General features: G+C 37.8%; 11 protein-coding genes, 1 long non-coding RNA gene and 1 other non-coding gene across 20 annotated transcripts; 3 read left to right on the forward strand and 10 right to left on the reverse strand.

Moving 5' to 3' along the window:
* Nucleotides 1-634: 634 nt before the first annotated feature.
* LOC133722547 (malate dehydrogenase, glyoxysomal-like) lies at nt 635-3,605 on the forward strand. Its single transcript, XM_062149431.1, has 8 exons — nt 635-1,094; nt 1,181-1,495; nt 1,579-1,668; nt 1,750-1,833; nt 2,722-2,757; nt 2,861-2,950; nt 3,040-3,134; nt 3,226-3,605. Exons 1-8 carry the CDS (start codon nt 804-806, stop codon nt 3,296-3,298), a joined length of 1,074 nt encoding a protein of 357 aa, XP_062005415.1. The 5' UTR covers nt 635-803; the 3' UTR covers nt 3,299-3,605.
* Nucleotides 3,606-3,953: 348 nt separating this feature from the next.
* Nucleotides 3,954-4,025, forward strand: TRNAQ-UUG (transfer RNA glutamine (anticodon UUG)). Its single transcript has one exon. It is a non-coding gene; the product is annotated as a tRNA-Gln (tRNA).
* A 16,083-nt stretch (nt 4,026-20,108) lies between these two features.
* On the reverse strand, nt 20,109-23,981 carry LOC133722555 (leucine-rich repeat receptor-like serine/threonine-protein kinase BAM1). Its single transcript, XM_062149443.1, has 2 exons — nt 21,293-23,981; nt 20,109-20,831 (listed from the first exon to the last, which is right to left on the reverse strand). Exons 1-2 carry the CDS (start codon nt 23,886-23,888, stop codon nt 20,377-20,379), a joined length of 3,051 nt encoding a protein of 1,016 aa, XP_062005427.1. The 5' UTR covers nt 23,889-23,981; the 3' UTR covers nt 20,109-20,376.
* Nucleotides 23,982-33,998: 10,017 nt separating this feature from the next.
* On the reverse strand, nt 33,999-37,282 carry LOC133727490 (probable hexokinase-like 2 protein). Of its 2 annotated transcripts, none has more exons than XM_062155078.1 (9): nt 36,930-37,282; nt 36,651-36,807; nt 35,921-36,103; nt 35,753-35,827; nt 35,499-35,654; nt 35,202-35,300; nt 34,971-35,104; nt 34,559-34,640; nt 33,999-34,470 (listed from the first exon to the last, which is right to left on the reverse strand). In XM_062155078.1, exons 1-9 carry the CDS (start codon nt 37,208-37,210, stop codon nt 34,093-34,095), a joined length of 1,545 nt encoding a protein of 514 aa, XP_062011062.1. In that variant the 5' UTR covers nt 37,211-37,282; the 3' UTR covers nt 33,999-34,092. The 2 variants fall into 2 exon arrangements, with proteins under 2 accessions (XP_062011062.1, XP_062011063.1); XM_062155079.1 differs by having other exon boundaries at nt 36,919-37,246.
* An 11,193-nt stretch (nt 37,283-48,475) lies between these two features.
* On the forward strand, nt 48,476-49,068 carry LOC133744303 (uncharacterized). Its single transcript, XR_009863410.1, has 3 exons — nt 48,476-48,655; nt 48,727-48,873; nt 49,020-49,068. It is a non-coding gene; the product is annotated as an uncharacterized LOC133744303 (long non-coding RNA).
* A 5,629-nt stretch (nt 49,069-54,697) lies between these two features.
* On the reverse strand, nt 54,698-56,615 carry LOC133719366 (uncharacterized). Its single transcript, XM_062145842.1, has 5 exons — nt 56,581-56,615; nt 56,450-56,499; nt 55,496-55,607; nt 55,142-55,192; nt 54,698-54,977 (listed from the first exon to the last, which is right to left on the reverse strand). Exons 1-5 carry the CDS (start codon nt 56,613-56,615, stop codon nt 54,761-54,763), a joined length of 465 nt encoding a protein of 154 aa, XP_062001826.1. The 3' UTR covers nt 54,698-54,760.
* Nucleotides 56,616-65,741: 9,126 nt separating this feature from the next.
* LOC133727491 (transcription factor bHLH18-like) lies at nt 65,742-68,429 on the reverse strand. Of its 2 annotated transcripts, none has more exons than XM_062155080.1 (5): nt 68,317-68,429; nt 67,736-67,838; nt 66,994-67,551; nt 66,332-66,703; nt 65,742-66,225 (listed from the first exon to the last, which is right to left on the reverse strand). In XM_062155080.1, exons 2-5 carry the CDS (start codon nt 67,772-67,774, stop codon nt 66,151-66,153), a joined length of 1,044 nt encoding a protein of 347 aa, XP_062011064.1. In that variant the 5' UTR covers nt 67,775-67,838; nt 68,317-68,429; the 3' UTR covers nt 65,742-66,150. The 2 variants fall into 2 exon arrangements, with proteins under 2 accessions (XP_062011064.1, XP_062011065.1); XM_062155081.1 differs by having other exon boundaries at nt 67,736-67,833; nt 68,317-68,375.
* A 15,299-nt stretch (nt 68,430-83,728) lies between these two features.
* On the reverse strand, nt 83,729-85,974 carry LOC133727493 (transcription factor bHLH18-like). The gene is made up of 5 exons (XM_062155082.1): nt 85,899-85,974; nt 85,718-85,784; nt 85,051-85,623; nt 84,494-84,871; nt 83,729-84,389 (listed from the first exon to the last, which is right to left on the reverse strand). The coding sequence occupies exons 2-5, from the start codon at nt 85,751-85,753 to the stop codon at nt 84,315-84,317; spliced, it is 1,062 nt and encodes a 353-aa protein (XP_062011066.1). The 5' UTR covers nt 85,754-85,784; nt 85,899-85,974; the 3' UTR covers nt 83,729-84,314.
* A 2,665-nt stretch (nt 85,975-88,639) lies between these two features.
* Nucleotides 88,640-91,046, reverse strand: LOC133722568 (COMPASS-like H3K4 histone methylase component WDR5A). Of its 5 annotated transcripts, none has more exons than XR_009852858.1 (3): nt 90,306-91,046; nt 89,100-89,742; nt 88,640-88,975 (listed from the first exon to the last, which is right to left on the reverse strand). XR_009852858.1 is itself a non-coding variant. In XM_062149453.1 (2 exons), exons 1-2 carry the CDS (start codon nt 90,978-90,980, stop codon nt 89,452-89,454), a joined length of 966 nt encoding a protein of 321 aa, XP_062005437.1. In that variant the 5' UTR covers nt 90,981-91,046; the 3' UTR covers nt 88,640-89,451. The 5 variants fall into 5 exon arrangements, 1 of the variants encoding a protein (XP_062005437.1); XR_009852859.1 differs by having other exon boundaries at nt 88,640-88,992; XR_009852857.1 differs by having other exon boundaries at nt 88,640-89,000.
* Nucleotides 91,047-91,613: 567 nt separating this feature from the next.
* LOC133722562 (kinesin-like protein KIN-8B) lies at nt 91,614-97,785 on the reverse strand. The gene is made up of 15 exons (XM_062149446.1): nt 97,422-97,785; nt 97,252-97,323; nt 97,055-97,171; nt 96,856-96,944; nt 96,441-96,585; nt 96,249-96,344; nt 95,947-96,038; nt 95,230-95,478; nt 94,984-95,134; nt 94,532-94,594; nt 94,212-94,448; nt 93,845-93,949; nt 93,647-93,760; nt 92,749-93,354; nt 91,614-92,274 (listed from the first exon to the last, which is right to left on the reverse strand). The coding sequence occupies exons 1-14, from the start codon at nt 97,467-97,469 to the stop codon at nt 92,821-92,823; spliced, it is 2,112 nt and encodes a 703-aa protein (XP_062005430.1). The 5' UTR covers nt 97,470-97,785; the 3' UTR covers nt 91,614-92,274; nt 92,749-92,820.
* A 1,912-nt stretch (nt 97,786-99,697) lies between these two features.
* LOC133722619 (2-alkenal reductase (NADP(+)-dependent)-like) lies at nt 99,698-102,355 on the reverse strand. Its single transcript, XM_062149493.1, has 5 exons — nt 102,018-102,355; nt 100,931-101,108; nt 100,653-100,819; nt 100,424-100,506; nt 99,698-100,307 (listed from the first exon to the last, which is right to left on the reverse strand). Exons 1-5 carry the CDS (start codon nt 102,258-102,260, stop codon nt 99,926-99,928), a joined length of 1,053 nt encoding a protein of 350 aa, XP_062005477.1. The 5' UTR covers nt 102,261-102,355; the 3' UTR covers nt 99,698-99,925.
* Nucleotides 102,356-107,350: 4,995 nt separating this feature from the next.
* On the reverse strand, nt 107,351-113,722 carry LOC133722611 (probable sphingolipid transporter spinster homolog 2). Its single transcript, XM_062149487.1, has 16 exons — nt 113,467-113,722; nt 113,230-113,361; nt 112,861-112,962; nt 112,670-112,774; nt 112,482-112,557; nt 112,230-112,304; nt 111,154-111,256; nt 110,998-111,060; nt 110,592-110,649; nt 109,881-109,978; nt 109,540-109,616; nt 109,062-109,175; nt 108,855-108,974; nt 108,424-108,552; nt 107,919-107,997; nt 107,351-107,836 (listed from the first exon to the last, which is right to left on the reverse strand). Exons 1-16 carry the CDS (start codon nt 113,604-113,606, stop codon nt 107,721-107,723), a joined length of 1,587 nt encoding a protein of 528 aa, XP_062005471.1. The 5' UTR covers nt 113,607-113,722; the 3' UTR covers nt 107,351-107,720.
* Nucleotides 113,723-114,318: 596 nt separating this feature from the next.
* On the reverse strand, nt 114,319-120,783 carry LOC133722591 (probable starch synthase 4, chloroplastic/amyloplastic). Of its 2 annotated transcripts, XM_062149472.1 has the most exons (19): nt 120,572-120,783; nt 120,438-120,483; nt 120,283-120,337; nt 120,061-120,195; nt 119,344-119,548; nt 118,984-119,118; nt 118,643-118,747; nt 118,393-118,491; nt 117,922-118,051; nt 117,589-117,639; nt 117,397-117,507; nt 116,806-116,915; nt 116,537-116,705; nt 115,940-116,020; nt 115,629-115,697; nt 115,227-115,340; nt 115,083-115,144; nt 114,882-114,978; nt 114,319-114,782 (listed from the first exon to the last, which is right to left on the reverse strand). In XM_062149472.1, exons 1-19 carry the CDS (start codon nt 120,703-120,705, stop codon nt 114,663-114,665), a joined length of 2,028 nt encoding a protein of 675 aa, XP_062005456.1. In that variant the 5' UTR covers nt 120,706-120,783; the 3' UTR covers nt 114,319-114,662. The 2 variants fall into 2 exon arrangements, with proteins under 2 accessions (XP_062005456.1, XP_062005462.1); XM_062149478.1 differs by lacking the exon at nt 118,984-119,118.
* Nucleotides 120,784-121,896: the final 1,113 nt, after the last annotated feature.

Consider the following 121,896-nt stretch of genomic DNA (forward strand, 5'->3'; position numbering starts at 1 on the left):
TCCTATTTAGTTGGGCTCAAACATGCAAGATCAATCCATTTTGTCAATGGGCCTTACTCCAAAGGCTTTGGAAATTTGCTTCCAGTCCTAATCTTGATTAAAGACCTATGATGGTCCTGACAGCCCAACAATGAATATGAAAATAACATTGATGTCACTGATGTGTATAAATCATGAAAATCTCAACATTTTCAAATGGAGTATCAAATTGTGATGAAATTAACGGGGATAATAATGAAGCTTCAATTATCTTGACTGAGATTAGCAAGTAAAATGATCAAGATTGCAACTAATATAGAGTTAGATTTTGAACTTGGGTTAATTTTTTTCTCAAACTATTATTTGATACTAAAACTCTAGCCAAAAATCAGAACCAAGGTTCTAACACATCTAAAAATTGTGAGGTTGTTAGACCGATGATGGATGAGAGGATGTTAGACGGACGATGCCAAACTTGTTACTCTGTCTTGTAATGCCAAACTTGGTAACTAATGCACATTGCTCGTTTAAATTGATAAAAAAAGGAGTGTTCTAACACTGATTAGTGAACTAAATTCGACCCTAATTTCCCCATAAAAACCAGTTAACAATAATTAGTGATCAGAAGTATGGTCTTTCCTAATTAGGATAGGGACCCGTAAAAGTTCCAAAATAGAAAGGTTTGGGCGTCGGGATAAGAAGATAGCTCTCAGTTCCATTTTCACGCTTCCCAATTCTCACGTCATCACTGACGTCTCTCTTCTTCTCCATCCCTCTCTTCGTATATAAATCGCCGATCAGATCAAACTTGCCGTCCAAAAAAAATGATGCAGTCGAGCTCAGACGCGAGTCAACGGATTGCTAGAATCTCCGGCCATCTCGACCCTCAGAATCTCCAGATGGAGGACGCCGGGACTCTCCGGCGACTGAACTGCCGCGCCAAGGGCGGCGCGTCGGGTTTCAAAGTCGCGATTTTGGGAGCGGCCGGCGGCATAGGTCAGCCTCTGGCCATGTTGATGAAGATGAACCCTCTCGTCTCCGTCCTCCATCTATACGACGTCGTTAACACCCCCGGCGTCACCTCTGACATCAGCCACATGGACACCGGCGCCGTGGTAAACTAAAACCCCCAAGTTCAGAATTCCAATTCCGGTTTCTGAAATTGAGAATTTTCAGTTCAAAATTGATTTGAATTTTACAGGTGCGTGGGTTTTTAGGGCAGCAGCAGCTGGAGGAAGCTTTGATCGGAATGGAGCTGGTGATAATTCCGGCCGGCGTGCCTAGGAAACCGGGAATGACTAGAGATGATTTGTTTAACATCAATGCCGGAATTGTGCGGACGCTTTGTGAAGGAATTGCCAAGTGTTGTCCCAATGCTGTAGTTAACTTGATTAGCAATCCTGTGAACTCTACGGTTCCTATTGCCGCTGAGGTTTTCAAAAGGGCTGGGACTTTCGACCCGAAGCGGCTTTTGGGAGTTACCATGCTTGATGTTGTTAGAGCCAATACTTTTGTGGTATGCATTTTCAGTTCCTAATTCGATTATTCAAGTGATCAATTTGGTTAGAAGTTGTGAAGAGAATCCTAATTTAACTGCAGGCAGAGGTTTTGGGTCTTGATCCTAGGGAAGTTGATGTCCCTGTTGTTGGTGGTCATGCTGGAGTTACTATTTTGCCTCTTCTGTCTCAGGTTCAGAACAACTTGTTTTCGAAATTTTGATCATGTGTACGTAGTTAACTAATTCGAATCTATTGTTGTTACTGTATGCAGGTTAAGCCTCCATGCTCTTTCACCCCAAAGGAAGTTGATTATCTAACTGATCGCATTCAGAATGGTGGAACTGAGGTTGTTGAGGTGAGTAAGCAGTGCCTCTCTTGTTAAGCAGTTTGTACAATTTTGCAAACAATATCATGAGGTCATGACTATATATTTTACTCAAGGTTAAGAGACTAGCTTTGGCTTATTCTTTCTGATACTGACAGTCTTAGAGAGAAGTTTGAAAGAAAAGATGTCGCAGTAGTTTTTTAGCTTTCATCTTGCGGTAGACTGTAGGTTGGTTGAGAGAATTACTAGTTCTGTATGGTATGTTGAAGTATAGTGAGAAAGTACTGTGAATTAAGTGTCTGAGAAGTGAAATGCTCTTCAGCTATCTGAGTATTGGGCCTTAAATTGCTATTATGAAAATAGTTGCAAATCAGGGTATGCAAGAGTCTTTTTTTATCACTAGACACGCTATGCACTTTCTGGCGAATAAAAGAGACATTACACTAATTAATGGGGTAGGATAAGGTACTTAGATGATACAGTCTAGTTCTTGCGAAGAGTTATTTATCAAGAACAAAAGAAACACTGCTTTTGTAAAAGGACGCAAGTGGTATTTGTAGCTTTGGCTGTTCTGTCACCGTTTGTGGGCATTGTATGAAGTGAGAAACCAGATGTTATCCAAGGAGTTAGGTAGTTTTAGCACTCTTTATGTTTCCTAGAAGCTTATAACTGTGCTAAAATAGTGGGAATTTCTTTAACACTGTTCAAGATATTTTGAATATTTAGGTAAATTAATTATAACTAGTGCTATAGTTTCGTCGTAAGAAGAGTAAAGTTTTTCGCATTGTGATACAAGAATTTAGAAGTTATTTTGATAAATAATGTTTTGTTTCAAAACGCTTTGTTATCTGATGCTGCCATAATGTGATTGACACTCAAGAATGACATTGACTAGGAAATCTTTACATTTTTGCACAGGCAAAAGCTGGAGCTGGTTCTGCAACTTTATCAATGGTTAGTACATAGTTCTTAGTTTTTCTCAAGTTACCTCATTTATGAATCCATTATTTAAAGATGGTTGGATCCTCTAAATCCTTGCAATAAATAAAAAATGCAGGCATACTCTGCTGTTAAATTTGCAGATGCATGCCTTCGTGGCTTAAGAGGGGACGCCGGTGTTGTTGAATGTGCATTTGTGGCTTCTCAGGCATGTTACTAGGATCTTAACAACTCCTAAAATTTTGAATTGGTCTCAATTGTCCTGGACCTAACAACTCATGGCTTGCTTTTTCATAGGTGACTGAACTTCCCTTCTTTGCATCGAAGGTACGGCTTGGCCGTACTGGAGTTGAGGAAATACACCCTCTTGGCCCCCTGAATGAGTATGAGAGGTCTGTAACTTTTATCTGTTGAAAACCCTTGCATCCGGCTTGTCTTCTTTCTATACAACAAATTTTACATTTTTCTGGGTATATGAAACAGGTCTGGTTTGGAGAAGGCAAAGAAAGAATTAGCAACAAGCATTCAGAAGGGGGTTTCTTTCATCAGAAAGTGAACAGGTACTGCTAAGATGGATCCATTCATACACTTTTCTCAAGAACACGATGACTCGTAATAAATGGGGGGTAAACTGCTGCAAACCGAGGCTTTCTACAACTCCTTGATGTTAAAAGATCATGACAAGAGGTTTTGAATTGTGGCATAGCTTTGTATGGTAATCAGACAAATTCCTTGAAATAAAAATAGATTGAGGCAGGAAATGTTTTTTTCTTTTTGCCCTATGATTTATAGTTTATACTATCCTAGAGGATTCTGTTGTTTTTTTAATTGAAGATAAATGGATGCGCCTTTGATTTCTTTTATCTCTTTTCCCCAACTTCCAATATGCTATTAATCCCTTTAGTTTTGCTTATACCAAAGTGACATTAAATTGAGACACACATTTTTTATCCACGAATAACGTGAATAGGAAAGTTTCCGATTTATGGCAACTACTAGTTCCTCATCCAAGCGCGGCCTCAGCTTTGAGCCTCAGCTGTAATGTGTAATGTTAGTATCATACCATGCACTTTTGTGGACCTGATCAAGATCGGCCCAACTTTGGATGGGCCTGGACTTACGGAAGGAGTTGCACCAAAATAAACTGAAAGGCGCATCATAATAAACAGAAACGAAAATGGTTGTAGTGATCCCAAAAATTGGACATCCGCGGTTCTATGGTGTAGTGGTTAGCACTCTGGACTTTGAATCCAGCGACCTGGGTTCGACTCCCGGTAGGACCTCTTTTTATCTCCAAAAAGAATTTGCGTCTTTCTTTTATACATATGTTGGACGTGGTATGATGGAAGAAGATATGAACCCAGCAGCACATGGCTGATGGCTATAGGGCCAGGCCTGGAATCACATGACTAGTGTCACTGCATGTATAGCAGCACATGGCTACTCAAGGATCATGATCGATCCGCTTTACAAATATTGAATTGACAAGATTTTGAGGTTTAGACATACAGCTTGCATGTTTTGGACACTCTCATTTTAGACCACACCAATCTAAAATTTGATTGTTTTCTACTCCCTAAGTCGATCATGTGCCACAAGAATGATTGTATATATATCGACTTATGTTAGCTACATTTTTGTTCTAACATTCATAACCATTACTAGGTTCTCTTTTACATCGTGCATTTTAACTTTCTGATCAAAATCATTTATTTTTTACAGTGAGATAAAACTTTTATAAAACAAATATGATATGCTCCATTTTGATGAAAAATATATCCCTTGCCTTTAAAGTTTAGCACAAAACATAAGAATATATGGCAGTGCGAAAATGTAATGCTCCGATCTTTGTTTGTTGGTTAGCGGTGGATGAATGAAGAACATTAGATATGATTTCTCCAACCAAAGCATGCATGTTGAATGTTTGAATTAATTTTGACTAGATCCCCGGAATGATAGGCAGAAAACAGTATTGGTAAGATTGGTTGAAAAAATATGAAGAACAAGGGCCCGTGAAAGAGAGAGCTAGGCAGCTAGCCACTTCCATTATTAAAGCAGGAACTGCCCTTTTCTCAATTCTAAATTTTGTGAGATCGATCCCACCATGTTTTGTATTTTTAGACATCCGTGGAGAATATCCCATCAATTTGTCATTCCATGACAAATCTCCTTCTCGACCTCTTGCTAGCTAGCTACCTAATCAATCCCAACATTCTAACGTGCACTACAGCATCGATCTACACACCAATCATGCTTAACGTACACAATTAAACCTAAATCATGTTTAGCTACTATTGATTCCAATACATACCATATCTGTGTTTGTAATAATACAAGTTATATGTGTGTTGATATTATGTTTATTATCTCAATGATGTCGTAAGTTATAAATTATTTACTAGGGGATGTGATAATGGTGATATATAGTGTATATGAAGGTAGATAATAGGTCACTTAAACATATACAACATGCAAAATCATTGTGTACAAAACATTATATTTGTAACGGCCTATGAAACCCTGATTACTAAAATGGGGGTGTAAATCAATTGGAAGAGCGTAAAGATTTAGTACCACAATACAAGACCAAAAATCATAATCAAAAGACGTTTATATACCAAACTACTAAAGAACTACAATCGTTAAGCCTAATTTAACTCGCAATTTATCCAGAAAGATAAGTTAAAAAAAAAAAAAATAATAATAATAAAAACTTTATTTCTTCTACATCAAAATTAAACACATATCACTTATACATTTTCTATAGTAAATTTGCACTAGCTTCCACTTTCTGCTTGAATAATTGAGCGATGTACTTTCTGGTAAAACTAACCTAAAGGCCAAAGAAAATCTCTCACCTTTATAGCTTTATTGATTTGTATCTGTCCTGCGTTGTTGGCCTACGTCTTTCATACTTGCATTGAAGTTTCAAATGTTTTGAACTTGGAAGGCATAGTCGAGCACGTCCCTCCGTAGCTCGATCCATCCCTTTTTGCTTTATATAATGTTTCCCTTCGTGTCTCTATATGTCTCTCCATGTTCTAGTACTGGCCCAAACCCTAATAATGCAGCTGCGCAGCCCGTCTCTGTACATATGAACTGTTTCTTTTTGTTGTTTCTTAGTATGACAAGATGATCATAGTTCCCACTACCAGATCTCTAGTGACGTCTTTAACTTACGACATTCATGTTTTTCCAAAGTTTGAAATATGTCAGATAGGATACACCGTAATAATGCATCTTGATCCTCTATTGTTACAACGAGAATACGCACTATATGAAACCATATATCATTCATTTTTCATCCTATACTGAAGTGAATATGCACTTTGTCATATAATTTGATGTTGCATTCATTTAGTAACTATTTATAAAAGAACAGTAAAAAACAAAATATGTTCAAATTAATCTAAGTTCTTTCTCACTTATCTTCCACTTTAATTCGATATTTGAAAATTGAATTTTAATCTCATAACCTACCTTATGTCAATTAAGATTTTTGATATTAGTTCCCCTAAATGGCTGAGATGGATGCTAGTAGGTGAAATCTACGTACAAGAGCTTGTTCATGCATGTAGGAAATGAGGCTCTCATCTAATTAAATTTTGGAAGGTATGTACATCTATCTATACCATTATAATGAGAACAAGCTTAATATTTGTTGAGGTGGCTTTCACCAACATATAACTCATCGACAAAAAGAGTGTCTTTGACAAAAAAAAAAGCCTTTTATGATGAACGATTAGTTGGAAAGGTGTGTCCATTCTTTTTACTGGAAACTTGACGCAGAAATACAACGACCAAAATATGTCACTTTCTTATGGGAGGCTTTTTGCCAACAAATCACTTGTCGGCATTGGTGTGACTCATTTTTATGGGAAGGTTTCGGAAGGAGTCTTTAACCGACAAACTTTCGTTTGCAAAAGAGTAAGGCTGTGAGAGATGAATATTTGTCTTCTTTTTTTTTTGGCTAAATACTGTTAGTACCATGTGGTATGGGTCAAACATTGATAAAATCCAGAATAAATTCTAGACTCTTAGGTTAAGGAGACTCGAACACACCCCAACACATATGCAAATGAAAGCCCCAACCACCAAACCACTTGCATGGTATTGGTATATTACAAACAAAAATAACATATGTATTTTGTCATCGTCCTTCTCCACCCACCTCTCTCCTCTTCTTCTTCCTATTCTGCCATGAAAGACCCAGACCCCATCTCCCTCTCCACCCACCTCCACCTCCAACCCTCTCGACCTCCTCCTCTCCGTCTCCCATAACCTCCGTGACGCCGTTTCGCTCTCCCGGCGCTGCCAGACCCCCAATTTTTCCTACAGCAAGCTCCGAACTCAGAGCGACGTCGATTCCATTCTCGCCAAGCTCAATCTCCACCTCCACGACGGCGAGATTCTCTTCAAGAGTGGCATCCTCCACGACACCGCCGGCTTCAGCTCCTCCTCCAAAAGAGAGACCGTCCGGGCCGAGTGCCGGAATCTGGTGACTCGGCTGCAGATTGGGAGCCCCGAGTCGCGGAACTCGGCCATGGAAGCGTTGCTCCTGCTTCTGCATGAGGATGATAAGAACGTGATGATTGCGATGGCGCAGGGGATCGTTCCGGTGCTGGTGAAGCTTCTCGATTTGAGCAGTTTCAAGATGAAGGAGAACGCCATGGCGGTTAAAGAAGTCATATGTTTTAAACTAAAATACATATGTTATTTTTGTTTGTAATATACCAATACCATGCATGCAAGTGGTCTGGTGGTTGGGGCTTTCATTTGCATATGTGTTGGGGTGGGGTTCGAGTCTCCCTAACCTCAAAGTCTAGAATTTATTTTGGATTTTCCCATATTCGGTTGGCCAGGGTCAGTTTGAGAATTTCACTTCCATGTGGGCCCTATTTTTGATGAGTTGGAAATGTCATGTCAGCACTTAACATCTGAAATTGACGGAATTGAGTCGGAGGGACCTATTGGACGAGAAGATGATATTGTGGGGGTGTTTTTGATGAAATTGAAAGTCGAGGGACTGAATCGATGTTTGGCCCATACCACAGGGTACTAAACAGTATTTAGCCCTCTTTTTTTTTATGGGATGGTTTTACCGATAAGTTAGTCTTTGAAAAAAGTCAATTTTTAATGAGAAGTTTTTGTCCACGATTTTTTAATTGGCATTTGTCTGTACTTTTCTTTATGAAAGTTTTGGCCCCTGAAATTTCATCAGCAAAATGAGAGGCTTTTAGCGATGCATATTCATTTATAAATTTTGTTTTCTTTTTGTATGGAATGATTGTGCCAACGAGTTTGTCGTTGGAAAGAAATGTTCCATTTCTATAGGATCTTTTGTTGATGATTTATTCATCAGGAATGGCGTCTTTTTCGGAACGGCGATTTTTTTTTTTTTTTTATGAGTTTAGATGTCTGACTATGTGTATCCTTGTTTTATGGGAGGTTTGTGTCGACGATTATATTTCTCTCTTCTTCATCTTATCTTTCTCATCTCTGTAGCGTTTCAAGAAACTAATTAGAGTGACGGACACTTTGAAAGAAATCGTAGTGATCCTCTTGGCAAGTACTTTATCTAGTTTTAGGGTTCTTAACTTCGTATCTTCATCATTCATATCTGGTCTCAAGTTATCATCATTAACAATTTCATCAACTTCAATCCATCATCAGGTCCACAACATTGAATGAAGTCAAAGAAGCAGATTGAAGATGGCGATTTACAATAAATTAGGGTTACATGCATGTCCATGTGGGGTGAGAACTCTGAAGAGATCGAATTAATAAGACTAGCTGAGCGATAGCTATCTACTTCGATCGTGGACTTGCAGTAGTAGTAGTTCCCCTCGACCTCTTCCAGTCTTTCTGATATCAATTGCTGCTTTTATTACACACACCAGATCTTCCGCCCAGCAGAGACCTGCATGCATGTTAATGGTGAGAACTCTATTTTTCAAACATTTGAAAATTAGAGAATCTTGGTATCGAAAGCAGAAATTTCTTCGTCATTCATGCAGTAGTAATTTCTCTACCTAATTTTTCCACCTCATTAATAAAATATCGAAGCCAACCTTTTTTTTTTTTAACAAACCCAAATCGGGCAACTATCATTCATCTAAAGCCAGAAATGGCCATTACATATCCTCCGACGTCTACCATCTATGGGTAGATAAAGAATTTGTGGTAGTAGCACACTGATACATAGATTAGGTCCAGTCATTTGACGGTTCCATGCTCGTAGAGGAAGCCTATAGACTATTAACTACTACATAGTAAATAGGCCGAGTAAACTAGACTCGATGACGCTAACTAAAACCTTAGAAGCATAGTTCCCTAACAAAGTAGGGAATTATTGTAATCAAAATGACTAAATTGGAAAACTAAAGGCCCAAACCCCTAGTCCAAAATAAAGGCCCAATGAGGTAGTACAGAAGGAGAAATCCCACACCCGCCAAGGCCCAGCCGGATTTGGAGCCAGGCCCAAACATCTTCATCCGCGTGTGTCTGTCCGTGCAGCACCGCGCGCTACCACTACCACCAGGCCGCCATGTTCGCGCTGCGCCGCCCACGCCCCACCCAAGCCTCACCGGCCCGACCTAGCGAAACGACGCACCACGACACATGGCCAACTCCGCCGCGCACCAATCCAAAGTTAGAAGACGCCGCCCGGATCCACCAGATCTTCACCACCGCACGACTCCTCAGAACCGCACCGCCGCTCCCCATCGGAAACCCCGGGCTGTCGCCACTCGGCCCTGAAAAGACGACACCGTGCACAACACCGACCGCACCTAGAGAATCGTTCGGACCTCACCACTGCCATCGTCCAGAACCTGGAGTGTCAACGTCTCTCCCCAGACCACCCAGAGAAAATGGCAATCCCCGTCCGGCAGAAGCTCATTTGCGGCGAGGCAGAACCTCACCGACTCCGAGCGCCGCCGGACGAGCAAAATTTTCAAACCTAGGTTTGTTGGGTGCTCCGGGTTTTGTTCTTTTACAATTTTATGGAACTATCGAAGCCAACCTCTGTCAACCGATGAAGCTTAATTAATATATCGGTTTACTTGATTTTAACCATACAAGTATCAAACTTTTACTACTAATTAGACGAGTTCTCTTCGGTTTTGTTAATCTGGACTTCTAATGGAGTAGTAAACTATAGAGCGGGATTTAGTTTTAGTAGTGTGACATTGAGTCTGATAATTGGACATATTTTCGCAAAGATACGACTGGGTGTGTAACATCACCAATACAATCAGCTAGGGTGTTTATTCTTGAAATTTTGGTGTTATTGCATGTGTCCTAGTCGTTTTCCTTATATCTCCTTCTTTGGAAATGAAGAACTTGTGAGAGCTTTGCAGGGAACATTGTGAATCATCGTCAACTTGTACTGCTGGACATAAGCTTCTTAATTAACATTTGGAAGAATTGATAATGCCAAATTTATGAAGGGCAGAGTGGCTACAAATTTCCTAATTCCATGCGTTTTCTAATGCAATTACATAATACCCTTTTGACTTACCACCGCAAAAGGCTAGCATGAGACAAATATATAAATATAGTGGCGAATACTAGAATCTAACCCCAATATTAAGGACTCTGCATAATTCTGGTAATTTTTCTTTTCTGCAAAATTGAAAAGCAGAGGAACAGATCGATTTGCCTAGACAGATTAAAGAATGTAGGACCCTAGTGGACTCCCATGGTCTAATTAGATTTCTGTTAAAGTAGTTTGTCATTTTGGGGCCAAACTTTCTCTCCAGAACTTTGTATCAATACCTACGTTTGAAAATTCGACATGGTTAATGGTATGCTAGCTAGAACCAATTGATTTTGTCCTCTTTGTTTGGTGTTATATAAATGCGGGATACGATTCTTATGAGAAAGTTCATCCAAACAAATCTTCAAAATCATTTGGCAATGATCAATAATAGTGTTCCATGAATTTTCTTAATTCGTAACTAGGTTTTCTATCACCAGTCTATATCTATATTTCTGTGCTTTACAGTTGACACCAAACGCTTTTGTACCGATGTGTTTGTTGCTCAGCTAGCTTAAAATTAAAGAAGAATTCTACAAATAGTCACTCAATTATGACTCATTCGACACTTTGGTCACTCAACTATTACACTGTCAATCACTTAAGTCACCCTAAGAGTATTTTTTATAATTTTTTTTAATGAAAAAAATTAACAAAGTGGCTTAAGTGATTGACAATGTAATAGTTGAGTGACCAAAGTGATATATTTGAAACTTCAGTGACCAAAGTGTCGAATGAGTCATAATTGAGTGACTATTTGTGAAATTTTCCCTAAAATGAAATGAGTTACTCTCATATACATCTTCAATCCAACTTTTTGTTTAGTTAATTGGCACTGAGATACTGAGAATTAAGAAATTTAGAGCATGACATATAGTTTATATATAATGCGAGTGTGAGCAGGTAAGGATGTGGGTTAGGTTTCCTCATAGGTTCCTTTTACCTTTTAACCTACCATTTCTATACAGATTAATCAACTAAGCTCAGAGGCTAAAAAACCCTATCTAAAACCCTGTATATCAGATCCCTATGGAGATTTGTTGAAAAACCTAGAAACTTAAGATGCTTCTATGACACTATAATCTAGTTGTATCGGTCATGTTTCTTTACTTGAATTGAGCTTTATTATCTGATTTTAAATCCAAAATACATGGCTCTGCTTCCAGAATTGAACTTCCATTATCTTTGAGAATTATTCCATTCATTCATCATTTCATTTAGCTATAGATCGAAGCATATATTCAGTATTAGATTTTTTTTTTTTTTTGAATTTAATAAAAGAGTAAGAAGAAAAAAAAGGAACATAGGAGGGGGACCAAACCAAACCTCCCTACAAAAGCAACGAAAAGAAATAAGCTATCGTAACCGAAATTGGGGAAAACCCAATTGGTCACTCTGACAATGCGATAAAAGAAAAGATGGTGGAGCATCCCACCACACCATATTAGGAGCAGTCGTACCATAATTCGCCAAAGCATCAGCTACCTTATTACCTTCACGAAAAATATGAGATACACGAAAAGTCATTTGAGAAATATTGAACAAGCAATTGAGCCAGCTAATACGAAGTTGTCAGGGGACCAACAAATGAGATATAATTTGCAAGACGTTTTATTTTTAAATTTTTAAAGAAATCATGTGAAGTCGAATCAAATAATAAGGAGAATGGAAATTAAAGGTGAACATATGTACGTGTTTCTCCTTCTTTTGGATTGAAGATGTAAAGAAAGTTGAGGAATACCACATGGGCAAGAGCCTTTTGACTCCGTTTGTACAATGGATTCACCTCCTAGAAACCATGCAGTTAAGTGAATGAGAGTTTCTATTGGGACCTCCAAATCTGCTCACTTGACCTCACTCTATTATGAATTATTAAATGACATATATAACCTACTATAAAATGACTATTAAGGACAATAATTATGCCAAAAAAATATTATATTTATTTTATGTAGACTTTCCAATTTAATAATATTAGATTGTATTCCTTATTATTTTCCTTATCTATTTTCATTTTCCAATTTCACTACATACTCATTAAAGCATTCATATATATTTAATAAGAATTAAAAATATGATTAAGATCATGTGACATAAAAATGTATGATATATATGTTGAATGCATATTGGTGAGGGAAAACAAACTAAATCCTCTTATGATTTTTTTTTTTTTTTGAAAGGATTTGATTTAATTAGATATCAAAGCCATGAACAAACAGGCCAGAGTCTAACAGAACTTACATAAGAAGAGCCGGAACAAACCGGATGTCCTATCTAAGTCACACCTAAACTCATTAAAGTCTAAATGGTCGCTCGCTGAAACAGCAAGCCAACAAACTAAGCAAGAATAATCGCACTTCCTAAGGCAAAATCATTCATCTAGTCTAATCTGCCAGCACTCAATTGTGGCACACATATCAAGTTATCAACTAGAAACATCCTAGAAAGTATATAGAAATCACTCCCACTTGAGAAGGCTTGAAGTTCAGAATGTCTTGAAATTTGGTACCTTAAGCAAGTACCGTCTCTTTCCCCGTAGGGTTAGAGCTAGTACTAGTTTCAGGCTCCTCAGCAGCCAACAACCTCGGCAACAGGTTGGTCTTCTTGCTTTTGTTTGCATTCTTCTGACTCGGAATGGGCCCAGGCCCAATGGCCCAAACCCAAACCCGAGCTAAGTGAGCAGAAGCCCTAAATCCCTCATGCCAAACCATTGCTGCCGCCGGCAAGCTTTCCGGTGGCCTGCCCTTCCAACCCAGCATCAATGTCGCTTCCCCTCTGCAACTAAGCTCGATCGACGCCGACGCGAACAGTCAGCGAAAAAACCCGATCGAGCAGCTCCTTGATTCCACAACACCAGAATTGATTTCCAATCAAAATCCAGCCCGAGAATCAATTCTGCCGACCTTTTCGAGAAACCAAGGATGAACTCCTCCTCACTAAACCTTGTCAACAAACCGACCCCGATAAATGGAGCCGGCACTTGATTGACTGCCCTGCTAGATGATTAGAAACCGCCGGTCTACGGCCTTCTCTGCAAATCCAGCAAAGCGAAGAAGAAAATTAATGAAAACACTAAAACCGCTTGACAACGGTAGCCCAACACCCACAACGAGAAGCCGCAGCGTTGCTAGTTCAGACGGAGATCGGAGAAAACCAAGGAGGGTATTCTACCGCCACTCTAGGCTCTAGGAGAAAACCCTAGCTTTTTTGGATAGACTCCTCTTATGATTTATGACCTAGCTAAATCTAAGTCAATCCATTATATTTGCAAAAAAAAAAAACTAAAAATATTTAAATAATTAATCATGTGGTACAAAAAATACAGAAAAAAAAAATATCATTAAAAAAATGAATGATTTTTTTTGGTTTTGAGAATAAAAACAAATGATTTCTTCATTTTTTTTTTAGAAAATTACATACAAGTAACAGACCAAATTAAAAAAAACAAAAAACCCATCATGTATTAGATTTATACAAATAAGGACACAAAGCCCAGGCCCAAGGAAAATGAAGTAACCTAACATCTGAAATTTCATGTGTATTTACGAATTAATACAATTTTTTGTTAAAATTACTGCGATGTCATTGTCAAAAGGTTATGACTTTTTTCTCAGCTCCCTCTGTTCATTGACTGAGACCCAAGCTTTTCTCTCTCTGACCCAACCATGTCTGGTCACAATCTCTCAGTTTATTCACTCTTCACCCCAAACCCCATTCTTCCTCCTTGCTCCTTAAGCCCTTCTCCACTCCCAATCGCTGGTTTTCGGTCAACACCACCGTGGTCGAGGCCCTCGCCGTCGGCGGCATGAACATGGTGCGGTTCAACATAACTGGTGCAACAGGATTTAGTGTGTTCTTGAAAATTGATTTGAAGGATTTGATGGTGTATTTGCTTGATTTTCTCTGAGCTAGATCGATTGTTGGTATGCTACTCCACCACCTACAGTTCTTTCTCTTTTGTACTTGGAGGCCATCGGTTTTTCACATCAAAGAGCAGCTTAACTTTTTGGGTTTTCTGCTGCAAATTCTCTTATTAGCTACTGTTTTTTTTTTTTTTTTAGCTGGGAGCTATTTGGGTCCGTCGTGCAGAGTGCAGGCTAGTGGCTCTTATTTCTCAACGTGCGTGGTAGTAAACGAACCATGTTGATTAATTTTATTGACAATAAAGCTGCTGGCCTCCTTGGTAGGTGTTATATATATCCACATACGTGATTTTTAATTGAAGTTTGCGCAAAGAATGGGCATAGGGATATCTAATTTACAAGCAATTGCTGTCTCATCAAGCTAAGAGATGATGGGTACCATTGAAGGAAGGGCCTGCTGCAGCATCATAGGTTCAGTTCATGGTCAATGAGTTTTATGCTCATTTACTATTTTTTGCTTCCATTGTTACTAAGTTGGTGTTGGTGATGGAATTTCTTTCCATCTCACTAAGTTAGTGTTCCAGAGATCAACTTTTGGAACTTAATTAGGTTGTTATCAACAAGGATTTGTCATTTTTTCTCCATCCCTAAAAGTAGTAGCAGAGCTAACCTTCAATATTGTCTCAATCTTCAAGCAGTAGCAGAACTGGACGAGCACGAGTGCAGTAGCAAAAGAATTGGACGAGCACGAGTGCAGTAGCAGAATTGGACAAGCACGAGTGCAGTAGCAGAAGAATTGGACGAGCAAGGGTGCAGTAGCAGTAGAACTGGACGAAGACGAGTGCAGTAGCAGAATTGGACAAGCACAAGTGCAGTAGCAGAAGAATTGGACGAGCAAGGGTGCAGTAGCAGTAGAACTGGACGAAGACGAGTGCAGTAGTAGAATTAAACGAGTGCAGTAGCAGAATTAGACTAGCACGAGTGTAGTAGCAGAAGAATTGGACGAGGACGAGTGCATTAGCAAAACTAGACGAAGACGAGTACAGTAGCAGAATTGAACGAGTACGAGTACAGTAGCAGAACACGAGTATGAGGGCAGTAGCAGAACTAGACGGAGTATGAGTGCAGCGAGTGCAGTAGCAGGATTAGGCAATGAGGAGTGCAGTAGCAGAACACGAGTACGAGGGCAGTAGCAGAACTAGACATTAGGCGATGACGAGTGCAGTAGCAGAACACGAGTATAAGGGCAATAGTAGAACTAGACGGAGTATGAGTGCAGCGAGTGCAGTAGCAGGATTGGACGAGTGCAGTAGCAGGATTTTCAGTGACGAGTGCAGTAGCAGAACATGAGTAGCAGAACTGGACACGAGTACAAGTGCAGTAGCAGAACTTGACGAGTATGAGTGCTGCGAGTGCAGTAGCAGGATTGGACGAGTGTAATAGTACGATTAGGCGATGAGATGAGAGTAGGAGAGCGAGGTCTGAGATTCTTTCTCTTAGCAACGTGTAAAAGAAAGAATTTTTTTTTTTTTTTTTTTGCTTTTGAGAAGTAACATAAATGGATTATTCTCAGAAAAAAAAAGAGTAATATAAACAGATTATTCTCAGAAAAAAAAGTAACATAAATGGATTATTCTCAGAAAAAGAAAAAAAAGTAATATAAAGGGATTAGAAGTCAAAATTAGTAGTTAAAAGTAAAAAAGTAAATTAACTCATGACATGTGGCAAGTGGAGAGCAGATTGTCCTTATTTGTAAGATTTAATCATTATAAAGGGATTACAAGTCAAAATATGTAGTTAAGGGTAAAAAAGTAAATTAACTCATGACATGTGGCAAGTGGAGAACATATTGTCCTTAAGTGTAAACTTTTGTCTTTAAATGTTCAAAACCAAATGTTGTGGAGTTTTTTGTATTTTGAAATCCTATCAAGGGGGTATATGTAGTTTACTATTTTTTTTTTGCACAGCTAAAATAGAAAAAAAAAACATAATAGTTCATGGCATTTTCTTATTGATTAGACATTAATTTTTGAAACTCATGTTTGATTAAGAAATGTATATTTAGTTACGATTTATAGAGTGATTAAATCATTGAAATGACTAAATTTTTTATTTTAAAGATAATAATTTGTTTGCAAATTATATGAGTGAGGTTATTTGAGGAAGTTTAGTGAGGTTTAGTGAGTAAATTTAGTATTTGAAAATTTGATAAGAGGTGTAAAAAGCATAGAGGTCAAGTGAGTAAATTTGGAGGTTCCAATAGAAAAACTCTAAGTGAATTTGATTGGACCATCAATATGGTGATGGTCCAATGGTTTCGGGAGCAGCCACATCATCGAGCATAACTTATTGCCTTTTTAGTCACTAATTAAGGCCAATTCGCCGTCAACATTTTCTTCTCCCTTGTCCTCTCTCTATTGAGCCTGTTCTCTTCCCAACTTCATAACCAGTTCATGAAATCAATGATTTTCTTGCACAAGGTTGGATTTTAATGGGTTCTTCCTTGACCCATATTTATTTGGCTTCTGATGGTCCTAATATATGCATATGGGGAATGGGGGATTGTTATCCCACTTGAACCAGATTCCAAAATCCAAATTGAGGGGAAACATCGAATCGCCCAAATTCGTTAAAGAGAGTTCTTCAATCCCTAATCTGTTCCAATTATACTGAAAATCATGGATTAAAAGATGGAGTAGTACAGAGTAATATCATCACATCCACCACTTTCCCTTTACTTCCCTTCCCCGTAATTTATGTAGCTCAATCAAACTCTTCCAAGTAGACTTGAAAAAATCAAAATTCTAATTGATGAACTGAACTACAGAGAAAGCCAGAAACCTTTTTTTTTTTTACTTTGTCAAGGGGAACCCAAAGGCTTCCTAGACCCAAGATAAACCCCTTCGGCGCATGTGAAATGCTCCAACTGTGCACTGCAGTACAGTGCCTGACCACTTTGACAGCTTCGGGGTTCGAACCTAGGTTGGGGAGCACACCCAACTAGGCAAGAACCACTAGGCCACTTACAGAGAAAGCCAGAAACCTTAGAGATGTTTGTATTCATTTGGGTTCCCATTTAAGAAACAAAGAAAAGAACAGACCAGAAGGGAGAAGAACGAAGCGGTGAATCGAGCAAAATGAAGAACCTAAGAAAGAGAAGTGGAAAACTAACAGCGTAGGACTTAACAGAGTTCAACAACAATAATATTTTGAAATAGAAAAATAAAATTATTTGATGTGGCTTAATAAAAAGCATTAGATTCTATTGATGGTCTAAATTAGACGAAATCACTTTAGAGGATCCAAATCCCTGTAGAATCATTTAAAAAAGATGAATGATCAATATCAATGTCAAACTGAAACTCTGCAGCAACAAATGTTTGTAAAAAAATCTAAAAATGCAATGTCACACTACTCCCTGTTGCAAAATCATTTTACCATAGAATGCTAGAGTTTTAGACTTACTTTTATGTGAGATATAATATTACAAAGAATGCTAATTTCGGGATATGCAAAGTTCTTTCTTAATTTTGATTGGGCTGCCCTACCGCCACGTGGTACAACTGGCCTATCTAAGAATCTCTGTATTACACTACTCCATGTTGCAGAATTTACTAAAGAGTATTTCATCATCCTTCAAAAAATAGAGACCGCAATGTGAAGTCATATCCGGTGGTGTAGAACTCAACTATGTTAACTACCTATAAGTGCTAGTCACATTGAGGGTAATTGGTAACGATCCAGTGACATCTTCTCACCTTAAAGAAAATCAATGTCGTCATGGAAGGCAATAAAAATGGTTGCAGAATATGAAGGCTTTTAAACACCGCATTCAAGACTATCTGTAAAATTGAGAGTGCCTTGCTGCTCTCATGTCCCAATTAGCAGTGATTATTTGGCCGGCGTACTTACAATGCGCATTGTTTTGTGGTAACTTGGCAGTCAGTCCTTCAATTCAATTACGTTAATTACTTATAAGTGCTGGTCAATTACATTGGTAGCAATCTGTGGAATATGAAGGGCTTTTTAACACCAAATTCGTGACTATTTATAAAATCAAGAGTGTCTTCGTTCTTTCATGTCCCAATTAACAGCGACTATTAAGCTGGTGGACTTACACTGTTGTTCTTTGAAAAATTTGCAGTCATTCCTTGACTTCAATAATTAAGAGTTTTTTAAAGGTAAATGTTCTCTGCTTCTGTTCCACTTACATTTGAACATAGTCGGACTATTGAGATGATTGATCATTCAACTATTACCAACCATTCACTAGTTTACTATTACTAGCAAAAAACAGAAGCAACCAAACAAACCCATTTACTGTGTACATAGTTACCTTGACGGATAAAACGGTGTCCCCCATATCATATTCTTACATAGATGGGACGTATTGTGAAAATCAATAAGTCTAATATTGTGCATTGGCATTGGCATTGGTTTTGTTTATTGATGAAAACAAAAAGAAAAACAGTGTGGCATGGATTGTCAAGTCATGGCTGCATCTTTTCTAATTCTCTACGTTTGATTCGAATTTAGGGGAAAGAGGAAACAAAGTGAGAGTAGAACCAAATGGGACGTGAGCTTTTGTCAGGGCCTCTGAGGGCTGGGATGAAATGAAAGCACTACTGAGATGATTTGATGATTTTCAATCATGAAAGTTGATCGGCTTTGCAGGTTTGGATATGTCTGTTGAAGCATGCACGGAATAAAGTTTAGAGTTTTTTTTTTGTTGGACAAAGAGTTGATGCAGCTGTGTTAAAGTCTTGATTAGTGAAATTCTCGGATACAATGGGGGAGGGGGGGAATTGAAAAGCCTTGATTATAATAAGCGGGGAAATTGAGCCTAAATTCTTAATTACAATAAGAATCTAGAAAACATTCAAAAATAATATCAGGAGTCTCTACTAAATAAATATATTTAATCAGGCACCAATTAGTAAAGAATGTTTTACTGACTACTCAATTTGCTTTGACATAACGGTGACATAATTGAAAGATAATTCGAGTACAACGAAACAGCTTTTCTATTATGTTGCCGCCGGAGGATAAATCTAAAAAAATGGAAATTAATGAAACAGTTGGAATAAATTTTATTATCTCATTATTTTTCATCTTAAAAACAACTGAGTACGAAATTAGGAACTAAACATGACTATGGCTATTGATGGAAATCTAAAACTCACTAAAAAATGTATAAATACGTTTGGTAGATTTTGTCAATTCCCTTCACAGAAATGTTTCATGGCCCCAAATAAAATTTCCTATAATCATATTTACACGGTTTTGAACTTATTTATCTCCACCGGGGCATTTTTGATATTTTGCAGGGCAGCTTTTCATTTCAATAAAAGCAAGCACACACATGTCAACCCAGTTTTGAAAAAGCTAATGAAAATGAAGGATTTTGAACTAATCAAGTGCCTGCCACATGCCAACCAAAACCTTATCTCTGGGATATGACGACAAATCCCACTTTCATTTCCCCCTGAAACCAGGATTTGAAATCCCCATTGTTCTTGGGAAAGTCCTAGTGGAGTCATTTAAGACACAGACCCTTATTTTACAAGGAAACCCAGCAAATGTTGACTTGAATGCCTTGAATTAACCCCTAAACCCTAGAAACCTCTGTTTAATTACAAGAAAGGGCACTCACTTGGTAGTGCAGCCAAGATGTCCCTTACCAATCATGCACTTCAATTTTTCTAAACTTAAATTATTAGATAGAAAAAAAAATTTGCACATATTTCCATATCCACCCCATTTGTGCCTCTCAGACTTTCAGTCCATCCCTCTCACAAGTCACAAGTATATAGAAATACCTTTAGAAAAGCACTTTCTTTTGCCTTGACATTTTTGTCTTTCCCTCTCTCACAAGTCACAAGCAATCAGACATGGTTTTTAAAAAGTAGTTCTCCCCTTCACAAGCAATCTTTGCAGGCTCAAAACAGTAATAACAGCATCCATGGCCATAAACAGAGAGCAGAAGGTGTGAAGTAGAAATCAGCACCAGTACCAGTGTACTGCTAGCTACATGATGAAAAAGACAAACTTATGGAAAATACCCCCCAAGTCCTACTGTACATAAATACCTTCAAAGTTCAAACCATTAACACCTGAAAGTTAGACGAAACTATTACCCCTCCCAAATAAAAGAACACAAAACAGTAAAAGCTAAGACAATTCATGGAACTTAGAACAGAGACTTCAATCCTCCAGCAAACTAACACTTCATCAAATGCTTAGAAGATCCGGCGGTGGCTGTTGATGGTCTTTCGTGTCTTTTGTGGTAGTTGGTGATTCCATTGCAGTAATGGCAGATTGTTGAGGGGAGTCTGTGATTGTTGTTGTGTCTCCTCCTTGCTTTGAGCCTGGTGGAATTGGAAGCTCTGTAAGAATTTGAACCACTTCTCTCATTGTGGGACGTTCCACTGCTTGTTCTTCAACGCAGAGCATTGCGACGTAAAATACGTGCATAACCTCATGTAGGGGAACAGACGGGAGTCTGGAATCAAGGATCTTGAGGACTCCTTCCTTGTTTGAATCCGTCATTTTCCGAACCCATTGGACTATATCGACTCCATCTCCAAATTCACCAACTGGTTTCTTGCCACTAACAAGTTCTAAGAGAACTACACCGAAACTATAGACGTCGCTCTTCTCATCGACCTTCAGTGTGTAAGCATACTCTGCAAAAGAAAAGAAAAGAAAAGAAAAACAAACAAACAAATATCAGATTACAATCAAAAGCCAAAAGCCATTTAAGACTTCAACGTAAAGGTTGATTTCAACTTCATATGATTTGTGAGGATTGTTTTCCAAGTTGAGGATCTTAATCATTTTGTGGAAGATGGAACTCAATAAATTCATGTACTTTCAAGGTAAAGCCTACCAACCACTATACTCTCTGTGCCAAAGCTTTGACAATGTAGGACTAAACATGTCAAAAATCAAATTTCACCACATGACAAAGAAGACTTGAAAGAAATAAATGCAGGACCCTCAGTACAAGCTATTATGGGGTAAGAAGTCAAATTTCAATCAAGAATAAGATAGTGGGAGTTGGTACATTTTTCAATAGTAACCAAGTACCAAAATCCAAAAATTCAATTCAAAGTCGGAATGAATCATCATATATATATATATATACCTGGAGCGATGTATCCATAAGAACCAGCAATGGCAGACATGCACTCGGACGTGCCGGAATCCTGAAGGAACTTGGCAAGGCCAAAATCAGCAACATGAGCCTCAAAATTGGAGTCGAGGAGAATGTTATTCGATTTCACATCTCTATGGACTATCAGAGGCGAACAGTCATGGTGAAGATAGCAAAGCCCCTTTGCAGCTTCAATAGCAATCTTGTACCTTGTATCCCAATGCAAGTGACCTCCTTTCTTGCCATGAAGAACCTCACCCAAACTCCCATTAGGCATGTACTCATAGACCAGAAGATTTGTCTCATGGTTTGAACAGAAACCCAACAATCTAACAATGTGACGGTGTCGAATTCGACCCAGAGTCTGAATCTCGGCATTGAATCCATGATCATGAGATGAGCCTCTGCTCATTGCAGGGAGTCTTTTCACAGCCACATTGTCACCACTGGGCATAGCGCCTTTGTACACAATCCCAGCACCTCCTTTGCCTATAATGTTGTCTTCCTTCAGTGAATCCAAGACATCATCAACAGTGAAATCCAAGCGCTGGAATGCAGTCAACTTCCAAGCTCTGGAATCCCTCTCTCTCTTGTACGATCGAGCTTTGATTATTGTAATAACTGCAAATATGATGGAGCAAAGTAGCAACCCGACAACAAGCAATAGCTTCAATGAAGCAGTGAATGAGCTCTTGACATGAGGCTGATGAGTGCCATTCGCAACCCCATCTTTGCAAGGAACCAAATAGGGACCACAAAGATCAGAGTTGCCCAAAAACGAAGTGTAATTGAAGTAGCTGAACTGACCAGTCCCCGGAACCAAACCCGAAAGATTGTTATACGAAAAATCCACTGAGGTTAAGCTTTGCATTGAGGAAATGGAAGATGGGATGTTCCCCACAAGATGGTTCCTCGAGAGATTGAGGTAATTCAGTATCCTCATACTGGTAACCTCTTTCGGGATCTCACCGGAGAGATCATTCCGACTGAGATCAACAAACGTCAGCAGCTTGCATTGGCTCATCTCCGGCGCAATTGGACCCGAAAACATGTTGTGGCTAAAATCAATCTTTGAAAGTTGCTGCAGGCGTCCAATCTCCGGCGGGATTCGACCCGAGAACTTGTTCCCGTCAAGGAGAAGCTTCTGGACGCCGGAGAAGTTTCCGATGGTCGGCGGCAAGGGCCCGGATAACCGATTGTTGGAGAGACTGATCTGACCGAGATCACCAGAGATTGAATCAGACTCTGGAAATGAACCGCCTAAGAAATTGTCCTGAAGCTCCACTTGGGTGAGTTTGGGCAACCCAAATAGACCTTTGGGAATCGAGCCATTTAGAAAGTTCTCACCCATTCGAATCCGACTCAGTGACTGGCAGTCTCCGAGTGACTCTGGAATAGGACCGAAGAGAAAGTTGCCGAGAGTGATGAGGGTTTGAAGATTGTTTCCTGTGCACATATCAGGAGGAAGAGCTCCTGTCAATTTGTTCGAAGACAAGTCGAGGATTTGAAGCTTCCCATTTCTGCCCAAACCCTGAGGAATAGACCCAGTGAAGTTGTTCTCCCACAGCTGCAGAACCTGGAGCTCCGGCAAGTCACCGATGAAGTCGGGAATGGCGCCGTGAAGCTGGTTCCGGAAGAGATTGAGAAGCGTCAGGTTCTTTAGCTCTGCGAAAGAGACCGGAATCTCGCCGGAGAACAAGTTGTTGGATAAGTCCATGGATTTCAAGCTTTTGAGGTAGCCCAGCTCAGACGTCAATGACCCCGAAAGCGCATTCACCTGGAGAAACAGAGTGTCCACATTTTGCAACCGACCCAGTTCCGGCGGAATCTCGCCGGATAAATTGCAGTTGGCGGCGTCGAACCGGACGAGGTCTGTCAAGTTCCCGATCTCGGCCGGTATGCCGCCGTCGTAGCTGTTGTAGTAGCCAATGTAAAGCTCCTTGAGCCTCGTCAGGTTTCCAATCTCCTTGGGGATTTTGCCGGTGATCGAGTTCCCGGAGACGGCCAAGTACTCGAGAAAAGGGAACCGGCCGTACTCCGGCGGGATCGAACCCTCGAAAAAGTTGCCACCCAAATGCAAGTGCCTGAGGTTGGTCATCTGGGTCACTGACACCGGCAATTCTCCGGTCAAGTTGTTGTTGTAGAGGTCGAGCACGCGGAGGTTTGTGAGGTTGGAGAGCTCCGGCGGGAACGTGCGGTTGAAGACGTTGTTGGAGAGGTTGAGGAGTCGGAGCCCCGAGAGGGCCGAGATCTCGGGCGGGATAGGACCCGAGAACGTGTTGTCGGCGAGAGTAAGGTTAGAGAGGTAGACAAGGTGGGCGATATCGGGGGAGAGATAGCCGGAGAGATTCAAGCCGGAAAGGTCGAGGGAGGTCACGTGACGGCGGGAGTCGCACGTGACGCCTGCCCAGGTGCAGTGGCTGGTGTTGGGGGTCCAGGAGGAGAGGCGGGAGTCGGGGTCGTCGGTGATGGAGGCCTTGAGGGAGAGGAGGGCCCGGTAGGTGGACATTGGGCGTGTGGGTGTGGGTGAGGAGAGAAAGTGGCGGAGGTGGAGGTGGAGGAGGAGGAGGAGAAGGAGGAGCCGCATTATTTTATTGTTGTTTTTGCGGTGGTTGTGTGGTGGAGGAGGAGGAGGAGGAGGTGGAGAGGAGAGGAGAGGAGAGGAGAAGGCTTGGGTACCGCAGTGTGAGAGTGACTGTGAGGTTTTGTGAGAACGAGTAATAATATAAGAGGCAGAGAGGGGGTGAGGTTGCGTGATTTAATATTGTCTTTTTTCCATTTTTATAGAAAATTTAATATATATATATATATATATATATATTAAAGATTAATTAGACAAGGGATTTTCTGAGGGGGGGCATCGCCGATTTTTGAAATAATTGATTGATCTATTTTTGGACTGTTATTGTTCTTTTATAGGAAAATCATATTGTACATTCTGTCGTAAAAAAAAAAAAAAACATTCATATTGTACTATTGTAGATGGTTCTGGAGGTGAAATGACTGATGAGTCCTTTTGGTTTTGAATTCTTTTGGTTGCACAAGTCTTGTTGGTATTGGGTACTAAGATTGATGTTTGGCTTCTCAGTTGTTCAATCGTTAAATTGAGTAAGTAGATTTCACGGTTGAAACAGATGTTTGGGATGTTTCTGTGTTAAACTCTATTATACACTGTCATGATATTTCGATGTGAAATTGAGTAAAAATAAAAATTAATTAAATCGAAAACTTAACATGTTACATGTTACAAAGCAATTTCACGTTTGTATGTGCGCTGATGTTTATAAGTGACGATTATGGTTTGTTATTTCCTAAGCATTTTTGACAGTTGCAATCATTTTTATACTAATAAATTAATTAGAAAAGTAAAAATTTGCAATCATGTTTGTATATGCTCCGATGTTTATAAGTGATAATTTGTCTTGTTTGGTTCACGGAAATAAAAATAATTCATTTGTCTTTTTTATGTTCTTTTTTCAAGAATTTTTCATTCAATGTTTGGTAATATTAGGAAAGTTGTTAAAAAGTTTGTAATTAATGTAATAAAATAATATTTTGTTAGTAATGAATGCAATGAAAGAATTAGGAAAAGTGATTTATTTGGTGTTTGGAATGAACCACTAATGGTTCCAATGTTTAAATACTTTCCAAGTTTCAATGTTTGGTAGTATTAAGAAAGTTATCAGGAAAATTGTTAAAAAGTTTTAATGTAATAAAATAATATTTTGTTAATAATAAATGGAAGGAAAGAATTAGGGAAATACTTTCCAAGTTTCTTCTTTGATTTGTTTTAGCTTCTCTTAACCTAACTTAATTAGTTCATGATTTTACGAGTGATCACGCAAGAGAACATGTTTTGTTTTGGGCACATCATACATGTTTCCATTCGTATTATCACGATATTAATACGTGTTTGCGATGTTCATGATAGAACATGGATGTTCGCTATTGTCTCAATATGTAGCCTGAAAAAGATGAACATTTTTCTTGGTTAGAAGTTGGGCCTCCTTAACTCATGCTAATTATCGCTAGCGATATATGCCTATAACCGGCATTCATTATAGGGATATGAGTATACCTTGGTATTCTAGACTAGTTGAAGATATTGTGGCTGACTCCCATAGTCGCATCACTCCCATGGGTGTAATTTGCTTTCTTAAGGAATAAAAACTTTCTGCTTTCTAAAAAAAAAAAAAAAATGAAGAAGAAGATAGAACATCTCTTTAATTTATTTTTTTTAGAGTAATAGTCAACCACTTTATTAATAATAATAATAATAATAATAATAATAATAAGAAAGATTACAATTTATAGATGTAGAAACTACATCAAAATGAAAAATAACAAAAACAATACTAGATGCAACAAGGCATCAGAAATAAAACCTCATAAGGATACTGAGAAATGCTATAAAGCATTGAATTAAGCACCAGCAGAGCCCATGCTATGTAAAACGGTACCAATAGTATGGTCAATCATACTTCCACGCAAAGAAATATGTCGAATAGAGGGTAACCTTCTACCAAGGTAACCGGCGATAGTGTGACCGACCTTGCCTACTCCACACAAATTGATATGTTGAATAGAGAGCAATCTTCTACCTAAGTGACAAGATAACCAAATCCTAAATAATATTGTAAGAGAAAAAGCCCACAATAAGTCTCCTGGATCCCAAATACGAACCCAAATAACATCAAGCCCATGCACCTCTCCCATCACAGAGGCCCAAGCCCAATTGAAAATACTTTGGGCACCCCAGCAAAAACTAGGCACACATCCAGACCACCACTTCCAACCTTGGAACCCTACGCTGGCGCCGGACTGTCGCTCCTCTTTCTCTCGGTTGGGCCGGTGTGTCTCACTTGGAGTGGAATCTCTGAACTCCCTCTGATGTCTGATCTGATCTGATCTAGAATGCAGAAACTAGAAACATAACCGGCCGCCGTTCCACCAACTGCGCTCCGCTGGGAAGCTAGGTCGAAAAACAGGCCATCTCAAGCCCCTCCCCCAGCCCCACAGTCAGAAAACCACCCTCCGTCAAAATCAACTTCAGTCAGGCTCGAATTGGCGAAGCCGCCTGACTCTTAATGCCACCCCGAACATGATGGGCAATGTAGAATCTTCTTCTTCCCCTCGAACAGATGAGCCACGCTCATAATGGATCTGAAAGAAACCACAGGCAACGGTGCGAACCACGACTTGATACAGGGCACGAGATAAGTCGTGCTCGACAGAACCGACACCGAAGACGGTACCGGAACAATACTCCATTGATGATGGAGGAAGGTACAGATAGGCCGAATGAGGCGCTCTCCTAACCCTAGCAGAGCAAGCCCTCTAGGTATTTTCCTAATGTTCATTGAACATTTTTTTAATTTGAGCAATTTTAACAGCTTTCCTATAATTTATGTATTATAAGAAAGCAAAAGTCAAAATTTTAACCTCTTTTTCTTCTCCAACTCCAATAGATTCCCTATTTTACAACAATCTTTAAAATTTCTATAATTCTTCCTCAAAATTTTAGAGATTGCTGTAAATTTAGGAATTTGATTTTCTCTTTCCTCACTATCCCTAAAATGGGAATAGTTATAGGGAATTTGTTGAAGTAAAAGAGGGTCATTTTTCCCTAAAATAGAGAAAAATCAAAATATAGGAAATCTGTTGGAGCTGCTCTAGTTGATCAAAATTTTGACTAACCAAGTGTGGACTGTCGACGTAGCATATTAATTAATTAAGTCATAAGATTAATGCAGTAAATTCTATTTAGTGGCCATGAAACAATATACTATCTCTAGAAACAGTGCATTATAAATTGTTGCAGTAGTAGTTCTCGATGAGATATCTCCATCGTTTGTGGCCATGAAACAATATACTATCTCTAGAAACAGCGCATTATAAATTGTTGCAGTAGTAGTTCTCGATGAGATATCTCCATCGTTTGATGAAATGTGAATCATGTGTATTATTTAAACTAATTAGGGTCTTAGCTTGCTAATAGAAGTACTAATTGATGGTGATAGAATCAATCATTAGCTTGATCAACTAATAAGAATTATATTTATTTTTTAAATTTGATATGTCATGTCAGTTAAGCCCTCGGATTCCTTTCAAGGAGTCGAAAACTTGAAATTAAATAATTTATGTACCATTGATCGATCCATCTGCAGTTCCTGCACTTTTCAGTTGTGTTTTTCATATTTCAAAATATGTAAATACATCGAAATATGACATACTCGATATACAAAATATAGGAACTCAACCGTGTTGATTTTAAATTTACATATATATATATATATATATATATATATATATATAAATTGATCTAAAGTTAATGATGGTTTGAAGTTTCTTTTTGGGTCTGAAATGATGGTTTGAAGTTTGATCACTAAAAGTGTCATTAAATGATCCTAAGAAAGTCACATATTTCGGTGAAATTTCAATATTTTATATATACAAAAATATTTAAAAAATTGATTATCAATCAATTGATCAAAATGAAATAATGAATATTTAAACTTCTTCGAAACTATTAAAATTCTCATAATTTTTATTTTTGATATCACTGATATTTGAGCAACATCCAAAATATGTTTAAACTAATTAGTTGTATGTACCAACACTTGCTGATATATATCGATTAAAATTTCCGTAAATCTAAAGTATCAAAAGCTACATCCAAATCAAAATTGCAAACTTTATGGATACTAGGTTGAAGATACTATAAATACTAGTATTGTACGTATAATGGTGGTGGTAAAGGACAAAATAGAAAGAAAAACATGAATAGTGTATTAAATTATTATTGTGATGATAATCTGTGATCGATGGATCCCCTTCGTACCTTTCAACTTTATCGATTAATGATAATCAGGTTGTTGGAGTTGAGTGATCCATCTGTTCCGCGGTCTGGTCTTATCGTATATTCTCCTCCCTTCAAACATGGGACCCTCTTGTTCAATCCGACGGTGGTTAAATAGTGCCACGCAGCATGTAATCTATCTATGATTTAGTTTGGGGGTCCCATTTCCCAATCCAAAAAGGCGAAAACTTACCAATCAAAGTTGAAAACCACGAACGGTGAATTTCATTTGATTGCACAGCAGATTCCTCATGTCTGTGATCCAATATGTTAGCTAGTCGCAATTCGGTGACTGTCTAATATAGTATTTAAGTATTTACACGCTAATTTTTCGTTCACCTTTTATCTTGTTCGATGTGAATTTGATACATGTTGTTGGTTTATGTTATCAGAAGTTCATATTTTTTTTTTTTAATAAAGAATTAGCGCAGCTACCCTCAAATCTTGATTAATGAAACTGCTGAATACAAACTTCATATTTTGTTATTCGAGAATTCAAGATGCTTGTCATTTAGTTGTAGGAAAGGTTCACTTGTGCCCTACAAGCTTCGTGATACAAGCATGTTAGATTCAATTATAATTTATTTGAAATTTAACTGGGACATTTATTTTGACGTTCATCTTGTGAATTAGTTCAAAATGTGGTGTAGAGTTATACTATAATGAGACTAAATATAAATTTGAATGATTTATCGTTTTGGTTACATTTTAATAATTTGTAACTTTTTTACTTTTTTTTTTTTTTTGCAAAATCTCTTGACGTTCTAAGTCTTAACAAGTAAATTCTGAAAAGATGATATATTGTATTAGACACTTAAATATGAGATGTTAGACAAGTTCATTACTTACCGTTGAAATCACTTGTGGCGCGTAAAACTTTCACTATTTACCAAGGCAAAGTTGTCTGAATTTTTTACTTTTCAGGTGGGTAAAAGAATCTTAACATAGAAAAAGAGCAAAGAAAAGATAAAATCTCAATGATTATGAGGCCCAAAAAAAATTAAAAGATAATTATACATAATTATTAAACAGTAATAATGTTGCTGGGTTGGATAAAGCTCGGTGGTCAAACCAGGTTGACTGACATGTTGGGACACGAGACATGGTGTTTTCGTTAAACCCCATCTCTCTGTCTGTACTCTGTACTACCAAAACTACTCCCCACTATTACCTTTCTACCCTTCACCTCACACCAAATTTACAGCCCCCGATCCTCTAGTACAGTCACTGCTCCACTAGCCAGCTGGTCCCAAAATGGTAAATATGGTCCCCCAGAGCAGACATTGAAGCTGCTTTGCGTTCTGTAAAAGGGCGGAGAAAATGACCTTTCAGTCCCTCCACGCCACCGAAAGCGACACCGTTATTATCCTGACTGTTATGCCCTTCAGAGCAAGTGTGTTCCCATCAGATACAGTTGGCGAGGCTAAATTAGTAATTCTAACTGCAGAAGTCCAGCCTGTAAAAAAAAACGTCTCCAGGTCTCTGGTAATTAATATTAACTCAGAGGTTGAAAAATGGGAGATTGATCTAGGTCGTATAGGGTTTATGATTGTGATCTAATTTTGGCTATGTTTCGGAGGAAGTGGGTGAAGCTGTAAATTTTGTCATCAAGAATTAAAAGCCAAGAAAATTTCAGCTGTAAAATGTGTGATCAGATGGTCTAAATTAGGATAAATGGACCACCACATGTGGTTGTTGAGCCTATTGGTAATTTTTTTTTTATGGTAAAAATGTTCAACTTGTGCCCAAATGGTGAAGTTTTGAACTCTTTACTTTCTTTCTGCTAGCTATTTTGAGCTGAAGAATTTATGATTTATGGGAAAAAGTTATCTTCTGCCCAAAATAGAGGACATCATCAAAAATAAGAGCATGCCCGAGTGGTGATATTTAGAAAGGAAAGGACCACCACATGTGGTGGTTGAACTCATTTGTCACACACGCTGTGGTATTTGGTGGATTTTTTAGAAAGAACAAACTCAAAGGGTTCTATGGTTTACTTGTGTGTCATTTTTGTCCCATTTACCTACTACGTTTTTGAAGGGCTAATTTGACCCATATATTATATGATATATGAACAATTTATCGTAATAAACAAAATATCGAAAATCATGGAAATATCGATAGTTCAAAAAAAAAAATTTTTTTGAAGAAAATATCGAATATTGATGGAAATTTTATCAAAATTTTGGATAAAAGTTGTATGATCAGTTAAAAATATACTAAAAATAACATATAGGAAATATGTTAAAATTAATATCGATGCTTGTAAAAAACAGAAATTTCGAGGATATTTTAGTCCTTGATTTATTGTCATATTTTGCAATCTTCATCCAATATTTCATTAAAAAAAAAATTATATGATGTAAAGTGCATATAACAATCTTTTTAGGTTGAATTGGTCGAGACCATGTAAAAGAGAAAAAGTGGTTCAACTAAAGACAGCCAACATAAAGAGACCCATTTGGCTTTTTAATAATATATTGATAGTTTAGATAAATCGGTGCATCGTTATAATTTAGAGAGTAATTTGGTCAATTAAAAAAGTATAACGAGTAAATCACTACATTGTTTTATAATTCACGAAATAGGCGAACGGGTAGAGAGATATCGAAAGAGTTACTCCTCAGTCTTTCAAAGTTATAGAATAACTGATCAAAATTGAAGAAACGTATTATTATTATTTTTAATCAAATCAACAACTCATATGTTACAATTAGTCTTTTATGAGTCAAAATCACGACCTCCAACTTGTGAAGGGGAGACTTATACCACTAGATCAAATGGTATTGGGCAAGAAATGTATTGCTTGAAAGTTGAAATCGATACACCTTTAAAAATTTAAATACAAAATGGTACTAATTATTTGGTAGGGGAAAAAAATACTAAAGTTTATAGGAATGCACACTGCAGATAAAGGAAGGAGTGGGCAGGAAGAGATTCGGTAGCTTTCTTTATCTAAGCTTTTTCTTTTGTCAAACCCTTTTCACTTGGAACTAGAAAGAAAACTTTGGGCTAAGCTAAAAGCCCCAAGCCCCAAGCTCTTTTATCCCAGAAAACACGTTGTATGAATCACTATTTTATGCCTTGAACTGTGTTCCTCTTGTCCCCTCACCTTTGGAAATCTGGAAAAAACCCACCAGTCCAGAAAACTGAAATTGAAAATTCCCCTTGAAAACCATAATAATCTTTAACTACTCGATCAACAACTGTATAGTAATATTTCTGGCTTTTGGTTAATGTGTAGGATCTGGTATGAGTTGGGTGCCTCAGTTTTTATAAACATCGAGCTTCTGTGTTAACTGTGTAGCCGTGTAGGGTTTGAACAAGAAGTTGAAAGTAGCTGGGATGGAATTAAGAAGATAGAGAGCTTTGGATTTAGTGGGGTGTACTTATTAGTGAACATGGGCAACCAACAAACAAAAAGAAACAAAGAACAGAGTTCCATAACAAGCATTGTATTCCAGTCTACGGTTTAGGAGAGAGCTTGATTACTTCCGAGTCATGGAGACATGCATGTTCTACTAGATTTGGTTTTTGGAGGGACCTGGGTGAGAGTCTAAGATTAAGAAAGAACTAAAGAAGAATGAACGTGGGAATTGGATAATAAGTTAATAACATGGAAATGATGATTGCGAGCACTAAAGCAGATCATCCGAGCCTGCAAAAGCTACTTTGTTTCTTGGTCTTTGATCTTTTCCCTTTTGGCATTGTGGATCAAATGTAAATAATTGCTTTGTTGAGCATAATTTGATACTAAACAAGGTATGTTTAGAACTGGAGTGGAAAGTTTCTCAGTGTGATGGAGTGCTGTGAAGAAGTTTGTGAAATTGAACACACAAAAAAAATAGCTTTATCTTCAACATCAAAATTGAAGTTGCATATTTACTCTAGATTAATTGAGCAAAAAAATGTTGCCAGGTAAAGACTAGATTCTGTTAGTTTATGAGTATTAGTTGAAGATCCACATTGTCATAAGTTTTGAAAAGCAAGTTCAAGAACATTAGTTGCATATTCACTCTATATGGTTGGATCGGCAGGATACTAGAGTAATAGTTTAACAACACACTAACATAATTCAGATTACAAAATCTCTCTACCTTTGAGGCTTTGAATTCTACAAGAACACCATGCATGCATTTGTTGCTTAATAGCTTGAATCAATCTCTATCTCCAACCCCACAAAGCACCTCACCATTAATAATCCAGTTACCCACTGCCAAAGGCATGGAAGAGACAACTATCATTTTAATGAATAAATAAAAAAAGAGATGATCGAGTTGAGTGCTCTACTGCTCTCCCAACATAATGTGACAGAAAGTGACTCAACATATTGATTAGTACTCTTCTTTACAGAGAGCCTTCAATCTCATCCAGTTAAAAATGGTGGATTATTCGTTTCGTTCCGGAATCAAACTCACTTTCGTGTCTTGGCCAATAAAAGGACAAAGCTACAAGGTATATATCTACAATTATTACCATTGTTTCTTCTCTTTTCATAAGAACAAAGCTTCCCAATTCATTTATAATTATCTTTTTCATGCCAAGACAAAACTGATATTAGTTTTCAAAAGATTTATTTATGGAACCAAATGCAATGATGTGAGGCTAATATGTTTATGAAAAAGAAGCATCTCTAGAACATACTGATCATTTGATGTGGAATGATTATACTTCATTGTCATGGGATTTTCAAATGCTTAATAACATATATGCACGCAATAAGGACTTTGGTAGCAATTCCATAATGACCAATTAATTGCAATGCACCTATACAAGAAGAAAACAACTAATTTTTGAAGTCGAAGGCATATGAAATGCATTTGAAGCCCATACCCAAAGTATATGAAGTTACAAACCCATTAAGCACTATAATAAGTATTATCTGTCTCTCAAAATATTTATAATATTGGTAGTGAATTACGAATTTGATATACCGTGGATCGTTAAGTATTTTATCCACCTGAGATAAGTGTTTTTTTCTTTCATGACTTGTAGGGAAATGAAACCACATAAGAGTAGTAGTAGTTCATTTCACCCATCTAGTGTAAAGTAATATTTTGAAAGGCTTTTGACGTCATTAATAGTGGATCGTTCATATTGTGTATGATAGCTAGATAATTGTGCATCCTCTACTAGGAGTACATACTGCCCAAAATCAAATTCCAATTGCCACCAGCAATCCTCCAAGGAATCTTTTAAACAACTGAGATTTATGAGCTGCATTGAAAATATCTGGTGTGGGCTTCCATGATGGACCTGTTTTATCTCTTAGTGAAGATACTTCCAAGCAAAACCCAAACCCAATTGGACCAATTTTGTAATGGCTTTGCGTGCCACCCACTATTTCAGGTTTATTGAGTGGCATGCTTTGTTTGCATGCCTGTCTTCATGTGTAGGAGGAGCTTCCACTACAAATTGTGACAGAATTCTTTCTGTTGTTTCTGTAAATTTGGACAGGTCTTAATCTTTAGCCTAATTTGGAGGACATGTTATCATCCCAGTTCATAAGTCACTTTCAATTCTTTCTTTCTTTTCCGTGCAATTGATCTAAATCGAATACTGGAGATTTCAGTTTACAGTCTTGACTTGTTCTGCAAGTAAATAATCTGTTACAAAACTGTAATTTTATTTATTTATTTTTTGATCGAGATCACACGGTTCCTCAAAGGCTTCCTAGGCCCAGAGACTAATCCGTGCCGAAAGATCATGTCAGAACGCTTCTTCCCCTCTGACCACCAAGAATATATTGGGATTTAACTCCAATAAGTGTCGGCAGGATTCGAACCCGGGTGTGGGAATTCCACACCTGGAGGCTCTTACCAACTCGACCACTTGTGGTGGTTAAAACTGTAATTTTATTTATAGAAAAGTTCTAAAGAAAAAGAGTGACAAGAGCTTTGGCCTTTTTCATAAGCTCAAAAGAATCGTATGCTTAAAATTCAGGTTCAGGTTGGGGTTCAGGTTGAGGATCAGAATCCTGCATTTGGGATTTAGCAGCATCCTTCATTTGTGAAGCAGCTAGATATAAAGCTCCAGTTCCTGAACCACCATGGGAATTTTCAATAACAACATTGTCCGAAAGATTATTACCAAGCATTTCCCAGACACCACTGTTAAGGTAATTTCTGAAGACTCTGTAGTGCTCGTAAAGCCCGCCTTCCACGGTCACTATACTTCTCTTGTTTTCAATTCTCCCAAGCTTCTTTATGATCCCAAGAATTCCAGCTCCAGCAAGACGAGCACCACGTTCTGCAACAATGTCACAAACCTCGGCGACAACTTCCCTCACCATTGGAGTAGAATTTTTGATCTAGGAATGATGAAGCATAAGAGTCAAGTACTTGAGTATTTTGCATATAGTTAAAGATTGAAGACTGCTTCAACTAAAGACACCTTACCCCAAAAACTTCCTCAATTTTTTCTCCGACAACTTCACGATCGTCTGATGTGTCTTGATGCATTGCAGCCATATCAGGTGAGCTAGAGGAAATGACAAGTGGAATTTTATTAGTAGGCTAGTAGCTGAATGATTCTCTCAGATCCAACATTACAGAAGTGTTTATTAAGTGCTTTCAACACACTGTTGCAGCCTTTCTGTCATTGTTTCTGTTATATTTAAGGCAGCATTTAGTAAAAATTAAGATGGTGTAAAATACTATTTTGCTTTCCATCATGAGGACCATTGTGTACACCCTCACAAATTCAATGTCATTTTGTTTTTGGCCATATCTCAGTTGCTATATTTTCTCAATTCTGGAAGACCATGTAGCTAAATCAAATACTGCATTGACATTATATTTTTTTCTTCACCTGAGTTGGTAAGGAGTCATGAGTTTTGAAGGCACAACACGTTTGCCAAATAATGCTGTTTCCTTTGCCATCTTCAGTAATACTCTTCTCACAACCTCTCCCAAATACATTCCGGAAACCAACTTCTCAAATCTCTGAGGTAAAACAGGATTAGAACAAGAGCAGAAATGTAGGTTGAGGTTGTCAATTTCGTTAAAGTGTCCTTAGAATGCAAGGGATGTCTTGCCTTACCCGGAATCCAGGATTTGAGCTTTCAGCATCTAGACAAGTATCAAAGATTGTTATTGGAAGATGAGGAGTACTGAATTCTCCCCACTGTGTGCTAATTACCTGAAAAACTAAGCAGATATACATGTTAACTCTGCTACTCTACTAACATACCATCATGTTATAATTAGAGAATCCATGGGAAAAATATTGGTAATTAGTGGATATGGAAAACAAAAATTAGTAATGCAAGGCTTAGAATTTTGCATGTATGACTTCTTATTCTCATCTCTGCTATATAGAAGTGTCATAGTCACTAACCATCTCGCCTAACTTAGGCGACGGACCATGCCACTGCAGAGCTGCATCTGCAGGCTCTACATAAGCAGCATCTGTACCCATCCCTAGAGTAACCGCGGCCACACTTTCTCTGTTATAGTATCTGCCTCCAGCCAAAGTCCCTACAGTATCATCAACCTGTTCAACATGATTAGTAATATAGCTGGATCAATTTGTTGCAGTGAAATCATGCAACACCTGGAAGTCATGCACATCAAACCAAAAGAGTTGCTTACCATTGCATAAACACTCAATTTTACTCCACGTTCCTCCAGAGCTCTATTGAAGTCACTCACCAACTTCTTTCCCAGCTTCTCATCCGTAAACATATAAACTTTAGGAAAGTTCTCGTTGTTGCATGAAGTGTAAAACTAGAGAAAAGGGGCAATTGTAGATAAACTCACTGTGCTATCCGCCTCGAAACTCTTCCATGTGATGGCGGTTCCAGAAGTGGCCACAGCTTGGTCCACTGGACATGACATTATAAAACCCAGCTTGTTGTACTTGGCTGGTGCATCCTTTTTTTCACTATTTGGATGTGCTTCAACAAACTTCCCCAGCTCCACAGCAATAAAATCAAACAATTCCTAACAAACCAGAAGAGTTTAAATGCAATTTTGTATGCTGAATTGAAGCCTACAGTACACATTTCTTTTATCATATACAAGTTTTAGAGTGCAAGAGGCATCTTATTGAGTAAAGACCAATGCATATATAACAAATCCATGCTTGACAAAGCGAATCTTGGGTCCTTAGAAATAGGATATAACTGTATAGATTCAAATTAATGACTCATTTTGGGTTTGAAAGGACCAGAGTAAGCCAAACTGAGCGCTGAAAAGCTCAAAGTTGTATATAAGGCAACTTTGAGCCTCCAAATTCTCAGAGCTCTTAACTTTATGGTTCACCTCGGACCCTAGAAATCTCTGATACAACCCTATGCACGTGCTGAGATCTCGACTATCTCAATTCTGGGACTGCCATCAATATCTCAATTTTCACTACCATATAAACTTTAAAACTTCAAGTGAAGGTAGTTGTGTCATTTCAAACCCAAAATGAGTCGTTTCTCTCACAAGCCTTATTGGTATGTAGTTTTTCTTATCATTAAGGATACTCAAATAAAACTTATACCTTCGTACTACCAGTACCATCCAAGAGATTAGTCGGAATGTGAATCTCCTCCCTATGAAAATCAGAAATGGGATCATTCTTCCCTCGAAGATTTGCACACAAGAGCAAGAAGTTCGTCCGCCGCAAATTCACCCCATAATAGATTCCTTCCTCATCTCTGCCACCACATCAATAACTCAAAATTTAATATCTTACGTACATAAATTAACTACTAAAACCAAATTTGAGCTAGCCTAGCAAGTTCTCAAGAGATCGAGAGAGATCATACGAATTAAGTACCCAGATGGGAGTGAAGCAACATAGGAAACCAGCATATTGAGACTTGTGTGAGTTCCATTGGAAGCAATGAGGGAACTTCGCATGTCGGCGACGAAAGCATTTGCCACCTGCCATAGCTTTGGCACTGGAGTGGCGCAATCTCTGGCGAATTTGCGTAGAATTTTCTGCGTTTCTTTCCATTGGTTCTCTCTCGAGCGTTTCCTCTGCCTCACTAAGGCAGCTATGGCTGTTATTGCAGCGGCTGCGGTCAATGCTGCTGCTGCCACCACCTCCTTCCTCATTTTGTCAATCTGAGCAGTGTGTGATCAGAATGATGAAGAAGCTCTGCATTTCCTCCGTCTGTTTTGTCTTGTTTTTGGTGATTTGAGAGGGGAGAGTAACAGAAACCCGCTTTTTGTGCAGGGAGGAACGAGTATCATGGAGGGAAAAGAAACTTATGCATTCCTATGTGCGCAAAAGGGCAAAAAAAGAAGAAGAGATAATTACATATAAGTGCATATTTGAATGTTCTTTTAGCCATAAGGCCACAAACTATTTTTTTTCCCTCATAAGCCCACTAGATTAAAAGAGGTGTTAAATTTTGGATATAAAAACCAACATATTTACATAAATGCCACTAGAGTAAAAAGTTAACAATCATTCTCTCTCTCCTCTCCGGCGGGTCTCCGGTTGACCTCTGGTCAACTCGGGCGAGTCTCCAGTCGACCTACGGCCAACTCCGGCGAGTCTCCGACCGACCTCCGGCGACCACAAAAGCTATTGTCACTAACACCAAAAGCTACTGTCACCAGCAATAAAAGCTACTCGGATGAGATTTCCGGCAACCTACGGCGAGGTCACAAAAGCTACTGTGACCAGCAAAAAAAACTACTGTCACCATTACTAAAAGCTACTCCTAGCAAACATTACTGTCACCAGCAATAAAAGCTACTCGGATGAGATTTCCGACAAAGTCACAAAAGCTACTGTCATCAGCAACAAAAGTTACAGTCACCAGTAATAAAAACTACTCTCACCAACACTAAGCTGCTGTCGCCAGTAACAAAAGCTACTGTCGCTAGTAACAAAAGCTGCTTAACTATCACAAAAATCTACTCTTACCGATACCAAAAGCTACTACTAAGCAAAACAAAATCTATTCGCAGAGATTGAGAAAACTATTATCATAGCCTAACAAAACTACTATCACCGATTGAGAAAGCTATTACTAGCCAACACAAAAGCCACAATGAAAAATCAAAACAACTATAAGTATACAATGTCGAAGCCTTGTACTGCTGAAATTTGAATGTGTTGCACATATCATAATCCATCAACATATATCCATAAGCATCATTCACTAGAGTAAGCCGTATAGGAATTACCAAAAGCTACACTAGAGCATCATTCTCTCTGCATCATCTAATCCATCTGCCATGATTCGAATCATCCTTTTGAAAGCAAAGTGCACGCAATTTGAAAGCCCAATCCAAACCACCACCTCGTAGACGAAATTGAATGTCAGATCGGATCGCGCCTCGACGCCGTCAAAGATAAAGGCGTAAGAAGTTACCCATTGACCAGATCATACCGCTGACCAGATCTTGTAGACACGAAGGCCACGACAGCGATGCCGAGGCTGGAAGTCGCGTAGCGGAGCTGGTTCAAAAGTATCGGATGCTTCAGATCTCAGCCGCTCGCCGTTGTCACTGCGGTTCTCCGATTCAGACGCCTTCTAGACATTGAGACTACAAAATATTGCAATACGGATCGAGGAGAACGACTCGAATTCAATTTTGAGCTCCTGGCCGCCGAACTCAATGATCGGAAGCTTGAGGTTCTTCATCTTCTTGTGCGGCCGCCATTCATTTTCGTCGGAGCAATGATCGGAGCTTTGCAGCTGTTTTAGCTGCGGTTAGCGTCGCCGAAGTTCTTCAGGCCAGAACGGCGCCATCGGACCGTGGAGGTCGATTTCGTGTCTAGGTTTTGGAATTGAACTGTGTGTGTGTGTGTGAGAGAGAGAGAGAGAGAGAGAGAGAGAGAGAGAGAGAGAGAGAGAGAGAGAGAGAGAGAGAGTGGTTGATTAATTGGCTTTGTGGTACGGTTGGGTTTCTAAAAAGGGTAAAATCGTCAGGGAGGGGAAAATTTGAGTTCTCAAGTGGCCTTATGATGACAAAAAATGTTAAGTGGCCTTCCGGCTAATTAAAGTGTCAAAATGACACTTATGAATAATTTTCTAAAAAAAAACAGAGAGAGATAAAATTTGATTCAAGTGCAAAAACTAGACCCAGTTATAGTCCGCATCAATTTCTGGGTGCGGCTATTGTCACCCTCCATTTTCTTTGTTCACCCTACAAATATTTGAATTATTAAAAGACTATAGTATCCAAATGCAAAATAACTAATAAGTACACTAAATTTGTAAAATTCAAATCTATAAGAAAAACTAAATACATAACTAATTAAATACAAAACTACTTAATTTCTTTTCTGATAACATTAATCTTCATCTTCTATTCTTCTCCATCCAAATTTCAATTTATTACAATTTTCTTTTTTATATTTTTGTTGCGTCCTCATCGTTAATTCGTTATTCAATTCACAAAACCATAAGTGTTAACTTCATCAAATCTTTGTAATACCTTTATGAGTACCGAAAGTAAAAAAATTTAAAACACGAAAAAAAAAAATCAATCTTTTCTTCATTGCTCATAGTAGGACTTACTAACCACGTGGTGTGGTGTGTTGGTCGAGCGGCCTAGTCTGGAACCCCCAGGTCTAGCATTCAAATCCCAGCTCCACCCCGTGGCTAGCAGATTTGAGGGACCTAGGTTGATTAAACACCAAGGTTCGTGCGCCTGCGATGCAGTGATTAGTCCGGCTACGCTGGGATACACTGCATGAGGGTGTGTGTGTGGTTACTACTGTCGTCCAAACCTCAAAAAAAAAAAAAAATAGTAGCACTTACTAATTGTTTTAATATGGATTGAAATAAACGAACATTGAAACTGAATGGAAAAAAAAAAAGGAAGTAAATCAAATTATGATTTTATAAGGAAACTTTAATATATTTTAGTACGTCTTTTTAATTGATATAAACTAAATGAGAAATTTTCGTTAAACAATTTTTTTTTTAAAATTTGATATGTCATATGATGGAGGATATTCCTGGAAAGAGAAATGGGTTAGATAAGTAAATCTAATCATTGAAATTAAAATGGGTGCGGCTATTGTCACCCTACCATTTTCTTAGTTCACCCTATAAACATTTGAATTATTGAAAGACTATACTACCCAAGTGCAAAATAACTAATAAGTACACTAATTTTCTGAAATCTTAATTTGTAAAGAAAACTAAATATATAACTAATTAATTAAATACAAAGACTACTTAATTTCTCATTGGATAACATTAATCTTCTTCTTCTCCACCCAAATTTGAATTTATTACTTTTTTTTTTGTCTTTTTGTTCTCTCCTCATGGTTAGTTCGTTATTCAATTCACAAAACCATTAGTGTTAATTTCATCAAAATCTTTGCAATATTCTTTATGAACACTGAAAGTAAAAAATTAAAACACGAAAAAAAAAATCAATATTTTCTTCATTGCTCATAGTTGTTAACTTACTAATCTTTTGATATAGATTGAAATAGTTGAACATTGAAACTGAAAGAAAAAAAAAAGGAAGTAAATCAGATTATGATTGTATTAGGAAACTTTAATATATTTTAATTTTGTTATTAGTATAAATTAAATGAGAGTTTTTAGTTAAAAAAATTCTTTTTTAATTGGATATGTCATATAAGGATATTTCTAGAAAGAGAAATGGGTTAGATAAGTAAATTTAATAATTGAAATTAAAATGTAGGGTGTAATGAGCAAGTAGGGTGAACAAAGTAAATGATAGGGTGGCAATAGCCGCACTATAGGATGTAATGAGCAAGTAGGGTGAACAAAGAAAATCTAGGGTGGCAATAGTCGCACCCTTTCTCTTATTAATTGTGGTCTAATGACTCAATTTTCACCTCGGATTTGTTTCATTTTTTTTTTTTTTTTTTGAAAGGTGGATTTCATTAAACGCATGCCAAGATGACCATTACATATCCTTCTGCTGCCTTCAACTAGACAGATCAAGAAGTCGTAGCAAGAGAACTACTGCGATACATAGAGACAGACCATCTATATTCGAACTAACCGCTCACTTATTTAAAGTGAGCCTATAAACTATGGAAAATCAAAGACATAGTAAATAGGCTCCTACCACAATGAACTAGATTTTTTCCTTGCCCTTCAAGCTAGGGCTTGGAGGCTTGCCCGAGTACAAAACAGTTAGGACTTCTTCAGCAGAGACCTTCGTTGCCTTAGGAGTTTTATTTTTGGACCCCAAAGGCCTTCCCCTCTTCTTTTTTGTATTTGGCGACTCAAGTGATGGCTTTGGCAACATAACTTCAGCCGGCACCAACATACCTCCTGGAGTTTTGACAAGGCCCAAAGACTTAGCGCTAAATTTCAAGGAGAATTCAGGCATCTTAACCTTTTTTGCAGAAGCAACTGGACTTGATCTTCCTTCAAGCAAGTCAGACATCAAGAAATGCAATTTTTGTGGGGAGGGAAAAGATCGGCCCCTTTTAGCTGGGCCATCTGCCTCAACTGGAACAAGAGCAAGGGAGTTCCCATCAGTAGGTTCCTTCACACTTGCATTTTTGATGATCACCGGCCTTCTTGGCTTGCTGGACTCAAGACCCCCAAACAACGACCGACCCACCGGTGGCAAAATAGGCGTGGTGATGCCCTGAAACCTAAAAGTTCCCTCCTTGAACTGATGGCCATGTACTCCAAGGAACGGTTGAGTGAGATCTAGCTTACGAGCAACCTGTTGTTCCATGGATTTCACAGCAGATGGCATCATGTTAGGGCTACATGGGCTTTTCTCATGAAAGACACAAGCACAGTTATCACACATGCCCACCATATTCTCATACAGAAAGTGCACCTCCTGCTCAACACCCTTGGCAAACTTTAGGGTTTTTTTTTCTTCAGATAGAATGGTTTCATGATCGAGTGGGATACACGAACCCTAATCTCCCCTGTGGCATCAAAGAGCTTCCCATCAATGTCCAAATACTTTCCCGCCATCGTAGCCACATTGGCAATGGTGGTTCTCTGTTCAAACGCTGGAGGCATATCAGTTATACGAACCCAGAAGAACAGATCAAGCATAGACACCGATCTCAGGGGTGCGATACCATCATATGGCTGCAATACCACGAGAGTCCGATTAAAACTCCATGGTCCTCCCATCAACACCTTTCGACAATCACTCCTAAGATCAAAAGAGAACAGAAACCTATCTGGTGTCCTCTGTTGAACATTAAAGCCTTGACTCAAGACCCAAACACACCAGAAGTGGCGCTTCAGATCCATCGCCGTCGTTGGCTTCGTGGTGAGGGGTTGTGCCAAGAGATAGGATTGGGAAGTACGCTGTGCACTGCCCTCAGTCATGGTAGAGATGTCAACAACGTCATTGCTTGCAATGGCAAGCGAAGTAGCAAAGTTCCGGGTGACTGAATCGATATTGGCCATGATAGGCGGCGAGATGGAGTAAAGATTGGTGGGTGTGGTTGCAGAAGTCGCCGACACAGATGCCGGAATTGGACGCTAGGGTTTCTAGGTTTGTGCGGCCGTGAGAGCCTTTAGGGTTTTTTTTTTTTTTTTGTTTCATTTTTCATCTTGTTGATTCAATCCTCATTAATTTTTTTTACATAACCAATATGCCCTTATTGAATGTTTTTACACATAAAAGACAAGAATTAATAGGACGTAAAATTAGCAAATTTGATTAGTATTCTTTTTTGGCCAATAATTTGATTAGTAATTTAATTTTTTTTTTTTGAAAAAAGGCAGTAGCCAATATATTGATCAAAAGCTAGAATGTCCCTTACATACCCTTTCGATGCCATCTATAGACAGACAAGAAGATTTGTTAGTACCCACAGTGGTACATAGAACTAGGTCACTCATTTGACAGTAAATACATCGAAATAGCATGAATCTTCCATCGGTACTACTTCGGAAGATTCGCTAGAGACACAAAAGTGCGTAGCTCCCTAAAAAATTAGGAACTTATTGAAAGTAATAAAATTACTATCCTAGAGTTGGGCTTAGGGCTAAAACCCCAGCCTAAATAAAAGGCCCAATAGGGCAGCCCCAAAGAGAAGAGGCCCAAACCATGGCCTAGCACGCTAGGGTTGACCAAACCCAAACCACCCTTCCACCACGCCTGCAGTAGGCTGTGCAACACCGCCCTCGAGCTCCGCCCACGAAACCAGCCACGCCATGAGCCAGCCTTGCCCCGAACCGCGCCATCAAGCTTCGCCACAAGCCAGCACCGCCTCGAGCCCCGAGCTTCTGCCGTGCAGCGCCCAGCCCCGAGCCCCACCGGCCACACCGTCGCCAGACGCCCACGATTCACACAGCCGCCGAATTGCTTCGACCCTGCACGGAAAACCACCACAGACGTCCAGAAAAGCCGCCCACGCCTGCCGTCAAAACCAACCTGCCAAACCACAAGCTACAACCATCTTCCCTCCCGACCTCACCCCCGGCCATTGGAGTAATTTAATATTGTTGTAGAATAAGGGGAAAAGAGAGAAGAGAGATTCAAGAGAATTGTTGTCCCATTGATAATAGAGCCTCTATTTATAGGGGATTACAAAACATAATACCATTAAGCACAAGGAATCATATTCCAATACATACTAGGATATCTAGAAGATTTTGCCCCTATTCCAACTAGGATACATGAACCAATATGGACTAGGCACATTAAATTATGATTTCCTTCACCACTACCCCTTGTGCTGTCCGAACATGTTATTGATGGTGCTCCTTAAGTTGCCTCGATAAAAACCTTGCCGGGTAACAAAAATCCAGTAGGACAAAAATAACCTCAGTCGAAAGGAAAAAAAAGTATAACACACCCTTCACACTTTGAGATCAAAACATGTAGACATCGATCCTCCCCCTGATGTCAACGTCTCCCTCTGATAGCAGCGATCATGGGAGTTCGGATAATTTCAGTAGACCAATACTTTTCACATATTTATTGAATGTGGATTTAGTAATGACTTAGTGAATAAGTTTGCCATATTGTCCTCAGGTCGAACTTGATTCACTTTGATCTTGAGGAGAGTTTGTTGTTGCTGATTGTAGAAGTTGAGGCAAGATATGCTTAATATTGTCGCCCTTGATGAAACTTTGCTTCATTTGTTCAATACAAGTTGCATTATCCTCATCAATGCACGTAGATTCATCTGTGGTAAATTTCAAACCACATGTTCCTCGAATATGCTTAACTATAGATTTGAGCCATATACATTCACGAGCAACTTCGTTAACAATTTCTTGATAATGTTTTTTTTTTATTCAATACCAAATTAAACTTCTATCTATGGTTATGGGTCATGGCTCTTGTATGCAATGTCAAATTTTTCATAAATATGGTTCTCCTTCTTTAACATTAAGCTCACGATGGTTAAAGTGTTTTCTTGTCGGCCCTATATGACTACGATTCTTTGAAATTTGGTCGGTGGTGCCCTTGTGTCTCTTTGGCTGGGTTCTATTATGTAGTTCTTATACTAGGATGATTTGGATGTTATAGATCTGAGCCATATACATTCACGAGCAGCTTCGTTAACAATTTATTGATAATGTTTTTCTTATTCAATACCAAATTAAACTTCTATGGTTATGGGTCATGGCCCTTGTATGCAATGTCAAGTTTTTCATAAATATGGTTCTCCTTCTTTAACATTAAGCTCGCCATGGTTAAAGTGTTTTCTTGTCGGCCCTATATGACTACGATTCTTTGAAATTTGGTTGGTGGTGCCCTTGTGTCTCTTTGGCTGGGTTCTATTATGTAGTTCTTATACTAGGATGATTTGGATGTGTGTGGTGCTTCTAGCTACAGATTTGATGATATTTTTGGGTCACCTGATGGATTGGCTTGTAGTAGTGACGACACGGCCACTCCCCCTTCCATCGCATGGAGGGTTTGCTGCTAGTTGGGCTTTTTTATTTTTGGAATTGTTTTGCATTATGTTTACTGCTTGTTGGCCCAATTTTGGGTCTTTGTTTCAATAAGCAAATTTCTTTCATCACCAAAAAAATATAAATTAATATGAAAGGTTGATGCAAGAAACTAGAGACATTTCAATGACAATATCAACACATTATTGGAGATAAAATCTATGAAAAATAATCGTTAGTTAATTTTTTCTATTTCTCTCTTTTCTTTTATTTAGTCATCACATATTTTTTTTGTTGAGTAAAGATGACAACTCTAATTCAATACATTTATTTTGAGAAACTCTAAGGGACAACGAAAGACTTCAAATGGAGAATTTTAACCTATCAGAGAAAAACTTTTCTCTCTACTTATAACCTAGTCACCACCGTCTGCGGCTCTAGGTACTTTGACACTTTCCGTTGACCATGTTAGCGAGACATTTGTTCTCTCTTAACCTCTCTCTCCTTTCTCTCTTCGCTTTTTTTTTTTTTCTCCCCATATGTTTGATTTTGGTGGAAGAGTTTTTCTTTGTTTCAATGGCTAGGCTTCTTGGTCCTTGGCCATACTTTCTCCTTCATGTCCTAATTCTCACACATCTGATCATCTTGATCGATGTTTTTGGCCTCACTCTCCTCCAAGGTCTTACTTGTTGCTGATAGCCATGGCAGTATAGATGAACTAGGGTTTCGTAGAGAGGAAGAAGAAGAAGAAGAGAATACTTGAGAGAAAATATCACTAACAGATTTTGTTAATTTGTTGAAGCATACATCCTAACTAGGCAAAGAGATATCCCCCACTATTTATACATCACGGTCTACCTTGATGACTAGCTAACTAACCATGCTAATTAACCCAGCTAATTAATCAATATTCCGGCTAACTAATTGGAGCGAGAATTAGCAACTAACTAGCTAATTGGTCAGCTGCAACGTGTTCACAAGCTATTGGAGACTTCAGGATTCTGTTACGTCTATCACTTAACACCCCTCCTCAAGCTCAACTAGGGTAACTAGCCTGAGATTGATGCAATGAGTACGAAAGATTGGAGACGGCAATCCTTTTGTCAATATGTCTGCAGTTTGTTCTGTTATAGGTACATATTCAAGGCACAGATCATTGCGCTGAACCCGTTCTCGAACAAAGTGAAAATCATTGTCCAAGTGTTTGATCTTAGAATGAAACACTGGATTGGAGGCAAGAGCTAATGCAGTCAGGTTATCACACTTAAGCAAGGGAGCTCTAGGAATAGAAATTAATCTTCAGGTCACGAAGTAAATTTCGAATCCAACTTACTTCAGCAGCAATATTAGCCAAACTTCTATATTCAGCTTCAGTGGAACTCCGGGACACAGTACCTTGTTTCTTTGACTGCCATGAAATTGGACACATGCAAAGGTAAATGACAAAGCCAGTGGTTGAACATCGTTGAATGACTTCGCCTGCCCAATCGGCATCACAAAATGCTTTGAGATGAACTTCATTGGATAGAGCACGAGCTTAGCTATAAAACAAACCTTTTTGAGTAGTGCCATGAAGGTATCTCAATATTCTCTTAACTGCACTGAAGTGAATATCAGTAGGAGTTGTCATAAATTGACAAACTGTATTCACTGCGTATGCAATATCTGGTCGAGTAAATGTTAGATATTGCAATGCTCCCACAATGCTTCGATATACGTACAATAGGATCCTTAAGAGGCACCCCTTGATCTTTGTCATATGGTAATGAGGAAGGCAAGGGGAACTACAAGGTTGAACTGTATCCATTCCTGCCTTGACAAGAAGATCTTTAGCATACTTAGCTTGACTTAGAAAGATTCCTTGTTTGACTCTAGTAACTTCCAGACCTAGAAAGTAGGTCAGAGGACCGAGATCTTTCATGTCAAAAACCATACTCAGCTTAATAAATCACCTCATGGATTCCAGTGGTATTTGAACCAGTGATCACAATATCATCCACATATAAGAGTAATGCCACCATACCTGCAGAAGTATGCCTGACAAAGAGACTTGGATCAGAATGTGAGAACTCAAATCCTAGACTTGGGAGGAAGCTTGTGAACTTCTCATTCCAGGCTCTTGGAGCTTGCTTTAAACGATACAAAGACTTCTTTAAGAGACATACATAATCACTGTGTACTGAATCAACAAAACCTGGAGGTTGAGCCATATAAACTTCTTCTTTCAGATCCCCATGCAGAAAAGCATTTTTCACATCTAATTGCCTCAATTCCCAATTGTTCATTGCAGCTAGTGCTATGATAACTCTGACAGTGCTGTGCCTCACAACAGGACTGAAAGTCTCATCATAATTGAGGCCTTTAGATTGGCTGTAACCTTGTGCAACCAATCTTGCCTCATACCTTGAGACAGAACCATTATGATTTTTCTTAATCTTATATATCCACTTGCTCCCCACAATATTTATGTCTGCAGGACATGGAACAAGTGACCAAGTACCTTGTTTTTGTAATGCTTCAATTTCTTCTAGCATTGCTTTGTCCCACTCAACCTTTCTTGCAGCAGCTTTGAAAGACTTAGGCTCCATAACTTCACTGATATCAGCAATAGCAGTGAAGCCACTGAAGAAAGGATACTCATTATAAAGCTTCTGTTGAATAATAGCAGAGAAACAATAATAATCTTCAAATGTTTTGGGTTTTATAATTCCATTCTTGGCTCGAGTCATCATTGAGTGCTCATTATAGTTTTGATCCATAATGAAATTGAGCTCTTGAGGCAAAGTTTCAGCTGTGTTAACAAGTCCTCCAAACTGTAATGCATTGAGCTCATTTTCATTTAGACCATGAGAAACTACACTACTAGCCTGTTCAGCTGCTTCAGATGTATGCACTTGACCACTTTGCACAGAACCATCATCATCAGGAGCATTGTCCATTGAGAGAACAATCTCTATGTTACCACCTGCTGGATTATTAGTCAATATTACAGAAGAGTCAACTACTTGAGGCTGTGTGTCTCTTGCAGTGTTTGTATCAACATACTCAGGTTGAGAGACATCACTACAAATAAGAATTGCAATGGCTACCTCTAGCTAGCGTCGGCACTGATTTGCAGTCGCTATTGGTTCAATTTTTGCTTCGGCAAGTCATGCAGTGGCCAAAATTACTACGGCAAAGCATGCCGTCGTCAAAGATCCGATATTTGCTTCGGAAAACTGTGTCGTCGCCCAAAATTGCTTCAGCAATTTAAGGCCGTCGTAGTAATTGCGACTGTCTGTGGTTTCCGTCGCCATATCTTCTTTACTTTGCATTAAGCACCAGCCCTAGACATCATATTTGACAAGGAAAAAAAAACAGACATCGAGCCGACCAACCACTTTAGGCACAATCTTTTTCTCTCGCTCTCTCTCTCAATCTCGCCATCGACACCGGTACTCTTGAGAAGCTGCCATCGCCACAGGGGCGGATCCAGCCAGTGCTGGGTAGGGCTCAAGCCCCACTGGGATTTATGGGCCGGAAAAAAAAAAAAAAAAAAAACAAAAAGGTATTTTTTAGACTAGTTCTCTCCTTGGAGCCCCACCGAACTCAATCCTTCAGCACTCCCGGCCGACTGCATAGCCTGATAGCCAGAGTCTTCTTCTTCAGAGTTCAGACTACCGATTCTTCAGATTGAGTTCTAGTCTTCTGCTTCTTCAGTTCTTCCTCTCTTAACTATGTAAGTATCATGTTGGGTTGCAATTTCAGATTACCAAATTGCTGGTTATTGATTTAATGATTTCAAATCAGGTGAATAAATTGCTGGGTTGCCGGCAGTGTGTGGGTTGACGAATTTCCTGGGTGAGTTACTGAGTTTGATGAAATTGCTGGGTGAATTGGGTATCAAGCAGTTGAGTAAAAGATTGGAGCTTTTGGTTCTTTGACGTTTTTGGGGAGGTGGGTTTGAATTGGTTTTTATTGTTTGGATCAGTGAAAGGTTTCTGTAATCATTTGAACTTTGAAGACGTCTTGAAGATTTCTTCTAGTGTAATCATGAATCGAGGTTCAAAATTGATCGTATTGAGTGAATGGTTTTGTATTAGTTTTGGAGAAAGGATGGAGCAAAGCTGGGTTGGTGCTTGTTTGGGGAAAACAATCATGGGTTGGTGCTTTTTCTGCAATTTTTCTTTTGTTTTGAAATGTTAGGGCTTTTACTGCAAAGAAATGTTAGGGTTATTATGAATTACTTTTTACAAGCTTAATTTGTAGATATCATTGTGTGGCTGTGAATTTGTACTATTAAGTTGTTGCATTTCTCTGTCAGCATTTACTCACTGCAAACGCAAACTTAATTATTAGAACTGTGGCAATTGCATAAATTGCATTGCCCGTACAATTTGTTCGAGCTATTAGACCTTCAAAATTCAGCTGCACCCCAAAAAGCTTGGTAGTCTGTTAACTTTGATATCTCCTGAGAATTATTTGAGTAGGTGTTGTATATTTTAGAACATCATCCAGATGGATTTGTAGAGGTTAGGTATTGATATCTCTCCTTGCAATTCTCTGTTTTACCCCCATTGCCCAGACAGTCAAACCTCTGCTTGTGTCCTCATGTCTGTAAGTATGTGGATCACAAAGAAATATTGCTCATCCTTATTGCAACTTGCAAGAACTAGCTCATTTGAAGTTTTGGTGAATGCTCTGCTACCTTTGTCTACTTGAGCAGAGATGTGTTCATTTGAGTTTTGTATCAGTCATGCTAGTGTGTATTTCAATAAGTAGCTTTGTTTAATATTACATGGCTGATAAGTATCATCATTCCAATGGTATGGTCTTGTTTATCGTAGATTGATTCTAATGCTCTATTTTGTGTACTGTCATTGTTGATGACATGTAAGTTCTTTAAAGTAGTTTTAGTTTACTTGTCAAGAGTCTTTGCAAAAGCATGTCTTTGATTGGAATCATGATGTTGTTAGATCATTATATGGTTTTCCCTGCAAAAGCTGTTAGATCATTTCACAATCTATTATATGGTTTTCATGTATAAATATGTCATTGTTACTTTCCTTTTTCTCTTTTTCCTGTGCAATCATGTAAGTTTTTTCTTTACCTCCAACATAAAACTATCTGAAGTTTATGGTAAATCTCCAGACATCTAACATTTGCACTTATAATTTCCAACAGACAATAAAAACAAATGTGATTGGCACTCTAAACATGCTTGGACTTGCCAAGCAAGTTGGAGCGAGGTGGGTAATTAATCTTGCATTTGTATTATAGTTGAATACCACCAAATTGTCTTACTTAAGTATATACTTCTGGGCAGGATTTTGTTGACATCAACTTCAAAGGTATATGGAGATCCCCTTGTGCACCCACAACCTGAAAGCTATTAGGGTAATGTTAACCCAATTGGTAAGTGCTCATCTCATTTTATTCCTCAACTTTGCTGTATTCTGACAGATGTAAGAAGATAATGGGGAGATACATATGGCAAGAAGCAAAATAACCGTTACACTGTTTTCATTCTCTGTGAATAACTCTAAATTTTCTCAACTCATGTGAGCTAGTTTGTTTCTGTGAATTTTTGGGAAAAAGATTGGAAGCAATGTTGAGGTTCTGAGGTTCATTTTTCCTATTGAATATTATTTTTACATGTCTGAATATTAGTCTAATTATCAGGAGTTGCTTTGTTTTCCACTTAGGACATATGCTGCTAGTCTTTTTCTTGATTATTTAAACTAGTTTGGGAGTTACTTATCAAGTATGTTTCCTTAGAACTTACAGGTGATGTAGATGCTGAGGAACCCCACAATGTTGAGGATGATGAGGAAGATGATATTGAGGTTCATAATGGTGAAGAAGCATTAGAAACATATGATGGACACGATCTGGTATTAATCTTTCAATTATGTTCTGTTAAATGTTATTTCTTAATGATTATTTGTTAGATCACTTTTTCACCTTTTCTTTTCTCTAAATTATTGTATAAGTCAGATATACATGTTCTGCATCTTAATTATTTTAGTGCGGTGCTTCCATTTGCTGACTTATATCATGTTAATCTGTTTGTAGGCTGAGGATGGTGAAATTTCTTTGCAGCCGCATTCATGTATCCTTCTATGGTTAAACTATAACAGCCTAGTTTTTCAAATTGCTCTTCTTGAGTCATCTTTATACTGATAATTGATATTGTTGGCATGATTTGAAACAAGAGACCATATTGTTTTTGGAACTTTTTCCATCCTTGTAGCAAAACTTTGAAAGTTTAAATCACCAATGAACATGAATTCAACATAGATAATGAGCGTTCATGTGCTCCCTTGTTTAGTGTAGAAGGAAAGTGTAGCAATTGCTCAGTCTTGTAAAAAGAGTTTCGTAACAACCTAATGCTTACTGTTTGAGAATTGTTCAAATTAGCCTGCAATCTTTGGATCTCCTATATATATCTAGATCTTAAGACGGAGAACATTTCAAGAACTCATTTACAGGCTTTTTGGTGGTTTTCTATCCCCTGAAGCAGGGGGCGATAGAATACAAGATGCATATACGTACCAGTGATGATGAATACCAGATTTATGAGCAAGATAGTGATGGCAACTTCTCTGACGAAAACTAATGCTAATTGCTACGGTTCGTTTTATCATATGTTGTTTTGCGTTTTAAAATTGCAGGCATCCTTTTTTCTTGCTTAACGCTGTTAGTTCTTTATGACTTGCTAGTGTGGTTCTTTTCCCTTCATGGAATCCCACGTGTTTATCTAGTTTTTGAGTTTTCTAACACTAAAATGATGATTATTAGTTGCTGCTGAGATAGACCATCGATGTGCTGAAGCAAGGCAATTTTATTGGCAGGCTTTCTCAACAAAATTTGAAATTTTGGCAACAACAATAGTGTAATTGGAACAACAATAGAGTAATCGGTATGTGAAGTAGAACGAAGAAGATCTTAGCAAAGTTCATCTTGAAGTAGAAGAAGAAAACAAAGCTTAATTGTCTTGTAAACTTTCGTAGAAAGCTTCATTCCTTTTGTAACATTCATGAATATATCATTCCCTTTTGTATAAGTTGCATTCCTTTTTATATAGCTTTTATCCAAAAAAAAAAAAATTGGCATGCAAATGCAGGCCAGATATATTTTTTTTATTCATAAATAATTTTTTTGCGACGGCAAAATTCTTCCGACGCTGTTGGTGGCGTCGCCATTGGTATTTGCGACGGCATTTTTCAGTCGCAAAATTCTTGCGACTGCAAACGTTTTGCCGTCGCTAATAGTCTTGCTACGGCGAATTGCCGTGGCAAATACCATTGGCGACGCCACCAACGGCGTCGGAAGAATTGCCGTAGCAGAGCCGTCGCCAATGCTCTTTTGCGACGGCAAAAGAGGTTTTTGCCATGGCATTGCGCCGTGGCTGTTGCAATTTTTTTTTGTAGTGCATTCTCTTCCTGAGATTGAGACAGTTGGATATCATGAGTTGTATGGAGCTGAGAATCACTAGCTTCATGTGTATGATTGGCATGAATACTGTCAGATGTACTATCAGAACTAGTAGGCCCTTCATTACTGATATCTCCCTGTAGCTCAATGAGATGAGCATTGAGAGTTAAACCATATGTGAGAGAAGAAGGATACACATATGCAGGTGTCCAGGAGTAACTAGGGAAGTAAGTCACAGGATCAGTCTGTGTAGCTGCAGGCTTGGATGATGACAGAAATGGGAATGTGGTCTCATTATGAACAACATGCCTTGACATCCACAATTTGTTTTGAGAAATACTGTAGCAAAAGACTCCTTTATATCCTAAAGCATAGCCTAAGAAAACACACTGAGTAGTTCTTGGATCAAGCTTATCATGAGTATAGGGTCTGAGATATAGATAGCAAGAAGAGCCAAACACCTTAAGCTGAGACACATTAGGAGGCTTGTGAAATAGAAGTTCATATGGAGAAGACATGTGTAGAGACTCTTAATTACATGGCATTCTGTTGATGAGATAACATGAATGAGCAGCACTATGAAACCAAAATTGCTTAGGAAAACCTGCAGTTGACAACAAGGAGATAGCTGTTTCTATGATATGTCAATTCTTTCTCTCTGCAACCCCATTTTGCTGAGGAGTGTAGGGACAAGTGACATAATGTATAATGCCCTTTGAAATCAGAAAGTTATGAAAAACTTTACTATTAAACTCTCCTCCTTCATCAGTCTGAAGTATCTTGACTGTAGAATCAAACTGTGTTTGTACAAAAGCATAGAATTGCACAAATTTGGCAAGAACATCCACTACTAGAATTATGGCCCCAGACATCGGCCAAAAACCGATGAGAAACAAAAACCCGACCGATGTCTTTGTGGGTGATGAGAAAGATCCGGAAAATCCAGACATCGGTTTTTAGCCGATGTCTAGTATTCGTTTAGACATCGGTTCCTCATTATAAATCGAAGTAAATAGGTTTAAATGATAACAAACTTGCATGTTTTACTATTGTTAAACCCACATTTTATTGTATTTAATGCTTAAAGAAATATAGATTATACAACACAAGTTTGCGTTTTAACATCGTTATTGATTTAAGAACCGATGACTGATACTATTACAGACATCGGTTCCCATAAAAATTTCTTGTTCTTCATGATTTTGAAGCATAATTTGCCACATATACCACGATTTTAGATTCAATATACAAAGTCTAGTATTGTAGGAACCGATATATTTACTTCCATTAACATCAGTGTGTAAGGAAAAAAAACGATGTTAATAATCTATTGCACATCGTTTCTATTCAAAAAACGATGTCTGGTACTCAGAAATATATCGTTATTGACAAACAATCGATGTCTGTGTATTGAAGGTATTATCGATTTTCATTTTGGAACTGACGCCTGGTACTCAGTAATATATCATTTTTGACAAAAAATCGATGTCTGTATATTTTAGTAACATCGATTTTCATTTTGGAACTGATGTCTGGTACTCAGTCATATATCATTTTCGACAAAAAATCGATGTCTGTATATTTTAGTAACATCGATTTTCATTTTGAAACTGATGTATCTGTATTACTGGACATCAGTTTTTATGGTTAAAACTGATTTCAACTTTATATCTAGACATCATACAAGAAAGTACGCCCGCGCGATGCTGCGGGTTTAGGCGATAAGAGTAGTAATCACAATCTTAGAATGTTTGCCGAATATGCTATCGTTTTACATATCATAAAAGCTGGTTCACAAACTTTTTCACTAACTCTTACAAACTTGAGACTATTCCAGCCTACATGCATAAGAGAAGACAATTGGTAAGGAAACTGATGAGGTACATTCATTGGTTTAAAATGGTACTAACTTTGGAAGTAAGTTGTCCTTTCGCATCTCTGCTAGGACCACATTTCTCATTGATGAAATTTACAAAAATTTTTAAGTCTCAGCCTCCACCATACTCTTCACCATCCTTGTTGCCCTTTGGAAAAAAGAAATTCAATATCTGATATCAACTCACTCCATACCTGCACAGGACTTGCATTAGGCCATGTATTTATCCCTCTATTATGGGATCAACTTCACTGCAATTTGACAGAGAAGCACGTCAATTAATGAAACTGGAAAAGACATTAGTATTAACATCATTAGCTTGATATCCACATACGTAACATGGTCAGTTTCCTAATGTCTGAAACTTGAGGATCCTGACCCTACTTCTTGATAGTTCTAAATCAGAAGATACTAAAATGAGAATAAAGTTGAACTAAAAAACAAAGGGTACCTGATAAGGGTGCATGCATTAGTTATATTTCTCTCTCTAATTCTTCCATTATCAAATCTATACATTCCTCAATTTCTGCCTTACAGATCACCAACCCCTTCCACATTGCAAGTTGAATTAGATGCAAGAGAATACTTCTGTGTGGCTGAAAATTCCAGCAAGACCAACCTATATATAATCTCCTCCATTTTGGCTGCAAGGGACGAATATGCCACAGCCAACAATTCCATAGTCAAAGCTTTGTTTTCTTTTCTTCTTTCACGTTTGCTCTTCACTTCGTGAAAAGTATCTACACAACTGCAAAGTTCAAAAATCAATGATCAATTCATGAAAAAACAAACATAACAAAAATCAATCACTGTATATCACTATAAATACAATCTTCCAATTACAAAAACACCTCCAATTTACTGTAAAGTTTGTAGGCTAATTCTAATCTAACAAAAACAACGAAAACCAACCATAAACTCAGAAAATACTTGATCACCACTCCAAACCATTTGACCACAAACCTGAAAATGCACAACAAAAGAAAACAAAAGTGTAAGACCTACTCAGAAATCAAACTGATCCATAGCCCAAAAAAAAAAAAAAATGTAAGATCTACCCAGAAATCAAATCCAAATTTAAACCCAAATGCTAAACAAATCCTGATTTGATTCAGTCCCCAATTCCATAGAGATTCCTTTCCTACCTTTTCATAGCATAGGCAACATCCATGGAATGACCTACTACCTAGCTGAGCAATAGAAAAGACCTTTGTAGACTAAAACCCTAAAACAATATTCTCTTTAGTATATATACACAATGCTAACCTTAGAGCAGAATCCTTAAACTCCCAAACTTCTACCTCTACCCCTAACTTCTTGAATATACACAACTTTCGAGTCCCAACTACACAAAAACAACAAATCAGGTTTTCAATAACTAAAAACAAATAAAAAGAAGAAGAAAACAGTAACAACTATAATCAATGAATAAATAAAATATGATAATGAAACTATAATTTTCGGTCAATTGATTGCTACAAATATTTTAAAGAACAAAATTCATATTTAATTTTAATAAAAACGGACCTGTTATACAAAACTGCAGCCTTAGACGACAACACAGTCTAGAACTTTAGCCTCTTTCGTCCTAACTTGACGGTTACTGAGCTGAACCTTCACTCTAACCACTATAACAATCTTTTAGTTTCCAAAGAGAATTTATCCTGATAGTATTGACCTGCAAAAACTAAGAGCATCATTAAGGCCAAGTAGTCTGTGTATCAAGTAATCCATTGTACTATCAAAAATTGCTTAACATTATTATGTTTCATTCTAAAAAAAAAAAACAAAAAAGAACAAAAAAACAAAAAAAAAAATCAAATCATAAATGTCATTAAAAAAGGAGATGAAATCAGAAGCATGTGATGTAGTTAAATTACAATTTAACTATAGATTTCTTTTAATGATGTCCATACATGTTTTTGTGCATTCAATATGCAGATAGATGAAGGGAAAGTGCTATAAGCTATTAAGCTTTACAGGTTAACAATTTTGAGTCTCACCTAATCAATTATGTTTTTATTGAAGTGAACTAAGATTCTAGCTTTTCTGTTTCTTTATCTCTGTAATTTTTTATTAAGCACACAAAAGGAGGAAGAGTCAACAAAACAACAATGTTCAGAAGTATAGTCTGATCATGTCTAATCTCATAAACCCAACATCCATAACCGATACAATATACAAAACAACAACAAAGATGAATAAAACTAACAACCAAACCTCTTTTCCTTGCTTCCACTTCAAACCTCTCCTCCTTCAATATGCACAGCCTGCAAATTAAAAACAGAAAACAAAAGTAAAAACCAGATTCAACCTATAAACAATTCAATTAAAAATTTCAAACTAAAAACCTAGAAATACAACAATCACTTAGATTGCAGTCCATCACTATACCCAAAATTGCAGCCAATGTCAAGACAGTCCTTGCCTTCAAATCACTCCTTCTTGAAAACCTTCAATCTAGGATCTTCCTCTGCAGATTGACAGCCAACATGTGCAAGAACTAAAATCAAACACAATCAACAGGCACCAGCTCAAAATACCACAGCTTTAAGCCAGTCAAAGACAAACCCAACTCAAATACACAAGAATTAAACAAAAAAGACTGAACTTTAGATCAAAACCGGACAGGAAATCAGTATTGGTGGTCACCAAGAGAAGAGAGAGAGAGGACCTACGAGACTAAACGTTGGAGAACTAGCTAGAGCTGGCTCAAGTTGGAGAATGACAAGCTCAGGTCCGCTGATAAGCTCGAGGTCAGATCGGATCTCAAGCTCGAGGTCTGGAGAACGAGATCGGGGACTCGGGGTCAGAGAGCGAGGCAGGGGAACATGGGGTCAGAGACCGAGGTCGGGGACTCGGGGTCAGGTCGGAGGCGGCTCCAGTCGGCTTAGGTCGAAGAGGGACTTGGAGCACGTCAGGCTGGAGAAGGAGGTCGGGGACTCAACGCAGGTCAGCTTGGAGAACGATGAGGTCGACAAGGTGAATGAGCTGCTGAAGTCATTAGCTAGGGTTTGAAAGTTTTAGAGAAGGCGGAAAAAAATACGAAGTGTGGGGGGAATGAAATAATTGGTCCCCGCGGTTCTCAAACTTTAAAACTTAGTCCCTCTGTATTTTTAAAAAAATTTCGAACGAAACTTTTCTCATCGTTTAAGTTGGTGACTGATGTCCATAATAACAATAGAAATCGGTTTTTTCACAAACTGATGTTAACACGGTTTTTAACATCAAGTGCAATCCTGACCGATTTAATAGTGGCGATGTCTAATGACATTATTCTAGTAGTGATCAGATTTATTGATTAGTGGAAAAATCCACACAAACTTTGTACAATCAAAAATGAATGTCACACATTATCTATAACCTTCTATAGATGGACTTGGTGCAGGTCCCCATACATCAGAATGTATTTTGTGAAAAGGCACAGAAGAGTGAGACCCTGACTCAGGAATAGACAGTATATGCATCTTGCCTTCTAAACAAAATGAACAAATATGACTAGAAACTGAACTAGGTGGCTTTATTTGAGATCTAGAGAGCATCTTGGCCATCACAGGTTGAGAAGGATGGCCTAAACGCTGATGCCAAACAGGAAAAGATGCAGATGATCCAACCAAAGCAGTGTGAGACAGTTGATTTATTGCTAAAAGTTGTGTTGTCTTGAAGAGAAACAATCCTTCTTCACTGCTCTTTCCTTGATAGAGAATTGTTTTTGTTACCTTGTCCTGCACAGCAATATTACTCTCATAAAGAGTTATGAAGCACCTGTTATCTCTGCATAGAAAATGATAACAAATTCATGGCTAGACTAGGAACATGGAGAACTTGATTTAATTTTAAAACATGATCTACACCTTTAATGTAGTAAGCACCAGTATGAGCCACATTCAAACTTGCTTCATTCTCAATAGTGATCTTGTTGTCTGCAGCATATGGTTGAGCTATGGTCAAGTTTCTCAAATCAGAAGTCATGTGGTGAGTAGCACCAGAATCTCCTATCCATACTTCAGTGTTGCTTGAAGAATCAGCTATACCAGAAGTTGAAGCTCCATGACTTGGATGAAAACCACCAGGAAAATGAGATGTGGAAGCATCATTTGACACTAAGTATCCCCCATGAGACTGCTGAAAAACTCCACTATGGCTTCCATTATTCTGTGCAACCAATGCAGCAAGAGATGCAGGTGGTTCAGATCCTTGATAAGCAAAGTTAGTCCTGTGAGAACAGTTCAAAGCAACATGACCCTTTAGACCACAAATCTGGCAAGTAGGGATAGACAATGATGGATGACCAGCAGGAACATCAGCTCTATAGAAGCAGTTAGCAGCAGTATGGCCTTTCTTTGAACATATTTGGCATTTAGGAGATGGTCCACTGTTGTGATTTGAAGGCTTAGCTTGAGTGCCTTGCTGAGGTTTGTAATCAGGATTCTGATAGCATGTGCTAGTGAGATGCCCATGTTTTCCACAAATTTGACATTTGTGGACCTTGAAGCATGTATCCACAGTATGTCCCCTTTTTCCACACACTTGACACTACTCAACACCAGCTCCACTGTTTCTTCCATCCTTTACTTTCCCATCAGTTCTATTATTTCAGGTACTGTTCTCTAGCCCTGCATTCCTTGATTCTTCTCCATGAGCTATCATGGTACTCATGGTAGAGTTAAGTGAGAAACTTCCTTCAATGCGTCTTTCTGCTGCTAGCAACTGTGATCTTAAATCACGAAGTGTGATATGTGTTTCTCTGCTCTCAATAACTGTTCTTACAATAGAGTATTCCTGAGGAAGACCATTTAAGATCACAATGATAATATCCTCTTCTGGAACACTTACTCCAACAAACAAAAGTTGATCACAAGCATTCTTAACTTTCTGCAGATACCTTTCAATGGACTCACCACCTTTCCTCATAGTTTGTAATTCAGTCTTAAGTTGCATGATGCTCACTCTTGAGGCAGCAGAAAAACGTTCTTGAAGAGCAAGCCAAGCCTGTCTCGATGTTTTGCAACCAATGATCACATCTACAATATCCTCATCCAAAGTAGCCATAAGCAAACTCATGAGAGCCATGTCTGTTTGTTTCCAAGCTTTATAAGCAGCAGTTTCTTCACTAGTAACTTGTCCTTCAGTAGTAAGCACATAGCGAGGAGGAGTTATCTCTGTACCATCATAATAACCAAAGAGTCCATTTCCAGCAAGAGTTGACTGAAACTGGAAGCTCTACTTGATAAAGTTTCTTTCACCAAGTCGAATGGTAATGACACTCAATAACGAGTGTACATCAGCATGAGTAAGTCCAGAGGTTCTTTGAGATGCCATAACCATGTATATACTTTCAGGAAACTCACTTTTTTTCAAAGAAAATTACGAATAGTGATTAGCACAATAATCTTCTCCAAACAGTATCAAGATTTCTCCAAACAAGCAACCTATTCTTGTACGATGCTCGATTTTCTCTCAATTTTCATCATAACGGTGCTCAGAGTTTGTTCATACTGGTCAAAGATCAACACTTCACAAGCTAATTTTACTCAAATCTTCACTTTTATCTTACTCTAATTTTGTTTTTCACATCTAACCACAATGCACAGCTCAATCGATATAATTTTGCTCAAGAAAAGGTGTTTGCTCCAGTAAACAGCTAGTTCATATTTTCTAGCTCAAGAATATAGCTCAAAGTACACAGATCTGACAAATTGAGAGGCAAGAACAAATGCGATTCACCTGAATATTCAATCGAACACTTGAGATGCTAAGACTTAAGCCTTCACGAAGCACTGTACTTGATCCAAGCCCCGAAGACGATCAAAGACTCCAATTGTTGCAAGAACAACCAAAACAACTAGATCTGAGAGCAAGAACTGAATAGAGTACATTCTTTCTCAATTAAGAGATGCGGAAGCAAGGTTCAGAGGTCCAGGATCTATGGATGCTCTGATACCATGCATGATAGCCATGGCAGTATAGATGAATTAGGGTTTCGTAGAGAGGAAGAAGAAGAAGAAGAGAATACTTGAGAGAAAATATCACTAACAAATTTTGTTAATTTGTTAAAGCATACATCCTAACCAGGCAGAGAGATAGCCCCCGCTATTTATACATCACGGTCTACCTTGATGACTAGCTAACTAACCATGCTAATTAACCCAGCTAATTAATCAATATTCCAGCTAACTAATTGGAGCGAGAATTAACAACTAACTAGCTAATTGGTAAGCTGCAACGTGTTCACAAGCTTCAGGATTCTGTTACGTCTATCACTTAAACAGTTGCTTCAAGAATAAATGAGACTCGATCATGTTGGCTACATTGCTGACATTGATGCTTTTTTGCTGTGGTATTGTGGGTTGACAGCGTCAGCTTTCAATAGTGATGAGGTCTTGGCCCACACCTCTTGTGGTGTTAACGGTGGTGGTGCACATCCTCTTGGAGTTGGATAGTAGGAGTTCCATGGTTCTCGGCAGCGCCTCTATTGACAGCGACTATAAGTTCTAGATGGTGGTGATGGTTAGGGTTCCTTTTTGGGTCTCAGATTGGTTGTGGACTAGCTTATTACCAAATGTGCTTTTGATATTGGGCATACAATTTTTTATTTAATTATTGCATCCCATGTAGGGAAGCACTCATCCCTTACTAGCAAAAAATCAACAATTAGGGTGTTGAGTGTTGCCATGCGCGAAAGGCTCTACTGGATAGGCTAGATGAGGATATTTATTCATATTTTTTATGTAGTCATAGATTTTTTTAGTTTGCTCTACAATCTATTAATTTTCTATATTTATGACCGGCCATGCATATGTAAGCATAGTAATATATGTGGGGAACTTATTTCTATAGGCCACTATGTCAGGTCTTTTTGTAATGTTATCGCATTATTAATAAAAAATTTGTTTATATTAATTTTTTTTTCCTTATACATATAATTTTTTTCTTCTTCTTCTTTTGTTTGTGGCGGAAAGAGGGTTTATCAATCTTCAAGAAGAAGAACATACTTGTACTTACATGTTCCGTTTAGCATGAAGACACGCACACATACAAACACTGAACAAACTTTTTTATTGTTTTCGACAAAACATACATAAATTAAATTAGAAGTCGGTTTCATTAAATTCGAAGTCTGAAGTTCTTGAATTGCATGAAATTGCTAAGCTCAAGTGCAGTATGTTGAAATCAAAAATACATGCAAGAGATTGCAATATGATATAAAGCATAAAGTAAAAACTCCCTTTGAAAGATCATCCACAAAAGATTTGAAGTCTTTTGGAAGTCGGTTTTAGCCCATTTGCAACTTGACAGTGTTCTAGTTTGGGCTGAAACTATGGGCCTTTCAAATAGGAATACCTAGTTCTATGACTATTTATATGATGTCATTCCTCATGTAAGCTGGTAGCTTTGAACAAAAGGAACGCTATGGTTTCTAAAAATGTGGGAGAGAGATGGAGAAAAGAGAACTTATATACTTTTTCAAATTATAGGTTCATAGGTTGTTTGATTCTCATTTTGGGTCGGATGTGATGTAATTGATAACCGGTCAGTTTCCTTAGTTAATGATCGATAATTAGCTTTTAGTATGTGAGAAACATTTCTTAATTTTATTGTCTCTTCACCACATGTGCATGCAATGATTTAAACTAAACTTTTAATACACTCAAAAACATCAAAATATACAGTAACTCATCTTATTTTTGTTCGTGTATTTTTCTAAGTAAACTTTGAATGCCAATAATAGATTGAAGACTTGTAAACATCTAAATTTACAATATATCCATACACAGTTGGACACATTTATATCGTTTAACCTCTTGGGTTGGTTCAGATTTCAAAAGGCTAATGTAGCCATCAACCTTCCTTTTTTGACAAAATATGTACCCCAAAAGTGGAAATGTCCGTGGATGACCTATCAAAGGTTGACAGGTGTTTACAAGGAAATCAAAGTTGTACATCAAGTCAAATTTGTTGTGCTAAAAAATGATGATTTCATGGATCTTTGTAAAGGAGGTTTTGGATGCTTTCACTTTCACCCTGATAATTATTTCTCTCATGCAATATATATAGTCAAAATGCCAGATAAAATAGATGGAATTAGTACTCCAAATCCCACATAAAAAATTGGAATCCAGCAAATATTGTCCTGTTTTCTTCTATCTTTAGGGTTTAGAACCTAGGGTTACGATCATTCTAAAAAGAAAGTCACTCACAGCAGTATCGCAAGAGACATAATGCCAGTAGCTGAGCTAGCTAGCTAGTACCCATTACTCTTTCCTAAGTTGGGAATTGAAGATAACTCATTGACAGCTTAATACTAAGTTACTAACACATACAAGAATATCATATCCTTCTATCATCCCTTGTTTGTTTTGATGTATTTGTTTTTTCAATAGTCAATTAATTGAGTCTTCTGCATATCTATAATTATAAGAATACCAACCAATATATAATTAGACCCATTTTGGGTCAAAAGTCCAACAAAGTTCTTGGAACTCGGTAGGAGAAAGCTAATGAAATTTTCAATGGCATTAATTCAAGGAACACGTATATAGGTATGACTCTGACCATTATCTATGTGTGCACACAGGCACAGCAGCATTCGAGTACCAAGCACAATTCTTGTTGCCAAGAAAAGGACAGCTCCAAAAACGCCGTCCACTTTGGTCGGTCGGTCTTGGGTTGGTTCGATCATAAGGATAATAGCTTCTGCATATATAATCTCCTTCAAATTGAGCCGATATGTATTATCGTCGTCATTATTCAAATCAAAGATTTCCTTTTTAGAACTGCACATATATAGAATACCGCTCTTTCTTTGTACATAAATACTTAATTTGTTCAAGGAAATAGTAATTTAGTAAATACTTAATGAGTATAGCTAGGTTAAACATATTGGATTCTCGACGAGGGTAGTGAATTTGAATATTGGTGAGAGCTAGCCGGCCTCCAGAGTAGAAGCTGAAGATTAAACTTGGGGTCTGCTCTTATGTCCAAACTTGGTGATGGTTACATCTAATTTATCTATTATCTTGTGGTTGCGAAATATAAAAATATAGTAAGCTATCTTCAATTTATTGGATAATATTATGAATTATGTAAGTTGATCCTCTTCCGCCCACTTCAATTTTCTGAGGTGTGCGTATCAGATAGTTTACATCAACAAGTCAATATAAATTGGCATTGCTTGATTTAGCCTTAGGTGGTGCCCACCGAGTGTTAATTATTTTCTTAATACAAATTAACTTCACATCTGAATCCTGATGATCATCAGATGATCTAATCCTTCCCACCAGACAAAATAAGTACCATCTAAGCGAGAAGACATGACATTCTTAATAATAACTCTAGTGTAATCTAAACGAAAAAATTGTTACATATCTTTGGAGGTTTGTTATTAATAAATTGATGGTGGTTTGAAGTTTAAGACAGCTGCAAGATTGTATCTAGAAGCTAGACAACAAACTAGCAAGATCACACAATAGGTTGTCGCCAAGTTAAGCAATAATTGGTATTATCATATAATTTTAATTTCAGGGTGGACCATTAATTGATGTGCCTTCAACTGCACTTAAAATCAGATTAAGTTTGTGAAGAATATATGAATATGACACTTCAATATTAATTATAACAAATTGTCTTGGTTATTTGTAAGTTTAAAAATAAAATGGTATTATAAATAAAACTGCTTTTTTTTTTTGGTCAAATAAATAAAACTGCTTAGTCATGTAGAACAGAAAAATGAAGTTCTTTTACAATAGGGAAAATCATCCAAACAGTGTCTGAACTTTTCCGGACTATTAACTTTCATACATGTGTTTTGAAAAAAATCAAAATGGTACCTAACAATTTAAGCCCGACTCAATTTCCGTACCTAGCAACAGTAAAAATGTTAACTCCGTTAACTTTTGAGGGGTAAATCTGGTACTTTATGTACCTTCCCCATTTTTGCCACCACCGCCAGCCCCGCCTCCTAGATCACCGGAGCCGGGCGGAACCGCTCCCAAGCTATGAAGCTAACATGCTGCTCCACGAGCCATTTCACTTCGCCCAAATCAAGAATCATAGGTCCCCCATTCTAACTCGCCATTCGGGTCTCAACCAAGGGCATCAAATCTTTCATGTTCTGAATCCGCCTGAATATCTCTTTCATCACAGCCTTGGGCTCCCAATCGCCGACTAATACCGGATTCCTCTTCTTGCTCGGCTCGACTTGGTTTTGTCCCAGTTGTCCCCTGCAGCCTGGGATTGAGACTCCCCAACACACTTAACCACAGCGACTCTGATTAATCAACTCTGATTACCCAGCTGCAAATCTAGTCATCTTCTAAGCTCTCTGAACTAGACCTTCTTCTAGCTACCATTGTTGGAAGGGAAGCGATCGAGGCTTCACATTGCGAATCAAGAAGAAAGACAAATGGCAGGAAGATTGAGCAAAGACGAGCTCGTCTGGGACAACGGCACGCCGTTTCACGAACCTTGTATCGATCGCATCGCCGACACCGTCGGAAAGTACGAAGCTTTGGCTTGGCTTACTGGAAGTCTGAGCTGCTTCGTTGGGCTGGGCTTGTTAGCCGTGTGGAACGACAAGGCATCCAAAATTCTGTTTGCCCCAAAAGTGTACCCATATGAGAATCTACGAGTGGAGCTCGGCGGAGAACCATAGAGGGGAATTGGGCTTCTTCTAATGTGTGCTAATTCTTATTTCAGATGTGTTTTTGTGCATTTTCCATGTTTGATATGGCTCTAAATAATGTTCTGTACCCCAAAACTGTGAACATTGTATGTTTTGGATGATACCATCTTGGAAAAATTTGCCAGTCTGATTTCATTTGAATCACTTTCTCTGATTTTTATGCATTGTTTCATACCAAAAAAAGAAAAGAAAAAGGAATAAGCGTGAAGTTGCAAAGAGATAGGAGAGATGAATACTGAAAAGATGAAAATATCCTTGAAAAATTAACGGGGTTAACGTTTTTACTGTTGCTAGGTACTGAAATTGGGTCGGGCTTAAATCGTCAGGTACCATTTTGATTTTTTTCAAAACATAGGTATGAAAGTTAATAGTCCAGAAAAGTTCAGACACTATTTGGATGATTTTTCCTTTACAATACTATCGATGAAGTTTCAAGTTCAAATCTCCTCTCATGCAAGAAAAGAAAATTATGTATTTTAATTGGCAGGTGGTGTATTCGATTAAATGTTACTTGATGTAGACGTTGTTAATGTTAAAATTTTTGAGTTTGAGTTCTATACCTAAATTTTTACCGTAAGCCAATCATAATTTCAAATTCTTTTGTTCGTGTAGATGTTTAGGGTTTTGATGATTGAATAATCATGTCATCTGAATTGCACTATGCTAAATTAGAAAAACCTAAAGAGTTAACAGAACACTAAAGTAAGGAGTAGATTGAAACTTTGAGCGGAACAAAATGTGATTTGCTAGTTTTTTGGTCGATCAACAAATTTCAATCCATGATGTAAATGAAGTGAATGTTAAAGCGATAAATATCCAACATCTTAAAAAAAAAACAACAGTAGCTAATCATCAGTACAAAGTGAATAAGTGATTACAACGGAAGTTTTCACAAAAACCCTAAAAAAATCCCTCAAAATGAAAAAGCTGCAGCTAGGTGAACGCAGGAGTGTAATTGAACGTGGTCAACCACGCAAAAATGACAGGAAAAACCCTCCTCCAAAATATACGAAGCCTCGCAGCGAAAAAAAAAAAAAAGCCATAGCAATATATTGCTTTATCTATGAGTGCATGAGAGAGATGTATACAGGGCCTTGCTTCCTCCTTCAAAACCAAAAATCAAAAGAACAAGAACTTCGGTACAGACTACAGACTGATAACACATGACATGAGTTTATTCTCCTAATTATCTCCATCTTGTAAAGTAGAAGTCTAGGGCACAGGATTATTTTACAGGTCAAACCAACTTGAGCAAAGCTTGTCTTAGCTTTCTTACAAGCTCCTTCACTGTCATGCTGTACTCAACGTCCATCTGTAATTAAGAAAATACTAACTAGTTTTAGATCTTTACGTTAAGCATGTTAATTCCTTAATGAATTAATAACGAAATATCACATTTAGAGGAAAAATTTATATACCTGAGAAACGACAGTGATATCTAGAGTTGAATTGCCAAAGGGCAAGACGCTGCTATTAAGAATGGTGAGATTAAGCTTCTCTATTTCGCTTAGTATGTTTGCCAGACACCCTTTCTTTTTCTCACAGTGGATTCGTATGAGAACCTCTTTGTCTGAAACCCTAGCTTCGATTTCAGGAAGTGGTTGATCGGAGCAGCTGTCGAAGTTCTCATCGGATGAGGAGATATCATCATCCACAGAGTACTGAGTTCTCTTCACAAACACCACTGACTCCACGGTTTTCTTTGCCGCTTGTTCCTCTAGTATCTTCATACGTTCTTGCAGCTGTTTCACATATTTTATGGCATCTCCAAGCACTGAAGCCTTGTCCATCTAACAAATTTGTAAAAGGGTTGTCAATAAAATGTATGTTCAATCATAAACGCTATAATTTAGTACTACAGGAAATGGCCATACTATCAATGAATTAATGAAAATTATTGATGATCGATGTGTGTGTGTGTGTTTGATTCTTGCCTCAATTTGTGGTGATAATAACAAGTTGACATCTCAACAGGCATGTCTAATATGTTAATGTAGTCAGATATGTATACCCACTTAATAGATAAAGATCATTTGCCCTAATAAACTACGTATTGAATATGTAGATGGGTGATGAGTACCTTCTTTAGACCTGGTACTAGGGCTGATAGAGTGATGAACTGCTGGCTGAGCTTTTCTCGGCGCTTTCGCTCAGCCAGAACGTGATCTTGAGCATGTAAGGGACTTCTAGTGACAGTAGCAGCCCTCTTGATCCCTTGGCCATATGCACGGTTTGGTGAACAAGTTTGGGGGTCATAGGAATTACCTTGTGAAATCATAGTTGAAATTGAATTCAATTTTCCACCAGAACCCAGGACCTCATTCTTTGGCTTCACAGTAGTAGTGCAATCAAGAGAACCATATGCTGATGAGTTGGAGTTGTCAAAAGAAATTAGGTGTGAGGAGGCAGAAGAGGAAGCCCTTGGGACTGTAATTATGTGGTCATGAGTGGTAGTGCAAGAGTGGTTATTCTTGGGCTGTTTTGCTGGCCTTTGATCAACATCATTTTGATGAGGGGTGAAATCTGGGTAAGATGAGTAGCTCTCAGCAGAAAAAGACTGGAAATTTAGATCTTCAAGTGAGTAGTCCAGATGAGAATTCATTTCATATTGATTCAGGAAAGTGGGATCTTCCATTTCCTATAAATACCAAAACCAAAACACTTGTATGAAAATACGGAACAATTTTTTACACATCGAATAAGTTAACACAGAACTTGCTGATCGAATTTTTCTCTAATCAATGTCATTTCTTAATTAACTAGGTTCTGTTGATCGATGGTAATTAAGGCGATAAAAAAGCTGGCATAATTCATAGACTTACCAATTCAGATGCCCATTTTGCTGATGAGATCATCTCCATTAATATTTAAAACACCTGCTGTTCTTTCCTCACAGTAGATCTTGGTAGCACCTTTCGAACTAAACTGAACAAGACAGTAAAATCTAATTAGTTGTATACGAAGGCATGGAGGCTGCAATTAAAATGCATTTTTTATTGATGAATTACTATTTCTAACTTAAACATGCACAGATTCCATCAGATTCCATGTTCTCTTTCATTGAAACTGGAGAACGAAATAAAATCATTTTCAGAGAAGTGAAGCCAAGCACTGGAAAGTGTAGATCACACTTCATCAATGTTATATCATTCTCATGATCATATGTATGAAATTACAGACCAAAGAAAACAATTGAAGGTTAGAAAGATATGGATCAATTAAATAGGAAGAAGGTTAACTCGAATCCCAAAATTAATTAAAGAAATTAAATGAGTGGAAAAACAGTTTGTGAAACCTTTAAGTTCAGGAAAGCACTAAGGAATCAAATAAGCCCAGAAATTAAAGTACAGCCTTTCCGAGCAGTTCTTGCAACTTGGAAAAGAATTAGAAGAAGTGAGCTTACCTTAAGACTTGATATGAGATCAGAAGACTCAAGAGAGTTGTAAATGTTCTATTCCAATTCGCAGGGAAGAGGAGGAGTGCAGTGTTTTATAGGTGTTTGAACGCGGTCCACATTAAGTAAATGATTAAAAAGAAAGCAAGAATTGACAATATTGTACGTGTTCCAATTTTTACATATATTTATTATCAAGTTTAGTGGCACGTGTGAAACTACTGTGTGCTTTCTGATTAATGGTCACTGTTCATTTGGAGGCTCTCTTCTTGATCAGTTGGTCAACTTATGAGTACTCTTTTCTTGTTTTGAATTTGACCTATAAAAGGCATATATATAAATGTTATTATTTTGAGCATATGTGTTACTGTGTTAGTCTTTCGGTTCATAACTAAATAGAGGAAGATAATTTTGGATGGTATTAGACATAATCGCGCGCGTTGCATCATAATGCATGGTTGATGAGCTCATAAGCATTAGTGTTTAACTCGATTTTAACTCCAAAACTTATATAATATTCTAATGTATGTGAACACAAGTAATTAAAATTTTTAAAACTTGTTATTTTGTGTCAATTGGATAGAAGTATTTTGAAATCCAACCTTAGGTCAAAATTCTGTTAGCATGTAGAAATATTGTTCTTTTTTTTCTTAGGATGAAATTTAAGATCTCGAAGGAAGTGAAAGAAAAAAAATTATAAGAGAAAGGGGAGACATGAAAGCTAAAACTCTTTTTAACAAAATCAAAATGACAATTTTCATGCCTATAAGAGCAAGTTCACCCGTTGGGTCACTAGGTCAGGAAACTGTTCATTGTCACTGGACATATGTTTCCACCCGTTGGGTCAGTGTCACCAATCAGTTACTGTTCATTGAATATTTTATTAATGTAAATGAGAAATGTATGATGTAAATAAATAATATTGATGAACATTTTGGAAATGTAACCAAAGATATTTTTTTGGTTAGACATATTATATGTCAACTGACACTTTTTTTTTTAACACTCCACAGACACTTTTATCACATGTACACCATTGACAATTTTTTTGAAAAGAGAGAAGAAAAACCCACCGACAAGTTTGGACGAACCAGATCATTCGTACACTATTCAATCTGACGGTTCTTGTGAATATAATCTTATCTAAATTTTTGGATAAGATTACGAAGAAGGAAATGCTGACAGGTGTCCTTATCAAGTTATCATAATCTGTATGAAGAATATCAATAAATAGACCTCATCTTTGCACTTCATACACACACCATCTTAGCTTAACAAACTTTCACATTTTTCTTATCTCTAGACACATTTCCTCAATTTTCCTCATTTTAATGAATAGGTTGTGGGATAAAATTCGACATTATAGGGATAAAGATGATGAAGAGACGATGGCCACCAACGCCATTGTGATCGTAGCAGCTGCAGAAGAATCTGCAAACCAAACTCGAAGGCGCAGTTCTCATTTGAGTCGTGCACCAAACGAGGAGAGACTTAGAGAAGAAAAGGGCAAAAATTTGATGGCCGACTACTTTGTCGAACGTCCAGTGTTCAAAGATTGGGAATTCCGAACACGTTACAAGATGAGCCTCAATGTCTTCAAACGTATATCTATTGATTTTTGCCAGTATGATCGATACTTTATTCAAAAGTCAGATGCTACGAAGAAAGTCGGACTACTTCCGGAGCAAAAGATGACATCTTCCTTGTGAATGCTTGCTTACAGTGCTGGGGCAGATCAATGTGCTGAGTATTGTCAGATGATGAAATCCACCTCCATCGCAGCCCTTCAGCGATTTACAAGAGGAATTGTTAATCTGTACACAGCAGAATACCTCCACGCTCCTAATGTGGTCGACCTCAGACGACTTCTTGTCAAAGCTGAGAGGAGAGGTTTTCCAAGAATGATTGAGAACATTGACTGTATGCATTGACAATGGAAGAATTGCCCTTCTGGTTGAGCTGGAGAATATAGTGGTTGAAAACATATCCCCACTATCATCCTAGAAGTCAGTCGCATCGTACTACACCTAGATTTGGCACGCATTCTTTGGAATGTCCGGGGCATGCAACGACCTCAACGTTCTAGAAAAGACCCCGTTGTTTGACGAGCTTACCGCCGGTAGAGCACCTCAGATCCAATTCCAAGTGAATAACAGAATTCACAATTTAGGCTAATATTTCGCTGACGGTATTTATCCTCAATGGACGACTTTCTTGAAAACTGTTCGAAGTCCTACACGCCCCAAGGAAATCGAGTTTACAAAGGCTCAAGAGGCGTATAGGAAGGATGTGGAAAGATGTTTTGGTATATTACAGTCACGCTTTGGTATTGTTAGAGGAGCTGCTCGTGGGTGGGATAAAGAGGACCTTTGATACATCATGTTGACTTGTATTATATTACACAACATGATTGTCGAGGATGAACGACTTGAAGACAATGATGATGAGTTGGAGTTCGATGATGAAGAGGATATGAACGGATTCATGAATCGATACCAACAAATTAGATCTGAGTACACTCACTCGAACTTTCAGGAAGATCTCATTCAGCACTTTTGGGAAGTTAAAGGCAACATGCGTATCTAGATCTGCTATTTGAATAATTGGCTATTGTATGTTCGTGTGTTTTTCATTATGTTTGTGTGTTTTTCATTTAGTTTGTGTGTTTTTAATTATGTTTGTGTGCTTTTCATTTGTAAGTATATTATTGCTTGAAGACTTCCTTTCAATGTACCCACATATTCAAATAAATTTTCATTCCATGACTTTAATATTACATAAGTGAAAAGGCAAGCATTGGAATCATAACGATACAATTATTTAAAATATAAAACTCCCTAATTTTCCTTATCCTCATCTTCAATAGGAATCCAATTTGTGTTTAAGGGGTCATCTATATGGTTGGGATTGGTGGATTCACCCGAAGAGAAAGGTGGTGAAGGGACTCCACCAGTGAATGGTGGTTGTGGGAAGCCACCGGGGAATGGTGGTTGTGGGAAACCACCGGTGAAAGGAGGTTGCGGATAGTATCCACCGGTTAAAGGAGGTTGTGGAAAGCCACCGGGGAAAGGAGGTTGTGGATAATATCCACCAGTGAATGGTGGTTGTGGGAAGTTTGATCCACCGGTTGCATCTTCATCTTCTTTCTCCTCTATTTTTTTTTTTGGATTAAATACTTGTTACTCCTCAAACTTTTCCCTGAAAAACAGTTTAGTCCCTCGCCTTTGAAATTAAACTGGATAGTCCTTATTCTCTTTAATTCTCACACAACAGGTCCACGACAAGTCTAAAATGACTATTATACCCTCACTTCCTCTTTTTACTGTTTTTATCTTCTTCTTTTTAATTTTTCTCTCCTTTTTTTTTCCTTTTATTTTAATTTTATTCTCTCTCTCTCTCACTCCCCCAAGTTCGTATCGAACTGCGTTCATCTTCATCCACATCGACGGCGAACAACCTCTCCCTCCTCTGCTTCTTTCTCTTCTCTTTCCGCAGCAACGACCCCGCCCCATTCTCCGATGAGTTCATATCTCAAAATTAAAGTAACAAAGCAGCACGTTTCGAATCTCCTCTTCCTACCCGAGCTCGTTTCATTTCTCCAAGTCCAGAAATTCACCCACATCCTTCTTTACGATGTCGACCCGGACATTCACAAAGCCTTGGCCAAAACCAAGATCCGGGTCATCATCAACATACCCAATAACCAGCTCATCGCAATTGGGTCCTCCAACACCTTCGCTGCTTCCTGGGTAGATCGAATACTCTGGTAGCTTCACATTTACACACCAAGGTCAAGATTTTGACTCCGAATACAACCTCTATTATTCTTGACCCTTGTCTACCTTCTCAGGCATTCTTGAAATAAAGATTTGAGTGACATTGTGCTGCCTTTGCTTCAGTTCTTATCGAAAACTGGGTTTCCGTTGATGATGAATCTGTATTCTTACTATGTGTTTATGCAGAGCAAAGATGTGGCGCCTGTTTGTTGAGGAAGGAGAGGATTGACGACGAGAGGTCCGACGAATGAGGCAGCGGAGACTAGACCACCGGTCCATGGTTCAAGCCATTCCAGTTCGGTGGTGCGATTGGTGAATTCGAAAGGAGAACATGAATCGAACTGAGAGAGAGAGAGAGAGAGAGAGAGAGCCAAAGAAATAAAATAAAAAAAGGAAAAAAAGAGAGAAAAATTAAAAAAATAGAGAAAAATAATAAAAAGAGGAAGTGAGGGTATAATAGTGATTTTGGGCCTGTCGTGGACCTGTTGTGCGAGAATTAGAAGAATAAGGACTATCCAGTTTAATTTCAAAGGCGAGGGACTAAACTGTTTTTCAGGGAAAAGTTTGAGGAGTAACAAATATTTAATATTTTTTTTTTTTTTTTACTTTCTTTGCCAATATTTCTTTTTGGTTTGTCATCTTACTTGTGTCCATCTCCATAATTCGCTCTTCCCTCTCTTGAATTTTGAATGCCTTGTTTCGCATATCCATTTGCAAGCGTATATAATCTCGTTGTTGTTGGCCATAGAGATGTCAAGCATATTCCTCATCGCGTTTCTCCTTGGCCGACAACATTGATGTTTAGTTGATTGCTATAGTCTCCACAGCGGATGTTAGCGGATTGGAATCATTAGATGCCTTCTTTCCTTTCCGGATAGCTTCTTTGGCAACCTTATTTCCTTGAGGCCTCACCGAACAATTGGGAGTTATATCGGTATTTACCTCATCTGCATCTATATCCAAGTTGACATGAGAATCAGGAACGGATTGTTGGGTGTGCATCCGTTCACTTTCTCCCCTTGAGGTTCCTCCAGTCGAAGAGGTATGGCTTGGAATGTCACTAAATTGTTGAAAGCCTAACACAATCTCGTAACATTCTAAACTATTGAAATCACGTCTTTTTTGCCTTCCTTTCGATTTGGTCATCGCAGCTCTCCGCAAATCTTGTGCTTGACGTTGCTATGTTAATTTAAAAAAAAAAAATCTATTAGTACAAATATAAACGAGGTACAATGTAGCAACTAATTAAATTTGAATACATCACCTAGTAACTTTAAGTATAAGGTGAGTATAATGTATCAACTAATAATTTTAAGTATAAAATATGATTATCAACTACTAATTTGAAGTATAGTTATCAACTAAATTTTAATATATCAACTAGTATTTTAAAGTATAATTATCAACAAAATATATCAACTAATAATTTAAAGTAAAATGTATCAAGTAATTAAATTTTAATATAAACTAAAAGAACCATAAAAATTAATATTCGTGTTACACTACAAATTCATACCTCATCAATCATACCACTCTTGTACCAATTTTTCACTTGCCTTAACGAACAATGCCAAGCATAAAGTTCAATTTTCAAATTTTTCCACCTCCCTTGAAAAGCTTGCAATGATCGGACATATCAATTCCAATGTTCGGCATAGTGTTTGCTAACGTCTATCCATAGATCATCTTTTCTTCACTCTGTACCCTTAGCCGGATTTTGGCTAACATATTTCCAAGACTTTCACAATTGAATGTCTTCCATAGGCTGCCAATGTGTCCAGTCAATACTTGGATCTGCTACGGGTTGTACGCTCATATTGGAATAAAAAAATTTCGGAAGATGAAAGCTATGAGGAGGAGGAACAAAAAATTTTGAGGAAGTAAGAAAGATGATTTTTTTGGTGTGAGAGGTAAAATAGGAGGTGAGGTATTTATAGGAAATTTTGTATATAATTTTTTTCTTACCGTTGTGAATGTAACCGTTAATATTATTTTTTTTCACCTTCCTAAACCTGGTATATGTTCCTTAATTATAAACCATCCGATCCCTTTAACAATCAGAACCAACAGTCCAGATCTGTGTACTGTTGCCTTCAAATTTCAAAGCAGCCAACGACTACTTGCTACGTGAGCGACCCACTTGCCACTAGCTGACAAAATCTCACCTTCCACGCGCCTGCAGCCTTGTCTCCGCTACACGACAAGCGATTGCAGCTCACTCCTTGCTTACGGCGCGTCTCTCCTCTTCTCTTCTTTTTGGGCCATGGTGGAGGCCTGGGTCACGGGTTACTAGGTCACCATCTTGGCCAAACTGTTGTCCCGGGTCACTTACTATTCTCTTGCCCCAAGCCCGGTGGAAGGAACAATAGTGATATTTTAGTGACTTGGGTCACCATTTGACGTGGAGTCCGGGCATAAGGAAGCCCGGTGGACTTGCTCTAAAGGCAGCTAGATCAAAATTTTGCTTCAATATTGTAGTCATCACAAGACCCATGACCGCCCATGCTAAGACGGTGAGACTTAACTTTGTGGTTCATTACTTCATTGTCCTTTTCAATTTCTTCTTCAGAGCTTGCAGACGAAACTCACTAAAACAATCGTCATTCAATACTTCCTTACCCTTCTCGTATAGGGAGCAACAAAGTATATCTCAAATTCCACCCCACCATAGCAAAGCTTTCACTGGAAATTTGGGCGTTGATCGTTCCACAACTTGCTCATCTTCAACGATATCATGCCAAGATAATGACATGGCGGAATGATGAACAACTACATTAAACTCCAACTATCCAATATTATCTGGAGCCAAAAAAAAGCTGTAGGCACTGAACTCTACCAAACACATCAAACAAATATAAACTAGTTATTAGTTAGTGATCATTTTCTTTTACAAGTGTCTGAAAATATCCCTGAACAGTCAAAAGAAAAGAAAGAACAATGCACTCGGTGTAAATTACATTGCAAAAGTTTATTAAAAAAAAAAATTACATTTCAAAAGAATAATATTGAAGGATCGTGAGAAAATGTGAGGTATAATAGTTCTTTAATATAGTAAGAAACTAAGAATATATATACATGTATTAATGGTTTTATATCCAACTTGCGAACAGAGTTTATGGTTAAGGCTTGGCACACCCACAAGTTAAAGAGATTTGAAAACTGCTCTCAAACTAAAAATAATGGTAAATGTATATTAATAAATTTTTTTCACACATATCAATTGTCAAAGAGCATTCTTTTCCATATTTGTGATCGGAAAACAACAGTATATAAAAAACAAAAAATGCACATAACGTCTCACTTTTTCGGACAAGGTAGAAAGAAAATATAAAAATTGATTGATTAAAAACAATCAAAGTTGATTTTTTTATTTTTTATTTTTATTTTATTTTATTAATCTGTGCTTTATAATTCGCTGGAGTTATGAAATGTAATTTTATGTATGTATGAATTACCTTTTTGAAACACTATGGCTACCAAAAATAATAGTTCCTATGTACTTTTAATTTGCTTATTTGTCTTATTTGGGCATGAGATTTTCGTTCAAATCTAAGCTTATTTTGATTTTTCTCTACTTTAGGGAAAAATGAGCCTCTTTTGCTCCAACAGATTCTCTATAACTATCCCTATTTTAGAGAAAATGAGGAAAGAGAAAATCAAATTCTCTATATTTACAGCAATCTCTAAAATCTTAAGAAATAATATAGAGATTTTAGAGATTGCTGTAAAATAGGGAATCTGTTGGAGTTGGAGAAGAAAAAGATGCTAAAGCTTTGACTTTTGCTTCCTTATTATACAGAAATTATAGGGAAGCTGTTGAAGTTGCTCTAGAGTAGTTATATGGAATTCCAAGAGTTGAACAAAAATTGAATCCATGCATGTTCATGAATCATGAATATACGTATAAATGTTTCTTTCTTCTTTATCGATATATGAAACAAAAGTACTGCAAAACTCTAGGTCCTTACAAACCGCAGCCCGCAGGTAGTTCTGATCCAACAGACCAACAATAGCGCTTAATTGTCACAGCAGAAAGATAACCAATTCTGATCAAACTTGATGGATTGAGTCGGATATGATCGATGCTGTCATTAAAAAAAAAAAAAAAAAAAAATATATATATATATATATATATATATATATATATATAGATCGAGAACGTGTCATCGGAATGGCTGCATTTAAGCTCACGAACCCACGTTAAATTTATCATTTTAAAACCCTAATATTTACGCACATGAGAACTAAACAGAATTAAGAACTTCCATTTGAAGGTATACACACAGCTGAGCTAGGCTAGGGCATTTCGGCAGCTTTTAGCGGCGTGAAACTGGGTTCTAAATCCTATACACGTAGATATCCTCCTGCAGCAGTCTTCCTCGATTTTGATGACAACCAATCACATCAGGCTCACGTAATTAGAGTAATTAGGGCACAATCAATTAGCACAACAAAAAGTTGGTAAATAAATACAAGTGCGCAATAATTAATTAAAACAAACAAGGTAAGTTCGGGTTTATATACAATGGTGGTCTCCCTGATCAATACAATAGGCAATGGTGGGGAAAAACAACTAGATATTCAAGGTGCAAGAGATCTGTATTCAAAGATACATCAGATTTAATATTTAAAACTCAGGAAATCTGATTAAATAAATAAGCATCGATTTGATCTTGCGCTATGTATTATCTATCTATCTAATCTTCTTGTATATTTCATTAATTAAAGAGCATGATATGTATTATTAACCTACTTATCGATTTAGGCAATCAATGACTTCATGCATGTGGGTTTCTTCGTTGATTCCAATTTATTCTGGCATCATGGCTGTATTTAACAAACGATTGAGGCGAATACTTGAAGCAAACCATGCACGTCTAAGCCTTAATCAAGCCTCAGAAAACAAAACAACATATGGGATTTATAGCATACTATATTTTTTTAACCATGTTATTCCAATAATCACACGGGAGTTTAGTCATTCCACAGGTACTCTATGGATCATGAGCTTGAGACGGTTGCTTTTGCGTTTTCCTTCAAGTGCGGTCAGTAAAAAACAAAGAATTCTTCTCAAAATTCAACAGTTTACCCATGCGTGAGTTCATTCTTGTTAGGTCTATTTACAAATTCTGTTATCTTACTTAGAATGAAATCTTAGCGGTCATTCAGGAAGTGTGCTATTGTGGGAATTAACCTTATAGACATTGAGGAGAGCTAAATAAAAAATCCAATGTAAGCATAGAAATTGAGGAGACTTAATATTTTGATGAAATAGAGAATTATGCAAGAATTTACCTCTTCACTTCCTTGATACATAAAGGAGTGAGATTCCTGTTTCTTACTCGACAAGATCGAACTACTCAAACCTCGATGTAGTAGAAATGACTCTCCAATCGAAAAATAGTATATATTAAATTAACCTCGTCTCTTGCATTTTCGTACTTCTTTGTTTTGGTTAAGCATGCATCAACTAACACTAGCACGTGTAAGTCTTTAGGGCAAGGACGAACCAATTTCACTAGCTAAAAAGATTGCTCGGCTATATGGAACCAATTTTAGGCGTCAAGCCGTCAACCTGTGCAAGAGATCGAAGAATATCATGAAACTATTAAAAAGAAGGGTTCCTTTTAAGCCTACAATTGAAACTATAAACCTTTTAACTTACATGCTTGTTTAATTCCAAGTAAATTTTTTGATGTAGAAAAACACAAGTCAAGTTTTTTTTTTTTTTTTTCCAAAAAGGCCTATGGCTTAGTTTGAGATTGCTGTGACTCTGCAGCTACTGCTGTATTGTGAAAATAATCAGCTGTGAATTAAAACAGTTACGTGTTTGGTAAATAATATTTTTAAAAATGTTGTCTGTACATAAAACAACTGCAGAGCGTGTTTTGATCAACAGCAGCTTCTAAAAACAACCTCTGGGCTGCTTATAAAATCTGTTGTCAGTGACCTATAACTTTCATTTAAAGCTGCTTTTTATTTACTTACCAAACATAATAAAATCTAAAATGTTAAACAAAAGCTGATTTTTTTTAAAAGCGAAGCAATTCCAAACGGGGCCTAAATTCATTTTCATTACAATGGATTATGCAATTTTAGCTCGTTATTATAGAATTACTCAAGGCGTTACCTTTTGCATAGAAGAAATGAATGTTACTTCCAGAGACCCACCACTCGTCACTCAATTTAATTGGTGTAGTTTGCTGTATGATTGTAATTCATTCTTAGCTAGGGAATACGTACATATACAATAATAGCCACATTTCTTGTGTGTTAAACTGACGCAGCAAATTACAGCTATCTTTACTTGGTTCTCTTTCTTCATTCGTTTACCTTCACTTTATGTAGCACTGTTGTCTTCCTTTGTCAGCTGGCTCTAGCAGTTGAAAACCAGCAATTGACTAATTGAAGGATTACGAAGATTTAATTGCTATATATGCTTCTTTATGGCTCAATGATCACACTTTTGCCTATACTTTAATCAACCTTGTCCCTGTAAATGGCTAAAAGCTGCAACATATTCTAATTCAATAATACGCAGCAGCACTAAAGACAAAACTGTTAGTTTTTTGATAATCTAGCAATTTTGTCTTCAGTAATCCAAGTCAGAAATGATGATGAAAAGGAATATAGTTTACGGAAGGAGATGGACTAAGAACAATTTATAAACTTAGATCTATCCAAATCTATATATATATATATATATATATATATATATATATATTTAGATTTATTTTGGCTGAAAATTTGCAGAGACGATCTATACACTAGTACCTAAAAATTGAACGGTCGAGATGTGGATATGCGACTGAAAAGTGACCCAAAACTCGAACTTCACACGTAAATCTTCAAAGCGGAGCTCCGCTCTGGATAGGATCTGTATGTATGTATATATATATATATATATATATATATATATATAGTTTTAGATTTGAAAATCTTAAAAGGCTTCCAGATGTGTATTTGTCTAAGAACTGGTCATGGAAAAAGCCGGCTTCAGTCACATGATAAACGTGTTATCATTAATTAACTCAAGTTTAAGCTGTTAATCGGGATCGATCGATCCATCCACCACCTAATCACAATAATTTGTGATAACTTTACTAATTATGATTACCCTATAGTCCTATACGTGATCACTTTAACATTACCCTATATATATGCATGTGTATATATTATATATAACTTCTTCTACTTTGTTGCATTCATCTGTCATCCAGTGAAGTTGAGGTTTTGATTGATCAACTTGATTTGATTAAATTTTCATGTTTTGACATGATAAGTTCTAACTTTGAAATACATGCATGGTTAATGATATATTAAAAAGAAGAAGGCTAGGGTTGGTAAAATTATTGGGAGGTCCAGTCCTGATGACTTTTAAGTAGCTTGAGGAAATGAATTGAAGAAGCTTCTTGCATTCGGCGTCAAGTAGAAAACGAATGCAAAAACAAAGAGCAAAAGAAATGCTTATATAGCTAGAAATGTCTGTGTAAGTCAAGTTTAGAATTGTTTTCTCTCATATATAAACACTCTTTTCTTTTGTCTCCAAATTAATAAGGTACATATATCTAAAGTCTTCAACTTCCTTCATTTTCAGCAAAGCTTTTCTTCGATTGTTAATGATCATAGTGTGTATCACGACCAATCAGTCTGTTTCATAGGAAAAGGTAAACACCAGCTTCATATACATACAAATATACACGTACATCTATAAATTTATATATAGACACACACACAGGCCTTGGAGATGTGAAACCAAATATATGTCAACACTAAGTGGATCTGATTGATTAATAATGAGTTTTTTTTAATTGCTTCAACGCTGGTTTGTTTTCTCCACATGGGTTTTTTCAGCATGAATATATTTCGTGCAAACTGATTTAAAATATTACATTAGTTTAACTTCTAGGCTTCCCTTTTTCTCGACCTAGCTCTGCTAGGGTTTGGGGCGGTGGCGTCTCCTTTGAGATCGGTCTTTCCTGTATCTACTCCACTTCAATGGAGTCATTCACAGGCTTTGGTCCGTCTCTTGCCATTCTTCCTGCCTTCTGCTATGGGGTGGTTTGCCGGGATTCTGGCCGATTGAGGGTCGGAGACTTGGGGACGAAGGTTCTGAGTTCTGGCCTTGAAGGAGTGCAAGGCCAATCATGGTCTTCAGCGGTCGCTCACGGTGGTGTTTTGGCTGATGGTGACGATGGCTGGTCTTCATGTTCGACTGTTGGGGGTTTATGGGTTCATGGTGATTCTGGCCTCTGGTCTTGTTTGTGCAGGTTGATTCATACTCTCTCTTCAACTTCTCCAAGTCGATGGTGGGCTGGGGATCAGGGATCAAGCCGGCGGTGGTGGTAGACTAGCCATCAGGGATCACGATGGCGGATCTGCAGAAGGTTCCGGATCCGGATCTGGGATCCGGGTGGAGATTGGGCTTGGTATATGGCCCACTATCTTTGGTGGGCTGCATATCAGTTGCTAGATTGGTTTGGGACTCTTGTTTATTGGTATTGGATTCGAGACCCAAGCTTATGGTACCTGTTCGTGAAAGATCGTCTGCCAACATGGCCATGTTCTGACACCCTTGGCCGACTTCGATCTTTAGGTGGGAGAGTGCCTTCATTCCGGCGCCAAGTTGATTTTTGTCAAATTGTGCGTTGGAGTTCGATGGGTAGTCAAACCACCGACTACTCAATTCACTACACGGCTGCAATCCGTAGTGTAAAATCAGCGTTGCGTTTCGACGCTGCTGCTCTTGCATTTTTAATTCTTTGTATTTCAGATGCAATTTTTGCATCTTTTCCTTTCGCATTGTTTATTTTCTTTTTTATGCCTATTGGCATAGTATCGTTGTAACCTTTCAATTTCAATAAAGGGCTGACCTCATTTTACTCAAAAAAAAAAAAAAAAACTTCTAGGCTTCCTATTAAGGAAGTTGAACGTTGATGGGACAACAGCTCTAGCCAGTGACGGTGCAGTGATTACAAAGCATGATGATTTCTTATGGAAGCAGTAAGTTACTAATTGAATGAACAAGATACAGATACATGTGATAAGGATATCATCAATTAGTTCTAATAAACTTCTTGAGTTTGGTCATGAATCAGCTAGCAGTGGAATCGTACGTAGAGATTTCTTTTCGACCTCTTCTAATGGTCGAGTTAGAGCGTACGTCCGCAAACGGCTAACATGGTAAAATCAGACATGAGTCTTATTTAGCATATCGAACCTGCAAAAATAACATTTCCATTGTGGTTATGACAACACCAGCATGCAGAAGCCTTCCAGCAACATTAACTCTAATCCATCATATTTAGTTCGACTTAACACACTCACAGGGACCTGATTTCGATTCAAACAGTACATATCCAGATATCCTCGGGTCCATTAAAACCGAAAAAGAGACAAAATAGTGTACTAATTAATTTCTAAATTGTGAATGTCCAAGATCAGCGTGCAGCTTAGTTCTTAATTAGTTTATTCATTGTTCTCTGGGATATATTGCTATTTAATTAGTGTCCCTCAACAACTAGTCAGAATCCCATTTTACCTGAAATTAAAGCTTTTGTCAAGGAGGAAATAGGAATGACCGGAAGTCATTAGACCGGTTGGATGTGCTTGTTTGTGTAGAGGGAAGAGAAGAGGCCAGAATAGAAATATATTGGAATAAAATCAATAATGGGGTGTAGTGTTTCTTAGGAATCAAGGTGTAAATAGTCGCACTTTTTCTTTTTCTTTTTTTCTTAACCAATGATCGAGTTGCCGACTGTTAAATTTTGAGCTAGACAAGGTCAACCAAACCGAGCACATGGTATGAGGTGTATGCATGTTCCTGTAAATGGACTATCTTACTAGAGTTAAAAAGCTCTCATATTTCATAAACAAGGCTTTCCCTCTTTTGCTACATTTAGTGAGAAAAATATTATAACACCTATGAGATATAAGATCGAAGTCAATAACAATGGAACCAATTAAAGTTGAAGAGGAGCTTACATTATCCAACTCCCTGCAGGTTGTGTAGATGATGTCATGAACCATATAAGGTTGAACCTCAACATATTACCGAGGGTCATTTTACAATCCAAAGGAAACATGCCTCATAATGAAACGCACCAAATTACAGAAATATGGACTGCTAAACAAACTTGACACATTTAGTTGAATTTTAAGCGCGGTTTATTGCCTGGGCTTACCGGGTATATTGCGCCTGACGGTTTCATGGTTTTGCTGTTGTTGGATTTGGCTTCGGATTAGAATATATCTATGTTTGGGTTAGTGCACTCTTTGAGCCCAAATTTGGCTGAAAAGCTTCTTTCTAGAGGCGTTGTGGGAAGTATGAGGTCTTGAGTTTACCTTTGAACAAAAAAAAAAAAAAAAAAACTACTTTTCAAGACCATCTACTTCCCATCTATGACCAGTAGTAGAAGGTAATATTACTATTGTAGTTGCTTTTATTCTAATGAGAGTGAATTATTAACCACGTCAAGTGGTTCAGTGGATGCATTGGGTCCGAGAAAATTCAAGATGTGGAACCCCCATGTCCTCCGTTCGAACGCTGAGTTGGTTTTATGTTATTTACTGAATTATAAACGTGGCTAGTAGAGGGGCTGCAATGTCCTATTGACCGTCCGCAGGGCCGGCCCTGAGGGCTGCTGCCTGAGGCAGCCGCCTCAGGCCACCACTCTCCGACGGGCCTCCACCAAGTTTTTTTTTTTGTTTTTTAATTTTACATATATTCAGTGTATAATTATATAATCTTCTTTTGCGTATATACTATGATATGGCCACGCCACTGCAGCGGCAACATAGTTTTGTTGTTGCTTGTAGCACCAAGGTTCGAAGCACAGAGACCTCTTTTTTGTCTTTTTTTTTTCTTAATTAGTTTAAAAAAGTGCAATTGTCTTTTTCTTAATTAGTTTCTTTGCAAATTGTTCCTTCTTTTTCCAGCTTCTATGGAAAGAATATTTTGAAATTGAATACTAATGTATTTGCCCTTTGTTTTTCATTGGTTTCTTTTGTAAAGAATATATTATATTATGTTCTTTTTTATTTTTTCAACTTCTAAGAGAAAAATTATTTTGGAATTGAACACCTGTTTTTTTTTTTTTCATTACTATTCATGTAGGGGTTTAATTTATATATATAAAAAAAATTGTTCGATTATATGATTTTTTTATGTGAGGCCACATTTTAATTATTTGCCTCAGGCCTTCAAAATGTTAGGACCCGCCCTGACCGTCCGATTTGGGCCTAGGATGCCTTTAGGATACCACGAACAATATGAGAGGAGGGTGTTTAAAAAAAAAAATGAGAGTGAATTATTATATGTAGTCTCTCTTATTATGAATACAATTGACATTACTTTTGTTTATAAAAATAGTACTGGTTTCTGGAGTAAAGTTTTAATGTCAAGGAAAAAAATCGAATGCTCGTTCAAGCGTCGGAAGTATTTGTTGTGCACATCTGGTCATTAAAATGTGCGAAAACTTTGGTTAGTCTTGTCCAAATTTTTTCTACCATGTGGAATAGTTATCGACCGCAAATTGAGGTTCTGGTTCTATTAACCTTTGATTGACAATTAAGGAGCGAAATATGCAGTGATCTATTGCATAATAGATTAATAGGGAAATGAAATTCTGAAGATTGCCTTAAAAAAGAAAAAGCAGCTTAAATTGAAGGAAGAATTAATACAGGAGCCTGACTGATAAGTACACACTGATCAGGCCAACAACATAAAAAAGTGTCGAACCAACCTCTAAAAATGCTGTAATTTGTTTCTCCCCCAAGAAGAAATTAGATCATGTTTTGGATTCCTTTACAAAGCCAGAAAAGATAAGAGGAAAGAGGTATTCATTACCAAAATGAAAAATCAAACCTCATAAAAAAGAAGCAAACAAATCTTCCGGCCCTGGGGTTCCTTAATTGTCACAGCTGGTGGGTAAGTCAACGCGGCGGCAGAAAGTGCACCACGCAAAAATAAGTACAAAAACCCTCCAGCAAATACATGTAGAAACCGCCTCATGGCAAAAACAAGCTTTGGCAATGGACCCAAATGGTGGATATTGGTCTGAAAAATGGAGGGAGAGATTCACAGGCATACTAGACTTGTCTCCAGAGGTCCAAAAAAAGAGAAACTGCAGCTAATTTGAGAACTAATGATTGATTGCAAGCTATCGGATCATGTACAGGTTGACGATATAGAATCCTCGATCAGAATATATGAACATGCCCCATGGCATGTTACATGAACTTCAATAGAGCCACTCTCAAGCTTTTGGCAAGATCCGTCACCGTCATGTTGCATTCATCATCCATCTGCAAGAAAATGGTAAACGTAAGTTTTACTAAACCACTGATTGAGGATATTAGTTAATGGTCATGGCCAGACTGGCTAAAATAGTACAAGTGAAATTACGTACCTGAGCAATAATGGTTATGTCTAGAGTGGACTTTCCAAATGGCAAGACACTGCTATTAACCACAGATAGTTGAAGCTTTTCTATTTCGCTTAGAATTTTCACCACATATCCTTTCTGGTTCTCGCAGTGAATTCGAATCAATACATCCTTCTCTGAAACTCTTGCTTCAATTTGCGGGAGCGATTCATCAGAGCTGCGACCATCAAAGTTCTCATCGCATGAAGAAGTGTCATCATCAGAAGAGACCAGCTGAGACTTCTTCACAAACACCACGGATTCCACGGTTCTCTTCTTGGTTTGTTCCTCAAGAACTTTGACACTTTCTTGGAGCTGTTTCACATACTTGATTGCATCTCCAAGAACAGAAGCTTTGTCCATCTAAAGCCAAAGAAGGAAAAAGTAGTGTTAGGTTGGATCCAGCATGATCATTTCATTTTAAGAATTAATATAAACAATTGTTGTCTGTATTCTAAGAGCTTAAGTTTTGAGACCAATCCCTGCAATTTTATCCATGCATCCAGGTGATCAATATAGAATATAAAATAATTAGCTAGTACCTTTTTTAGTCCAGGAACAATGGCAGAAAGAGCAATGAATCTCTGACTGAGCTTTTCTCTTCTCTTCCTCTCAGCCATTATGTGGTCTTGAGCATGAGAAGGAGTTCTAGTCATTGAGTAAGGCCTCTTATTAGTCCCATAGCTTTGGTTCTCAAACTGCATACATATTTCGGATGGTGCCTCATCCTTTGGCCTCAGGGTAGTGTCAAAACCATTAGAGAACTGTTGATGAGGCTTGGAAGGTGGTGAAGAATTCAAATTCGTGTTCTCGAAAGAAAGAATGTGGGAGGAAGAGGACTTGCAAGAAGGCTTTGGTGAAACATGTTCTGTAATGGCAGAGTTCCAGCTGTTGGTCTTGACCAGTTTGGCTGGTCTCTCAAAGCTCGTCTGAGAATTAGTCTCATTGATAGATGAACCACCACTTAATGTGGTGGTGGGGGATTTTTGGGTAGTCAAAGTTGGGTAAGAGGAATAACTCTCATTGGAGAAAGATTGTTTGAAATTTTCTCCAAGGGCAGTTGCTATGTCCTGTGCTGTAAACCCTTCATGAATGAAGTTGTAATCATCCATTCCCTGAAAAATTGTATTACACAGAAATAAACTATAAGAAAGAGTGAACAATTTAATTGCTATGAATAACTATTGCACCATATGTTGAAAAAATTACCAAATCCGAAAACCATTTTGCTGATGATACGTCCATTATATGAATAAAGATTATGGAACAAAGGATCCTGAAAAACAAGAACTAATGTCAGAATACCAGTACTAACGAAAACTGAACAGGAGAAACAAAATCAGATTTTAACACCAAAATCTAATGAAACAAGAGAGAAATAGAAGCCTACCCTCTTTTCCTTCAGTTTCACAAACTGCTCTACTATTTTTCAAGTTGGCCTAAATGAGCTTCTCCATCTGCAGTTTTTATAGTAGTTTAAGCATCCATTATTGGTTTTCTAATTATTAACCCGGGTGAAAATTTTACTTGTTTATTCTGAGAATCATTATTCAAAAGATGAGTAGGGTTAGCTTGTCTGTCACATTACATAGTCGTTGACGTGAGGTGAAATCATATGGGCAGCATAAAAAAATCGACAACTTGATCTGTGAAGAGATACCAGATCTACAGGAATGATAAAACAAACATTATATTGTCTATCCCCATAACTTTGCCAACCAAATTCTAAATAAAAATTTAAGTTCTATCACTTGAATAATTTACTCTTGCCCATGAATTTCTATGAATTTTCTGACCAAGAAAAACAGTGATAATTATAATGATTACATGCTGATGAATAATGATGGGTCGATATCTTATCATTTTGTTTTTTTTTTTTATTTACTGGATTTCTTTCTTCTGATTGGGTTTTGTAGACCAGGGGCTGTTGGATTGCTGTCTGTTTCTTTTTGTTCTGGCCTTAATTTGTCCTTTTTTTTTTGAAAGGAAATTTATCCATTTTACTCCAAAGAAAAAACAAAAAAAAAATTTCTTGACGGCAGAAGAATTTCCAACCACCAAAACAAGTATTAAAACAATGAGAATTGTTTGACAAGATTAATTATGGTTCAATGATAGAGAAAGGCCATCAAGTGAAAAGTAAGGACTTACAAGTTGAATCTACTTTCATGTACTTATATTCTGTGATCGTTCGCTAAGTTACTTGGTTTGCTTTGAGTTGTAATGATGTACTTGTGGAAGATGAGGGTAGCTTTACCTCATCTGCAATGGAATTCTTCATGTCCTCCTTTAATTATTAGATGAAATTGCTTCTGCTATTAAAATAAAAGAAAATATTGAAACTCGCATGATGTGAGATTTTAGCCTTAGCTCTTCTTCTCTCTTTGATTGTGTAGCCTTAAATTTTGATAAAGAGAGAATGCTTGAGATATAAGTTCAATATTGCAGATTTGACAAACATGCCAGTTCAGAACTCATTTCCAAAGAAATGTTATATGGTCAAATGGATATTACAAAGATTGATTCTTCACCAAGTGATGGCAAAAAGATTCTAAAAAAATCAGTCTCCGGTCTAGCTAAATTATTGGCAAAACCCTATTGAGCTGTGATCGATAGCTTCAGAATTCAATCCTGAAGAATGCAACAGTGTGCATAGCATTCTTCTGCACTTATTCAAAAATTATTTTCTTACCTATGCATGGGATTTGGTTAAGAACTAATCCACGGATTAATGTACTGTGCTAAAGTCATGTGCTGTAAAGCTGCATTATGCCTGCTATAATATATGGTTTATACCTTTTCCCCACATGTTATCTCTAGATCTAACTACTAATTCCAACTCTCTAAAGATGAGCAACCCGTGAAGAACCGGTTCACTAAATTTTTACCAGAGACTGGAACTATGAAGGCCATAGTGTATATTAGTTACTGAAATGGAATTTTTTTTACAGAAGGCTAGTTTGAACTCCAAAAACTTAAGCTATAGAGAAAGGATCAGCAATGCATATCAGAGTTATAAACAAATACTAAATGAAGTGATCATCTTCACAAAAAAAAAAAATGGAGTTTTAAGTATATGCTAATATATATATTCTCTCTATTTGTCATATTTATAATTTTAGCTAATGCAATATTAATAAAAATGATCTTGTCCATGATCTTTGGACTCATTTTAAATGTGCTACCATAGTACCATCCCCTTATCTGATGGTCAGACAACCCCCGAATAACGACAAAGGAAGGTCTTCAGTCATCGGTATCAACCAGCAAAGCAGTACTCACCCAAAAGGAAAAAAAAAAAAATACGGCAGGTTAGTGAAAACAAGGGTTTTTGGTGACAATTAAAGATGAAAATTTGTTGCTCAATTGTAACATGTGCAGGTAATATGCAATTACGAATGGTGTTCTTTATTCAGGTTGATACAAAAGTTTCCCATTCCAATGACCACGTCATTGAAATTAAGAACATGATCGGTGTATTCATCTGAATAATCAAGTGTTAATCAAGATTGATTATTCAGATCCGTATCTTTGGTTTAAGAATAAATTAGAAAGTTGGTAATGGCTTTGATTCCCCACGAATGGGGCACCGAGGTTTAGGTTGTTTTAAGCCGATGTTGAAGAATTCCCAGGACAATCTGGCAAATCCCATAAAGAAATTTAGGCGGCATCGAAGCAAGCAAGTACTAATTTGTCTTTATCCGGTGAGTAGAGAGCAATGTGTTTTTTAAGTTTAAGTTTAATTTGGTAAGTAATTTGTCATGTGCTGGTCAGCTGGTGGAGGTTTTACTTGGGTATCTACCCACAATTCCACATCAAGACTAGGTTGAGTAGCTAGAGGGCATCCCTATCCATCTCCAGATAAATTCTCCGATGCAGGACTTTCAGTTCAGGATGTGAGAGAGAGAATATATTCTCTCCTATCTTCCTACGTTCGGGTTTCTTTATAACGATCAAATTTACTGTTCAAGAGGTCGAGTTGAGCACCACTCATCTAACATCTACGCAACTGATTTTTTCTGTTTCACACTTTCACTCATTATTTTGTTTTGCACTACAAAATTTGCATTACTTGTGAATTCAACAAATAGTAGGAGTGACGAGTAAATAAGAAAAATTTGGAACCCTCAATTTTTCTCAAGGAGAATGTCAGCTACATTCAAAAACAGCATAAAGAGGCCAAGGCATAGGCTAAGAACCTGATTTTCTTCAGTACACTGATCTATGCGTACAAATGCACATCATCTTGTTAACATCAAATCCTAAAGAGCATATAAGTCTTTTTTTTTTTTTTTTTGGTGAATAAAAGAGCATATAAGTCAGACCTTCAGACCATTGAGGATGATGGGGAAACTGTAGGAGAGAACAATTCAAAAGCCTGGACTAAGCATGAGTTTCATACCACACGTCTTCTACTTGAGCGACCCACCAGACCGGTCTGTCTACACCTTGAGGATCTTTCAGATTCTGAACACCATGGACATCTACTATTCTGTCAAACTTTGATACACAAACTCAACCACAAATAAATAAAAATAGTGCACAACCTATTTGACCACATTGTTATGACAGAAATAAAAATAGCACACACCTATTTTACCATACATCAAGGCGGTTATGGGTTATGGAACATTTAAGCTTCATAGCTCCTAGTCCACCACACAGCACCACACGTATTCATATGCAAAAAACACAAAAGAAGTTCAAAAAATGGCTTAATAATTAGGTGGATCAAAGTTTAAACTGATATTTAAGAAGCCTTGTTCTAAAATACAATAACGTAGTTACTCAACGAAGTTAGAAGGTAAGAAACATGTAGCAATGGCCTTCGCATAGAACACACCGTTCTGTGTTATACAACAATTTGTCTTTCTCCTCAAGTCTAATCTTCATGCCAAGGATGCCCTGCAACTTGCAATCATTTATAGCACACTGAAAATGAATCAGTTCTCCTGAGTCCAGATCTTCACGGTCTTATCATTCCCAAGTGCACCAGATGCAATTATGTTCTTTTCAGGGTGACATGAAACTGATATAACAGTATCAGTGTGACCTTCCAATTTCTGAACTATTTTCCTGCTTTGCAATTCCCACAAGTATAAACAATGATCTTCAGAACCGCTTACAATGTATTTCCCATTTGTCACAGAAAAGGTGGAAGAAATGCAGAATTTTGAACTCTTGTGGCCTGTGTAAGTCTTTAGACATTTGCCAGTTTGAAAGTTCCAAAGCCTCTGCAGACACATCACAGAAATCCCAAATGAGCCATATGACATAACAATGAAAACAAACCATGTACCCCGTAACTTACTGTCAACTAAGCAAATAACTTTAACACAAAATGGCAAACAGTTTTGTTCTCTCTTTTCTATTATCAAAATTGAATGGGGCGGAGAAAATTAGGTAACAGAACTTGGAGAATGGGATAAACCAGAAAGACCTTTTCAGAATGCTTTTATTTCTTATGTCATAACTCACAACAAGTCTTGATCTATGATCCCTTTCTCAGATGTCTTTCTTGTCTCTCATTTCCCCCCTCTCTAAAAGTAATAATAAACGAAAGCCCACATAAGTGTTTCAATTGTGACATCTTCCCCTGTTCTCTTGTACTCGTAAACAGCATCGTAATGAAAAGATAATTCCATTTATTTTTCTTCAAATTGTGGGCATAGAAAATATCAAACTATCAAAACAATTATTGCTAAGAGCTGGACTGGACTGGACTTGAAGAACAAATTGAAACTAGGTAACACATGACGACGAGACTGAACATAAAAAGATATAGAATAGGGTTTACCAGAGTATTATCCAAAGTGCCAACAAGAATGAACTTGCCATTAGGGGAGAACTTGACAAACGAAACCGGGGGATTCTCATCGTCAATCAAAGTCTTGGTGCAATGCCCGGTGGAAGCATCCCAGGTCCTACACAGCCCATCGTAGCTACTCGAAACGATAATCGAGCCGTCCCGATTGAAATCAACGGCCGTGACCGGATCGGAGTGAGCCGGCAACACCTTGAGGCACTTTCCGGTCTTGACATCCCAAATACGCACCGTTTCGTCGAACGAGCCGGAGACGATCATGTTGGACTGGGGATTGAAGTTGGCGCAGAAGACGTAGTTGGTGTGCCCGCGGAGGGTTTTTATGAGGTCGCCGGTTTCCACGTCCCAGAGCCGGAGGGTTTTGTCGTCGGAGGCGGACACCATGAACCGGGAGTCGGCGGAGAAGGCGAGGTCCGAGACGCCCTGGTCGTGGCCCTCGAAGGTCTGGGCGGGGGTGATGGTCGGAGCTGGGGAGTCGGAGGAGGAGGAGAGGGAGTAGGTGCGGATGGTTTTGTCGGCGGAGGAGGAGCCGAGGAGGCGGCCGTCGGAGGAGAATTTGACGCCGGAGATGGCGCTCTTGTGGCCGGTTAGGGTTTCGAACAGGGTGTAGGGCTTGTAATCCGATGGCTCCGTCGACATTGCCTCCATAGTGCTTCGATTTTTCGCACACTATTTTTTGGGGTCGAAGGTTTTTTAAGGTTTTCTTTTGGATAATGAGCAGGTTGAGATTTTTGGTTTCTAATTATTTATTTATTTTCTCTATTCTGTAGCAGACCCTTTTTTTTATTTATTAAAAAATTAAACCCAAAATTTTAGCGGGGAAACGAAGTAGAATCAAAATGTTAATGGCGGGAAAGAAGAAAAAAATTTAAGCCCTTGGGGTTAGCTGAAATGACTAGAGGGAATTGAAAAATTGGTTAAAGTTAGGCTAGGTCAGGATTCGGTTCCCTCTAATGTAACCAAAACAAGGGAAATAACTTAGGATTCGTAGCTTTAGTGATCTTGTAAAAGAAAAGGTGTGAAACGTTTCCGATTTGAATGTTTTGGGAATCAATACTGTTCTTTCCTCAATTTGAAGCATTGTTGAATTTCGTTTGCCTTCCCGGATTGCATTATATTACAGAGCTTGTTTCTGTGTTATAACTTACTACTATTTCAATCCTATCAACATTACTCTATGAACAAATTCTGTATCCTCCTTCCACCAGACCAGGCAGGGTTAGAATTGGGCCTCTGCATTTTGTACAAAGCTGCAAGTTTGGGTCTTTAACCGACGAGGAATTAAAGAATAAAACATCAGAGCTCACCAATTACTGTATTTTGAGGATGTACAAGGTCACGAGAAAAATTAGTACTGATTACTGAATATACAAGGGAAAGTGGTGATCAGGGAGAGTCATCATAAAGAAAAGAACGAGTTCTATGCTACAACTTTTCCTGGGCACTGTGCAGACTTTCACATTAACTCTCATTTACCTGAGGTTAGACTTGGATCTTGGTTCCATAATATAGGTACAACGAACTAGAACTACATTCTGCAAGTCAAGTGTTAAAGTGTTAAAACGTTCTAACTACCCTCTTTCTTCTCTTCTTCCTCCAATCCTAAAACCCCGGCTCTTTGCATAAAGTCATTAACCAAAAATAAATCAACTGCCAAGTTCACCTAGAGAACCCCCAACAATGCTAGATATATGTACAATAGTGGAAGAAGAGAGGGTTGAGAAAGAAAAAAAATGAGGGAAGAGAAGGGCTGATAACATGAGACTGCTTGGGGTTAATGGAGCCAGAAAAATTCCACATTGTAGTAGTAAACGAAGGCATGTGGGAAAGTGTAAGGTTTCAATACTGTGACACCCGCATACTACATATCAGGACCTTGTTTCAATGGGCTGTATCATATGGTGGAGATCGACCAGCAAATCGATGTACTATTCAATCCATCCTGTGCAGAAGACAAATTCAATTTAGAAATATAATAAACACGTGGCTATACAATTAAAAAATGATATAAGTTTATAGGTTCAATAACCGGTCAGATTTACAGAACACTGTTTTTTAGCATATCTTTTCTTTTGTGGAAAAAGGAAAACAAGGAAGATGACTCATCTGTTTCCCAAAAATGATATAAGTTTATAGGTTCAATAACCGGTCAGATTTACAGAACACTGTTTTTTAGCATATCTTTTCTTTTGTGGAAAAAGGAAAACAAGGAAGATGATGCTAAGATGCTATCATGACTCATCTGTTTCCCATAAGTAGGACTCATAATAACAGAACTTCCTTCCCCCCCCCCAAAGATAAAGGTTGGAGAACAGATAGACAACCCCCATAACTTTTTGTTTTATTTAAGAAACACGATAGCCCCCATACAATTTTAAAGAAAAAAAAAATTACCAGCATAATTAGCTGCTAGTACCTTGTTCTGCTTGTCAAAAATCACCAAGAGATGAAGCTGGTAGGCAGAGTTTACTATAAGGCAAAGCTTGTGTTACCTAGTGCCTGGATATGATGTTCGCAAATCTTGAGGATGTTTATCAAGATTACCAAACAACGAACTAGGCCTGCCAGCGAACCAGTGCTCACTACTTGTCCTCATCCTCATAAATGCCGAAGGGGAATGGTCATGAGACATTAAGTAGAAGGAGCGCTCCTCCCTGCAAAAAGACTGAGCCATATCCGAATGTCCCTGGGGGGATGACCTCGAACCAAAGTCCTGAGTTTGCTGAAAGATACAAGATGATCTAGAATACGATTGCCCCATGCCAGGAGATTGACCAAAAGAAGTATGTCTGCTGCCGTAACCTAAATCTGGTGACTGCTCCCTTGCAGAAAGGCCAAGTCGGGGAGTTGTGGCCCCATCTTCTATTGTGATTCCCTGCTTAACTGCAAGATCCAAGACCTGTCTTTCATCAAGTCCTAATCCCATCAGCAAGTCCCACATGTTTTTCAGTGCTTCCCGTTGGTTGTTAATGACTTGATCCCTCATTGCCATTTCAAATTGAAGCTCAGCATTAGCCATTCCCTATGAGTAAAAGAGCAAAATTGTTAGGCCAAAAGAAAATCCATAGCAATACATTTGAACCCTAGACATTGTGCTTTTAAAAATCTAGGTTTGGTAAACCAATGCCACTCATAGGACAACCATTATTTTTCCTTGCATTTGTAACCAAATACCTGTATAACATCTTCACCTATCACCTTGATTGATATTTACAACCTTTTATATTCAATTGAAAACAATTGCTTCCAACAACCTTTTATACTTTGCCAGGTCAAATATAAGTCTATTCAGCATTGCTTTACTATCAACTCACCAATAGCCTGTGTTGGCTAAGAATGCGCAAGTAAGTTTTGTTGCCATTGTTACTGATGGCCTCCTCAATCATATGTTGAAGTTGGTATCTATGCTTCTCATTTGCTTCGATTTCCTGCAAAACATAATGTTGGTAATGAGATCAAAAGCGAACAAATGTTGTACTGTTTATGAGTCTTAGTACAAACAGAGATATTACCGTCTGGTAAGTGACACCAGCTTCATCATTCTCACGAATGTTATCTAAAATGATTTGCCGTCTTGCTCTTAAAGCCTCTACTACTTCTCCATCTTTTTCAAGAGCCTGAGATACAGAATAAGTAATCCAGCATTAGTTTTTTTCTTTTCTCTCGTCTTTTTGACAAATCCACAATCCTTACAAAGCTAGAGGTAAGGGAGGGAAAACGAGTAATCCTAGAATTAAGTCCACCAAGTAAGTTCTGTCTTTTGAGGAATATAACCATAGGATTTTGTCAGCAGTATCCAAAGGTGAGATGGATTCTAGGTGCTAAAATTGCAGGATAAAATTTACTCATAAAGTAACATTATAAATGAGACATTCTGACATGTTGTTTTGCTATAGCATCGTCAAGCTGTTGTAGTTCAGTGCGGTTACGACGGTTGGTTTCCTCAAGCTCAAATGATGCCTTCTGTAGGTTTATTCTTTCCTGAACATTTTCACTGGTTTCATGGCTCAAAATATTCAACCAAGAAAGCTCATCGTCTGCAGCCTTCTCAACTGGTTTGACACTTAGTTGTGATTCCTTTTCAGCTAGTTCTTTTTTCAAACGGCCAACCTCAACCTGTAATGTAAAATATGTTATCTCCCAGAAAATATAGAACTCTTAAATAAATTCCAACAGATAAATTTAATTCAACCGCTTACCTGAAGACTGTCAATCATTTGTTGGTAGTCTGATACATGTGTATCAACAGTGCCAATGTTTTTCTACAGAGGAAACAAAATATCATTTCCTGTATAACAATCTAATTCTAACTCATGATAAACCACCAGAAAAGAACATTTTTGACACACAAACTACTGCCGGAAAAATGTACAGAAACCCATTGGAAAGCTACATACAACCAGTCTCCTGTGCAATACAAGTGGAAGCTGATCCACAATGTCACTTATAAGAGAAAAATTTACTAGCTAATTATGAAATGAGACATGGATAGCATGATAGTTCATTTAAGCTATGATAGAATGAGAACTATATATATATATAGTCCAACTGGAACATTACTTAGGTTCAAACCACTGCAAGCTGCAAATAACTACCATAAACGTGTTTTCTTGAGTTAAACTGAATATGTCTAGATGAATATTTCTCTCACCTGGATGTGTGTCTTTATCTCCTTTGCTCGATCAGCATACTTCAAAGTATTCACAGTGTGATGATACTGATTGTCAACAGGGGATACAGTAGCAACCATGACTGTCTGAGAATTACCACTCAGACCATCTTTGAGTATTCGTGTCAATTTGCTGCAAAAGTAATTACATTAACTATTGTAGCTAGGAAGGCAGCAAGAAAATAATTACTATTAGGTACCTAACTTTTCACAAGAACTAACAAATACCTGTTGCGATAAGGTACATAAGCAAGACCCTTCTTTTGCTGTTTCCCCAGAGCATTTATGCAGTTTGCTAAGGCAAGAAGTGAACGGTTAATATTGGCACCATCCCTTAACTTTTGGCCTCCATTGTTTGTTTCAGAAGCACGTTCACTGCCGGCAAGATCCACAAGAGCGAGTTTGCCTCGCATGATTTGATTCCGGTACTTATTTTTCTGCTTTCTTTTAATTTTTATTTCCAGCACTGCATGCGATCTGTTTACAGGGGAGACAACTTTGTGAGGATGCAGAAGGTTACATCAAATTTGACAAATTTAACGTGGTGTTGATGATGGTGTGAGGTGAAACTATAAAAGAACTTCTAGTAGTACTAGTAGCAGCACCTATTACTTTAAATAGTTTGTTACTCATAATGTAAATTCTGGTGAAATGCAAATCCAAATGTAGAATTTCCACCATTAGCTGACTGCAGATCAGAATAGTCTATTGCTATTTGATGAGCACAAGTTCACGACTTGAGTACCCATTTTACTATTTCGAAAGAGTTATACATGTGAAACCAAACACCTACCTACAGAATGATTCATATAACCTGTTGAACAGCACTTCAACCTAAAAGCTCTACATCTCTTGGCATTCAAGTGAAAGTTAAAAAAAAAAAAAAAAAAAGGACAACACTAGTTGCATGTCCAAGTACGCAAGGAATTTAAGGATTCAACCTACCGAGAAGATGTTGCATTAGCCTCCGTGCTTTCAGTTTTCCGTCGGCTATTCCCCACGTTTAAGAGTTCAAGGATCTTATCAGCTGACTGAACCTGAATTAGTGGCACATGTCATAAAGGATCAGCGAAAATTCTGCCCATAGTACAGACATTGTTACCCATTGAAATAATACATACTGTTGCTTAATGTAATATAAAAACCAAATTATTTTAAGAAAAAAATTTGATATATAAGGCAGAATGGCAGATTGACAACACTTGTGGAAAGTTAGATGGGATGCAACTAAGTGGCCAAGTGTGGACCTTTATACACCTCAGGCCAGCAACAATGATTCCTTGCTCTGGATCCTCTCTGAGTTCCAAATGGCCGGATGACTTTTCAAGCAAATCATAGATAACCTATATTTGATGAAATTAGAATATTTACACATTTATCTAAGAGAATAGAGGTAAAGCTTAATAAATTAAATTTTCATAACACACTGCATGACCCACTTCGTTATAGACTTCAAGATAGGAGCAGGTAACTTCAAATTCATCAGAGCTCTTGTCCTTTTTTATCAGATCAAATATTGTATGCAAACTGAGAACCATGAGCCCGGGATCATTTTGTGTCCCCACCATTGTATATGTTTTACCACTGAAACCAGAAAGACAAAGATGTAAGACATGATGGAGAATATTTATCAAGTCATCAACAATGCAGATGACAAAAAAGCGTGGTGAAATCACAAAATCAGAAGAATACTTGCACATTGGACATTGACCTCAGAACTCAGACAAATACTCCCAAAAAGCAAATTAGTCACACATGCAATGAACAGTTATTTGAGCATAAACGCAAACTATCACAGCTCATATGGAGAGCATAAAGATGAAAATGAAACACACGAATACATGTTCTTAGTACCTTCCGGTAGAACCATACGCAAACACAGTTGCATTGAGACCATGAACAACCCCAGAGATCACGGACGATATGCATTTTGTGTAGACATCCTGTACACATATATAAAAACACAGTTAGACGAATAACTCCAATCACAGCTACCAGAAAAACAACAACTACATCTTCTGTGGTTTACGCTAAATTTCTAGAATCAATTTACCAAATTAGTACAGTCAGGATCGAATGCATGATCAAAGCAATACTTCTTCTCCTTGGTTCGATTCTGTATCCTCTCCAGGTAGTCCTTGGACAGATCAGGATCCAACACAAGCACCTCCTACACCGAAAACTCCAAACAAACATCACTAAACTGTTCAAATTTCCACAAATCAATACCGAAAACCACCGGAAACAAACCTTATTTTCAATCACTTTAACAATGTCGCGGCCGCGCTCTCTCTCCCTGAACGGCCTGCATTTCACAGCAACCTGTACCAAACCATCAATTTTGAAGCCAAACGGTTTTTTTTTTTTTTTTTTTTTTTGTTGTTGACAAAAATAGAAAAACGAAAGTCAAAATCACCGACCGTTAGTGTAGTGGCTTTCTTGGCCGCCGGAGCTCTAATACTCGGCATGGCTGATCAACATCGATTTCCAGCACCGACACAGCTTCGGCAACCAAAACTTAACCCTAACCCCCAAAGAGTGATGAATGTGGTTCTCCGTTTCAGAATGCGAAGGCTAATAAGGTCATTTGCTTCAGCTCTTGCCGCATTCAACGACGCGTTTCGGAGTTTGGAGAGGAGAAGACAACAGAGAGAAAGAGACAAGCAAATCTTCGTGGAGCTGGGGCAAAGATTCGCTGCTTCGCCGGCGTATCGGACAGAGCTGAGACTCTGATAGAGAGAGAGAGAGACTAGTTTAAGTCATGTAATAAAAATGGGGAAGGGCCCTACACTGCAACTAGGCGTTACTGAATTGTTAACGCGGGTAGTGAGAAACCGGTGAGGATGTGGAAGAGGCGTGGGCAGATCGTGACCGTTGGTTTTTGCCACAAATGATGATGTTTTTTTTTTTTGAAAAGCAAATGATGATGTTTTTATGATTGGGAAAAGTGGGTTTGGGTCCTTTTTTTTGGGTTGGACAAAACTAGAAAGGGGGAAAGCCATGTGAATGGGGGATGGCAACCTTGTCTTCAGTTTTGCGTACACCGGTGGGAAGTGGGAAAGTCTATTGTCCTCCATACCTCTTCTACATACATAGATAATTTCGATAAGGATTGAGTTCAGCTCGTGTTCGGCTTGTTTCTGTTATCGAGCCGGCCGAGTTCATAAAAATAAGAAGTCGTTGCCAGTATAGAACAAAAATAGTCGTTGAAACAATAAGCTAAACCTCATTAAAAAGCTTGAGATCATATCTTTTTATGAATAAATTAACTAAAGTTTAGTTTGAGTTCGAGAGTTGAGTCAATTGAGCATAATTTATTGCTTTTTAGCTCGACTTCATAAAAATAAGAAGTCGTTGCCAGTATAGAACAAAAATAATCGTTGAAACAATAAGCTAAACCTCATCAAAAAGCTTGAGATCATATCTTTTTATGAATAAATTAACTAAAGTTTAGTTTGAGTTTGAGAGTTGAGTCAATTGAGCATAATTTATTGCTTTTTAGCTCGACTTCATAAAAATAAGAAGTCGTTGCCAGTATAGAACAAAAATAGTTGTTGAAACAATAAGGTAAATCTCATCAAAAAGCTTGAGATCATATCTTTTTATGAATAAATTAACTAAAGTTTAGTTTGAGTTCGAGAGTTGAGTCAATTGAGCATAATTTATTGCTTTTTAGCTCGACTTCATAAAAATGAGCCGAGTAAAGCTAATTAATTTGAGCTCAAATTTAGCACATTCGGCTCGATTCCGCAAAAATGAGTCGAGTCAGGCTATTTAGTTTGAACTCAAACTCAATCCATATATTAGAAAATTGAGCTCCAAGTTGATCAAGTTTTTTTTTTTAGAATTAATACAACTTGAGGCCTTGAGCTCAGAGCTTAGAATCTATGTGAGGCGAACTTGAACACCTTTTTATTTGGCTCGAATCGACTTGACTCGACTCATTTAATATACAAGCACAGGGTATGGGGTGAGCTTTCGTTGTTTTTTTTTTTGGGCATTGGTGAGCTTTCGTTGTTGAGTGGGGTTTCCAAGAAGCCGAAGTGTAAAAAAATAAGATTAATTGTTTGTCATTAGTGCATTGCATGTATCATGCATGCGATTGGTATTTGATATATACTAGTTAATACTAGAAAATTGGTTTGGTATTAATAAAACTGAACAGACCTGAGTATATATACAAAAGTGTTGAAGAGATTTGATTCTTTTTCGTTTTCTATTTATTGCTGGAGTTTCAGTACTGTATGATTAGTTTTTAATTAGTACTTATTAGGTACAGTGGAGGAATCAATTAAATTTAAAATTGATGTCCTCAACCCTAATATGTCAGGAACAAGTGCAGCTGGTTCTGCTAAGAAGCTCCTTCATTGTCTGTTTTTGTTCTATATAGTATATACACAGGTTCCTTTTTGGAACTAAATGTGAATACCAACAAGAACAGTATCCAAATCTTGGATTATTAGCTTCTTTCTTTCAAATTACTGTAGTTTGGTACCTCAATCTTTGCGTTTGATAGGGTTAGGGTTTCCTTTGTGTCTGATGAGAAAGCGATTATGTTATGAAGATCTCATTTTGCTATGAAAGAGGTAAGATTGTAAATCGGTTCGATATTATCGGATTAAAACAAGCAAGTCAACCTCAAGCAAATGCTCATTAAACATAGCTAATCCAGTATTATTTCAATAAGAAATACACATGATGACCACTCTTCTAAGCGTCACAATAGTCATTACCTAAACAATATCATAATTTTTTATTATTATTTTGTAACAATGAAGCACATTTAGAAATTCACTCAAGAAATCCTATATTGAACACAACTTTGAACTTAACCACACACCTAGCCGCCAACTATGGCTCAGTCCGGCTGCAAAGGCATACATGAGAATATGCAAGAAGCTCCCTGAAAGAAGATATAGCAAACTCATTCAGCTGGAGCAACCAAAACTACTTGTTTTCCGACATTACGACCACTAAAGAGCCCTACAAGAGCAGCCGGACCACTCTCGAGGCCTTCAACTATATCTTCCAGATACACTATTTTTCCTTCTCTGATGTAAGGCAACACCATGTCCAAGTACTTGGGATAGAGATGGAAGTAATCGAAAACAACGAAGCCTTCCATACGAATCCGATTGTAGATGAGAGAGATGAGATTGCTAAAGCCTTGTGGTTGATTGAGATTGTAATGTGAGATCATTCCACACACGGCAATATGGCCATGAGGTCTCATGTTGAGAAGGACTGCATCCAGCATTTTACCACCAACATTCTCGAAGTAAATATCAATGCCTTTTGGGAAGTACCTGCAGGGTCAGAATCGAACCATGGTATATTTTATAAATTCATTTTGCGTGTTGTTATGATATTTCGGCGTATGTCCAAAACTACGTTGCTTTGGAGTGTGGGGAAATCCACTGACCTTTTCAAAGCAGCATCAAGGTCTTGCTCTTCCTTATAATTGAAAGCCTCATCAAACCCTAGCTTGTTCTTTAGTAGATCGACCTATAGAAAGCGAAACAATGAACGCACTTCAACAGACTTCAGCTTGCAAAACAAACACAAATGCAAAACTTCTTTTGACAATGATTTTACAAAGTAACAAACCTCTATATATGCATATGAACACAATAGTTAATATTGTAGCTCACCTTCTCTTTGCTTCCGACACTTCCAACAACATAGCACCCCATCAACTTTGCAAATTGCCCAACAAGCTGACCAACAGCACCAGCTGCTGCAGAAACGAACACAGAATCTCCTCTTTTAGGCGAGCACACTTCATGGAAACCGACAAAGGCAGTCATACCCGGCACACCTAATTGGAAAAGGAAAAGAAGGAGAAGAGTCATTCAATTCACAGTGAAAGACACGGTCATCTCTCATGATTCCTGAAATGAACAGTATATATATTAACATATATATATACCAAGAAGTCCAGTATAGTAGGAAAGGGGCACGTCAGTGTGGTGGATCTTGAAGAGTTGTTCTGGTTCTGTGATGAGACTATACTCTTCCCATCCGGTTGTTCCCCAAACCAAGTCACCTTCCTTAAACTCCGGATGCCCGGAATCCAAGACTTTAGCCACTCCAAATCCACTCAATGGCTGCAGGAATTAATGCATCAGTAATTGCTGTGTGTACGTTTAAGCTTCAGTATCCAACTTTACATCTACATTAATCGTTTTCTTTCTTTTCTCTTTGTTATAGACTAATAGGTTTATCTAACTCTTTTTAATCAGGGCAAATGTGCTCGATGAAGAAACACTCTTAGGAATTGTATCAGTCAAGTAACTGAGTGTATTGCCTTTTGGGATAGAACGTCACACAAAGTATAATTATCCCAAAGTGGATAAGTTTAGGACAACATATGTGAACATAATAAGGGGTAGACAAGACTTGGGCTTCCAACAAAACCCTCCCTGTCAGACCATCCTTCAGATTTCTTTCCCTCTTCAATTCTTCATCTTATGTTTAGTTCTCTTTAGTCATTATCTATTTTTACACCAGTCGTGTTGATTCTTCACAGAGACTACGGTCTATCACCAAAATCCATACAAAGAAAAAGAAGCTTGAAACAGGGGAAGACGAACCCAAACTTTTTTTTTATTTTTTAAATTAAATAGAGGATTATGCGATATTAGTTCCTCTGCGACAGCCGATTTGGGGTGACTGACACCCACCCACAATCTCGAAAGAAATGGGGCCATCGCAACCGGGAACCCACCGCCCGTCCCTCTATTTTATTTTATTATTAAAAGAAAAAGAAAAAATCACAAGAAGAAAAATGGGGACAAGAACCAAAACCTCTCTAAGAACAAAATGAAATAAAGTACTCAAAGTGAGCACTGAGTTAAAATAGTTACAGACTGATGAATATAGCAACCATGCAGCAGAAAACATGTTTGCATGAAATCTATCAAGCACCCAATTTCATTTATATATATACTCCTAAGAACTAAGCAGATCGAAAAGACTCAAGAAATCCAAGACAGAGTGAGAGTCTCAGAGCTTACAGAGCCAGGGGTGAAGGAAGTGAAGACACTAGAACCTTCAATTCGCCCCATTCGAATCCTCAAATAAGGGTCACACGCCAAGTAAAGGTTCTTGACTAGCACCGCGACTGAGCCCTGTGGAACCTTGAGCTTAATGGTACTACTGTCTGTCACGTACATGTCCGACTCTTTGGGATTGCCAGTCACATAGTCCCTGAATATCACCTGCTTGTTCCTCATCACTTCCCCCTCACCACTCGCCATTGCTGAACTGGATAATCTGTCTCTGTTCCTTAGCACACTTAGAATACAATTAGGCTTATCAATTAAGTTTCATTTGTTTCTAACTGTGTAATTTTGAGGTTTAAGGGTAGGACACGTGTATCTGCACTTGACTTTTTGCTCAAGAAAGCTCGTCCTGGTATCATAGACAAGTGAGGCACGAAACTAGAGAGGGGATGGGTTGAGCTGCAACCCACCTCGATAAATTTTGTGGAAAAAGTTTTTTTTTTTTTTTTTTGAGGGGAATGAATTAACTTCATTGACATCAAATGTTATTACATTCAGAGATTATAAGGTCCTCCACACTTGGAGGAGATACAGTGAAGAAATTCAAAGAAAAAGAACCATGTTTGGCCTCTTGAGCGAGGGTGTGAGCAACCCTGTTTGCACTACGGTGAACATAACGAACCTGGGCATAACAAGAAGCCCTCAACAACTCCTCAAGATCATGCACCAAGAAACCCAGCTCAGACCAGTTTAAGCTAGAGCTCCCAATTGCAGTGACCAAATCTTGGCAATCTGTTTCCACCATTAGGGGAACAAAATGGTGGGCAACTGCCAGCTCGACCCCATACAATAAAGCAAGGAGCTCCCCATGCCTAGCTGAGTTTGAGACCAAGACAGAGTGCCTGAATCCTCCTAGACAAGAGCCACTGAAATCTCGAAAGATCCCACCCACCCCAGTACAACCTGTAACACTATCAAAAGCAGCGTCAACATTAAGTTTCACCAAGCCCACATGAGGCTTCTTCCACAGCTCGTGCCGTACCGGCCTTGGTACCATTGTTGAAGCATGAGCTACCTTATATTCCTCCCACCAACCTAGAGTAATGGGTACCACTTCAGAGGCAGGTTTAACATCCCCATCCCACACTTTTGCATTCCGATTCCTCCATATAGCCCAAATAATCATCAAAAGCGTAGCAAAAGTAGTGGAAGATTGGGAAAAAGAATAGACTAACCAATCAATGATACTTGTTGCCTGAGTTGAAGATTGAATATGAGCTAATTGAAGAAACGACTCTGCATGGCTGCAATCACGAAGGGCATGAAGGGGGGATTCAATCTCTTCATCACAGAAAGGGCATTGGGTATCTAAATCAATACCGCGTTCACTGAGCCTACTTCTCGTGGGAAGAGTATTTGAGGCCGCTCTCCATACACAGATCTTAACTTTGCCAGGGACAGGAGCTTGCCAGAGTTGCTTCCAAAGCATGGCACTAGGATTTGATGGCCCTGGTAGCTCCTCCAAGACTCTGCTCCTTGCCACATGATATGCTGATTTAACGGTGAAGACACATTTCTTGTCACCACTCCAAATCCAACGATCATTATGAACTCGAGCACTAAGAGGTAGAGCTATAATTTTCTGAACAATATGTGGAGGAAACAACTCAGTAAGAAGAGAAAAGTTCCACGTACCGGGAGACGATAAGAGATCAGAAACTAGCTGAAACCTCGGAGTATAGAAAGGCTGCAAATTCTCATTCAGTAACCAAGGATCAGTCCAAATACTAGTGGACCTGCCATCCCCAATATGTCGTCGAATACCAGCCCTCAAGATATCCTGACCATGAAGTATGCTACGCCAAGCAAATGAGGGAGACGACCCCAACTCAGCTTCCCAAAAATTACAATGAGGGAAATAAATTGCTTTCAACAGTTTAGAAGTTAGCGAGAGTGGATTTTGAATTAATCTCCATCCCTGCTTTGCTAGCATGGCTAGGTTGAAAGCAAATAAATGTCGAAAGCCCATACCTCCACAGGCTTTAGGTTTACAGAGTTCATCCCAAGCACGCCAGTGCATACCTCTCTTTTCATCAGAACTGCCCCACCAAAATTGGGCGCACAATTGATGAAGTTCCTGAATTAAACTTTGAGGAAGCAGATAACAATTCATAGTGTAAAGAGGCATTGCCTGAGCAATTACCTTTATTAGAATCTCACGCCCAGCCGCACTAAGCAATTTAGAACGCCAACCGGTAAGTTTCTTAGACAGGTTGTCTTTGATATAGGCAAAGGTGCCATGCTTAGAGCGTCCCACAAGTGTAGGTACCCCTAAGTATTTCTCATGTTTCTCTACCAACTGAACACTAAGAGTAGTTGCCATAGTTTGTCTCATGTGGGGGAGAACACTACCACTGAAAACCACATTACTTTTCTGTAGGTTGATCTGCTGCCCTGATGCCCTTTCATAAATGTTCAAAATATTACGAATCAAAGAACAATCCTACGGAGAAGCATTAGAGTATAGCATACTATCATCTGCAAACAAGAGATGACTAACAGAAGGAGCACCATCACACACACGTAGCCCTTGCCATTGTCCAGTAGCTACGGAATGAGAAATAAGAGCATAAAGGCCTTCAGCACAAAGTAGAAAAAGATACGGTGAAATTGGGTCACCCTGTCTTAATCCACGATGTGGTGTAACAAAACCCTTAGGAACTCCATTAATCAGGAAAGAGTACCTAACAGTAGATAGACAAAACATGATCAGCTCCACCCATTGCACATCAAACCCCATTTTGATCATGATCTTCTTTAAGAAATCCCATTCCAATCGATCGCAGGCCTTGCTGATATCCAATTTAAGAGCCATAAAGCCTTCCTGTCCTTTACGCAACTTATGCATATAATGAGCTAGTTCTGACGCAACTAGAGTATTATCTGAAATCAATCTGTCCGGTACAAATGCACTCTGCTGTGGGGAGATAATATCCGGGAGGAAAGATTTGAGTCGGTTGGCTAAAACTTTTGAGGCTATCTTATAAATGACATTGCATAGGGCTATTGGTTGCAACTGAGACATATGCTGAACTTCCTTTACCTTTGGGATAAGCACCACATGAGTAAAATTTAAATCATGAGGCATCTCTTTAGTAGTCAAGAAAGAGATAACTGCTCTACTAACTTCCATTCCCACCAATTCCCAATATTTTTGAAAAAAGAAGGGTGACATACCGTCCGGGCCAGGTGCCTTAGATGGATGCATCTGAAAGAGGGCAAGCTTCACTTCATCAACACTATATGGCGCCAACAAGGTCTGATTCATACTATCCGTAACTCTAGGGGTCAGAGTTTGTAGAACTAGGTCCTGAGCTTCCAGGTCCGGTTCTTTCCTGTCAAAGGTTTGTTGAAAGTACCTCAACACTACCGCTTCAACTTCTCCCGGAGTTTCCTGCCATACCCCATGCTCATCGAACAAACCTTTGATTTTGTTTTTCTGTTTGCGATTGGAAGCTCGCCGGTGAAAGAATTTAGAATTTCTATCCCCTTCCCTGAGCCAAATGGCCCGAGATCTTTGCCTCCAGAATGTTTCATCCATAGTTATCAGTTCATTCAGCCTTTGGGACAACCGAAGCTTTTCAGTTTGATCAGCAGGATCAAATGGTTTCTGAAGAAGCACATCTAGCTGCCTACGAACAGCTTCTAACTCTTCCCTTCGCCCCTTGAAAGTAGTTCGATCCCAAGCTAAAAGAGTGATCCCCGTGTCTTTAATTCTCCGGCATAACTGCACCATCGGACTACCATCTTGTGGTATCGCCGAAGCTTCCTCCACCGTCTGTGAAAAAGACTGATGAGAGCACCACATCTCTTCAAACCGGAACCTTCGTCTGCCACGAAAATGCACCGGTTGATCCTTTCGAACTTCTAACAATAAAGGCACATGATCTGATCTGCTTGGATGCAGATTAATAACTCTAGAGAATCCAAACTCTGACAGCCATGCAGGTGTAGACACACCCCTATCAAGACGTTCCTTTGTGTGTGCGTCACTCCAAGTAAAGAGTCCCCCTGTTGCCCCTAAATCTGCGAGATTGCAGTCCAGAAGGGCATGACGAAAGGCATCTATTTGTTGAAGACTCCGAATCCTTCCTCCAGATTTCTCCCATAACCCTAGGATCTCATTAAAATCACCTACCACCACCCACTTCTCCAACGAACGTCTGGCCAAAGAACGGAGGAGATCCCCAGATAAATGACGCTGACCGGTTTCCGGATGTCCGTAAAAGCCTGTGAAGCGCCACTGCACATCAGACGGCCCCTTCATATCAGCATCAATGAAAAAGTAGTTAACCGTTCGTACCGAAACAGATACAGAATCGTCCCATAGAAGAGCCAGACCACCAGATCGCTCAACCCGATCAAAATGAGCAATGTTTGGTAGCCCGACAGCCTTAGGGAGAGATTGGTGCTGTTTTTTTGGTGCAATGGGTTTCACTAAGAAAGGCAACATGCGCTTGGTGCTTCTGGAAGAGAAGTTTGAGAGCATGGCGAGTCCTTCGATTCACTATTCCTTGGCAGTTCCAGATCAGGATATTCATGGTCGCAAGAAGACTGAAAGTCTTCTCCCTCTCCGTCGTGTGTGGCGTATACAGAAACCCTAGAAACTAGGCGGTAACCTGGTTTCAAAGGTTTTGCTACTGTTTCGCAACCACGTATTATACTATGTTATTGTGGAAAAAGTATTTTAAGTACAGGTTTTATATAGGTAGTCGCCCTCTATAAAGTCAAAAATCTTCTCTCTTATTTTAATTAGTCTCTATGACTCTGTCCCCATTTCCCAGTTCTAATTTTTATCCAACTTATAGTCATCAATTAAGAAAATGGCTCTAAACTAAAGAGCTTTGGTTTAAATTTAGTAGCAGTTTTCACAAAAAATTAACTTCAATTTGCAGCCCACACGGTTTTTCAATTCTAGTTCCATCTTTGGGCAGATCCAGAAAAGTCTAATCCTATTCACACTTAATGCGAATGGTTTGTAAAATATTTTTACCAATCTTCATGTATTTCAAAGGACTGAGAGCTTGTGAGATTTTGGTGTATTTAGACCTAAGAATTGGATAAAAAACAGAGAACTGACGGAAAAAAAAAAATGCAGTTGGTCTACAGGTACAATAACTAGATTCATTTCCGGATTCGGGTTTCATCTACCTCTTAGTTTGCCAATAAAAGTGCAATGCAACTTTGTTGCAATCCATGAGAAATCATATGTAATATATCTATCCTTTTCATCAGATTCACATCCCCTTAGATTCTAGGGAAAGAGCTGTTGATCAAGAGTTGGGTAGCTAAAAATTAAATTTAAAAAATAAATTGAAACATAGAGAGAGAGCCTAACTTTTCCATTAGACATTCTGGGAACAAATATATACATCACTAGTTGAAATCACATCCCTAACATTAACAACGTAATGATTTTGAGCTCGCAGATGCTGAAATTTCATAATTTGCTTGCATGTCTGTTTGACTGAAATAAGCTGGAAATGTAATTTACATCTTTTTTTTCCTTTTTTTTTTTTTTCCACGGAACCAACTGACAATTCTACAACTGTAACCTAAGAACTTCCAGCTTAAAACAAACATGCAAACAAGTTATTAAATCTGCCTTACCTTAGAGATGAAGCAAACAAACTGAAGGCATAGACTAACGCAACACTAGTCCTTCCTTAAGTGGTGCTCTTCAAGCAATGGTTCTTTGTTGGCTTGAACTAATGTAGAGACTTCTTCTTCATCATCTTCCTCAAACTTGTCCACACTATTAAGGAAGATCCCTACGAAAAATAACACAAGCTTCATTATACTCTGATACCCAGTTTGAACCAACTTATTTATAGCAGACACTGCTTCACTAACCTATGAACCATATTCCTGATGCAACAAAGTAGACAGAGGTAAAGATTAGAGTCGTTTCCCTCCAGTTGTGAACATAATCCTGTATATGAAAAGGTCAAAACGATTCCATCAGAGACGAGGCTAATATTGCTTAAGATGAGCGTCTTTGGAAAATTACTCCACGGCTTAACAGGTGCAATATCTAACAACTCACACTAAAAGAATGATGATAACACACAACAGACAAAGATGATGGAGTTATGTAGTCATGTTATTTAGGAGGTTTCTAGTTGGGTAGGAACCGTGTTATCAGACAACACACTTAATAGACACTAACAATATGCATTTCATGTATTTAAATTCAGAAATTATACTGATAATCAACTTCATTCTGTTCCTGCCAGCATAATATCAGAAGCTGCTTTTCCAAATACCAGCAGTAACAGAACACATTATCATATCAACCGAATAACAGCACTATTCTCCAATTCCTTCAATCTGAATTCAGAGGACTTTGAAATCACACCTGAACGATTCCGACAAGAGGCGAGGAAGGAACATCACCAAATATGTGGATTGAAAGAGTTGAGATAGCCATAGACAATGGCCTTAGCCCTGGTTTGACGCAGTGCAGAGACACATAATTTACTGGAGCCTGCCAAAGAAAAGTAATTATCAGGAAAAAAATTAATCCATTTAATGAACAGATTTCATAATAAAGCAGAAAAATACACAAAGAGGTTAATCAATTTGCTAATTATATATTAGTGATCAGAAATCACCGACGAACAACGTATGAATGTGCAGGTTAGCCAGCCTGCTGCTTGTATGCTTTTCTAGTTATGCATATGCTCACAAGTAATATATATAAAAATATTTCACTCTACAATATCGTACTCATCAACAGCAAGTTCACTCCCCATTTTCTAAAGTAGACTAATACACATTGTAGGTTACCTGTGTTGAAAACAGAAGTAGCTCCCCCAGTGAGAAAAAAACTACAAAGATGTGCAGGCTCTTTGCACAAAACGCACTGAAGCAAAATATTGCACCTAGCATTGTCGCTCCAGCAAGAAGCTGTAAAAGCAGCGGTGGGAACTCACTTAAAAGCATTACAAAACAAGAAACTTTGATGTTATAATCCTGGAAACAAGCAGAACTTACCTTAAAAGCATTGTGAATTGTGGCACCCACTGCATCAAGGACGAGCCCTCCAGTTAAAGTTCCTAGAATTCCACAGAGAATAGTAATACCTCCGAACATCAGATCTGGATTACTCTGTCAAAAGTTCCAACAAATTAAAGATTTGTCAGTATTGTTGTTGGTGTCTGTGTTAGGCTAGATTTATCATTGTAGTCTACCATCCTATCATATGAACAGTAAATAATTGCCAATTGAAGGGGCTGATCATATATTTGACCCTATTCTCCATCTCCCTTTTTCTTCTCTTGCAATACACGCCTCATAGCCATTAACAAGAAATGTAAAAACTTCATGAATTTACCAATATGTACAACTGAAGGTAAAAAGAAAAAATCAGTTTCCTTTTAACAAGTAACAAATGACAACGGACAAAAGCTAAAATGTAACCAAAGGAAGGCAGGGAGACATTGTTAAGGAAAAGTTTTGCCAAGAGCTATACCATATGGTAAATGTTATAACCAGCCTTTGGCCCCCAGTATGAGTAGGTTCCAATGACAAAGTTGTATGACACATAACCTGCCAGTAATCATATTTTGGAACAAAAAAATTATTAATAAAATAACGAATAACCAAGTAGCTTCCAATTAGTAAGGCAATAAGACTGAAAACTACCACATTGCTGTATTGCATCATAAAAAAGAATTCGGATATCAGTAAACAGACATATCATATAAGCACAGATGATCAAGATGTGAGGATCTTTGAATTGATGCATCATATACTTAAAATCAGACAATAAACATTAAAATTTGAGAAGATAAATAGAGTTGAAGGAAATACCTAATACATTAACAATGTAAACTTTATCAAGCAAAAGTACTTTCAAATCCTTAGAGAAGCTTGAAACTTGGTCCAAAAATTTGGTTGCAGGGCATGAGCTGCAATACACAATGGGAACAATAACAGACCAATGAGAATGATCACAAGGATGTTAAATGTGTCTGCACCTGTCCAATCTCTTAATTGAAACATCTGTCTCTCAATCTGAAATTATGAGAATTATGTTTCTAGATGTGAAATGGAAAAGGTTTTGACTTGCAAGTAATGGCAAAACCTTTTGTTATTTTTCCCTCGTGACTTGGAAGTATAGAAAAATTTGTGATGGACTCCGTGGTGGGTCAACACTAAAAATACTTGTTTTGGTGTAAAATCAAGTGACAGAACTAATCAAGGTTTATACTTGCAAGAGAGATATTAAGGAGCCAGGTGGCTTGGTCGTCAAACTCTCCTACAGAACAGAACAGTACCTTGTTAAAAGATTTTTGGTTCCATTTCTTGGTGTTTCTTTTTTATGCTCCTCTTAATTTGTAAACTTCCTTCTTGTTTTATTTTACATTTGATTCCTTCCTTCTCCATTAAATTATATGTGTCTTTCTCTGTTTTTCACCTTTGTTAATACTACTTTTCTCAAAACAAGGATAGACAGTGCATATAAACAATAATGGGAAAAGGGCATGAAAAGGATGGATGTAATTAGTATTTAGTACTTACCAAGAAGTCTCATCGCAGTCAACTGTCACACAACCATTTATATTTGGGATCTCTGATTCTGCAGATTGAAGCTAATCAGAATCCAAGAAAGAATGTATTTATGTTTGCTCACACACTTTCTGTATCAAAATTTAATGAGGGACACAGAAATATTAAGAATATGAAGAGTCCGGATAGGCTGTTATCTTTCTGGATTAGCATGGATGTTTCCCAGTTACAGGTTTAGAAAGGGTTTGAATACTAAACAGCCATATAGGTAAGACTCAGCCTAACTGCTACCTAGTATTCTAGTAAACAAAACCGCAGAACAGTAATATTCTCCCCAGTAATGAACTAGATAATACGGTACTATATTTCCATGTGAAAACGTAAACCAGCATTGCCAAACAATAATAACCTGCAATACCTTCTATTAAAGGACTAGTTTCAATAGATTCCAAAAGCTCTGTCGATTCAGTAGGAGGTAAACCTAAAGGACAAGTTTATTCAAAGGTTAAAACTCTGAGGGATCATAAAAACTAAATTAGTTATTAAAGATGATGCAGGACAAGAAAAGAGGCACCTTTCAGCTGCAATGGTTTCACCGCAAAACCCAAGACAGCAAAGGGAAGCATTAGAAGGGCCTCTCCCCAGAATGCACAACGCCAATTGATGCTCTCTCCCACCTAGGAAGTGAGTTAAAGCATAATGTTACTATGATACATATCTACTACAGTGAAAAATTGGGACAATAAATCAATAGCCATGAAGAAATAAAATTATCATACTTGATGAAGACTAAAACACACCAAAAGATGCTTATATATTAGCTTCCTAATAATGATTACTCTAAAATTTGTAAAAGCACTAATAAACACACAGCTAAAAGATCTGATAATTTCTCAAGTTAAATATAAAAGTAGGTTTGATATATAAAGAATTTAAGAGTAATTCAGAACATGCAGGAGCTAGGAGAAAATACAGAAGATATAATAGTTTATATGATAGATGACTCTTTACAATGAAAATTAGTTGCCATTAGGTGGTACTAAAAATTTCCCATTACCTCTGTAAAGGATAGAACCTCTAAAATACGGGGAGAAATGCAAATTTCACGGTGGAGGGGAACCTTCAGAGAGCAAGAAGGAAATAATTTTTTTTTTTGGTTCAAAGAAGGAACAAAATTAAGCTATTTGTCGGGTCCATTGGTTCTGTCGATTGGGGGGTAGAGAAAGAAAAAAAAAAATGAGAAACTAGTCTCTGGATGTGTGTACAACTAGCCCATCATTACAGAACCTAAAATATGAAACTGATTGTATCGTCGATGTCATGAATATCCAACAAAGTTTTACCAGCTGATGGGAAACAAGAGCTTTTAATCAAAGAATACTCGAGTGTGGAACATTGTCAGAAATCCATGAAAGACGCTGTAAAGGCAAATGAATTTCTCTTAGGAAGAAAACTGACAAACATACATTCTGCATTCCAAGATCTGCTTGCAAATTGCACCCATATCTAAAATTATATTGATTAGCCTCCCCATTAACAAGCTCCAACACCGACTCAAAACATAAAGGAAAGGGCATTCCAAATTCAAACAACAAAGATCCATATATATTAAAAAGATAGGAAGATAGCTTGCCACATCTAAAAACTTACAAATCCGCCGTAAACATAGCCTATAGCGACTCCAGTTGGTATACACATGTAAAACATTGCCAGCCATGCTGATTTCTGGACCCACAATGAGCAAATACTCAGCAAAATTATGAGCATCATGAAAAGCATATTAGAAAGTATATCATTTTTTCTTTTTAATTTTTTTTTACCTTTTAGTTCTAAGCCATAATCCCCATTTCTAATTATGAAGACCAATACAAAGGGATAAAGATGTAGGGAGAGGAGTCAAACCTGATCTGCAGGGGCATGGTCATCAATGAAAGGAGCTGCAAGACTTATGAAAGATGCCTCACCAACTCCAACCAGCCTACAATGGCAAAAACCCAGTTATAACTCCGTATCTAGTACAGAGAGATACTCATGATGTAATACAAAGATAACTAAAAGAAAAACATAGTATTAAGGATAGTCACACTTACATGCGACATATTGCAATGGACCAGAAATTAAATGAACTGCCACACCCAGCTGTGGCAAATGTCCAAATAGATAAACCAACTCCAATCAGCCTAAAAGGATTGTGGCTGTAGTGCACATGAACTTATAAATCAAATCGGCTACATCACATCTCGAATAAATTCACAACTCATCCAGTTACACTACTGCTCACCTCTTTGCCAAGGATGCAAAGATGGGTGAGGCCACGAGAAGCCCAACCATGAATGCAGATGATAGAACACCATCTTGAAAGTTGTTCAATTTAAAATCCCCCCTGTAAGAAACACGCCATCGTAAGCCAAATACAGCCAATAAATACAAGAAATCATGAATCCACTTAATGTGAATCCTCTGACATCATAATAATCCTCTTAACATGTAGCAAGAGGTAAAACCTTCCCTACACCAACATAACAGCTTAGATAAAAGTCATCTGTGAGAATAACTCAGGCAAAGCATAATTTCGGCCTAATGCCTCAAACTTGTATGACAATTTATCATTACATTTCCTTGTAAGACAAGTAATCATAAAAATTCTTACTGAATTCCGGTACCGGCATGGCAAATTCCACTCTCATCGCAAATCCCAATACTCCCATTGACCCCATTGCTGGCTATTGCTCCTCGATCAATATAATTTATCAAGTTAACCAGACACAGGATTAACAGCAACCTAGCAAAAGTTTAAAACTTTCAATCACTTGACGATAAAAGGTACATAATTAACATCAGAACCCTAGAAATTTCAATTGAAATTAATTAAACTGAGGAGATATACCTTTCGGGGGAGAACCAGGAAGGCTTTGGAGCTGAGATTGCTGCCTTGGGGTTCTTTGTCATCGGTGGAAGGGAATTAGGATTGGGGAATTGGGCGAATTTTGACGGTGATTGTGGTGGTTGTACTTGTGCCATGATCATAAGCAGAAGAAGATGAAAGAACAATGTATCATTGGGGAGAGGGGTTCTTTGTTCCTTACGCAAGCAACCTCCCTCCCCCTCTCTTCACAAAATGGGATTTCTTGGATTTATGGTTTTACTGTCTTGCTTTTTATCCTTTTTTTTTTTTACTTGGGGGAAAAACCCAAAATAAATGGAAGTGGGTGGAAGTCATTTTCACCATTAATTAAGGCTAGCAAGAGACAACTATGATGAAGATGATATGACACATATTTTCTATAAAGAAATAAAAACAAACACGAGAATTTTCTAAAGTTCTATATTTCTTACGTGTCACTCCAACTATGAAGTAAACCTAAATGGTTTCAATTTTAAAATTGTAATGTAAAGATTCGTTAATCACAATTGGAGTGATGAGAGACGAAAGTAAGAATTACATGAAAACGAGCACTATTCATGTAGTCAGGCGTATAACAATTACATGAAATTCATACCAACATTTAAATTTCACAGCAAGCAATGACAACCTACCATCCAACCAAAAATGAAACCTAACTGGTTATATTGGTGAGCAGATAAGGAGCACAGTTGCACAAAGATGTCTACAGATATATCATTACACCAAGTGACCAAACTGGTTTTAAAATGTATTTTGAGTTTTAAAAAAATCAATCCATAATTGTCGAAGCTATAATTGTGAATAGATATATAACTAATCTCTTTAAACTTTAGATCAAGAAAGGTCTTTCTCAACTTATTTCTAGAATCAACTTTAAGTACATATACAAAAAAACATTGGATCCTGGGTATGGTTAGGCCATGTAGTAGTTCTTATAAGTTACTAGATAGAGAATACAAACTTCTTTTCTTCACCTGCAGATCCCTATTTTATTTAGAAACCTAATAAGTAGTCATCTCTAGACCCGAGCTAGCTATTTACAACCTACATAGTGCACTATGAAAGCACAAAACATACACATATCTACAAGAAATTCTTACATACAATTACTGTATACAACTTTGCTCTCCCAAAATTGGTCGTCGAATGTGAGGGGTTGATGTAGGGTTACAGAAGCTTCATGATTTCTTTATAGCAGTGTAAGCAGAACAGTGGACGTCACAGCACTCAGCATCCCATGAGAAGTCCATTTCCATGGCGTCCAGTATTTTTCTCTTCCACTTCGAGGGGTGGTTTTTCTTCAAATAGAGAAAAAAAGTTTCAAATGTTTTAGCACCTTAAATAATAACTTTCTAATAAGTAGTGAAGCAACCATGAATATTTAAAGCAATACATACCATCCCATCCAGCACTTCGCTTATGGACATATTTCCAAAGGTAGAGCTGATGAAACGTGAGAAATTAGTAGTCTCATAGTCATGTTCTGCAAAGTTCCTGTTACAAGATATTGCCAATGGAGACATATATGATCGTCCTTTAAGAGAAAATGGTACAAATAATACAATTTGACTCCAAGTTCTCATTCTGAAAAAGAATACCTGAAGTTGTCATGGGAGGAGTTTAATGCAATTGGAGCAGCTCCGTACTTTAAAGCCTTTAACTACATAATTTGGATAAAAATGAGTATGGACATCAAATAAGTGATGATATAAAGCTAAGAAAGAGACAGAGAGAGAGCTAACTGGAACTTGGAGAACAGGGTCATGAAAAGATTGGCACAAGATAATATCAGATCCGGCAAAAACCAAATGTGTTATTGCTGCATCACACTCATTTACGAATTTCACTTGTTCATCCTGCAGCCAAATACACACACACAATATATATAGTAAGTTGAATATTAAGTGAACAGTGAGAGGCTAATCATAAAAGATACTTATATTTTGACATCAAAGAAATGCCCTACAACTCATTAAATATATTAGACAATTAGTTTAAAAGTTGTTGAAAATTGTCCCAAAACAAGAAAGATCTAATGACAATGGCAATACTCTGTAATGCTTTGCCAGTCCCACAAATGTGACATCCAGTTGTCCATACAGTAGAATCCAGTAATGGAATGAACAAGAGCTTGTCATATATACCTTCAGTGGTTCCTGCAATGATCCAAGCTTGTGTATACTTGATAATTTGCTAGTACCCATGATGATGAACTGTATGAAAACACTAAGCAATCAGATCCATGAGAAGTAAAATAGAAGAACAACAAAAATAATGACCAGATACTATAAAGAAATATTTATAAAATGAAGTAGCTTCATCCCTCGCTATCAAGCACATTGACAACAATTTTTATTCATTCTGAAATTACTCTCGCTACATCTACGTGTTCCCAGATAATAAGCAATGCATGCCCTTATAGAAAAGAAAAGAAAAATATGGAGAAAAGTCGCACCTGTACATCGCTCTTGCTAGCTTTCATGATTACTGCCCTCATGTTCTCCAGATCAACATCTTCAGACACAATGCATCCAATCTAATAAAATATTATTCATAATTTGGTCATTCTTCCAGTAAAAATCAGGATCCTGAATAAAACTGCACATTTTTTATCGAGTAATATATATATATATAATTTAAATTTAAGGAGGTCCTCTCTAGAACGGCTCTGTATATATGAAACAAAGTTGATCATTTATGAATTCCCTGAAAAAGCAGTCCCAGACCCTAAATTACCTAGTCAAAGATGATTAAGGTTCACTAGTTGACATATAGAAAGACATTAAAGTGGATAAGAATCCTATATGATGCCAGAAAATTTAATGTCTTCCAAGATCTCAAATAAGTTGTCCTTCCCAGAGGAATGTATTTACAAAATATCTAGTACTACTGGACATGGCTTTCAAATGCATATATTAAGGTTTCAATAATCCCAAGATCATTACTTTTCATCCACAGAGCAACTTGGTTACTTTATGAATTCCTAGGGTTTAACAAATTAAGTGCCAGTTTACCAAGAAACTAGCTCAGATAACTTGAGGTGCACACATACAAGAATGGTAGAAGCATGCTCTGATAACCCAAGGTGCTGCTGCAATGCAGCTTTGCAAACTGCTTTCCCTTCCATATCTTCGACATTGAAATTTTGGGGAAGAAAGCTGTCCTTGGATGGATCCCAGGTGGAATTGTCAAATCCACAAGGAGAAACAACCAACTTGTTCCTGAAAGAAAATGGAAACAAAGGGTGAGCTATGCATTCACTATAAGAAACTTAAAATAAAATAAAAACTGCAAAAACCTGCATGAGTTTGATGGACCTACTTGTGAATGTTTAAGGTAGGGTCCAACCCATGACTCAGAGTATGTATAACCCTGCCTTTTGATAGTATGGAGGACATTATGACAACATTATTGGAGTAAACAACTCCACCCTGCAAAAATTAAATGAACCCTTAAGGTATTCTGGGCATACAAGGAAACTAGAACTTCCAATAAAAAGGGAATTTGCAGCATGGGAAACAGTTCTAAATAAAAATGAGCAAGGAGGGGAAACCAAGACATCATGGCAGTACTCCATGCGCAAAACCCAAGAGTTACCTCCCCCCTAAAGAAACCTAGTGGAACCGAAAAAAAAACTTGACAGAACAAATAAGATACAATGTTGTACGAATTAGATACCTGCATGCTGACTCGTTGTCTATGCATAATTTCCATGTTTGAAAAGCTGACTGTATTCAACTTATGTTCCTTACTAGAATAAACTCATACATATTTAAGTGTATTCTATACATGTTGAAAGAAGGTCATATAAAGGGCCAATACATATCTCATGAGCTAGAACCATACTGAGAAGGCATCGGTTATGATACCATAATTATGTAGAGAAGAGAGATAGTCGGGTATCATATTTACCTTCAAAATATTAACCAAATGTGACTTAGTATTATCTTGCAAGCGATCAGGACGGTGAAGTGAAGAAGGATCAAGTCCGCATAACGCTAGTTTATCTGGATGCTCAAGGCACTATAGAAGTACAAGAGGACCATTATCAATTAGACCCAAGAGAATATGTAAAGACAGAAAGGAGTATATAGAGCTACTTGCCTGTGAATTCAGGTCATGGCATGTCAATAAGATTCTCGTACCTTCAAGTCCCTACATTTGAAGAAAAGCAATTACATGCTGGAAATAATTTCTCTCTGTGGCAAAAGCTAAAAAATAAATTTTCAAATCCGGAAGTGGTCGAGAAACAAAATTAGGTAAAAGATGTGTTAAAACAAATTGATAGTCCCATCTCCCATGTGAAGCAAAACCAGAGCATCTTTGTGTCATCAGTTCTCGGAGCGATATTTAACGAACTACTTTGGCATTCATATCTATATCCAAAGGAAATACTGAGAACAAAATATCCTGAAGAAATGCGATTATCAGTTGTACCTGGTTAGCAAAAATATCCCAGAAAAGTGGCCCAATAATAGCAGTCTCCCAGTTGTGGATATGTATCACATCAGGTTGCTTTCCACACTTTACAATATAATCTAATGAAGCACGAGAGAAATAGGTAAACCTGAATGCATCAAATCAGATTAATCATCATAGAATAAATTGTAAAGGAAAGTTAGAAAACCGTATTAGAATTAAAGGTCCCAGAGATTCTTGTACAAAAAGAGCCAGGGAAGAACTCTTCAGTGGTTGAGAAGTAAAAAACTAAAAATCCACAGATAATTTTGTCATACATTAGAATTTGATATTCAAATTGGAATTTTATTATGAGTTTGTCTTACATTTGAATTTTTTAACTTCAAATTTAAATTTTTTTTTTTTTTTGGTTAGACATGCATGACATTAAGGAGAACCTTAAGTTAACCCCATTGGTTAAGGATATGATCAAAAATAGATTCCACTGACCTTTCAAAGTCATCTGAGTAGCCATACACCTTTTCACGATTGAAAAACTCTGAATACTCTAGAGGTTGAATTAAGGTAACTCCAATGCCATAGACAACACTGTACAATGAGTAGTTAAAGTGAGAAAAATTCAAGTTTCTCAACAATAGAACCATAATGGCATGGGTCCTTACTCGTTAGTCCTTACCCAATGAAAGAGGTATTAGCAGTTCACAATTGGGTTCGTTGGAGCTAAGCAACAGAAACTTACCCAGTCCAAATTCTGTTTCCATGAAGTTGACCATTGAAATATGAAAAGGACTCTGCCTCAATCTCTTGTAGCCCTTGAATTTCATCTAGGTCCAGGCTTGAATACCTAGTACAAGGTAAATTCAACTAGTAAATCAATTTGCACTGTAAGGATAATAACTTAATAGATACTATATATGGGTAACATGACAACTGATACATCAGTCACACAGTCCTGCAAGAGAATAACAACAACAGTCTCCATTAAAGAAATGTTACTCTTCTCTTCTCTAGTGATATAAAATGAGAACTAGATGTCCCAATCTGAGCACAGATGAAATGAGAAAGGAGGTCAAAATTTACTTTGGAAGTATCACCTCCACCAAATGCCCCTTCCTCTGTAGTGCACGAGACAAGCCAGTCACATATGATGCCAAAGATCCAACAGAGACCAGTGGTGCCATTTCCGTACATATGTGCACAATGTGAAAGCCATTCCTGAATATATTTTTTTTTTTTATAAGATGAAATTGACAATATCATTCTTCGGAAAGATAAAAGGGTGGCAAAATGAATAAGGAAAAAGACATGGATGTCTCAAGAGATACACAATTGAGAATTCCCACTTATGCAGAAAACCCCATTCATGAAGTGAAATTAAAAACATGAAACAAAACATAACATGCTTCAGTAAGTCCATATTTTACCCAAGAACACTTTTACCTTCTGCTTCTTGCAAAGAAGTGTCTCAGTTCAGCTAGAAGCTCGGCATCTGTCTTCTGCAAGGTGCCATCAAAAACTTCAGCTAGACTCATTTTGTGATCCATGACCAGCCTTCTCAAATCAGATGCCTCCCCGGCAGCAATCATTCTAGAGAGGACCATTGAGTCTATCCGAAGGAGTACTTCCCAACAACTTGAGAGCCTATCTGGTTTACAGGACACAATAGAAGGACACTATTAATCTCTGACCCTCATCTAATGATTTTTTCCGTTTCCAAAGATATGATCACAGAACAATGCCCTAAGACATTTTTTACTCAAATGAATATATAGAGAGTACCATCATAACTTGTACACTTAGTAAGGAGCCTGAAATACACGTTTGGTCCCCAATAGTTTCAGGTCAGTGCCACAGTTCCTCTTGCCCCCTTGTAATTCTAATTTCAATAAATTGACCTTTGTAGTTTGCTAACAATTTCAATACGCTCCAAATTTACTATTCCATCACACTAGTAGTAGGAAATGTAAATTGACCTTTGCAGTTTGCTAAATTTGGTTTTCTTGCCTCTACAAAACATGCACGATGAAACATCATAATGTACAATAAACCGCACGTTCTAATGATACTGAAATATCACAGTGAATCGGAATAAAAACATCCGAAGGTTCGAATATACAAGTAATCCTATTCAGTAATTAAGCCACAGGGAAAAAGTACCTTGAGGCTTTCCAACAGAAGCCTGCTTTTCCCGCTCCAACTGCTCAATCTTATCAATCAGCAGCTGCTTCTCACTGTTTGTTTTGTTCAGATCCTCGACGGCCTTAAGCCGATGCTGGTTCAAATGCAGAATATCTACATATCCAAAACCCGAAAATCGAATCAGAATGAATGCAAACTAAACTAAAAGCACGAATTTCAGGAATTGGATCAACAACTCACTCTTCTGAGCTTCTCTGAAGAGTCGCCAAACGTCAGTCTCCTTCGCTTCCCCAGACTTGAATTCGCACCAAAACAACAAAAACCGTCAGTAACAGTAAAACGCTGCGTTTTACCTCCCAAGGCATTAGCTTCAGTTACTAGTCCAATCTCAGTACCTGAATCCGAGGCTGAGGGAGCTCAGCATTTTCGCTAACTTGCAACCTGAAATTGAAGCAACAGCAGATCAAAGACGTCGAGCAATGAGAAAAATGAAGCTAGAAATCCAAAATTCAATTGCAGAAAAGCTCACTTGATTCGTGAGGAGGATGACGGCGACGGCGACGAGGAGGCTCCGTTAACCTTGGAGCAACAAAGGGGTTTGAGAGGCTTATGGTGCGGCGGAGGCTGCCAAGGAATGGCGGTGCTGATCAACGCCGCCTTCATTCTTCAAGGTTGAGGTGTCACTTTACGACAAAGCCGGAACTTTTTCGGTTACTGTGTCACTTCATTTCCTTTGGAAATTGAAAAAGATATTAATACTCACTGCTACTCAGTACTGTACACTTTTTTCTATTTTTTTTAAATTTTTTATGATTGGATCAGAACTGTACCCTTTTTTTTTTTTTTTTTTTTTTTTTTATCTGATCTTTTCATCTAAATTTTCAAGCAGTGAGGGGCTAAATGGGGATAGTGGGTTTTTTTTTGTTTTAAACTCTTTTTCAAAGAAGATTAGCTTGAAAAGAGAAAAATTCACCAACGGTGTCTGGACACTTAGGGGACTTTTAAAATGATACCCGAACTTATAAAGTTATCAATGTGATACCTAGACTCATTTTTTCCAATCAATGTCGTACCTCCGTCCATTTTCCATCACGGAACCGTTAAAATGAAGCACGTGCTACGCACATGATTTGATTTTAAGGGTAAAATTGTCTTCTTACACCAATTTTTTTTTTAAATAAATTAAAAAGAAACTGAAGATGTTTTGTTAATAAAATATAATTAATTAAGGGTGGTTCTATTTGAACCCAACAAATATCTAAGTGCACCCAGCACTTAAAAAAAATATCCAATAGTTCCTACTTTACCCTTATATATACCCAGCAATATAATACAAACCCAGCAAATGTTCACAATGCAAACCCTAATATCTTGATGAATTCATCACATCTGAAGATACTATCAACCTGAAATCAATCTTGAAGAGGAAGAATGATCAGCAGTTAGGTTTGACCTAGAGTAAAGATGATTGCGATGAAGAGCCTGATGGATCTAAAGATATACTTGTGAAAAGCCAAAGCCTTTAAGGTGGAGATCATGTGTCTGCAGTTCCAAATTACATTGGGAATCCATCAAGATATACACATTATACATATAATGAATTGACATGGATGAGGAAGCTAACATGCAATCTTATATGGATTTCTATAATGTTTTGGGAAAGTCAAATACTATGGAAGCAGAACCACCCAGGGATTTTTCAAAACCCGTCATATTCACACCAAACAAAGAAATCAATGGTTGCGACAATGGTAGAAATTGATAGGTAGGAGAAACCAGTAGGGATCACGATTCATGAAGACAGTGATGTGCAGTGGGCGAAGATGAACCGGAGACAGAAAGCAGTGGAAGAAC

The sequence above is a fragment of the Rosa rugosa genome, chromosome 1 (assembly GCF_958449725.1).
Source record: "Rosa rugosa chromosome 1, drRosRugo1.1, whole genome shotgun sequence".
Classification (NCBI taxonomy): Eukaryota; Viridiplantae; Streptophyta; class Magnoliopsida; order Rosales; family Rosaceae; genus Rosa; species Rosa rugosa.

What these genes read in the sequence shown, in the direction of transcription:
- LOC133722547 (XM_062149431.1), top strand. Translation starts at nt 804, where the DNA reads ATGATGCAGTCGAGCTCAGACGCGAGTCAACGGATTGCTAGAATCTCC. An exon ending in TTTTGCCTCTTCTGTCTCAG is followed by an intron (nt 1,669 to 1,749) that starts GTTCAGAACAAC and finishes TACTGTATGCAG; the next exon opens with GTTAAGCCTCCATGCTCTTT. An exon ending in GTTCTGCAACTTTATCAATG is followed by an intron (nt 2,758 to 2,860) that starts GTTAGTACATAG and finishes TAAAAAATGCAG; the next exon opens with GCATACTCTGCTGTTAAATT.
- LOC133722555 (XM_062149443.1), bottom strand. Translation starts at nt 23,888, where the DNA reads ATGCGGCTCCTCCTTCTCCTCCTCCTCCTCCACCTCCACCTCCGCCAC. An exon ending in TTATGGATACATCGCTCCAG is followed by an intron (nt 20,832 to 21,292) that starts GTATATATATAT and finishes TTTCTTTTGCAG; the next exon opens with AGTATGCTTACACACTGAAG.
- LOC133727490 (XM_062155078.1), bottom strand. Translation starts at nt 37,210, where the DNA reads ATGAGGAAGGAGGTGGTGGCAGCAGCAGCATTGACCGCAGCCGCTGCA. An exon ending in GTTTCGAGGCGGATAGCACA is followed by an intron (nt 35,828 to 35,920) that starts GTGAGTTTATCT and finishes ACGGATGAGAAG; the next exon opens with CTGGGAAAGAAGTTGGTGAG. An exon ending in AAATTGAGGAAGTTTTTGGG is followed by an intron (nt 34,471 to 34,558) that starts GTAAGGTGTCTT and finishes CATCATTCCTAG; the next exon opens with ATCAAAAATTCTACTCCAAT.
- LOC133719366 (XM_062145842.1), bottom strand. Translation starts at nt 56,615, where the DNA reads ATGGACTGCAATCTAAGTGATTGTTGTATTTCTAG. An exon ending in TTTAAGGATTCTGCTCTAAG is followed by an intron (nt 55,193 to 55,495) that starts GTTAGCATTGTG and finishes GTGCATTTTCAG; the next exon opens with GTTTGTGGTCAAATGGTTTG. An exon ending in AAGTATTTTCTGAGTTTATG is followed by an intron (nt 54,978 to 55,141) that starts GTTGGTTTTCGT and finishes TGAACTTTGCAG; the next exon opens with TTGTGTAGATACTTTTCACG.
- LOC133727491 (XM_062155080.1), bottom strand. Translation starts at nt 67,774, where the DNA reads ATGGAGATGATCTCATCAGCAAAATGGGCATCTGAATTG. An exon ending in CAAAATGGGCATCTGAATTG is followed by an intron (nt 67,552 to 67,735) that starts GTAAGTCTATGA and finishes TGGTATTTATAG; the next exon opens with GAAATGGAAGATCCCACTTT. An exon ending in TAGTACCAGGTCTAAAGAAG is followed by an intron (nt 66,704 to 66,993) that starts GTACTCATCACC and finishes CAAATTTGTTAG; the next exon opens with ATGGACAAGGCTTCAGTGCT.
- LOC133727493 (XM_062155082.1), bottom strand. Translation starts at nt 85,753, where the DNA reads ATGGACGTATCATCAGCAAAATGGTTTTCGGATTTG. An exon ending in CAAAATGGTTTTCGGATTTG is followed by an intron (nt 85,624 to 85,717) that starts GTAATTTTTTCA and finishes ACAATTTTTCAG; the next exon opens with GGAATGGATGATTACAACTT. An exon ending in TTGTTCCTGGACTAAAAAAG is followed by an intron (nt 84,872 to 85,050) that starts GTACTAGCTAAT and finishes CTTTGGCTTTAG; the next exon opens with ATGGACAAAGCTTCTGTTCT.
- LOC133722568 (XM_062149453.1), bottom strand. Translation starts at nt 90,980, where the DNA reads ATGGAGGCAATGTCGACGGAGCCATCGGATTACAAGCCCTACACCCTG. An exon ending in GCACTTTGGATAATACTCTG is followed by an intron (nt 89,743 to 90,305) that starts GTAAACCCTATT and finishes ATGTGTCTGCAG; the next exon opens with AGGCTTTGGAACTTTCAAAC.
- LOC133722562 (XM_062149446.1), bottom strand. Translation starts at nt 97,469, where the DNA reads ATGCCGAGTATTAGAGCTCCGGCGGCCAAGAAAGCCACTACACTAACG. An exon ending in GCGTATGGTTCTACCGGAAG is followed by an intron (nt 96,586 to 96,855) that starts GTACTAAGAACA and finishes TTCTGGTTTCAG; the next exon opens with TGGTAAAACATATACAATGG. An exon ending in ATCTTGAAGTCTATAACGAA is followed by an intron (nt 96,345 to 96,440) that starts GTGGGTCATGCA and finishes CATCAAATATAG; the next exon opens with GTTATCTATGATTTGCTTGA.
- LOC133722619 (XM_062149493.1), bottom strand. Translation starts at nt 102,260, where the DNA reads ATGGCGAGTGGTGAGGGGGAAGTGATGAGGAACAAGCAGGTGATATTC. An exon ending in GTGTCGGAAGCAAAGAGAAG is followed by an intron (nt 100,507 to 100,652) that starts GTGAGCTACAAT and finishes CGCTTTCTATAG; the next exon opens with GTCGATCTACTAAAGAACAA. An exon ending in CTTGATGCTGCTTTGAAAAG is followed by an intron (nt 100,308 to 100,423) that starts GTCAGTGGATTT and finishes CTGACCCTGCAG; the next exon opens with GTACTTCCCAAAAGGCATTG.
- LOC133722611 (XM_062149487.1), bottom strand. Translation starts at nt 113,606, where the DNA reads ATGATCATGGCACAAGTACAACCACCACAATCACCGTCAAAATTCGCC. An exon ending in TTTGCATCCTTGGCAAAGAG is followed by an intron (nt 112,775 to 112,860) that starts GTGAGCAGTAGT and finishes TGTGCACTACAG; the next exon opens with CCACAATCCTTTTAGGCTGA. An exon ending in GTTATAACATTTACCATATG is followed by an intron (nt 109,176 to 109,539) that starts GTATAGCTCTTG and finishes AACTTTTGACAG; the next exon opens with AGTAATCCAGATCTGATGTT.
- LOC133722591 (XM_062149472.1), bottom strand. Translation starts at nt 120,705, where the DNA reads ATGAAGGCGGCGTTGATCAGCACCGCCATTCCTTGGCAGCCTCCGCCG. An exon ending in TTCTGTTGGAAAGCCTCAAG is followed by an intron (nt 119,549 to 120,060) that starts GTACTTTTTCCC and finishes CCTGTAAACCAG; the next exon opens with ATAGGCTCTCAAGTTGTTGG. An exon ending in TTCTTTGCAAGAAGCAGAAG is followed by an intron (nt 119,119 to 119,343) that starts GTAAAAGTGTTC and finishes AAATATATTCAG; the next exon opens with GAATGGCTTTCACATTGTGC.